This window comes from Mytilus edulis, chromosome 1 (assembly GCF_963676685.1).
Source record: "Mytilus edulis chromosome 1, xbMytEdul2.2, whole genome shotgun sequence".
Taxonomy (NCBI): domain Eukaryota; kingdom Metazoa; phylum Mollusca; class Bivalvia; order Mytilida; family Mytilidae; genus Mytilus; species Mytilus edulis.
This window is the reverse complement of record NC_092344.1, coordinates 85,400,982-85,545,160: the sequence shown is the minus strand read 5'-3', so window position 1 is coordinate 85,545,160 and position 144,179 is coordinate 85,400,982. Positions and strand designations below refer to the sequence as shown.

Below are 144,179 nucleotides of genomic sequence, written 5' to 3'. Positions count from 1 at the left end.
ATTTCAGACTGATATAATAGGATCTGAATTAAGCAATTTAAAAAAAAATAAACCACCCTTTTTATGTAATTACCATGCCATAGAACTTACATTTTGAGTGTGGATGTTTTGGGTGTAAAACACTAAGTAAAAACCAAATGTATGACTAGTATAAACATGAGTTGTTTGTACTTTTCAGATGATACAATACAAGTATAAAACCAGTTAAATACCTTGGGTGAACAAAGCCATTGGTTGCTGCGTGCAATGTATGAAACATGTGAAAATTGAAATCACAAAAAAACTAAAACACTTACGAGGAAGAGATTCTAAATCTGTCCTGGACCCTATACTGATAGCATCATCTCCTCGACTTCCAGTTCTTCTGTGACCAAACCCTTTTGAACCTTTACCAAGTCTAGGTGACCTCTGAGATCGTTTACTACTCCTAGCACTGGATCTAGTACTTGCTTGTTTTTGAAACAGTCCAATGCGTTCATCTTCATCATCCCTCAGATCATTTACTCTCGGATCTTTCACTTTATTTGTTTGTTTTCTTTCTTGTTCTGGACTTTTCTTACGATTAGGTCGTAATGTGTGTTTAGGTCTTTCAGTCCCCTCTCTATTTTGTGGTCTTTCATCCTCCATTTCTTCTGAACCTTGTGTTGAGGATGACCAGTCTACATATGAATCAGGTCTTGTGGCCTTTCTCATACTTTGATTTTTCTTCAGATTTACCTGGCGAGTGTTAGAATCTGGCACTTTTGGTAAGGGAGGCCTGTGATTAATAGAGTCATTTGATGTAGAATAGGAAATTCTCTTTGCTCTATCCTCAGCATCACGTTCATTCTCATTAAAAGATTTCCTAAATTTGGGATTAGATTGCAGAGCACTTAAGATTGGTGTGACTGGTGTTTTAGGTCTATTAGGTTGTATAATTTTATCCTCGTCCATATTGTAATATGTGTCACTACCATCGTCCTGATAATCTTTGTTAGTTGTTTGAACCCTAGGATCCTTTGCCGGAACAGGTTTTGTATAAGTACTTCTGATATTCAAAGTATCAGGACGTCTTTTTGAATTTGGGGACTCTTTTCTATTTTCATCGTAACCATTAAGTAACTTTGTTTTTGCTAAAGGAGAGGCCTCACTGTTTTCATTGTAATTATTTGTGTATCCAAAGTTTCTATTGGGTGGTAAATCAAGCTCAAGAGGACCTTTGTCTTGAGTTGCATACATTCTTTCATTCATTTTTGCCTGCCTCATCTTTTTATGCATGCAAACTCCAATTATGCAGATTAGCAAGAGAAAAACACAAATTCCCACTACAGTTCCAACAATGATACCAACAGTCCATGCACTAGTACTGTTTTGTGATGCATCAACTGGTTCTGAAATAGATTTAATTTACATAAATATATATATAAACACTGACTATTCCTGTATCTGATTGATTGCTTATTGAACTGTGTAACATTGTCAAATTACTTTTATTTTGGAACAAAGACTAAAGGCCCAAAAGAGCCTGTGACATTTATCTGAATCTTTGTATATTATCAACATAATTCATGATTGAAGCTCTTGTTTTGTTCATATTGCTAATATTTTTTTCTGTTATCTGTTTCCGTCTAACTACTATATTTTTTACTTGAAATACCAAAAAAGTGTAGTAATTATCTTTCAAAGGCAACAATTAAATTCTACTTATAAGATGTTGACCTATTTGTAGATCTTGTCTCGCTGATAATTTGTCTATACATTGTAGTTTTTGCCCAACACAGAACAAATGGTAAAACCCTCATTTAAAAAGACAGACACATTGTGGTAATAAATGCTTACACAGCTTCTCCATGGCAGACAAGCTAAACAATACATCACTTACTAATTCCAGCAGATATCTGAAGTTGAAAGGTTCCAAATCTGGAAGCCATGTTAGTACCTAATGTCAGTTTCACAGTGGCATCTCTTGTTTGTGTAGAAAATTTCCCAGACGCCAGAGTGTCGCAGGTATATGCTTTCTGAAAAAGATTACAAAAGTATGGCATACAAAAATAACCACTGTGACTACTGCTGTAAAAGTATTATATTGACTATCAAAATACAAGTCCATTTATGAAGTAAGTTACATATTATTTTAAGTTCAAACTTGTTTCTTCAGATGCGGTTTCTAGATATTGTAGAAGCTTCTGTCCAAGTTACATAACACTCCAAAAAGGTTAATAAAGCTGTTTTATTATACGCTTGTTCATGTTGTTTACCCTATATAAGTGGTCAGAATAAAGGATTTTGAATCATTTATCTCAAAGCATATGTTGACCTGTCAAAAATTCAACTCTATGAGGCGGCAGATCATATTCTATTTTTTTCAAATATTTTGCATTCACTTTAAAAAACTACAAATAGCTTTTTCAGCCATTGCTCATCTTAAGTGCAAGCAAGATAATCAAAGTTACTTGTGAGCACAGAAGGGTAAAGAGTCATTTTGCAGTAGAAAAACCACAATCAAGCTAGCCACATCATAATTTAAATTGTATAAATGCAATCTTAACCCCAAAAATTAAATTAACAAGAGTTCACACACTGAAATGTCTCGCCTTCTTTACTAATCATCGATTTTATGTTGATAGTCCTAAGTATAAAGCTTGATTACAACTGTCACATAAACTTAACATTAACCAAGATAGCTAAACAAAGACCAATGAACCATGAATAGTAGGTCAAGGTCAGATGAACTATGCCAGGCAGACATGTACAGCTAACAAAGCTTCCATACAACAAATATAGTTGACCTATTACTTATAGTTTAAGAAAAATAGACCAAAACACAAAAACTTAACACTGTGCAATGAACCGTGCAATTGAGGTCATGGTCAAATAAAACCTGCGGGACTGACATATAGACCATAAAATATTTCCATACACCAAATATAGTTGACCGTTGGCATATAATATTAGATAAAAAGACCAAAACTTAAAAACTTAACTTTGACCACTGAACCATGAAAATGAGGTCAAGGTCAGATGACATCTGCCCGCTAGACATGTACACCTTACAACCATTCCATACAACAAATATAATAGACCTATTGCATAAAGTATGAGAAAAACAGACCAAAACACAAAAACTTAACTATAACCACTGAACCATGAAAATGAGGTCAAGGTCAGATGACACCTGCCAGTTGGACATGTACACCTTCCAGTCCTTCCATACACCAAATATACTAGCCCTATTACTTATAGTATCTGAGATATGGACTTGACCATCAAAACTTAACCTTGTTCACTGATCCATGAAATGAGGTCGAGGTCAAGTGAAAACTGTCTGACGGGCATGAGGACCTTGCAAGGTACACACATACCAAATATAGTTATCCTATTACTTATAATAAGAGAGAATTCAACGTTACAAAAATTTTGAACTTTTTTTTCAAGTGGTCACTGAACCATGAAAATGAGGTCAAGGACATTGGACATGTGACTGACTGAAACTTCGTAACATGAGGCATCTATATACAAAGTATGAAGCATCCAGGTCTTTCACCTTCTAAAATATAAACCTTTTAAGAAGTTAGCTAACACCGCCGCCGCGCCGTAGCCGCTGCAGGATCACTATCCCTATGTCGAGCTTTCTGCAACAAAAGTTGCAGGCTCGACAAAAATCATTCACAGATAGAAGGCAATGAAAATTTCTCATCTACACAGATTTCATGTTCATTAGCTTAATATCGAAAAATTACCTTATAAGATCCATATACAATGTCGAGTGCAACACCACACACTAGATTTATAATTGGCTCTTCAAAAGACAGAATGTTGTCCCCTGTTGTTGCTCTTAATACAACGTTACATTCTCGTACAGTTATAGGGGAGTTAGTGTAACCTCCCCTAAGGTACACAACTTGACCAGAGTCCACATCAAATGACCCTGCAGAATTACACATGGTTTCTATGTTGTCTGTAAAAAGATATAATAGTTATATTATTTAGACATGCCTTACCATATGGAGTGGTATGATTTCCATATAACATTATATCTAATTTGGCAAACATTTTATATCATCATATATAATTAGCTAATTTTGTTGCATTCTCCTTATTTTTTCAAATAAAAAAATAATATTAAAACATTGTTAGTAAAGTATGCAAAAGCTTATTGATCTTTTTCAGTTGGATTATAAGCTAATGTATAAACATTGTAAAGTATGGAAAAGAGAAAATCATAGTTCACTGTATGATCAAATTTAATCAGTACATCCTATATTAAATGAAGGGGAAATGTGACATACTGGTAATAGGTAACTGTTGTACTCCCCTCATATATATGAAGTAAGCACACAGGTAAAAGGTATGGGTAATGACTATTTTTAGAGGGGTATTACCTGTTCATGTACATCTCCTCACCTATCAATGCTTATACTTTAGAAATATTTCATGAGGGCTTAAATATATCTTGAAATTACCACGGGTTGGCCCTTTATGACAAATATTTTACCCTGAGCGACAGCGGGGGGGGGTAAAAGATTGGCATAAAGGGACAACCCGTGGTAAAATCACAATTACATATTCAACCCCCAATGAATTATTTCGATACTAATAGGACAAAAACGGCAATTCTTTTACATGAAAGCACTTTAAGTGGAGGCACATATTTGCCGTTCACACAAATAAACACACTTTTAAATTGGTGTAAAAAAACAGTAAACTGAATTAGTGACATGCTTAAACTATTTACAATAACGTACTTAGATAGTTTTGGATGAATTTAAATGATAATTCACTTATACATCTTTGCTAGCCAAGGGTAACGATCCACTTTCCTCCTCTCCACCCTTGGCAGATTAAGCCAACATTTGTGATAACAATGTTGCGCCATCTATCAGTAGATTAAAGTCACACCCATTGAATACTTTATTCTTGACCAATGGTAGCACTTGAACTCTTCAATTTGGAGGTAAAAACACGGTAGCGTCTAGATTCTAGTACACACTTGGTAAAGCAGGAAAACGAAAATTTACTTTGACATTCATGCATTTGTGCAAAAAACACACACAAGAACTTCTATTAGTTGATTAAAAACCTTCAAATTGTCACTAAATATACTGACTTTCAGCAACGTAACAACATAGACCTTTCCGTTCTTTCTGAAGACGAAATACTCATTAAATTGCTAACTACAGACTGTAAACTAGTGTCAAACTATATATTCAATATTTCAAAAATCAGAACTCAGTTACTTTCTCATTGTGATATTTAAATAATCTTGTTTTAAAATGTTCTTGAAGTATTAATTTCATATTTTCTATATTAGTGCAAATTATTGATATTAACTGACAGTGCTTTGTAAGCCTTTGAAGGCTGGCTGATTGACTTTGTATTAATGTATGTAAAATAAATGTTATATCAGGTTGCACTATAAATAAAATTATATATATAGTCGTATGCTTAGGGATGTAAAGACTTGTTGCGCAATAAGCATGTGGCAATTGTTTACATACACTTTCTACATTTACACGTGATCAAGTTATAGGCGCTTTTTGATTGGATGCAGCGAGTTTCGACTGCAACCAATGAAAATCATTACCTTGTGTCTCCGATATTCTATCTCAATCTGCCATGGGTCGAGAGGAGGGAAGTGGATCGTAACCCTTGGCTAGTGAAGATGTCACTTATATGTCTTAAGGAAGCTCAAGGGTATAAAAATTTCAGAAAAAAATAAATATTTATTTTTCATTACCATGATTACATATTTTATTTATTACCTTTAGTAGTTGTTACTTTATCATATGGTACAAAAATAATTCAAAAAAATCAATTAGTGTTGACCCCAGATGAATTTTGAAATGTAGATATCATTGAAAACACTCCAAATAATCTCCCTTTGGTACAAAAATGCCATTTTTTGGCATTACAATTGAAATATCTTTTTTAACTCATCGGTGACCTATATTTTTTTATTATTTTTTTCAATTAAGCTGTACTTAAACTAAACTATTGTAAAATTTGAGCAATTTCTGTACTTAAGTTCTTTTTTTATTTCGATATTACCTCTTTTTCCCCTATTAGTTCAACAGAAAAAAAGGTACCTTTACAAAAATGTATGCTTCTTTTGAAGACAGATAATGTGAGCGTAAATGAACAGTGATCCCATTTTCTTATTTATAGAAAAATATAGCCATATCCTATTTACAATTAAAAATTCGATTTAGACCCACAAGCCCCCTTAAATGTATAAAAAAAAAGGCTTATAACACATTTTAGCATCGTTTCTTTATGTTTCCTTGTTGTAATGATTTTCTGTTTCACAAGCCTGCATTTTCTTATAAAATGCTTATATTCTTACGTCATCATTCTATGACATTGTGAAGCTCATTCATAAAAAAGCATATGACGTGGGAGAACGATCGGACATGTCGGAACAGCCCAGGCAATGTATTCATATTTTACCACGGGTGTGTACTCAAAGCGTTTGAAGGATGTCATCTTAAAATGATCTATACTGCATATCATATATACATCTGATAATTGAAATAACATTTGTAAAATTAAAGCCAAAGTAAATTATCTTTAAATATTTCCAAATGAGTAAATCTTGAAAAATGTTTGATTGATTGATTCTCTTGGTATGTATCTGCACATAATGTGATATAAATGAGTTTATGAGAACTGGATATACATTTAGTCTTCACATGCCACATGAGCAAAAAACAAATATGCTTATTCCATTAGATCTGTACATATAAAACTTACATATAACTGAAGGAGTTACAGTTCCTATACAACAAAGTATAGTACTTATTATAATGCTCCACAGGGATTTACTTGTCATCCTTGTTTTCTTTATGTTACATCTTCCATACATAATAAAATCTTCATCTTTAGTTTTCAAACTTTTCTTATCTGAAATTTAAAGATAATATATACATATTTATAATGGATTATTTCAAAACTACTACTAAAATGTTAAGAAATTAAATCCCTTATTAATTCAAAATAGAATTCAGACCAATTTTCTCCAGATGCTCCGCAGGGTGCAGCTTTATACGACTGCATACTTGCCCCAACCCTGAACGGTTGGGGCAAGTATGGACACAACATTCAAGCTGGATTCAGCTTAAAATTTGGATTGTGATTAAATAGTTGACACAGCATAGGTTTCTGACACAGAATGAATGTGGTCTAATGAACTTAATTTTTTTTTATGCCTTCGAGCAATTCACTTTGCTGTTGAATATTAATCCTCTCAAAAAAATGTTTGAAGAAATTTTCTTTTTATTTATGAAATCTGAAATGAGAAAAATTGAACATGTTGAACCCATCCATCCTAATTTTTTTCCCCTCACATCCCCCTTTCCCTAATTCCAAAACTGATCTCAATTCAAATTTCTTATGTAGTTTGCAACAATAACTACTCATTTAAATACATCATAAAATATAAAAATGTAAAAAAAGTGCTTGTAATCACTGAATGGTAACGATTGTTTTAATTTATTAGTTGGTAGTAAAAGTCATATACATTGTATATTGTATAAAACAATGTTTTAAGTTGATTCAACTACTATTCTGGACAAAGAAAGATAACTCCAATTTTCAAAGAATATTTCATAAAAACTGTGCAATTGAAAATTTCTTGCTGTTGCGCAATATTGCGCAATTAGATATTTCTTGCTATTGCGCAATACTGTGCAATTGAAGAATTCTTGCTATTGCACAATACTTTGCAATTGAAGATTTCTTGCTATTGCTCAATACTGTACATGTGCAATTGAAAATTTCTTGCTATTGCACAATACTGTGCAATTAAAAATTTCTTGCTATTGCACAATACTTAATACAATAATTTTCGACCCCAACTTGGACCAACTTGAAAACTCGGCCCATAATCAAAAATCTAAGTACATGTACATGTTTAGATTCAGCATATCAAAGATACCCCAATAATTCAATTTTTGTTAAAATCAAGCTATTAAGTTTAATTTTGGACCCTTTGGACCTTAATGTAGACCAATTTGAAAACAGGACCAAAAATTAAGAATCTGAATACACAGTTAGATTTGGCATATCAAAGAACCCCAATAATTCATTTTTTGATGAAATCAAACGAAGTTTAATTTTGGACCCTTTAATGGACCCTAATTTGTTGGGACCAAAACTCCCAAAATCAATCCAAACCTTCCTTTTGTGGTCATAAACCTTGTGTTAAAATTTCATAGATTTCTATTAACTAATACTAAAAGTTATTGTGCAAAAACCAAGAAAAATGCTTATTTGGGACCTGTTTTTGGTCCCTATTCCTAAACTGTTGGGACCAAAACAGCCAAAAACAATCCCAATCTTCCTTTTATGGTCATAAACCGTGTGTTTAAATTTCATAGATTTCTATTTACTTTTACTAAAGTTAGTGTGCGAAAACCAAATGTCTTCGACTCTTCGTACAACGACGACGACGCCAACGTGATACGATGTACCAATATACGACCAAAAAATTTTCAATTTTTGCGGTCGTATAAAAACAGTATAAAGTGTAACTTGTGTAATTAGACACACTGGGGGGACAGAAATGTCAGATTAAGCAGGTTGTCGGAATACTCAGGTTTTTACTGCAAAGGTTAGGCATATTTTGGAATCATTAAAACTTGTTGGTTAAAGCAGGATGCTGGAATACTCAGGTGTCGGATTAGGCAGGTTACACTGTAAAAGAGGGGCGAAAGATACCAGAGGGACAGTCAAACTCGTAAATCGAAAATAAATTGACAACGCCATGGCTAAAAATGAAAATCAGACGAACAATAGTACACATGACACAACAAAGAAAACTAAAGAATATAAACAACACGAACCCCACTAAATACTAGGGGTGATCTATGGTGTTCCAGAAGAGTAAGCAGATCCTGCTCCACATGCGGCACCCATCATGTTGTAAATGTGTTTTGTTCCATATATGAACATGATGAAGGGATTTAACTAATAGATTTTTGTGAAAACTTGTTAAATTTCATGTTGAAAAAAGTTTTAAGCCATCAATTATCAAGTAACCACTAACCAGTGTTTCTGCTAAAAATTTGTCTGGCTTTGAGATTATTTGAAATGTTAAAGTGACGCTATCCAAAATTTCTGGGGTGAACACTGAAGTCTGTGTCATATTTACTATATAGAAGTCTACACTTATCTTGACATACATCTATGGTATATAGACATTTTCTATTGATGAAAACTAAACCTCTCAAATATTTTTTGGTTTTATTGTCTTTTTGGGTTACTGTCGCTTTGATTCCATATCTTAGGTGCATATAAATGTACAATTTGGCGGTAATCACACTGAAGTCATTGTGATCATGGTGATAGCCTGATTCAAGCTGGGAGGATGCTACAATACATGTACTTCATGAGACACTAGTAATATTTGTTTAAAGATGTAGAGGTCATCTTAATATCAGTATTTGTGAGATATAAAATCTTAAAACATAATAATATAACGTATGAAAATACTACTAGAAAAGGTTATCAGAAGTACATGTATATCCCTTATGAAGAAATTTGTGATATGTAAAATCTTTAAACATGTTAAACATGTGGATATAAAGTTTTAAAACACTACTAGAAAAGGTTATACGAAGAATATCCCTTATGAAGAAGTATTACAGTTAGTTTCCTTATAGTAAGTTATAAATGTTGATAAGTTATAAATGTGACCGTGAGAAAATCTCAGGTTATCTGAGTTATGTAGGTGTTATAAAATCACTGATATTGTCATGTAAATAAAAAAGATAGTACACAGACATACCCTAGCAGTCAGTGGTATTTAATAACTATATAATTTAAATCTGTATTACCACTATTAAATGTAACACTACTGCTTTCATCAGTTTTACCTTTGATGAAAAATAGGTATTGAAAGAACATATAATTTTATGTAATTAAAAATCAAATTCTTTCATGAATTCAAATTATTTATTAAAGTTTGTTTATTATTATAATCATGATTAAAAAGTTAGAAATAATTACAGTAAAATTATTTAACATACATGACATACATGTACCTTATGTAATATGCATGTATAAAGTGTTGAAACTTTCATTTGATATATAAAGCAATATTTTTTTTGGAAAATTTTGTATAGTCTCTTATTTGATTTTTATGGTATTTGTTGTATTTGGCCATTCAACTTAAACATGTTCCACTTTAATACTGTTTACATTTTTTTCAATTTTTTACCATACAACTTGAACATGTTCAACTTTTATTGTGTTAACAATTTTTTTTCAATCTAATCTATCTTAAAAATTTGCAAACCAAAGCAAACATTGTTCATGTTGATACATCATAGATATTTGTGTGTACACTTGATAACCTTCAAAGAAGATACATGTATGAAAATATTAACAAATTTAAATCGAAAAACAAAAATTGAATGCAAGCTGAGGTATACATGGTATACATGTACGTGGACCTATAATCTTAAAAGACAATCAACATTTTTTAGATTTCCAAAAGATTGAAATGAACATAGAATACAAGATGAAAAGGTGGCAGATACATGTAGCCATCCCTCTATTATGATACGGAAACAATTGTTCAGAAAAAAGGATCTGACCTGATATGCATGAAAGAACAGTAATTGTAAGACAATCTTCACTACTTCACATGTACAAATAGCATGAATAGTATAGATCTCTTTAAACTTATGATCATTTTTGTATAGCAAAGATGGAAAATGTCAAATTGTATTGTTAATTTGTCATAAATTTGTCCTGTATAAAACAAATGAAATGCTATCTGCATTTTAAAACAAAAGAATTGTAAAGTTTTTAAGAGAACTATTTATTACTCACAGTTTACATTCCTCAATTGTCAGATTGTATTTTTACATGTACAATTTAGTGAAAATTATAAGAACCAAAATATCAACAAAACTGTCTGCCTCCTTAGGACTATTTCTGCAAATATTAATTTGTACATTTAAAATTGTGAATGTCCTTGACCTCAGGCAAAAATGTGAAATCTAATTATTTAATGCGATAGCAAACATTTTATGATGAAAAATCACTACTGAAATTATGAAAAATGAAAGATTTTTTTCTCTCAATTACAACAAAGCAACTATCATGACTGTCAAAGTTTCATACAATTCTGTGAAAATTTAACAATGTTATGAATGTCTCAAAAACCTAATAACCACAGACTGCACTATAAATATTTACTGCAAAAAAATGTAACTTTATCAATTAAAAACTGATGATTAAAAGACAAAATTCATGGTCAATGGTCAATTTTAGATTAGATATTCATGATCATGATGATCAGATGATGCTTAAAAATTCCTTGAATTTTTTACATGACAAAGTTATTGATGTCCAAAAAATATTTGACCACAGACTAAATCTAAAATATTGACGCCACCAATTCGCTCAAAGATAATTAAAAATCATAAAAACAATATCTATAAAATTCATTTAAACATATTAAACAGCTTTATGCATCTTATCTTTTTTAATGATTCAATATCAAATAAAAACAATATACATTTAAATTTTTTACTTATAAATGAAACATTTTTACTAAACATCAATTAATCACTTTTACCTTGACAAATTAACATGTCATCTCATGACATACATTTGTAAATGATGTTATGATGTTTATACACCTACATTTCTTAGGGTTATATAGTGGCTTTTTGGCTAGACCATTGTTGGTTATTTTGTTTTTGTTTTGAAGAATAATTATGACACATAATTTAACATAATATTTCTAATCATGAAAAATAATGGATGAGTTATTGGTGATTCTAGATAATAAAAACGTAATCTTGAAATGTATTTATTAAACATTGTTCAAAGGGAATGAGTAAAAATTTAAACTCCTCCAACATGTCCAACATTGATTGATTGCTGGTTACATACCATCAGGTACATTGTACATGTAGCTGAAACATTGCATGCATGTTCAGGACGAAGCTACTTCAAGTAATTAAACAGTTCCATGATCTAACTTTATACAAGATATATACTACATTCTAATTTCTATAAAGACCTTTTAGGATTCTCTGGTTTTATTTTAATGATCATGATGATACACACCTTCAAAAATTTTGAGGCAGAATTTCATTGGTTCCTGAAATCTCCAGAACACAACAGAAAGGAGAATTTCAGATTTTTTTAAGCCAAGCATATGGATACAGGATCTGTATTTTAATCAGATGGAAAAAAACAGTTCATATATGATTTTTGTTTCCATTAAGTAAATTATTCATTTTATATCTATTAACCTTAGGTGGCAGATTGATAGATTGTTGTTTGCTTTATATTCTGGGACTGAAGTTGTTTGCTTTATATTCATTGATATTCTAGGGCTGAAGAGAAATAATTAACCATTAACATGATAAAATCAATAAAATCATTAGCAGGTTAACGTACATGTACATTCAACAAGCTATGTATTAACCAAAATGAAAAAGGTGGAAAGAATCTCTCAAGGTGTTGTTGCAAGAGTTATTTTATCATGCATAGAGCAAGACATGCACTTAGTTGGAAGACACGGATCATCAAGTAATTTTGTTCACATGTCATACATGAGGCACTTGGTTTGAAGGGCATTTTGTCTATATCATCACAGCCATGCATATGCACTTAGTTGGAAGGGCATTCTATCTATATCATCACAGCCATGCATATGCACTAAGTTGGAAGGGCATTCTGTCTTTATCATCACAATCATGCAAATGCACTTAGTTGGAAGGGCATTCTGTCTATATCATCACAGCCATGTATATGCACTTAGTTGGAAGGGCATTCTGTCTATATCATCACAGCCATGCATATGCACTTAGTTGGAAGGGTATTCTGTCTATATCATCACAGCCATGCATATGCACTTAGTTGGAAAGGCATTCTGTCTATATCATCACAGCCATGTATATGCACTTAGTTGGAAGGGCATTCTGTCTATATCATCACAGCCATGCATATGCACTTAGTTGGAAGGGCATTCTGCCTATATCATCACAGCCATGCATATGCACTTAGTTGGAAGGGCATTCTGTCTATATCATCACAGCCATGCATATATGCACTTAGTTGGAAGGGCATTCTGTCTTTATCATCACAGCCATGCATATGCACTTAGTTGGAAGGGTATTCTGTCTATATCATCACAGCCATGCATATGCACTTAGTTGGAAGGGCATTCTGTCTATATCATCACAGCCATGCATATATGCACTTAGTTGGAAGGGTATTCTGTCTATATCATCACAGCCATGCATATGCACTTAGTTGGAAGGGCATTCTGTCTATATCATCACAGCCATGCATATGCACTTAGTTGGAAGGGCATTCTGTCTATATCATCACAGCCATGCATATGCACTTAGTTGGAAGGGCATTCTGTCTATATCATCACAGCCATGCATATGCACTTAGTTGGAAGGGCATTCTGTCTATATCATCACAGCCATGCATATGCACTTAGTTGGAAGGGCATTCTGTCTTTATCATCACAATCATGCATATGCACTCAGTTGGAAGGGCATTCTGTCTATATCATCACAGTCATGCATGAGGCACTTAGTTGGAAGGGCAGTCTGTCTTTATCATGTTTATCATCACAGTCATGCATGAGGAACTTAGTTGGACATGTTTGAAGGGCATTCTGTCTATATCATCACAATCATGCATATGCACTTAGTTGGAAGGGCATTCTGTCTATATCATCCTAATCACGCATATGCACTTAGTTGGAAGGGCATTCTGTCTTTATCATCACAATCATGCATATGCACTTAGTTGAAAGGGTATTCTGTCTATCATCACAATCATGCATATGCACTTAGTTTGAAGGGCAATTTGTCTATATCATCACAATCATGTATATGCACTTAGTTGGAAGGGCATTCTGTCTATATCATCACAGCCATGCATATGCACTTAGTTGGAAGGGCATTCTGTCTTTATCATCACAATCATGCATATGCACTCAGTTGGAAGGGCATTCTGTCTATATCATCACAGTCATGCATGAGGCACTTAGTTGGAAGGGCAGTCTGTCTTTATCATGTTTATCATCACAGTCATGCATGAGGAACTTAGTTGGACATGTTTGAAGGGCATTCTGTCTATATCATCACAATCATGCATATGCACTTAGTTGGAAGGGCATTCTGTCTATATCATCCTAATCACGCATATGCACTTAGTTGGAAGGGCATTCTGTCTTTATCATCACAATCATGCATATGCACTTAGTTGAAAGGGTATTCTGTCTATCATCACAATCATGCATATGCACTTAGTTTGAAGGGCAATTTGTCTATATCATCACAATCATGTATATGCACTTAGTTGGAAGGGCATTCTGTCTATATCATCACAGTCATGCATGAGGCATTTAGTTGGAAGGCATCCTGTCTTTATCAACACAGTCATGCATGAGGAAATTAGTTGGACATGTTGGAACGACATTCTGTCTACATGTCATGCATGAGGCACTTAGTTGGAGGGGCATTCTGTCTACATGTCGTGGTGCATGAGGAACTTACATTTTAGTTGGAAATTGTGCATGAGGCACTTAGTTGGAAAGGCATTCTGTCTACATGACGTGCTGCATGAGGCAGTTAGTTGGAAGGACATTCTGTCTACATGTTGTCCAAGAGGCACTTAGTTGGAAGGGCATTCTGTCTACATGTTGGGCATGAGGCACTTAATTGGAAAGGCATTATGTCTACATGTTGTGCATGAGGCACTTAGTTGGAAAGGCATTCTGTCACATGACGTGGTGCATGAGGCAGTTAGTGGAAGGACATTCTGTCTACATGTTGTCCATGAGGCACTTAGTTGGAAGGGCATTCTGTCTACATGTTGGGCATGAGGCACTTAATTGGAAAGGCATTCTGTCTACATGTTGTGCATGAGGCACTAAGTTGGAAAGACATTCTGTCTACATGTACATGACGTGGTGCATGAGGCAGTTAGTTGGAAGGACATTCTGTCTACATGTTGTCCATGAGGCACTTAGTTGGAAGGGCATTCTGTTTACATGTTGGGCATGAGGCACCAAATTGGAAAGGCATTCTGTCTACTGTACAAGAGGCACTTAGTTGGAAGGCATTCTGTCTACATGATGTGGTGCATGAGGCACTTAGTTGGAAAGGCATTCTGTCTACCATTGTCTACATGTTGTGGTGCATGAGGCACTTAGTTAGAAAGGCATTCTGTCTACATGTCGTGGTGCATGAGGCACTTAGTTAGAAAGGCATTCTGTCTACATGCTCCATTCACTGACTTCTATTACATGATTATATGTTTCATTTGTTAGATCTCAAATATCTAACACTCAAATGGACTCTATATTCATATTCATTATAGTGAAGATGAAACTTGGAAGTATAAGTACATAAAAAATGTAGCACTCTTCCTTGGGTTATTCAGCGCTATCCTATTAGCTATAAATTTCCTGTGCTCATATACAGTTTTTGGTGGGGTTCGTGTTGTTTAGTCTTTAATTTTCTATGTTAAGTCTTGTGTACCATTAATTGTCTGTCATGTCTGTTTGTCTTTTTTACTTTTTTAGCCATGGTGTTGTCAGTTTGTTTTCGATCTACGAGATTGACTGTCCCTTTGGTAGCTTTGGGCCCTCCTTCCATCACATGGTACAAATAAAAAAATTTCATGAAAAGGGAGGCTATTCTATTAAAATGCATAGAGTTAGTAAGTTTGTATGCTTCTTATCTAGACAAGTTAGATTATATACTGATTGTAAAGGGAGATAACTCATGTTAACTTGGTTCTAATTTCAGCTATAATACAATGTATAAATATACGATTGACTTTTACGAGTGGATCCTTTGACATGTTTGATGGTTTACTGAAAAATAAAATTGTAATGTTTAGTAATTTGCAATTGGCTGAGATGAAAAAAACTACTTTGATTATACATTTGTATATGGTTATCAAAATAATAATTAAATCCATAGTACACATGAACAAAGCTCTTTTTGAATCTTTGTCAATGTTTCATTTTTGCTTGAGTATTTAAATTTTATTGCATTTTTTTCTTATTTTCCCATAGAGTACATGTTGTATATATGATATACATGTAGCTTCCTAAAACTGGATGTCATCATGACACACCTTTACATGTACATGTATATTTAGGAGTATTATGTTTTTCCAAACATATCAGAACTTTTAACATTGAATTTTTGATTGTGAACATGGTGATTAATTAATTGATAATAGACATCACACTTCTAAGGGTCCAACAGTATTAATAGGCTTTGCTGGTGTTCACATAATAAAATTAGATCACTTAATTTAATATCAGAACATTCTGGGCATACATGTACAATGTACATGTAATAAACATTTCTAAAGATTCATGAACCTATACATATACTTACTTTTCTTTGTTTAGTTTTATATAAAAATATCCCTGAAATCAAATCTTTATGCACAAGTTGTATTTTAGACATTTAGTATTTTACATTTGTACTATGTCAAAAATGTATGTTTCAATCATTTGTCAATATTTTCTTTTCAACAAGTGTGACAATGTGAATTTTTTTGTACCTCTAGTCATGAGCTCAGACATAAACAAGTCAATTTTTGTTTTTGACTTAAAGAAGTCAAAACATGTATTTATTATAAAAATGTGTTTTCAATTTTAGACTCATTTTAGTCAGAAAATGACAGACTTGTTTACGTCTATTTATGTTGATGAAAAAACTGAATTTTACTTAGTGGCAAAAGTACACCATCTACATGTATGACAGCAAAAACCTGTCTGAGAGTACACAAGGACTTGCGCTATCTATATTTAATTATCTAATTTAACATCGTTACTAAACACAGATGTTTTACCTCATTAAGTGTGGTTCCAGGTGGCTGCATTGTAAGGTTGATTAACATTATCTCTGATTGTTTAGACTCTCATTCATATTTTTCTTTAGAAGACAAAGCATTGTCTTTCAATGTTGTCATTATTTGATTTAGATGCACGACCTTTTTATAAATATGGGTGGGTCTTGAAATTAACCAACTTTGATAACTTATGGACTTGTAGGAGTCGATATTTGCAACTTTTTGATTCTGGTCAATTATTACTTGCTTAACAATATTGGCCTTATTAAAGTCGTATTTTGTCTTGCATTAAAGGGAGACAAATCCTAAAACTTACAAATTTAGACCTCTATGAGTTTTTGCCCCAAATTTTCTTTTTTTGAATTGTGATTATTATGTACCCAATGCAATCAATGAGCGTAGATGGGTAAACTTGATTATGAACTTCAAATAAATGATCAAGAGTCGATATTGCATGATGTTTTACCTTTTTTGCAACAAATAATAATTATAAAGATTTTTAATGTCATCCTGTATCAAATTTAAAAAAAAAAAGAAATGTTAAAAGACCAAAAGCCGCACCACTTTCTGAAACTAGCGTTTTGTACATTTTTGTAAATACATGTACATGAAATATGAGTTGAATATTCGAATATTCAATATATATATATACATGTTCTATGAATTTGTATATTGAGGTCTAGATCTTACAAATGTATATACATGTACATGTAAAGAGTAAACATAAGCGATATAATATAAAATTCCTAACAATAGGAAATGTTAAATTAAAATCATTTTAACAAAATAACAAAAAATGTATAAATGTATACAAGAAGTTAATTTAACATGTTTAATGACTTACTCAATTACTTAACGTGAAAAGTACATGAAGTAAAAGCGTGTTAACTTATAAGTGCACATAAAAATAAACTTGTGAAGTCTGAAGTAAACATCTGTTTACCATATATTTACTATCGACTGCTTTCATGTCGATCTGGCCCAAATAAAAAATATATTTATAAGGAAAAAAAATAAAGATATATATTAATTTTAATTCATAAATGTTTATGAATTTTATTTTAATGTAAAAGGTGTACAGTAAAAAAATGGTCTTTGACAAATATTTTCTTTAGATGAGTATAAAACAACTAGGTTGATTATGTTTTCATTAGATGTTTTCAAGATTATAGGGTATAATTATGATAAAAACATATATAACAGAATTTAGATCAATCAACAGACATGACAGACATCAACATTAATCAGCAGTAAATTGCATTTTCTTTCAATTGACTGCGATCTTAACAAGTCTTTCATCCTGTGTAATAACCAATTATAGACTAATGATTTGATTAAAAAGGTAATTATATGAGGAGTTTATATGTTCCATTGCACTGTAAATATTTATTTAGCTATTCTGTATGTAAATTAAATAAAATAAAAATCGCCATGACATTCAAAAGTATCATGGAAAAAAACTTCATATTATTATTTATATTGAAGCTGCTATACTGTATTACAAACTGACACAATCACACTCAGTTGACTGTTTCGTATTGATTTAAAATTTATACTGTTAAAATTTGTCACAAAATCCTCCAAAGTCAATTTAATTTATTCATATATTATTATGGGGACGGATCGGTTTGGGGCTGGAACGACCGGATACCCTATCGACTAAATGGACACAGTGTTAACGTGTGTTTACTCGGTAGACAGTACAAATTTCCATTTTGTCTGCATTATCGTAATTATAGTAAACACGAAAATGAAGTCAACTAATGAAATATGTGCATCCGATGTTAACTTGCATTTACTTAAAATATATGTTATGATTGGTCTGCACCAAACTGTACTATGCAATTTGTTTTTTCAAGTTGATGTGATAGCTATTCAACTGTTCAAAAACTTATTTATTTATGAAAATCCTTCATAAAATATTTCATTTTCAAGTGATCCATAATTCTTTTTTCTGCATTTTCAGTAAAATCATTCAAAAATCATAAAGCCCAATCATCATGATCATCGTATCAGGGTTTATATAAAACATAGATTTAAATGATATCCTTGAAGCGTATTTTTTTTAAGACAGTAATTCTCTTAATGTGTTACTACCACACAAACATTGACAAAGTTCATTTAAATTGAAAATAATTTCAAAATATACAGTCAGTATTTATATTAACGATAATGAACTAGGATTGTCATTTCCTGATTCATATGGTTTATTCTGGTTTTGTTAAATAAAAGGGGGGTCTTTTTTGGTGACCATACTTTTGTGTTCTTGAAATAAAAAGTGACCATATAAGACTTTTTTGACAGGTTGGTTGTTATAATCGATTACCTACACTTTTGGTATTGTTAATGAAAATCCATCGTCGCCATTTTGGTATTCTATAAATAGTTCAATTATTTACCTGGACGCGACAGGTAACATTGACTGATACTACCAGTAAAGGAAAATGATCCACTGAGTACAGCAAAAGTGTATTACAGGGTACCAGTCGGTCGTGTTAGGTATTTTCGTCCCGTAAGCCTATTCGACACATGCTAGGAAACCAAATTGCATTTCGACATTTTGTTGCTAAAACGTCTCAACTCATTGTAAAAGGGTCTTGATTTTAAGATAAAATGTGACAATATGTCATGATTATGAAAATGTATTATACATTGTTGTAAATGAGAGTGGTTGACCATTCTTTAAAAAAAAAGCCGGGGGACACTTAAAAAGCTTGCCAGTAAATTACACTGAGATCGGTTTCATCCGAGACATATATACATATATATGTGTATATATGTCTCTGGTTTCATTGAAATCAGTTACATGCAAACTCATGAAACACAACATTTTCAAACACATTATACAGCATCTTGAAAAAAATGAAATATTAGTCGATAACCAACATATGGCTTCAGATAGAAAAGATCATGCAACATGTGCAAATCTCAATAAGTAACTTCAACAATTGAAGATATTGCAAAACATAAAGCATTTGATGTAGTGCCTCACACACGGAAAAATGGCAAAATAATAGAGTGGGTAAAAACCTGGCTCACACAACGACAACAGTGTGTAGCAGCTGAAGATGAAACATAAAACGTAAGCCAAAACCCATATTTTGGAGTTCCGTTCATCAACAACCTTCAGACATGTGATATACACATCAACTACATCACGGCAAAAGTAAATAGATCATAAGGCTTTCTGAGGAGAAACATCGTAAATTTCCCAGAAAAAACTAAGAAGAGAGCATACCAAGCCATTGTCAGACCAAAGGTTAAATATGCAAGCAGTGCCTGAGATCCATATCAGGAAAACGACACACAGATAGGAAATGGTACAAAGAAGATCAGCACGTTTCATCAAACATTAATACAACAGACAACATGGATCAGTTACTATATATAGCCTACTGAATGGGCTAAAACTACCACCATTAGAGACCAGACGGAAAATAAAAAGGCTTTGCTTGTTTTACAAAGCTTTACATAAAAAATAGCCAAACATATACCAGATAATGTAGAACAACAAAGCAGGACAACACGGCAATATCACCAAAGTAAATTTAGAAACCTTCAAACTTCAACCAACACCTACAAATACAGCTTCTTTTCACGTACCATCAAAGAATGGAATACCTTTACAATAAGACTGTTAAATATAGAAGATGCAGAGTCATTCAAGAACAGCCTCACATCTAATTTAACAGAGTAGTCACGCAACAAACACCAAATTTTAATATCTCAGGCACTTGTCTAAGAAGAAAAATTCCTATATATATATATATATACCTTAGTAGTAAGGTATATATATAGGACTTTTTTTTCTGAAACGAGTGCCTGTGTAGTATACACTTTACAAATCACAGGCACTTGTTTCTATCCATGGGAAAGATTGCAGCGGAAAAACTAGAATATAGGAGATGTTCGCAGCTAGATTGCAGAAATATTTGACAATTTTGTATGTTTGCAAGAGCATTGCAAAACTTATATAAAATGACTGAACATGCCGATTGGTCACTCCCTGAAGGTAAAGGTTTGACATTTGAAAATGTTGATGGTGTTTTAGTCATGTTATATTTTAGTGTTCAGGGAGGCATTTATGGTTGGAAACTAATAGGTTATATTTCATAGACATAATTTGTAACTACAAATTCTTCATGGAAGTGTAAACTTATGAAATTTATCACCTCCGCAGGTAGGTTAAGGCACTTAATCTAATTATGGACGTTTTTTGCAATAAAATCGACCACAATCATTTAATAAGATTTTTGTATTTCATTTAGCAATATTTTCTTAACCTCAATTATAAAGAAAAATGCAGCAACTATTTGCAGGAGGCTGATTTATTTCAATTAAGGTGCAGTGGCTGATCTAGAACTTTTCTTAAGGAGGGGGGCGCTGACTAACCTAAGAGGGGACCCGCTCCCGTCATGCTTCAGTGATTCCATGTATAATCATCCAACCCCTCCCCCTGGATCCGTCTATTGAGTGTATGTATGCCTTACGAAGCGATGGCGATGACTCCACTCAAGCATAAACGGAAAATCTCTCACGGTTTTCACGCAGAACCGAATGTTCTTCTTGTGTAGATGAATTCCCAGCCGGGTATTAGAAGATGTGATTTGAGTGTCAATGAGACAACTCCCTATCCAAGTCACAATTGGTAAAAGTAAACCGGTATAGGTCAACGTACGGCCTTCAACACGGATCCTTGGTTCACCCGAACAGAAATGGCACCAACATGACTAGTGTAAAACAATTCAAACAGGAAAAGTAACGGTTTAATCTATATAAAACCAGAGAAAATAGAAACACTTATAACGGTAACCAAACGACAACCACTGAACACCAGGTTCTAGACTTAGGACAGTTGCAAACAAATGCAGCGGGTTAAAAAGTTTTAATGTTTCATGACAGTCACAGATTACAAGCTAATGAAAATTTGTTGACTGGAATGATTTATCAACCATTATATCTATCATTTATCTGACTTTCTGATACATGACTCACTCGCACCGGCAAAGTGGAAAGGGATTATTATAAGTTGCAAAACTTGTTTCCCAATCCACTATAAATAAATATGTTTAAACTAATGACCCACTCTAGTACTAAGTTGGATGCATACAAACAAACAAAACTTAAAAAATTACATTTTACGAGGAATATGAATAAAGGTTGAATACGTCTAGGATCAACAATTTCCAGTAGGACACATACATCAGTGATTGATTCAAACAATTTTAAATAAACAAGTGCAAATTAGAAATAAAAAGTAAAATCTCAAAAATACTGAACTCCGAGTAAAATCTAAAACGGAAAGTTACTAATCAAAAGGCAAAATCTAAAGCTCAAACACATCAAACGAATGGTCACTCAACTGTCATATTCCTGACTTGGCAAAGGCATTTTCCGAAGTATAAAATGATGGATTTAACCTGGATTTATAGCTAACTAAACTTCTCACTTGTATGACAGTCGCATAAAAATCCATTATATTGACAAAGATGTGTGAACAAAACAAACAGGCATAATGGGTAAAAAATGTCAAACTAAGGGGTACAGCAGCTCACATATTGTGTTATTATCTTCACCACTATAGAACAAACTAATATGTAAACAAACATGGCACAATGACGGGATGTAAAAGTACAGAGCCACGTCATATGTAACAAAGAAACACGAAAGAGTATATTGACGAAGCATATTAGCAAAAATGAAAGTTAAGAATACTAACATTACCATAGAACAATAACACAATGACGGGATGTATAAGTAATTTTTCCACGTCAAATGGATACAACAAAAACAGACTGAACAGTTAAGTATATTCCACAAAGAAAAAATAGGGTAGACTACGGATATATGCTAGTAGGATAACATTCTTCAGTAGTTCCATTTCCTATATCCCGGATTATTGCAATAACGTATCTCAATTGGAACGAGATACCATGCAGATAAACTCTTTATATGTGGATTTCACAACTGCAGGTTTATTCACACTCATTTTATATACTATGAAGGATTGACAAGACACCTGTATATTGTTGAAGATAAAGCATGTTGCCCTCTGGATGTATTTTTCGTTTCTTTCACATCGACGTATACCAAAGCACCTTTCACAGAACTTACGAACCAATGCTCACACAAATTGCATGGTCACTATTTTAAATTGGTCAAGTCAATTGTGTCGTGTTGTCCAAATAACTAAAGACATATCTACTCCTTGTTATTTCTGATCATAATTTAACATGTGTTCCTGGACGGGACACATACTACTGGAAATCAGTGTGGAATCCTATACAGATTGACATTTAAGTAAAATAAGTCAGAACCTGCATCAAGCTTCTTGGAATCAATGTTATTTTCATTGTTTGCTACCTCCTTTTATTGCCTTTAAATAGGCTTAAGAATTAAAAAAAAACCGACTTTGTATATTATTTACTTTTAAAAATTATGCACACATAACAAAACAAAGTGTAAAATGTAAATAACAATAGCAAAATTAGATCTATAGTATATACAGCTGATTGAACCAAAAACGTATTCAAATTATACTTCAATATAGTGGTCATTATATTTTACTTCATGTACAGTCATTCTATAATACAATTAATGTTGAAATATGAACAATATAAACAATAAAATTGAGAAAGGAAATGGTGAATATGTCAAAGCGACAACCACCCGACCATAGAGCAAACAACAGCCTAACAAAGCTTTTACTTAACTTTTTTTTGTTGCGGACGATATAACTGTTTAGGTCATTTTTGTTTTAAATGGTACAGACGTTTTATGTTTTTTATCCATAGCCCCCCAATTTAAACAACAGTTGTGTTTCACCTTCAATCATATTCATTACATAAATGCACTTGGTAAATTGCTGTCATTAGAATTGGATAAACATATTTTTTTCCCAAATTGAAATTCTGTGAAATAATGAATTGCGTTTGATAATCACTGTTGTTAAAGGAGTAAGTATTTTTTAGTCCACTTTTTGTGTTCTCTTTTTTGCCAATCTTGCACATTAAACCAATTATTATTACAATGACATTGTGGTGAGTTGTTTATTGAAAATTGTAGTATGGGTTTCGAACTTTTTTGTTGTAAGATATTTTGTAAAACGTTTTTTGTTTTATGTTATGAGCACTATCCAGACATGTACCTAGATGGAAAATGATGGTATGAATGGTAAGCCTAGTATAAACGACAAAATTAACATTGACCCGGAAGGCCATTTTGAAATCCGTTTCTTATTTAAAACGGTAATAACATAAAGTCATGATTTTTCCGTATTTATTAGTACTGTAGTCCTGTCACGAAATGTTGTCATCATAGCGGTATTTTTAACATGACCATATAAGCTGGAGGTTCGGCTAGCCATGAATCCAGGTTCAACCCACCATTTTGTCTTAAAATGTCATGTAAACAGTAAGGAATATGGCAGTTTTTATCACACAGTCCGTTTCTATGTATGTTGGCGTTGGTTCTGCAGCAGTTCAGTGTTTCGGTTGTTCCTTTTTGTTTCCCCTTATTGTTGATGTGTTTCCCTCAGTTTTGGATTGTGACCCGGATTTGTTTCAGTTACATCGATTTATGACTATTGAACAGCGGTATACTACTATTGGTTTTATCTAATACACCCAAGGCAAAAGTGAGAAGTGAAAATATTTAGACTTTTCACTGTTCCATTAATTATTCCATGGTAATTTAGCTACATATATATATACATGATATAGGAAACTACACAGAAAACCTACATGAAAGCTTGTCCGTAGAAAACATGTTTAACTTAAAACGGTGACTTTTAGATTTATTTTTCATATTTCATTCAATTTTAGATTTTTAAAAATTTTATGGAGTTATGTTTCTTGTAATGAACGTTAACCACTTATATTTTTTTTTAAGAATATACACGAAATGTAAAATGAAATGCACCACAAATTTAAATGCCTTTAGTATGTTTATAATTCACACCCCGTACTTTGTTCAATATAAACAACATATACTAGTGGATGTTGAATCTTTCGAAAGGTTAGTGTGACTGGATACATTTTAAAATCTATTATCAATTGATTAAACTTTAAGGTTGAGTATTGGCGTATATCGGACATTCAATGGCCTTCTCTTCAAAAATTTTCGATCAATTCTATAGGATTAATATTTCATATTTCTTCATTTTGGAACTTTTTTCATTCTACAACCTTTATACTTGTTTCATCATTGTGACTTGAACTGTGGTGTAATGTTTCTTTGTCTTCATTCTGGACAGGAATAAGTCTTTGGAAATTGGCAGTCTGTGGTTCTATGCTGGCAATTGAACGTTGACCGGTATGAGTAGCTTTCTGTATATGTTCGGATATAGCTTGTCTAAGTTTATTTTCCTTCATTATCATTAAGACTGTGAGTATTTCTCTACAAAATTTTCCGTCAGACATATCGTCTCTGATGCCGTCTAATAAATCATATTTCTTTCCCCTGGTCATATTATCGCTGGACCTAAAATCAATTAAGGTTTATAAGATTATAACACATTTTTGAATGCTGTACTCCTATTTTTGACAATTTTACCTTTTATGTCTGTTTTGTTCACACATCGTTGCCAATATTATGTATTTTTTGCGACTGTCACACAAGTGAGAATTCAGCTAGCTACATAACCAGGTTTAATACACCATTTTCTAAATAATAATGGGCATGTATCAAGACAGTCATTTTTTTTTATCCATTCGTAGATATGTTTGAGCTTTCGATGGTGCCATTTGCTAAGTGAAAAAGTAAAATTACAAAACACTTACCGTTAAGAATTCTGTATTTTTGTTATTCAACTTTTTACATCTTTTGTGGATTGTTTTGATAACAGCATTAAAGGATCTTATCTAAGGAATATACTCAATAGATTTTTCTAAATCTGTTTAACAACCAAAACCAAAATAGCAAGCATGGTTTTCATTTTTTGGATGGATTATAAACGTTCATAATAAAGTAAAATTGTTCTTTGACTAGGCATTAAAATAATATACCTCATTAGAGATCTTAATTCTCTGTCGGCGCCAAGTCGTCGGCACATTTCGTTAAATTTGTCATCATCTAAGCCATCGACTATTTCATATATTATACTGGGTAATATACCTCGCCTGGATGGCAAGCATTGCAACTCATCTATGCTTTCCTGCAGAATAAATTCGATAACATCAATGTCAATTGTATCGTTGTTTCAATAGTGTTGATAAATTAAATAACTCAAATTTTGTTATTGGCTTAAGGTTTACAATATAAATGTTCTCTATTTTTCGTGACAAATATTCCTATCGGAGAAACGATCATATGATAAATACACAAGAGTTGTGTTATTTCGAATTGTTCATTTGTCAGGGTTAATAAGCAGCATATCTATACTATTAAACGAGAAGACCTCATTTTTGGTGTCGTTTCTCTTCTTTCCAGAATAAATTAATCAACACGCCTCTGTGTCCTATAGGTACAGTGCATAGTCGCATTTGTCATCCATCCATATGATTATTCAGATTGAGTTATTTTAGGAGAAAAACGAGAAAAAAGGCATCCGGATATTGTCCCGTCATTGTACGAAATTTTAAGTCAGATTAGACTTCCTGTTTGCGTTTTTCTGTATACTTTGAACATGCATATACTACGAATAAAGTGTATTTTCAGAATTTTATCTGCTATCATTTTCAAGTTTACTATCCACGGCGGTCACAGAGTTTATTAAATAGAGAGGGTCTGTATACTATATCAATGATCACCATGGATCGATTAGTAAACTTAGAATTGAAAGTAAATACGCTTTATTTATATAGTAATGAATATTCATAATACACAGATAAGCGCTAAAATTATTCATGTGAACTTTTGATACTTTTTCTGAAATTCTCCAGTCATTAAATCTTTTACAAAATTCATTGATTACATAAAAAAAAAAAGAAGATGTGGTATGATTGCCATGTTAAGACAACTCTCCACAAGTGACCAAAATGACACAGATATTAACAACTATAGGTCACCGTACGGCCTTCAACAAAGAGTAAAGCCCATACCGCATACTCAGTTTCAAAAGGCCCGAAATTACAATGTAAAACAATGCAAACGGGAAAACTAGCGGCCTTATTTACGTACAAAAAATGAACGAAAAACAAATATGTAACACATAAACAAACGACAACCACTGAATTACAGGCTCCTTACTTAAATAAATGTTCATAACATACTAAATGTATGTTCATATTGAAATTGATAGAAAACCAAAAATTGGGAACTTTGGAAAAAAAACATTTTCCTGTCCCCAATAACCTATATGACTTATGATACTGAATGCCCGCGATTTCGCGGGTGTGTTCTAGTATCAATTTATTTTACAAAAGGATGAACACAATGAGCTGACAACTCGCTTGCGATTAATTCATTACTTTTTCGGAACTTTTCAGATAATGCAGTTTGAGGTTGATGAGTACAGTAAATAACTACAACTGTAAAATCTGAACTAAATCTAACCAGATCTAGTTGACAGTAAGCGAATGGTCTGAATAGTACTGATTTTACAGCAGTGGTTAAGTCTGAAAAATAGACTAAAAGACTGATAATTATTGATTGATTTATTTTTTTAGTAAATTCAAATCTGTTCGTCACATTGTTGGTTAAGTCAATCAAGCCAATAGAACTTGATGCATTCAAACCAAAATGATTTAAAATATTGAAAAATCACATCCCTGATTTAAGTGCATCATTCTTATCATGAAAAGCAGTATAACAATTTCCCTGTATACAACATTTTACTAACAAGATCAAAATCATAAAGTTTGTTTTATTTGGGTGAAAATCTACATACTCGTTATATTTGAATTGCTGACTTACTGGATAGTGGTTTTCAATAACTGTGTCTGAGAGGTCGATGTCGACTGTCATTCGTGTTCTAATGCTAACACATTGATGACTTGTGTGACTAGAACCGTTTTCTGACTTTGGTACAGTACTGTGGCTTGACATACATTTAGCTTGTTCTAAATCAATATGTTCCATGGCTTCATAATCTGATCCCTCGTCTGTGTCAGATTCTTCTATTGCTTTATGTTTGATGCTGTCTTCAATGTATTTTTTATATAATATTTCGATGAAGCATTGAAATACTGTTCTAAATCTTGGTGGACTTTCATTTTTAAATTGCCATTCCTTTGTTGTCTGAATGAATTTGTGATTGCCACATTTAAACCGATTAGAAAGATTCCAACTCTGTAAAATATAATTGTATTTAACTATATATTTTTAATTAAATTAAAAAAATATCATTCATAAAAACACATTATTATATTTATCATATTCTTATGCATTCTGCATGTAGCAAGGCAGGAATATGACAGTTTGTTTGTCCGTACCGTTGGTTTATAACGTTTGATTATGTCTGTTTCAGGAATATGACAGTTTGTTTGTCCGTACCGTTGGTTTATAACGTTTGATTATGTCTGTTTTATGGACCAAGGCAGGAATATGACAGTTTGTTTGTCCGTATCGTTGGTTTATAACGTTTGATTATGTCTGTATGACAGTTTGTTTGTCCGTATCGTTGGTTTATAACGTTTGATTATGTCTGTATGACAGTTTGTTTGTCCGTATCGTTGGTTTATAACGTTTGATTATGTCTGTATGACAGTTTGTTTGTCCGTATCGTTGGTTTATAACGTTTGATTATGTCTGTATGACAGTTTGTTTGTCCGTATCGTTGGTTTATAACGTTTGATTATGTCTGTATGACAGTTTGTTTGTCCGTATCGTTGGTTTATAACGTTTGATTATGTCTGTATGACAGTTTGTTTGTCCGTATCGTTGGTTTATAACGTTTGATTATGTCTGTTTCAGGAATATGACAGTTTGTTTGTCCGTACCGTTGGTTTATAACGTTTGATTATGTCTGTTTCAGGAATATGACAGTTTGTTTGTCCGTACCGTTGGTTTATAACGTTTGATTATGTCTGTTTCAGGAATATGACAGTTTGTTTGTCCGTACCGTTAGTTTATAACGTTTGATTATGTCTGTTTTATTGACTTCCACCTTTTATTTTACCTTGGAGTTCGGTATTTTTGCTATACATTCTTTTAATATTATCATCTTTAAAAAAACAAATCGGAGGACTAACGCCTGTGAGATTTCTGGACAAATAGGTTGAAGATTGAAGGTAATAATGATGTCTTGTCTAATTATAATATACAATTTTCATTTTATTAACAAAATATGTAGTAAAATGAATATATTGTGTAGTAATTGTAAAATGTTTAATCGGCATTTGAAGCTGACGTTTCTGTGTTTTTGATATCGCAAGTCAAAAATCGGGAAGGGGTGCAATAGAAACACGTAGGTTTTTTTTTCTCCAAAAAGTGCAAACATGTTTCTTTTAAACACTTACTGTAAACGATTTTGAAAATAAAAATGAGTTAGAAGATGCCTGAAGAATATCAACTTTAAACCAGACACCGTATATGAGTAATAAGACTTTCATTAGCTAATTCAGAACTTGAAAAGTCTCTACAACATGAGAAATCTACCCAGTAAGACAATAGTATGAACACACATATATGTATGAGCAAAACTTTTATCAAGTCAGTTTTATATAAATTGTTCAATTGCGCTCTGAATGGTACCTATTTTCGAGATATTCGTGCTTATGAAAAGGTCCAGTGATTGGCACACGATAAAGTTACAGGGGCGATTATGACTTTGCTAATGAAAAATGTTATTTTTTTCGACGTCAAATGGCGATATATTGGGAAAAGATACATTTTTCGAGTGATTTATATCATTTGATTGAAAAAGAGTACATGTACCCCTAGTTGTAAAATAGCATTTGACTTGATTCATCATGAAGATATTATGAAGGTAAAGGAGGGGGTTGAGATCTCACCAAGCATGTATTACCCCGCCACATGTTTGCGCCATTTCCAAGTCAGGAGCCTTTGGCCTTTGTTAGTCTTGTGTGTTTTTTTTTCTTCAATTTTAGTTCATTTATATGTTTTGGAGTTTAGTGTGACGTCCATGTTCACTACACTACTACACAATTTTAATTGGGACTAGCTGAGTACCACCTCCGGGATTTTCTCGCACCGTTGAAGACGTATTGTTGTCTCATTGACATATTCCCCATTTGAATTTTATTTGTTAATCATTTAAAAAAAATCCGCATTTGCTTATCTTTCGAAAAAACCCACCCCAATATGTCTATCGAAAGGAAAGAAATGTCCAAGAAACCGAAATTTAGGTAGATATCTAAAACTTTGACCCCATATATCTCTAAATTAGCACATGAAGGTATATCTTTTATTAATACTAGTATTTGAATTGAACATGTGAAAAGTAACTTGTATGCACATTTTCGTTAAATGAGACCGAAGCTGTACGCCGTTAACGCCCCAAGCAACTATGCTCTGGTTTTAGGTGTGTTTAAACCGTGTATATATTATAATTAACAACAGGTGTACAAATTGGGCTGAAAGACATAATAATTCGAACTGTATACGAAAATTAATTGTTGTGCTAGATTGGAAGTAAAGATTTCTAATTTCTTTTATAGTACTGTTACTGATGGTTTTATGCAAGGAAAATCTTTATTTATTGTATATTAATGACATTGCGCTGAAAGTTGAACAATCATGCCCTTGTTTCTATAAAAGGCAGTGTTGCGATTTAAGTTAGATCTGGCATTTGAACAATAATTTATTTATTTGTTAAAAATGAATATACCCTCTGTTTAGTTGGCTAATAAATGTATTTAGTAATGGTTGCTTTCTTAATGAGGCTGTTATATACCCTCGGTAAGTTATAATGCCTTCGAAGGATGTAATGTTTCGATTTCTTGCCTCCAACCATGGCAGACAAAAGAACTTAAATCCGATGAAATTTCTTAACGGAAATTCTTCAATTATATGGCATAATCAAAAGCTCAAACCCATCAAACGTATGAATAAGAACTGTCATATTCCTGACTTGATTAAACTTGGTTTTATAGCAAGCTAAACCTCTCACTTGTATGACAGTCGCATACAATTTCACTACTTGTATACTGAAAATGATGTGTGAACATAACAAACAGACATACATGTTACAGGTAAAAATGTCAAAGATATGGGTGCAGGAGTAAACATTTTAGTATAATCTTATAAGAACAAACTAATATGTAACAACAAATCACAAAAAGGCATATAGACAAAGCACATTAGCAAAAAATGAAAGACAAGAATACAAAAAATTACGATTGTCATGTGCCTGTGATTCAGTAGTTGTCGTTTGTTGCTGTGTAACATTTTCATTTTGATGTATATTAATTAGCCCGTAATTTTTCTCGTTTGAATTGTTTTAAATTTGTGATTGCGGAGGCCTTTTATTGCTGACTATGAGGTGTGGGATTTACTCAACATTGAAGGCCGTACGGTGACCAATAGCTGTTAATTTCTGTGTCATTTGGTCTCTTATAAAGATTTTCTAGTCATACCTAATCAAACTTTCTATATAAAATGATTGAAAAATTAATCATTTGTAGACCTCTTTTTCAGATAAAACCGGAATAACTTTGATATTATGATGATATTGAGTTATAAGATTTAATCGTTTTGTTAAAAAATATAATTCACGTCAATGTATTGTACGCACAATTAATAAAGCTAAAAGCTGAAAATTATATCTTAATAGACGATTGGATTTTAAATTATTTTATATTTTGCTATAAATTGATTAGGTCTAAACGGAAATAATAAATTGTTAAAAATATTATCCACCAGCCATTTTGTAAACAATCTAAAATATAAGCTTTTGGGTCTTTTCAAACAAGTACGCTTTATCATTTATTTCAACATGTTAAAGGTTTAAAAGAGGGACGAAAGATACAAAAGGGACAGTCAAAGTCATAAATCTAAAGCAAACTGACAACGCCATGGCTAAAAATGAAAAAGACAAACAGAAAAACAATAGTACACATGACACAACATAGAAAACTAAAGAATAAACAACGCGAACCCCACCAAAAACTAGGGGTGATCTCAGGTGCTCCGGAAGGGTAAGCAGATCCTGCTCCACATGTGGCACCCGTCGTGTTGCTTATGTGATTACAAATCCGGTAAATAGTCTAATTCGGTAGGTCACATTCATGAAAGGGAAGGGGATTGTAGTTACGACGTAAGGAACATATCCGATATCATTTGTGAAACGGTTATTCCATAACGGTCAACCAACTCGTGATGGCGTCCGTAAAATTTACGAAGGGATGATTTCAACTTCACCATTTGGAACTCTTGGTTTAATAGTTTCCTTGTGAGCAGTAACCCTCTATCAAGAAAATCATGATAGGAAATGCAAGCATGGGAATATCGTATCAATTGGGAGATATATACCCCGTATGCAGGTGCTGCTGGAATGTTGCTACTTAGAAATGGAAAGTTCACAATTGGAAAGCTGAAATCATCTCTTTTGTCGTAAAGTTTTGTTTTCAACCGACCCTCATTGTAAATTTCTAGATGTAAGTCAAGATATGAAGCCGACTTAACTGTATCTGTAGTATCCTTTATCTCCAATTCGATGGGATAGATGCGTTCCACATAGTCACCAAATTTTGAATTGTTTAGTTAAAGAACGTCATCTATATAGCGGAAAGTAGAGTTAAAGGATATTGCTAACTTCTTTAACATTGAAGTAAAAGTTCATCGTTGTTTGAAATTCCAAAGGGAATCTATGATTTTCCAGAATTTCAGCTTTAGTAAGTTCCGATTTAGTATTGGTTGGGTTTCCAATAAAGTGTTGTAGTTATTTATTTAATGTAGATTGACCTATTTCCGTATGCATTGTACAACAAGTACGGAAATACTCGAGTCTCAAGCGCATGTGACATCCTGATTTATAAAACAGTCAAACAATTCAATCATACAATGGGCAAAAAACGTACTTCCTTGTTGTTGTCTCCAACACTAGTCCTTTGAATTCAGGTCCTCTTCCCCGCACATTTGACAGCCATTTTTTTTTAAGTATAAATAAACTAAAGGCTCTAAAGAGCCTGTGTCGCTCACCTTGGTCTATATGAATATTAAACAAAGGACGCAGATGGATTCATGACAAACTTGTGTTTTGGTGATGGTGATGTGTTTGTACATCTTACTTTACTGAACATTCTTGCTGCTTACAATTATTTCTATCTATAATGAACTTGGCCCAGTAGTTTCAGTGGAAAATGTTAGTTAAAATTTACAAATTTTATGAAAATTGTTAAAAAATTTACTATAAAGGACAATAACTCCTTAGGGGGTCAATTGACCATTTTGGTCATGCTGACTTGTTTGTAGATCTTATTTTGCTGAGCATTATTGCTGTTTACAGTTTATCTCTATCTATAATAATATTCAAGATAATAACCAAAAACAGCAAAATTTCCCTAAAATTACCAATTCAGGGAGAGCAACCCAACAAAGGGTTGTCGGATTCATCTGAAAATGTAAGATAGATCTTCACCTGATAAACAATTTTACTCCCTGTCAGATTTGCTCTAAATGCTTTGGTTTTTGAGTTATAAGCCAAAAACTGCATTTTACCCCTATGTTCTATTTTTAGCCATGGCGGCCATCTTGGTTCGTTGACCGGGTCACGCCACATATTTTTTAAACTAGATACCCCAAAGATTATTGTGGTTAAGTTTGGTTTAATTTGGCTAAGTTGTTTCAGAGGAGAAGATTTTCGTAAAAGATTACTAAGATTTACGAAAAATGGTTAAAACTTGACCAAAAAGGGCAATAACTCCTAAAGGGGTCAACTGACCATTTTGGTCATATGTTGACTTATTTGTAGATCTTACTTTGCTGAACATTATTGCTGTTTACAGATTATCTCTATCTATAATAATATTCAAGATAATAACTAAAAACAGCAAAATGTCCCTAAAATTACCAATTCAGGGGCAGCAACACAACAACGGGTTGTCGGATTTATCTGAACCTGATAAACAATTTTACTCCCTGTCAGATTTGCTTTAAATGCTTTGGTTTTTGAGTTATAAGCCAATAACTGCATTTTACCCCTATGTTATATTTTTAGCCATGGCGGCCATCTTGGTTGGTTGGCCGGGTCACACCACACATTTTTTAAACTAGATACCCCAATGATGATTGTGGCCAAGTTTGGTTTAATTTGGCCCGGTAATTTCAGAGGAGAAGATTTTTGTAAAAGTTAACAGACGACGCCGGACGACGACGGACGACGGACGCAAAGTGATGAGAAAACCTCACTTGGCCCTCTGGGCCAGGTGAGCTAAAAAGTAAGATGATGTGGTACGATTGCCAATGAGACTCCACCATGGAACCCAATGACATAAAAGTTAACAACTATTGGTCACCGTACGGCTTACAACCATGAACAAAACCATTACCGCAAAGTCAGCTAAACAAGCCCACAAAATGAGAAATGTTAAACAATTTAAACGAGGAAAATTACCTAAAATACAAACAACAAGCGACAAGACTGAATTGCAGCCTTCTGCCTTAGGACAGAAAAATAAAGAATATGGCTGGCTTAACTATCTTGCTTGAGCCGAAACCTCTTCTAAAACAGGACAGTAGTCTAACAGAACAACATAACAAACTATACATGTATAAGATCAGTTAAGTGCTTGTTTTTAAAGGTTTAAAATTGTTTTATTTCCACTTCAATTACTCTCAAATTAATTATAGAAGAAAGACACATGCAAACGAAAGAATAAAATTTATTTTTACAAATTGGCATGTTTCAGTTTTCAGTAATATGTATAATTATTTGTTTAAAGGATTTTGTGGATGCTTAACCTTGTCCTGTTACAATTCAGTTTTTTATGTCAAAGCAGCAAGTTCATTTGATGGGAACTACCGCTGTTCCCAAAACCGATACTGACATGTCACAATATCATCAAAAATGTTTTAATATGGTATCAAACTGTTATACCTTGTTTATACCGAAAACATACAATTTTAATGTTTTGTCCAGGAATATCAATTAGCAATCACAATTACATGTATGCTTCACAAAAATCCGTAATTTTGACTTGGCTGAAATCAATTTCTAGGAATTCCAAAATGAGACTTTTATAACGCAACAGTGTTGTCAGCATGAAATTCAACTCTGGTGTCTAGGGTTTCCGCTGGAGGTTGCCGTTTTAGCATTTAGCATACATAACTTAAGATAACTCTTGTGGCGATTCAAATTCATAATTGGCGAAAGATTTGACAAAAATAATCTTGGTTCGACTTTATCCATCTTGTTTACTTTTGTCGGGTTTCGCTGATGTAAGCGACGCACGTTTGAATCCTATTTTGACGTCTTCCTTCCTTTTAATGATAATCCGGAAGCGGAACGCTGTTGATATGATGAAAAATGTTCAAAAGCAAGATAATTTCACACTTTAAACTTCATCTTTTAACTTTGATAGAAATACTTGATTTGAAGTGGGTACTTTACAATCGTTTTGTGAACGCATGTATATTACGTCTCGATATTTCTTAACGGTTGCTCCAACAAGAAAAACTGTTGTTATGAAGAAATATATTCAAGTAAGAAATATCTCTGAATTTATCCTCCAGCCTTCAACTAGACGGGAAGTATACATCTGATTAACTAACTGAAGATGAATTTCGTGATAATTGCATGATCTATATTGCATTTTTTTCAGTATCTTTTTAAAATTAAATGTTGAGTTTTTATTAATAAGAATAAAGATAGAAATGAATTTGTAGAATAATCATAGACAACTTTGTGAGAAACTGAATTTTCTGATATTTGACGAACAAAAAATGAAGCGGCGAAACATATATTATTTTTGCGAAATAGGTGATGAATAAGAAAATTTAACCAGGGGAAACTCTGTTGGTATATGATCAGTCACTTTCCTATGAAAACGCGATAACAATGCACTAAAAACAAACAACTCACACCACATCTTCCTATATCTAAAACATTTGAAAGTACTGGTATTCCATTGCAGTAGCATTAGAAAAAGTTAATGGTAAGAATTGAATGATACAAGTATTCATTTTTTTTATATAAATAAGGCCGTTAGTGTTCTCGTTTGAATTGTTTTACATTGTCTTATCGGGACCTTTTATAGCTGACTATGCGGTATGGGCTTTGCTCATTGTTGAAGGCCGTACGGTGACCTATAGTTGTTAATGTCTTTGTCATTTTGGTCTCTTGTGGACAGTTGTCTAATTAGCAATCATACCACATCTTCTTTTTTTATATAAAGAGTGCAAAAGTCTTGATCGTGAGAAGATTATTAGTATGAAGCGGATCAAAGTTTTCAAACGTAAAACAATTATAAAACGAAGCATTCAATTTTCAAGTAAGAAGGGACATATTTGCAGGTTATATAACAGTTCACAATTATTTTTTCGTATGTATATAGAAACATACCTTTGAAGCTGGATGAATAGGGAATCCTGCCTTGTCTACAGAATGTTTCCATATGGGATTCATATTTCTAGGGACATCTTCGAAATCCACTTTTATTTCTATGGAGTCTGATCCCGCGATATCGTCTGCTACATCTATTTCTGTCTTACCCTTGTAACTGTAGCCCAATACTTGCTCATCTTGTTTCAATGCCTGCAGAAAATGTTAAAAAATCAAAATCTTTATGAATACAAATTAAAACTTCCACAAAGGCATGCAGGTAGGAGTATCATTAATTAATGTCAACTTTTGTGTTGTTTTTATTTTTAGAGAAAACGTCCATTTTTGTAATTTTTTGCCAGAAGTATTTATCCTTTTCTCCTATTTTCGAAAACTTCTATTTGGGTTTCAGTTTCTTTGTTAGTCGTATGTTTGCCAATTAAATGGGCCAGTATTGATTTAAGCATGAGTGAACAGGGCTATCAATTACGTATAATATATATTGGCTGATGATATAGTATTACCACCAACACATACCTAGGAAAAAATGTGATTAGCACTTATCGTGCTATATAGACAACAACAGAAATAATGTGTAACGATATGAGCCCCAATCTCAACTTATTCATCTATTTGGTCTCGAGTACTCATACAGTCAGACCATCCAAACATAGTTTCGTCTCTCTTGCTCATGTTTTCCTAACTTTATAACTCATTCAAATCAAAAGAATCTTCGCACACCAAAAAAGCAACAACATAAATTCAACTTATTTTTGGTATTAATTTCAAGATGGTGCTTATGTCGATTAAAACTAATATCTTCACTCCGACATACAAATAGATATCGAGATGTGGTATGATTTACAATAAAACAACTGTTCACTAAGAACAAAAGGATGTGAAAAACCGCATGTGAACGCAAGTGGCATTCAATAATGAACAAAACCCAAAATAGCTGAAAAGGCCTCGCTCTCTTAAAATTGAAAACCAAATATGCATTGGGCGTTTTTACTCTGTCCTTGGTGATTCCTTTTAAAAACAAGGACGACGAAAGACCAAATGTGTAGACTTAACAATACTTAAATTTGTATTGGTGTGCCAAAATACACTTAAGGCAAATAAAACTGATACATAACTTTACGTCAGCTTCATTAAATCCCAAATTGATATTCGTATATCTTACCTCTAAACAGTCCTTTAAAGTAATCTTTGCATCTGCAATGTGAACCTTGATTTTGATGTTCACCTGGTTATGATCAATGGGAACATATTTTCCAAATGTCACAGCATATAGTTCTAATGGGAAATTTTGGGAACACGCACAAAAGTAAACAGAAAAATGTATCGTGTATATAGTCACAAAACCTGGACGAGTTTTAATGTAAAACACTTCAGGTAATGCATTTGAATGTAAGTCATCTTCATTTACAAGTGGAATTTGATTGACGTTGATTTTATTTTCATTTGGTTGTGCATTTGGGTGGAACCAATAAGGTTGCACCATATTGTCTTCATGTTCTGATATGCAATGTGGCAATTCAATCACCACATATTCGTCAAAGTATTCTTTCAATGGTGTATAATATTCCACTACAGGCGACACAATACATGAATCTAAATTAGTCCTTGATTTCACCTCAGCATCCTGTGCGAATACTGACCAGAAGATAGTTGTTGCTGGTGTTGAAATAAAATTTGCCGGTAAACACAAACTGATATCTGAATTAGGAGCTTTAACCAAACCCCCATTTATATCTATGTCACATTTATAATCCCAGTTCAAATTTAAGAAATTAAGCGAGGTAGCTGCAGAATGATATTGACTGAGATACTCTTTTCTTAGATGCCCATAATTTTGGTACATGTGGTGATTACTTCCTGCGCATGCGTTTTCATCAACTTCAGAATCGTCACTTTCTTTTCCGTCTACGGTATCACCTATCTCTCTATCATACTCATCTATTATACCATAAGTAGGATTCTCCAAATTGCGAGCTGTTATTTCCTCAGTATCAAGAACACTACTTGTTATTCCTTTTTCTGCTACGTCCAAAACATTTTCATAATCATCTTCAATAAAACTGTCGGTATTTTTATCAGCGTCATTTTTAATTGTTCTTATCCCAGCTGTGCAAGCTTCTATAGTTTTTAAAACGTCCTTAAAATCAAGTGATTGTGTTGTTCTCTGAATTTCCGATTCCTCCTTGTACGAGTCCTCTTCGCTTATTCGTCTATGTCTTGTGTGAAATATGGCATGTCTTTCGTGGACTGATGTATACTCTTCTTCTATTTTGCCCTTGTATTCCTTTATGGAACCTTCCATTGATCCTATACCAGATTCATATACATTGTCTCTCCTTTTATCCATGATTGATCCAGGAAAAGATTCGAATCCAGATTCACAGTTTGAATCGTTTCGTCTAGTAATGACATTTTCTTGTGACTGACCAGCACCATCTTCTGTTTTTGCTATTGAAACTTTGTCTTCACTTGCCTCAAACCCCGAATTTATACTGTATTTATGACTTGATGAAGTCCGTATACTTATTTTTCTATTTAATGTACGAGACAAAGCTTTTCGCAATATTCGCCTTTGTCTGATGAAACAGAATATGAACATTACAAGAAACACTCCCACAACTACAAATAAGGCAATGGAAACCTGGAACCACATTTCGCTTTTATCTACAATGAAGGTTAATTATTTAATTAATAAAGGATAAATGTTATCAATACATTGTAATTTGAACACGTCCTAATTATATTTAATTGCATTCATATACTAGCATATTGAGATACGAATGGTTCCAAACAGGTTATTTTGCATGTCAGAAGATTTTTCTTTATTGCACATATAAGTAACGCTCAACTGGATTATTGACTTCATATGAACTTAATACCTCTGATACATGTACGGAAAAGCAGGAACATAGTGTTTTCAATAAAGTATTATGAAAACTTAAAAAAAAACACGTTTAGGACATGTGCTCTTTCTTTAAGAGAAACATTACCTATATACTCGAATTCGGTTATATAGGTTAATTGAATCAGACAAGTGCCTGAGGTTTTCGTTTTGAACAAGTCTAAGAAAGCAATCAATTATTCAGTCAATTTCAGTCAATATTCAGACTTATTATATGCTGCCAATTCAGTACTTTTCAGACAATTCGCTTGCATTCAAAAGTAAAATAGCAAACAAGAGCTGTAAGGGAAATTCAAAACGGAAAGTCCTTTTTCATGTGGAAAAATCAAAGGCTCATTCACATCAAACGAATGGAAAACAACTGTATTATTTCTAACTGGTATAGGCATTTTGTCATGTAGAAAAAGGTGGACTAAACCTGGTTTGATAGCTAGCTAAACCGCTAACTGGTATGACAGTCGCATTCAATTCAATTATATTGACAACAATGTGTGAGCAATTCACCTATAATGGTTTACTTTTATAAATTGTTACTGGGATAGAGAGTTGTTTTATTGACATTCATACCACATCTTCCTTTATCGATATAATATGTAAACATGTTAAAAATTTGGGGTGCATCAGTCGTGTTATTATCTTAATCACTATAAAACACACAAAACTAAAAAAAAAGACAAACGAACGATATGAACAGTAGCTAATTTACCACAGTGCATAAGTTTAAAATTGATTGAAAAACTGAACATGACTGAATATTTTATTGATCAGTCTTTTGTGATGATGTTAAGAAAAATGACCGTTTAAGAATCAAATTGATTTATTGGTATTTGGTATTTATATCGATTTCAAGCTTGATATGCTTTAGCTTATGTTTATTTTTACCATGAATATGTAGTAAAATAAGCATAGCCCACATTTTCATTTAATTTTACTATATCACACGACAGGTCGTTAACCAAAATCCTCAACCGTACAGTATGAACAATGAAAATAGATTTTAAAGATACTGCAACTAAATTTGTCAAAAGAAAAATCACACTTGAAGGAATATATATTCGTTAAGTCTAAGTCAAGCATTTAAAAAATACATCAAAAAAGGTCAGCTTAAGAAAAGGTTAAAGGCTAAAATGAAATGATATTACCATATTGAACTCAATCAAAATCCATGACAGTTAAAAGCTTAGTTCGTACCAAATAAAGTTTGCATATCTGTAAAATAGAAAATGCAATTCCCTATAGGAACTCCCTTCGCGGATAAAACTGTGCCATTTTTACTATGAAGTTTTGCAATTTTTGTTTATCCTAGAATGGTCGAATGTCAAAACATAGGGCTGTTCGGCATATTTTTAACATTTTAATGCCCGGAACCTGTTAGAGGTTACACTTTAACAAAAATTCTATACTACCCTTACCTACACTTTATGCCTACTTCAGATTTTAATTTTCACCGCAACAATATTATTTTATACTGGTAACAGTCATCAGTTATGTCTCTGTGCGATGAAGCACAGAGATCATATCTTGGAACCAGTACGTCAACAAATCAAATTATCTATGAATATCATATATCTCCCCAGAAGAGGCATGGTTTGAAAAAAACCCAGCTGTATCACCAGAAGTCATGTAAAAGTTTTACTTATATGATCCAAGAGATGTTACTGCCAAGTTGTAGGTCGATGTTAAAGTCAAATACACGACAGGTCAGTTATATCAAAATCTGCCACGCTATGCCTTCCGTATTCGATTTCAAACTACTACAATGAATTTCATAATTTAGAAAAAGATATTTTACAAATATTCATCATAGATACGAGATTAATCAATGATAATTCATAAAACAAAGAAGTGCTGATCAATTGACTGTTGATACCCTCTACACAATTATGTAAATGTAGTTGATTGTATAATTAAATGCATTTACAGTGCACAGATAATAGGAAAAATTTAAAAATTCAATTAAAAACAATAAAAGTAGATATTATAATTTTGACATACCGGACATGTCAGTCAGGTCTACATGTACTGTTGTTTCATTGCTGGTTAGTATAATCTCTGTTGTATTCTGGTATGAATTCAAAGTCACTGTATCATTGGCACCTTGATCACTGGTTCGTAATCTCCCTAAAGTAAACATAAGAAATTCACAAACGGGGAATATATCTTACACATAAAATATATTTATAAAACAATTACAAAACACATCATTCGTATTGTGTGTCAAAAAATAAATTCTGATTCAATGGACTTTGGTGAAAACAGGGAAATAATTCCAAATTTGGTGCCAATAATTGAATAGGAAATGAATGAACAGAATTATTTCCCACGGAAAGGGAAATTGGCGTATCTAGTGTGTACCTTTTTTTGGCAAGTATTTTTCCATTCAACTTGCAATGCATGACAATTGATATATTGCAAATACCACCCGACATGTCTAAAGTCGAATAATGTTTGTGTAGAATAGTTATTATTATTAAAACCACTCCGGTTTTGATAACTATTTTTGGAATATTATCTTGTACATAGAAAATGTTGTTCACCCATGCCACAAATAAGTACCTGTATAGTAGAAAATACAAAAAAAAAAAAGAAGAAAGTAACAGAAAAGTAAGAAGTTTAATTCGGTAGGAAAGGTCAAAAGGAACAAACTAGGAAGTAGTACACATCTTGAACAAAATAGACATAGGGGTAACTATCAAATATGTAAACAATTTTTTTGGTAATTAAGGTATCACATGAAGGCTGCAGGACTGGTCACCTTTTGACTGATACGTTTGATTAATACCAAAACGCATTAATAAATCTGAAGAGGAGGGAATATATTGATTGTTTCATATATATGAAGTATCAGATTTGATTTATTTAAATTCCGGTAACCAGTACGGTCCGAAATGTAATAGACGATATACAGACCTCCAAATCTCCATAAAAAATTGTGAAATTGATTTTTCTACATAGACAGTCATGGAGGTGGTGTGCGTGTCATTAAAACATTTGTACACAAACTGGCCTAAAATTGAGACAATGATATGACACAGATAAGAAAATGTATCTCAGGAATAAATACACCATTACTTTAATAAGAGCAGAAGATCAGACACCTCATTGGTATGGGGTATCCATTAATGAAATAAAAAAGAACATACAGAGCAAAAAGTTAACACTTAAAAAGCAAGAAAACAGTGCTTTAATTTCTATTCTTCATTCCAAAATCACAGTGAAGCCTTCAATATGGAGCAAAATAATAAAATAAGCCCAACACAAAAAAAAACTTTGTTACAATTGGAATTGTTCATACAGGAATGAAATGTTAGTATACCGTCCTGGGCCAAAAGTGCTTCACCAATCGGAAGTTTCTCTATCCTTTCATATTTTAATACACATTTGTAATGAAAATTCTACTGTAGATATCTCTTGTCCAAATTAATTGGTTTTTTTTCAATAAATACAGAAACGTCTGCATTAATCATGAAATATAATAATTAATTGTTTTTGAGGACATCACTCATTAACGACAAACATGAATTTCTGCACGAAATAATCCTATCGGGAAAAATACACTTAATTTCATTATTTGTATACAAATAAAGATTTCTCAGTAATGACATGTCATAAATATATTTCATAGTAACTATAAAAATATGTAACCATTTGTGAGTTTGATATTGAAAATTTCCTCATATAATCAGACCTAACTTAGTTTTTGACAAGATTTATATGAAATAATACATGTGAGGTTAAAGCAAATTATGTACTAAATGCAATTTTTAGAGAACAAAGATTGACATGCTTATTCGTTACGATACATTTTGTAGTTATGAAACATAACTTAAAAGGTTAAAGCAAATTATGTAAAGGAAATTTACAAAGAACAACGACTGACATACTTATTCGTTACGATACGTTTGGTAGATATGAAACATGATTTAGCAGACCAGGAAAAAAAGAAATGATGGCTATTTCTTTTTACAAAATGAACGACATGTTATCTAAAGTAAAAAGTAATTTCCTAACCATGAAAAAATAAATAATACAAGGCGTTTCCTGTGTCATAGCACAAGTCATAATAAAATATAAGACCTACCAGCCATATCACATACTTCCTTGTTATTTAAATTGTCTTATACCCGTAAAATTACCTAGTGCACAATAAATTAATAAGATTAAATGTGTATCAAAATACATTATGGGAGTGTTGTAAAAATAGATTTACCCGTTTGGAAAGCTGGAAATCCTATACTAAAAAACATTTGATACACTACATATTGCTCTAATTTATCACACCACTTGAAACATTTTAAAGTATGTATCATTTCAACAATATCACTTAAGATCATAACAATTTGAAGAACTGTTTATAAATAGATATTTGTTTTTCTTAGCTGATTTTTTAAACAATAGTAATACGCAATGATTCGATTTTTTCTTAATTTATAAATAATGAGACGTGTTCTCTAATTTAAAAACAATGAACTATTTGTTTAATATACAATGATGATTAAATACGCTTTTTTCTATTGTTATCATTAACAAGTTGATGTCGAAATTTTAACAAATTTCAGGCAGAATGACGAAAGACTTATCATTACTTTGAAATTATAAATCAGTTTTGTCATTATAATAATTGATACTGGATAATTCCATGAACAAACACAAAATTTTAAGCATCACTGTAACATTGCAGCAAATGTGCAGCGTTGGCCAATATGTTTATGAAACTAAACGTTATCAAATGTTTAAGTTATCATGTGACCGTTCCTCTCAATTGGATTTCAACATTTGAAAAAAATATATGAAGGTAAACAACTGTCACAGTCATTTTCTCATTGTAACAGTTATTTTTTGTTTCCTTTCAGTGAAGGTCGCCTTTAGTGTGTGTGCATCTATTATTAAATATACATCTTTAATGACGATATATTTTGTTTCATATCTGTATATATTACTTGGATTAATGTACAACAGAAACTGCGATCTATGACAACCGCAATGATATCAGGTTTGCTGTTGTCAACTAACTACCACGCATTATTATTCACATACCATCAGCCTTAAACTATCCAATTTCAACTTTCAATCACAAATTTCCAAGCAATGTTATATTTAAATAATATTACTTTAAATTGAAAATAACGCTTTATAAAGTTAGTGTGTCCACAGCTCCTTTCTAGACTCACCTTCCTTAGAAACGTTCATCTCACCAAAAAATGAAAACCTGGATATTTATAAATATCACAAGAGCTACGTGAACAAAAGAAACATAAACTGACTTGCCAAAATCTTCTCAGGTAAACTTTGCCTGAGGCAGTTGCAACTTTAGCTTCTTCTTATTTTTTATTTTAGTTGTTATGTATTAAAACATATACACAATAATGTTTGCTAATTGTTTATTATGATCGTTTTTGTTGTGACCTTTAGAATTGTATTTTACTTAAAACATTCTGAAACAATACCTTCCTAAATTCCAAGTGCCGATGTAGTCGTTATTTTTTGTTTGATAATAGATCATTGCTATTCTAATAGTAGTAGGGTGCCCAGTATCGAAAAAGACGTCTAGTTAACGTGTTTAAGTTAACGGATAACACATGGCTATATTTATATGCAAACAATTGGAAATTCATTATATTTTCCAATCATGAATGTCGTCGTAAGCTACCGTGGTAACGTGTTTCAAAATTTTGAAGTTTCTTAGGGTACCCAAAAATACCTCCTCATACAGGCCATATTCAACACGAAAAATAAAATTATTGCTTTCTGTGTTATTTGTTCAAATGATACTTATCATTAACCCGAGAAACTAAATTTGTCATATAACGAAAGCTGAAAAGATTTATATAATTCAAGTATAAGTATTTCATAATTTTAGTAAGACTATTTTTTTCGCTAATTTACCACATTTTGAACGAAAGAAAAGTTATTGCGTGTTACTTGTACGGATTTTTTTCTCTGGTTACATCAGTAAGACATGGTTCATATGTGTGCCAAATATCTTTCGTGTTATGTTAATTGGGTGAGAAAAAGCAATTTAAAACACAAATTTAGTGATAATTCTGCTTTTATTCAAACACGCCTTTTCTCGTACCGTTAATCGTTTTGTAGTTTACACTACCAGGTCATTAAGTTCTAGGACAATTGTCACTAACTTCATTTCTCTCTTTTGCTAATTGTATGGTCGATTTGTATGTTTTGAATAGTCCAGTTAGTTTGAAGATCATTGTTTTGTTTTAGAAAATATTTTATTCGTTGGTTTTTATAACTTTTGTTGGTTTTTTTTAACTGATAGTTTTGTTATTATTGTAATATACAAATCAAATCCTTCGGTCACGTTTCAGACCAGGAACATGGCACACATTCACAGCACAATCCTGTTAAACTATGAACATCAAGTCCTAATCGAAGTATGAGTGAAATACAATGGGATAAGTGTGTTATTTGTCCTTCTTCTGAATTGCTTATTAATATGCTAGGAATTAGCATACACATACACTTTATCGACGCTATGGGAGCACGGAAAGATCATGTGTATTTAGGTATATTGCATGATGCTTCGGACCTAGACCATATTCGTACTTATGATTACAAAATATTGTACCGTATTTCTTGCTATAATTTATTTCATATTTGGATATATTACTTGGATTAATGTACAACAGAAACTACAATCTTGACAACCGCAATGATTTCAGGTTTGCTGTTGTCAACTAACTTCCACGCATTATTATTCACATACCATCAGCCTTAGGCTATCAAAATTCAACTCTTCAATCATAAATTTCCCAGCAATGTTACATATAATAAAAATAAATGTCAATGAAAAATAACACGTTATAAAGTTAGTGTGTCCGCAGCTTAGGTAAACTTTGCCTAAGGCAGTTGCAACTTAAGCTTTTAATAATTTCTTATTTTAGTTCGTCATGTATTAAAACATATACACAATAATATTTCCTAATTGTTTATTATGATTGTTTCTGTTGTGACCTTTGAAATTGTATTATAGTTAAAACATTCTGACATAATACCCTATTAAATTGTAAGAACCGATGAAGTTTTTAGTTTTTGTTTGATAATAAATATTTTCTATTCTTATAGTGCAAACTTGGTTCATGTTCATGAAATACAATTTCTATATTTCTTTGTAATTGAACCCTTTCTGAACCCACTGTTTTCACAAATCAATTCAACGTGTGGTTGTCGAAAATCTCAGTAGATCATTCGCTAAGATTAAAGGTTACACACTTGATCAACTCTCTGAATGAATGGGAATGTGATAATAGGCATGTGAATATATATTTCGTTAATTGCAACGTTCTAAATTGCATTTTTTGGAAGCTGTTTAAACAAATATGAAATAATAGAATTTGATACAGCTGAAACACTTGAGAAATAAAATTTTAAATAAAAAAAAATGCTTTTAAATATAGACCGTGAAGAATGACATGTGAGATTGAAGTAAACTATGTAAATGGAATTTACAGCGAACAACGACTGTAAAGAGCATTTGTAAATTCCTAAACAAGGGACAAATTTTCAATAATTTCCTGTGTCATATAAGTACTAGTCATAATAAAATGTAAGACATACCGTTCATATTTCATATTTCCTTATTCGATCTGTTGTGCACAGTATTGCACAATAAACTAATAATATTAAAAGTGAATAAAAACACATTATGGGAGTGTTGTAAAAAAAGATTTACCAATTTGCAATGCTCTAAATCCATAACTATAAAAGAATTTGATACACTACAGCAAGCCCTAATTTATCACACCACAAGAAACATAAGTATGTAACATTTCAACAATATCACTTAAGATCATAACAATATAGAGAACTGTTTATAAATAGATATTTGTTTTTCCTAGATGATGTTTTATCCATATTCTTACATCCTAGCTCCTTTGTTCTAACAGGGGTGATCTGAGCCGGATCACCCCTACCAGATCACCCCAGTTTGAGTTTTTTTTTATTATGCATGCTTTCCTTTGTTCTGTAAAAATTTGGCGGGAATGTCAAATCCACTATAAAATTTATAATTAATTATACAGAAAAGACTATCTATCAAAATTCACGTGAAAAAAATCCAATGTATATGCTGGGATTCGAACTCAAGACCTTTAGCATATCAACCAACAACACATATCACTACACCAGGACGAATGGACACGTACTATCAGTAATTCAACATACTTAAAGGAAGCAAGATATTTCTATAAGTGGGGCGAGTTGGCAGACCTTTTTTCAGTGGGGTTTTAACCCTTTTCGTTGATAAGTGAGTTGTCAGACTGATTGTTCAATTTGATTTTACACTTTTTAAAAAGTGGGGCGAGTCGGTAAACAAGAGTGAGGCGATTTGTTTTATAAAGTGGCGATATAGTGTGGGCCGATTGACCAGTGGGGCGAGTTGATATTGTTTGATATTTACTCATTGTGTTTGGGGTCATAAAGGGTATACATCATATAGTAATATATAAAGTATATTATAATGGTTTTGTGGCGTTTTAAACTAGATTTTATGAATTGTAAATGGTTTTTCGTCTAATCTAAAACAGCTGGGCATCGGGGTGATCTAACACTGACACACCTCGTTCTCGTTGGATAACTATTACATAAACAACGCTTCGTTTTCTCTAATGAGACGTTCACTAATATAAAAAGAATGAATTATTCATTTAACAAACAAAGATGATTAAATACATTTTTTTTTATTGTTTTTATTAACAAGTTGATGTTGAAAGTTTAACAAATTTCAGGTAGTATGACGAAATACTAATCATTACTTTGTAATAATAAATCAGTTTCGTCATTAATAACTGATACTGAATATCTTCATGAACAAGCACTAAATTTAGAGGATCACTGAATCATTGTAGAAAATTTGCAGCGTTGGCCAGTATGTTCATGAAACTTAATGTAATCAAACGTTAAAGTTATCAAGTGACCGTTCCTCTCATTTGGATTTCAATATTAGAAAAAATGTACCGAGGTAAACAACTGTAATTTTCTAATTGTAAACAGTTATGTTTTCTTTTTTTTCCGTGATGGGCCCTTTTAGTGTCATGTGCATCTATTATCATGTCATTAAATATACATCTTAAATTAGTGTCAGCATATTTTGTTTTGTATCTGGATATATTGATTGAATGACTGTAGAATAAAAACTACGATCTTTGACAGACTCAACCGTTTCAGGTTTGCTGTTGTCAACTAATTGCGACTCATTATTATTCACATCCAATCTGCCATAGGCTATGAAATTTCAACTCTTCAACCATAAATTTCCTAGCAATGTTACATATAAAAGAATGACTTTAAATGGAATATAACGCTTAAATAAGTTAGTATGTCCGAACCGCTTTTCTGTACTCACCTTTTTCAGAAACGTTCATCTCCAAAAAATGAAATCCAGGATATATAAATACCTTAAGAGCTATATGGAAATAGAACATAAACCTACTGAAGGTAAACTCTGCCTACGGCACTTGCAACTTTAATTTCTAATAATTTTTATTTTATTTCATCATGTATTAAAACATATACACATGATAATGCTTCTTAATTGTTAAATATGATTTTTTCTGTTCTGACCTTTAAAATTGTATTTTAGTTGAAACACTTTGAAACAATGCCCTTATATATAAATAAGTTATAATATGAAGTCGTTGTTTTTTTTTTATTATAATAATTCATTTTCTATTTTAAAACGGCAAACTTGGTACATGTTCATGAAATGCAATTTCTCCAATTCTTGGTAAATTTCCCCTTTCTGAGCCCACTGTATATACAAATGGAATCAACGTGTGGTTGTCGATGATCTCAGAAGATGATTGGTTAAAAAGTAAAAGTAAAAAGGTCACAAACTTTATCAACTCTCTGAATGGTTTTGCAGCCTATAGAAGTTATTCATGATGCACCCTTGCATATGTACGAAATACTATATAAATAATTTCAAATTCATATTAATCCTTGTCATATCCGAAACTTCTAGAGAGTTTCGATATATCAGTTTTTATGTTCAATAATATTTTCATATTTCAATTAAAAGGTGTTATTCTGTTGGGCGTTGGGTATTTACAGTAATTATTGAAATCATTATATGACTAACCGGCAGACAAATTGACGGGACATAGCATATGTCAATGAAACGTTAAGAATGGAAATGTTTAAGAAATTAAAACCTCCTTTGAATTGATATCAAGTACTTGAATAGTCATTACGCATAAAATTGTAACCTATAAAAGGTAACTGTGTCTAAAAATAAACTTTTTAAAATATTGATGATGGTACATCAGATTGAAATAGAAAATATTGGATGTTAAATTGTATATTGGCAAACAAACAAATGATGTGTCGTACGTTAAGAGCTCGTTAAAACGAAATAAATTCACTCATTTTCCTCTATATAAGACTCAATTCATTTGTATGCATTTTCTCTTAGATGGCGAAAAACGGAAATTGATTTAATGATACAACTATATGCTTACAAATACAAATTTGTTTGTTTGTTTTGATTGATGTACACATTTTAAATCTTTGCTTTATGAGGGGAAATATCTCAGATTTCATTTTATAACAAAATGTCAGTTTTTTCTAATCCTGGACGCATATCATTACAAATATCTAATATTGCAACATTCAGATATTTAGTCCCCTGAATAATACTTAAAAAACTGTTATTTTTCAACCTGTTTCTTTAAATCAAGTTAAATTACAAATACGTCAACGTTTACATGAAAAGATATTTTCAAAAAGCAGGATATCGACTGAATTTCATTTCGTTTAAAACAATGTACTACATTAAGCCTTTTTTTAAATATGCCATTTTAAAACCTGTACTCTACAAATATCAAAGTATCAATACATGTATTTTATGTAGACCAATATCAAATTCCCGGTGTAATAGATAATTATGGTTGTACAATCCATACCGATGATGCCTAAAACAACTTGAACGTCATTAAGATTTTATTTAAAAGAAGGACTATGTGTTCAAATTCTTTCTGTAAAACACATTCGTAGTTTTGGCATTTGGTATCCTCAATGCTCTTCAACTTTGTACTTGTTTGGCTTTATATATATTTTAATATGAGCGTCACTGATGAGTCTTAAGTAGACAAAACGCGCGTCTGGCGTACTAAATTATAATCCTGGTACCTTTAATAACTATTTGGTGTAACCTGTAATTCAGTGAAAAAATATCAGTCTGTTCCAATTTATACCATCCTAGTTCATCAAGAACATATTCTACAGTTCAAAAGGAAAGGTAAATCTATGTATGTATGTAAAAGGTTTATTTACAATAGGAAAATACATCACCCTGGGCCATCATTCCAATTTGGACCGACATAATCTAGCAGGAACTGTTTTTCTTGCAAGATCGATGTTATGTAGTAATATGATTATAGAATGTGTAAACAACATGAAAATACATCACCGGTGGTTTCACGTCAAACAAGCATGGGGCCTGGCTCGCTACTCGAAATTAGATGCAAGTTATTCGTTTAAGTATTTGAATAGAAGTATTATAAGATGTCTTATGAGTAGTAACTTGTAGACACTCAACACGAGTAATGAATTTGGTTTCGAGCTAGTAGTTAACATGATAATTTATTTTTGTCAGTATTTTTTTTTCAGGTTAGGGAAGTTGAGCGCTTACGCACGTTTTTAACTCTTTATGTGTATGTCTTAAGTCATGATCGAGCCTGTAACTGTGGTTATCGATGAAGGTTGTATGTCGTATTTGTTTTTTTCCTTTGTTGGTTTGTCATAAATAAGGACGTCGGTTTTCTCCCTTCAATTATTTCACATTTTGCCATGTCAGGCTTTTTAAAAATGGCTTTATGGTATGGGTTTTGTTCATTATTGAAGACCAGCGTACGGTGATCTATTGTTGATAACATCCATGATGATCTCTTGTGTATAATTCTTTAATATTTCAAAATACATACGTATTATAATCAGACAGTGTTGGATTATCTTACAACCAGTATGTCCATATTGTTAATGAATCTAGCAGCTACACGTATTATCCACATATTCACTGTTTGGAAGTTTATGGATGATTCATAGATATTGTTTGTAACGAGAGACTTGAAACATTTCAATTTATTCAACAATATTTTGGAAAGTAGTGACAAAGCAATCTTTATTCGCAAACAATTGACAATTTTTCCGGTTGTCTATTTTTGGAGATTACAGTATAATAAAGTTATTGACTCAAGCATTAATGTTAAGTATGCAATGTGTCAGTTTTTCATGTTTGTAATGCATATGGTTACATCTGAGAAATGTTCCGGTTTTCTATTTTGTCCGATGAAATATTTTTGTTAGTTATTGTTTCTTATTGTTTCAAACTATCAATTTTTGGTTTTTAAAATGGTGTCCGTATACAATCATGAGTTGCTTCATTAATGACATAAATATTAATATTTCATTGTTTTTATTGGTATATATTGAAAAACATAGCATTAACCTATGCTAATCTTTTTCTGCCATTATAAACTTGGTATCAAACGAGGTTTTTGTTGCAATTTGTTGATGCTTAATATAAAAGTTGCCAAGGAATCATTTCTCAACCAGATATCTAATAACGTAGAGGTAAGCATGTACATGTCGCCACACGGCCTTTGATGTAAACAAAAATAGCTCTCTATCTATGTTCAAAACAAAAGACAAAAAAAATGATATACAGCAACAAATGTCGACCACAAAGAATGTGGCGGGATTAAACTTGTTTGTGGGTGCCAAACCTTTACCTAATATAACCTGGGAAAGTGGTGTATCAGAACAAAATATGAACAAACTATACATATCGATATGGAAGCTAGTTCAAAACCAGTTAAAACTAATATGACTGTAGAAATCAGCATTTGATATCCAGTTTGTAATGGATTCGAAGGTACAACAAACTTCCGATCTTATAAAATTAATAGATGTTACGAAAATCCCTTTTTTCCGTATGTATATATGAATATTTTTGTGCAGAGCAGCAAAAGCAACAAAATAAGTGTTTGTGATTTGCAAATACATAAATGAAAAACAAATAAAACCTTTGGTAAAATACCTTCTGTATATACTTCGAAAAGAGAGCTCAACTTTAGAGCATTTTCATGTAAAGTCAGTCATGGAATAGTGTCTCAACCAGAAGATAAAATGAATGTTAAAATATGTCAAAGCAAAATTTGCAAATCGAATACGCTTAAAACGAATGTCTAGTGAGAAAAATAAATATTAGAACGCACAAAACCAATTATTATACCATATTTGAACCCCAGTCGCATAATTGTCCCAATGAATCCGACAAACGGAAGAATAGACAGAAAGACATATATACGAATTAAAGGGTTAATAGATTTGCTTTCGACTCTGGTGATTCGAAAAAAACAAATACAACAAAAAATGAAACGGAAATATCATACTTAGTCAAATACATATCATTTAGGAGGAAGTTCATCTAGTGTTTTCCAAGAATTTCGATGTTATAAATAGAATTCACAAGTCGAGGTCATGTGTTATCATATCAATTAAAATCACATCATGTTACAAATATTTTTGTTAACAATAATTTTCTCATTTCGTCATATACATCAGATGGTTAAGGGTCTAAAGCATGACATCCAGGGTTATATTCGTGACTTCACTCAGTAGGGCTAAACCCTGAAACATACCATTATACCATGGTGTAATATACAAAAATAGTTGAAACATACATCAAATGCATAATGTATAAATACACGACAAGAAGAACATAAGTATGCATATTACAGTACATTTTTGCTAAAACGATATTATAAATAGTAAATTGATAACTTTAATGTACAAAAAATCTGCACATGACTAAGTTCAAAGGTACCAGGATTACCAGTTAAGTAAACAGAAAATTTATAAAGAATGACTACATAATTGATTTTCATGTCAACACCGAAGTGTTGCCTACTGGGCTGGTGATACCCGCGGGGCCGAAACTTCCACCACCAGTGGCATCGATCCAGTATTGTAAATAGTTATCAGAGGTACCAGGATTAAAATTTTGTATGACAGACGCGCGTTTCGTCTACACAAGACTCATCAGTGACGCTCAAATCAAAACTGTTAAGCCAAAAAAAGTACAAAGTTGAAGAGCATTGAGGATCCAATATTCCAAAAAGTTGTGCCAAATACGGCTATGGTAATCTATGCCTGGGATAAGAAAATCCTTATTTTTTCGAAAAATTGAAAGTTTAGTAAACAGGAAATTTATAAAAATGACTATATTATTGATTTTCATTTCAACACCGAAGTATTGACTACTTGGTTGGTGATACCCTCGGGGACGAAACGTTCACCAGCAGTGGCATCGACCAAGTGGTGTTAATAGTTATCAAAGGTACCAGAATTATAATTTAGTACACCAGACGCGCATTTCGTCTATATAAGACTCATCAGTGACGCTCAAATCAAAATTGTTAAGCCAAGTTATGTTTCATTTTACATACACATATTGGTCAATGTCGGAGACAGTAAACATATAAGCAAAATGATAAAATTGAGAATGGAAATGGGGAATTATTCAAATAGACAACAACCCAACCAAAGGGAAGAAAACCGCCCAAGGCAACCAATTTGTCTTCCAAACAGCGACCAAATACCGCACAGTGAAGCGGGATTCAGCTGGCTCTTATACAAAAATGTGTACTACTTCATTGAAAATGGACCTCACACCTAAAAATCCGAAAAATATAAATGAACTTGAATAAAAAAAAAAACCATACAAGACCACCAAAACAAGGGTATCCTGACCTGGGACAGCTACAAAAAAACGGCTACCGGTATGTTTAACATGTATTGTGATATCTCAACTTTCTCACTATACCTCTAGCCAATGCACACAGCAATACTCACAGTAAAACTCAGTTCAAAAGTCCGAGTCCGATAAGTACCGTTAATACAATACAAATACAATAAAATTACAAATTATCTGATACACACATAATGTTGGTGGACTTCCGATGTTTTGTCTGCTCTTTTGTCGGGTTGTTGTATCTTTTACATAGTATTCTTATCTTAGTATTCTTATCCTTTACAATGAATCTCGAGTTCTTAACTACGAGAGACATAGAATTGATATATCACCATTAGCTGAGTAATATTCAATATGACGAGCTTAGTGTGGAGATGACCTTCTAGGTTTTAAAAATTATACTGTACTGTATTATTAAAATCATGCTGTCAAGTAAAATGTTCATTCCTATTGTCTCAAAATACGTTTTCGCACACTTTCAAACTAATTGTGAAACATTAATGATGAGAAATATTAGTAACTGACCTGTAAATAAAGACTCCGAATCCAAAGTAAATTGTCTATCCTAGCTGTCTGATTCCTAGTCGAATGACTTATGCATAATGTGTGAAGTGATCTGTAATGAATAAAAAAGTATGGTGTCCTCCTTCTTATGGTTCTAACGATAAATAGTCAATGCAGATCAGTTTCATTGGATGGATACTGATGTTGGTAATTGAAGCCCTCTCAAAATTTCTACCTCTTTAAACATCTATCACAATGCTTTATCAATTTTTCAATGTCTTTTTTCATAATACTCCAGAAAAATCTAGTATCAGACTGATGGTGCAGTCTCTACTTAGATAACTAATTTCATCATATAAGACCGCAAGTACCGTTGACACTTATCAGCAGCTTCTGGTGGGATGACTGAACTATCGATCAGTACGTCGTTGCTGGATCGGAAAACAGCTTTGACTGTTTCGACTTCTATGTGGCTAAGCTGTGAAAAAGTATTTACATCTGCGTAATTCAAGGCCCCATTTGTCTTGAGGAACTCTCTAAATTCATCCATTGTGAACTCCATATCACCAGTATCTGAGATTAGCATGATTAGGAAAATACAAAAAGCATGATATTTGTGACAGATACATGTAATAATCAATAATAACGTTGATTCTGATGCTCTTTGAATATAATGTTGTTTTCAGCATGCATGTTGTGCCAAGATTTTAAATAAACACCTTCTGGGTCCTGATTTATTTTTCATGACAAAATTAATGATAGCTGTCCCTTATTTCTCATATTCTTCATGTTCTTTGTACTTTTTTTTTCAATAAACACAGAAATAAGATATCTTTAATATACATATACATTACACATCCAAACTGAATATGTTATTTAACATCATGGTCATACTTACATTCAACATACTGAATGTATAGTTATCTTTGTAATAAAAACCATGCATTGCTTTCATTAGTAATTATGCTTTTCAAATGGTATTTGTAGTATCAAGCAAAGAAACAGTCAAATGTTACTCCTAATAAATTATAAATACCATCAATGGTCTCCTATTTCAACATTGATAAGTGTTATATAAATTTTTCAAAAGATAAACAGCTGTATCTTCATGTTGTTTTTTTTAATTTGAAATATAAATATGATTAACTTAATCATCTGGCATGGGTCATACATGAAATATTTGCCACTGTATATTAAGTCAACCAATAATTTTGGTGTACACAAAATGCTTTTCTGAGACACTAAACTTTTTAATTTTAAGACTCTATATTTGACCAACATTAGCTTAATTTTCCATAGCTCATTTTGTCAGGATAATTAATATGATTAAATAGCAGTGACTTTTGTGATATTATATACTTACAGACTTTGATTGTAATGATCAGCCAGCGTTGTTCAGTCTTCGTCCTGACCACCATTTTCATTTTGCATTACTAAATCTTGATCATTGATAACTTCAAGTAATTCTGCGAAAAATTCAAGGTGAATAGACTTTTTTTTTCGTAGAATTTCATTTTTGAACCTGTCTTGATAAGCGACTTTTTTTTTATCTTCATCTGTGAAATTTTCTATGAGATCTATAATTTGATGGTCTATGGTAGCTATTGTTTGATTATGAAAAGACAGGTAACGATCTGCTTCAGAATCTGTTACAAAGACAGGATGCTTTAATGTTGGATCATCTGGACCCTCTTGATGAATAAAAAACTCCATCAATCTATAACTGCGTTTTCTATTGGCTTCTTCTGTAAATTTCGATAATCCCTCATTTAGGTTTTCTCCCCGAAGAGACTCATGGATGTACTTTTCATTTAACAAATACTATTTTTCTCTTAAACAAACCCGCCAATCACTTATAGCTTCATCTAAGTTGATTTTTCTAGTATTAAAGCTATCTGTATCAAGCTGAAGGATTTGTTTTCAGCTTTGTCCGTATGTTAAAAGGCTAATTTTAGTATTATTTGTGTAATAGACATTACAGGAACTTTAACTGTGACACCTGTTAACCGTTAAATAGTGATATTTTCTTAGCATCTGAATGAACTCTCTAGAACTGTCGCAATTAATTAGTGCTATTTATCTATGGCCATAAAGTTGCCACTGAAGAACATTTAAAGTTTCTGGTTATTCTAATGTGTTCAACATTCAAAGATAAAGAGTTAATGTATTTTCTGGTCAGTTTTAAACTTGTTGCTCTATGTGAAAAGTTGGTTACATGTTTGCAATATATAAATATTGTATATGAACTCGATGTTGTCTTTTTAATTCATATTGAGGTGTAACATAAATGGTGGCAGCGGTGAGAATAAATAATTCTAAAGTAAAATTACAACCATTTGATCCGAAACTCGATGACATCTTAACATTTTTATCCGAATTCGATGCAGTAAGTGGTCAGGCATATTGGTCTAATGACATTAGGATTTTACAATTAAGAACATTGTTGACAGGTGAAGCAAGACAGGTTTCTTTACACGCGTCCACTTCGTACGACGACCTGAAACGTGCGCTAATCGATCGATATGGAAAGAGACCCCATGAATATTTTGTTGACTTAGTTAATGTTAGAAAAGCTGACAATGAAACTTACAGAGCTTTAATGACGCGAATTATACAAAATCTCAACCGATGTACCAAGGACAAAGATCCGATCAAAGTTTACAAGAGGATTTTTTTTGAAGGCTCTTTCACCAGTTCAAGCGCAATGGGTAAGAAGAAATAAAGGCAGCGCGTCCGTAGTAGAAGCAGCAGAAGACTATATAGTACCGACAAAGAATGACAATGTACAAAATGATGAAAATAGAACTGACAATAACCGTTGTTTCAAATGTAAAGCTATTGGACATTATGCACGTGATTGTGAAAAAAAGGATAAGACAACAGGAAATCTTGCATCTTATTTAGTTAAACCGCTTGTGGGGCATAGACTTATTTGTGTTTCAGGAGAAGTAAACGGGAAGCAAGTAAGCTTTGTGAAAGACACTGGTACCGACATGACATTAATTCGGGAAGACCTTGTAGATAGAAAGAACATTTTACAAGGACAAAATGTAACTCTACAATCTGCTATTTGACAACCGTTTTGTGCTAAGCTTGCTGTAGTCAACATAGACACACCGTATTATACAGGTATCGCTAAAGTTGGACTTGTACCGAAATTGGCCGCCGAAGCACTTTTGAGAATAGATATACTAGAGTGAACTAGTAAGACATTTGTTCTAACCAGAGAACAAGCCAAGCGCGCCGAAGATGAGATCGAATCTGACAATGATACACATGAAAGCAAAGTTGAACATGCCATGGAAATTACGAAAATATATGAAGATGATGAAATTGTTATTGGTAACATTTCGTCTGGAAATATTGAATGTACAATGTCTACATACAGACCGCAGTCGAAGGGTAGATGTGAGCGATTAAATGGTTCTTTGAAGTTCATGCTCAAGAAGTTGTGCACTGTCGACGAATGGGATGAATTGGTTCCTTATGCGTTAAGCAAGTATCATGAAGTTCCGCATGAAGAAACAGGCTTTTCAGCACCGTTTGAGTTGTTGTATGGCTGGCCTGTGAGAGGTCCGATGGCTATACTTCGTGGATTGTCTACCGGAGAGGATGAGAAACACCGTTCAGATATTGAACATGGAATTACTATACGTAATTGTTTGGCAGCTATGCCAGAAAATGTTAAAGAAAAGATCAAGGCTTGGTACGACAAGCATACAATGTTTAGAGAATTTGAACCTGGGGGCGAAGTGCTGTTATTTTTACCGTCCGAGGCATCAAAGAACAATGCCAATGCTTTAACGGGAATATAACAAATATTGACTTTAAGCGTTATGCTTTATTGTTTTAGTTAAAATTGAGAAAGGAAATGGTGAATATGTCAAAGCGACAACCACCCGACCATAGAGCAAACAACAGCCGAAGGCAACCAATGGGTCTTCAATGTAGCGAGAATTCCCGCACCCGTAGGTGTCCTTCAGCTGGCCCCTAAAATATGCATAATAGTACAGTGATAATGGACGGCATACTAAACTCCGAATTATACACAAGAAACTAAAAATTAAAATCATACAAGACTAACAAAGGCCAGAGGCTCCTGACTTGGGACAGGCGCAAAATTGCGGCGGGGTTAAACATGTTTATGAGATCTCAACCCTCCCCCTATACCTCTAGCCAATGTAGAAAAGTAAAAGAATAACAATACGCACATTAAAATTCAGTTCAAGAGAAGTCCGAGTCTGATGTCAAAAGATGTAACAAAAGAAAATAAATAAAATGACAATAATACATAAATAACAACAGACTACTAGCAGTTAACTGACATGCCAGCTCCAGACCTCAATTAAACTGATTGAAAGATTATGTCTTCATCATATGAATATCAGGTACAATCCCTCCCGTTAGGGGTTTAGTATCATACTATCATAAAATATATGAGAAGAACATAACCCGTGTCATGCCAACAACTGTTTTTTTAGAAATAAATGTGTTTATTTCCGATGCAAAGACCCTATCAGTGAATCAATGTTAAAGCCAAAATATGCAATCTTTAATGACCTGACAACAGTATCGTAACTATATCCCCTTTTAATAAGTCTATTTAAAGGTTTTGTTAGTTTCTGAGGAGAATACTGACATTTTTGTGCTTTATAAAGAATATTTCCATAAAATTTTGGATGTGAAATACCTGAACGTATAAGATGTCTGCATGTTGAGTTATATTTACGAATTATTTCCTTATACCGGTGATAAAATTTAGTAAATGTTTTGACCAGTTTGTGATATCGAAAACCCTGGTGTAATAATTTTTCAGTAATACATAAATTTCTCTCGCTAAAATCTAATACATTGTTACATACACGAGCGAATCGTACAAGTTGAGATATATAAACACCATAAGATGGTGACAAGGGAACGTCACCATCTAAAAATGGATAATTAACAATAGGAAATGAAAAATCATCTCTTTTATCATAAATTTTTGTATTAAGCTTCCCGTTTATGATATAGATATCAAGATCGAGGAAAGGGCAGTGGTCATTGTTATCATTAGCTTTATTTAAAGTAAGTTCTACAGGATAAATTTCTTTAGTATACATACTGAAGTCGTCATTATTTAGAGCCAATATATCATCCAAATATCTAAAAGTATTGTTAAATTTTTGTATCAAATGTTGTTTTGATGGGTCTTTGCTAATTTTAGTCATAAATTGTAACTCATAACAATACAAAAACAGGTCCGCAATAAGTGGTGCACAGTTAGTCCCCATTGGAATTCCAATAACTTGACGATATACGGAATCTCCAAAGCGAACAAAAATGTTATCAAGTAAAAATCAAGTGCATAAATAGTATCAAAGCATGTCCAATTGACATAGTTCTTTTGTTTATTGCTACTAAAAAATGATCTAAAAGAGTTTGAACATATGTACTCGCATTCCGACTTTTTAAATGCCCAGTTAATTAGGGATGTGAATTTTTTCTTAATAAGAATATGAGGCAAAGTGGTATATAGGGTAGAAAAATCAAAACTTTGAACAGATTCAAAATCACCAATATATGCATGCAATTTATCAAGTACTTCCAACGAGTTTTTGACACTCCAAAAGTAATTAATTCCACTATTTTCAAAGGCCTTATTTGAACAATTTATTATCAGGTTTTTTATTGTACCAAGTGTACTAGTAAGTAAAACAGACAATTTAGTAGTTGAACAATGGCTGGAAGATGAAATAAATCTATATTTGTAAGGTTTTTTGTGCAGCTTCGGAAGCCAGTACATAGTTGGGACTTTCATTGTGTTTGGTTCTGCTTGTAAAGAAGTAGCTAAAAGTTTATGTTTGTTACAGATGTCGTTTTCTGAAAATGAAGTCAGTTGGAATGTTGGTGAATTCGTGATTTCCTTTTGCAGAACCTCTATATAAAATTTACGTCAAACAATAATGATATTATTAGCAGCTTTATCAGCCGGGACAAAAACAAATTCCTTGGCTAGTTCTGTTAGTTTATTTTTGATATGCGAAATAGGGTTTTTATAGTTTTTGTTGAGGGTAAAATGTTCTTTAAAATGTTGTATTCGAATATCAACTATCTTCATTACTGAATTAAAAAAAGAGTCCAAAGATTTTTTGTCAGCTTTTTCCCGTTTTACCCATTTCAAACAGTAGGCGCGGAGTGAGTCGTTGATGATATTACGACACTCATTCCAGTTAATAGTTGACGGGGGACGATATTTAGGTCCTTTACTGAGGAATGATTTTAACTCTCGGTCGCGAACGATGTTAAGGTCTCCTGTTATAACATGGGAAATTGGTCCATAGGTGTATTCTGAATTACTGCAATTACACGACATAGGTGTATTTTCAGTGATATTTACATCTTTACACAATTGGCTATAATTAAACACATATTTTCGGGTAGATTTCTTGTAAATATAACAAATGAGAGGGAGTTCAGTATTATCAAAATATCCAGGAATTTGGTCTTTAACAGAATGGTCGTTAAAAATACCGGCAATATTTACAAAATCAAAACCTTTATTGACATACTTTATTTTAATAAAATGTTTTTTATGATCTTCAGGGCGATCAATTTTTGGAAACAGTTTAGAATAACAATATGCCATTATAATTTGGACAATTTCATACTTAGGACTGTAATATGAAATTGTGTTGCAATCCTCTAAAATTTTATTTAATTTATTTATAGGTAAAGAACAAAGCTTGGTTAACAGATAATGTCTGCCGTTGTTTTTTGAAATGGAAATTAGGTCCGAAATATTTGTATGGTTGGTCCGAAATTTTCTTTGATTGCGATTTTTTCTGCGTCCATGAGAACGATTTTTACGAACAGTTTTAGAAACTATATCCAAAATGTTAACAGAATCGGTTCTTGATATATTGCCAATTCCCATGATATTATCATTAAGACCGAGAGGGTAGACTGTCTGTAATTTTTTAATCCAATTTAATTCATTTATTTTTCGTGATCGTACAAACTTGGAATGAGATTCACCAGGCTGCTTTTATTTGAATTTTAAAGTTAATTTTCGAAAACAGTGTTTTCTCTTGAAAAGGGAGATGTAAAAAGGCTAACTTTTGTATTATTTGTGTAATAGACATTACAAGAACTTTAACTGTGACACCTGTTAACCGTTAAATAGTAATATTTTCTTAGCATCTGAATGAACTCTCTAGAACTGTCGCAATTAAATAGTGCTATTTATCTATGGCCATAAAGTTGCCACTGAAGAACATTTAAAGTTTCTGGTTATTCTAATGTGTTCAACATTCAAAGATAAAGACAGAGTTAATGTATTTTCTGGTCAGTTTTAAGGTTGTTGCTCGATGAGAAAAGTTGGTTACATGTTTGCAATATATAAATATTGTATATGAACTCGATGTTGTCTTTTTAATTCATATTGAGGTGTAACACCGTATCTCATTTAACTGATCATAATTTCTGCAAACGCTAAGCCACATATTATCACTAGCTACATCACGTCTTATCCATGACTTGATTCCCTTGTTTACTTCTTCTAAAATAAAATCATACCCCTGTCCTTTTGATTCATCCCTTGATTTTGACATAGATTCATAGTTACTTAAAAAAAGTCTGCAATTGCTCAGGCATTAAAAATCTGTGTACTGTATCTAGCATTTCTATCTTTTGATATCTTGGGTGAACTCTTTCATGAAAAGTCCTTTTGACATAAATTTGGATGATTGAACTAAAAATGGCTTGGCTGTAACGGGAAACCATTTCAAACAGAATTATATAGTTTGGATTGTGTTCCATACTTTTTACAAATTGTAGAAAACCAGAGGCAGTAGGACTTTCAGTAAGAGTATTTTCATCAGTCTCAATTAATTATTTACTCACATAAGGTAAAATAAGCTCTTGCAATGTGCCTAAATGAAATGTTAAGATAAGCTGCTATGTCTTATGATTGTCATAGCACATCTTGGCTGCTTTCATGGCTGCTTCAGAGGTCCAGCCCGTTCGGTTAACTAGTATTCTCATGAAAACATCCCAATTCAATTCAACAAAAGATTTCATCAAGTTCATTTCATAATGTCCATCTCCTGTTTTCAACAAAATCCAATCAAATTCTCTTACAAATCTAACCTCTTGGACATCAGGATGTTCCTTCTTGTGGGAATCAAATGCTTCTTTACCTAAAAAGCCTTTGTAGAAAATGATACATGTGAAGTATTCTTCAATCATTCTGCACAGCATTGTGTAAGGTGAGTCATCACAACAAACAATTACCCAATCTTTTTCTTCTCCACCATATCGCTTTATACCAGCAGTTTTGCCTAGATGTCTAAAAACTAACTTCAGGTTATCAATTGAATTTGGATTTACAAAGACTGGATCCATTACGAATACTGGTATTTCACTTGCTTGGTGAAAATGTTCTACGTGACCAAAACGAAAGGAATCTATATGGTCCTCATCAGCCTTGTTTTTATCTTTCGTTTTGGTTAGTGGAGTTACTTCAACTTTCTTCTGTTGGTTATCATGGTTTTGAGTTACAGTTTCTGGTAGTTTCATTAAGGCAACTTTGCATTGGGGACATTTACTTTTAGATTTGTGGAAAAAATTGTTGCACCCAGGGTATGTTGTTAAATCTCTTCTTTTTTTGCAGTTAGTGACAATTTGATCTATTATGTCCATTTCTTTCCCAACTGATTCATCTAATATTTGTGCAATTGAAGCAGTCACAAATAGTTTAAATTGGCTATGATGTTCTTTTCTATAAGTGTTGTAAACTTCACTTTCTTCTAAAATTACCTGATTCATTACATCATTTACTTTATCTGTAGTAAATCATGATGCAGGATGAAATTGATGGTCTTTTTGTAAACTATGTTTTTCATTTTGTAGTTGAATGGATGCTACTGTAGTAATTATTGATGTTTTTATCTTATATTTGGTTTGATGTTCCAGGTTTTACCTATTAATTGTTCTTTGTCAAGCACTAACAAAATATCTCCTGCAGGACTAGTATTTGCCTCAGATGGAATATTTCCAAGCTACTTACATAGTGTCATATATCTTCCCCCTGCTCCTGAACTACCACAAATATCAACAGCTGCTTTGCTATTGGTAAGTGATAAAACGGTCAAATTCTGTAGGGTACTAACTGGACCTAGGAAATTAGCATTTCTCAATTTGTATATGTTCTCTAATAATATTGCTAATCTGTAAGAGTCTTTTTCTATTGAAGCTTGAGAAACAAATAAGACAGAGTTATGGCTGTCTAAATAGACTTTTATATCCAATTGATTTAAACTTGATATTGAATCAAATGTGCTTTGTGTACATTCTATTCTGGTTAATATCATTGTTTACTTCTTCAAATATAGACTTAATGACATGCATTTTTTCCTGAATGGTCAGTGTTTTAATAAATGAAGAGAGAACATTTCTGCATTCGTCAGGATGAATCATTTTATATTGTTCATAAAGGGTATTATCACTTATTTTTTATTTTTTTCGTATTCAAATTTTTTGGTTGTATATATGTTGCACAGCGTTTTCCTCTTGGTGAGTGTATATTTTTTTTTCTAGTTTTTCAGGTGTAACTAGTAAGTTTTTTGTAGATAAATGTACTTGTTCCATTAATGTCTGGTCAAATTCTTTTGTAGCTTTTGTCTGTGTTTTCTAAAAAGTGACTTGTTGTATCGCAGGGTTAACTGGATTAGGTATAACTGTATATTTACACAGGGGTCGAATTTAAGATTTTTTTGTACTGGCACCGCTCGTTCGCTATGTCCGTGTTTGTTGTGACGTTTTTGATTTTAACAAACGTAATCTATATAATACTGGTAAATTTTCAAGCCATGGATTTCGTTACCACAAATAACTTTAAACCTTTACTAAATTCTTCCATAGATATAAAGATTTGGTTTTGAAGTTCGATTGTCCCTGTAGTAAACATTTTTAAAACTTGATAGTTCATTTTTACGGATATGTTGTTTTCCGTGCCCGAAAATTTATAAACGATCCTTGTTAACTGATTGATCCTTAAAATAAACTTATTCTTAAAGGTTTCCAATTTAAAACTGTAATTAGATCTTTGAATATCGGTTTTATTGGTATTTATATTGATTTTGTTATCAGTAAATTAAAGCTTAATAATATTCTTCTTATATACATATGCACATTCATGGATCAACAATCTGTCGATACCTGTATCTTGGCATTACACAAGGTCATTTTTTTCCTGACTGTTTATAACGTCGTTACACTAAATCCATTGGATGTTGGATGTGTTCTGATCGATAATTTAGTCTAAGATGGCTGATGCATGTTTTATTTTTATATTAGTTGTTAGTAGCATTGAACTAGCTGTAAGAAACCACGAATACTCTCAAAACTGTACTTAGTGTCTTTTTGTTGCTCTTATGTTGTACTGTTACATCACTCTCCAGGGTTAAATGGAGGGTAGGAATCCCTCCAGATTCTGTTTGTATGGCCTGTCTCAAGTCAGGAGCCTGTAATTCAGTGGTTGTCTTTTGTTGCTGTGTTACATATTTGTTTTCTTTCATTTTTATGTACATGAATTAGCCTGTAAGTTTTCTCGTTTCAATTGTTTTACATTTGTCATTTCGGGACCTTTAATAGCTGACTATGCGATATGGGTTTCACTCATTGTGGAAGGCCTTATGGTGAGCTATAATTGTTAATTTCTGTTTCATTTGGTCTGGTGTGAATATTATTCTCATTGACATCAAACCACATCTTCTTTTTAGCTCACCTGGCCCGAAGGGCCAAGTGAGCTTTTCTCATCACTTGGCATCCGTCGTCCGTCGTCGTTAACTTTTACAAAAATCTTCTCCTCTGAAACTAACGGGCCAAATCAAATCAAACTTTGCCACAATCATCATTGGGGTATCTAGTTTACAAAATGTGTGGAGTGACCCGGCCAACCAACCAAGATGGCCGCCATGGCTAAAAATAGAACAAAGGGGTAAAATGTAGATTTTGGCTTATAACTCTGAAACCAAAGCATTTAGAGCAAATCGGGGTCAAATTGTTTATTAAGTCAACATCTATCTGCCCTGAAATTTTCAGATGATTCGGACAACCGGTTGTTGGGTTGCTGCCCCTAAATTGGTAATTTTAAGGAAATTTTGCTGTTTTTGGTTATTATCTTGAATATTATTATAGATAGAGATAAACTCTTTACAGCAATAATGTTCAACAAAGTTAGATCTACAAATAAGTCAACATGACCAAAATGGTCAGTTGACCCATTAAGGAGTTATTGCCCTTTAAAGTCATTTTTATCAATTTTTAGTAATTTTTTGTGATCTTTTACAAAAATCTTCACCTCTGAAACTACTGGGCGAAATGTAGACAAGCTTGGCCACCATCATTATTGGAGTATCTTGTTTAAAAAATGTGTGGGGTGACCGGGCCAACCAAACAACATGGCCGCCATGGCTAAAAATAGAACATAGGGGTAAAATGTAGATTTTGGCTTATAACTCTGAAACCAAAGCATTTAGAAGAAATCTGACTGGAATAAATTTTTAATCAAGTCATGATCTACCTGCCCTAAATTTTCAGACGAATCAGACAACTGCTTGTTGGATTGCTGCCCCTTAATTTGTAATTTTCAAGGAAATTTTACCGTTTTTGGTTATTATCTTGAATGTTTTTATGGATAGAGATAAACTGTAAACAGCAATAATGTTCAGCAAAGTAAGATTTACAAATAAGTCAACGTGATCGAAATGGTCAGTTGACCCCTTTAGGAGTAATTGCCCTTTATAGTCAATTTTTAACTATTTTTCGTAAATCTCAGTTATCTTTTACAAAAATCTTCTCCTCTGAAACTACTGGGCTAAATTAATCCAAACTTGGCCACAATCTTTATTGGGGTATGTAGGTTATAAAATGTGTCCGGTGACCCGGCCATCAAATGAAGATGGCCGCCACGGCTAGAAATAGAACAAAGGGGTAAAATGCAGTTTTTGGCTTATAACTCAGAAACCAAAGCATTTAGAGCAAATCTGACATGGGTCCCTAATAGTCAATTTTTAACAATTTTCATAAAATTTGTAAAATTTTATTAACATTTTTCACTGAAACTACTGGGCCAAGTTCATTATAGATAGAGATAATTGTAAGCAGCAAGACTGTTTAGTAGATGTACAAAAACATCACCATCAACAAAACACAAGTTTGTCATGAATCCATCTGCTTCCTTTGTTTAATATTCACATAGACCAAGGTGAGCGACACATGCTCTTTAGAGCCTCTAGTTCTATATATAAAAGGTAATAACTCCATCGGGAGTCAATTGACAATTTTGGTCACGTTGAATTATTTGTAGATCCTTCTATGTTGATCCTTGATGCTTTTTACACTTTATCTCTATCTATTCAAGATAATCACCAAAAACTGAAAAATGTCCTTTAAGTGACTAATTCAGGGACAGCAACCCAACAACGGGTTGTCTGATTTGTCTGAAAAGAGCAGATAGATCTACACCTGATGATCAGTTTACCCCATGTCATACTCTAAATGCTTTAGTTTAAGATATATTGCCAAGTACTGCATGTTACCCATATGTTATATTTAAAGTCATGGCGGCCATGATTGACAGGTGGGGTCGTCGGACACATTCTGTAAACCAGATACCCCAATGATGATTGCAGACCAGCAGTTTCAGAGGAGTGCATTTTGTAAATAACGGACGACGACAACAATGGACGCCAATTGATGAGAAAAGCTCAATTGACCCTTTAGGACCGCGTGAGCTACAAATGGAGTAAACATTAAATGTTAATAATTTACAAGGACACTATAATAAGTAATCAAGATGATATATACTTCAAGTAACGAAATAAGAGTACTCATTCTTACTGAAAGCTAGTTTAAAAACATTTACAACTTATAAATAATATTCTTCAAAACTGAAGTACAAAACATATCATGACTTTGTGCAATTCCAAAATATAAGTATCCAAAGAATTTTTGATTATATATAGTGATAAATGTTTCGTTATGCTTAAATTTTTCTAAAGCAAATTCTTGTTGATACAATCAAATATTTGATATTTATAAATAAAAACAATTTTTAATTCAGTTTATTGACATGTTGTTATCATTCCTATAGGTACCATTTGTGTACTATTTAAAACGGGCATGTTCATTTTTTGTTATGAATCAGTGTATGGCCTAACTCAGTAGAGATTGGATAAATACAGGAATCTCCATACAATATATTACTCCAAAGGGTCGATTTTTTATTCCCATCGGTAATTTCCCCTTTTTGAATGTGATGCTCCTTTGGTCAAATCTAACTGCCAAACTCGTGTGCTGTGTCTTTAGTGAGGTAACAGATTTCAATAAACATAATATATGTACCACTGACAAACTATCAAGTCAGGGATTTTGTAACCAAATATTACTTGAAATTTTTACTAAAGTTTTTATTGGTACACAAATTTGGTTTGAAGTTTACTTAACCTGTAAAAAACTTGTTGCAACCGGGATATTACATACCAACTGATTTGTTTTTAGAGCCAATAAATGTAGATATGATCCATATAGATGCTTATTGGACCTTTGAATAAATTTATTCAAAAGGTTATCATTTTAATACTTATTAACATGTACAGATCAACATCTTGTCTATACTTATATTTTGGCATTGCACAAGGTCATGATATGACTTCTTTACACTACATCAATTGGATTTGTACTGACTGATATTTTGTCTTGTAACACATATATGTTAGCGGGATTCCAGCCCTTCTCTTAACCTGGAACAGTGGTGTAACAGTACAACATAAAAAACGAACTTTAAAATCTGACAGTTGAAAAAAGCTGAACTTATCAGATTAATTCAAATAGAAATACTACACAGAGTGGACCTGGCCGGGTACTTGTATATGCCAACAATAAAAAGACAATAACTACAGATCTGAGTGTATTCGCAGTTACTGACAGCTAATTCTAAGTCACAAACAAATTATAAAAACCACGCATCTAGGACTAAATTATCAATCAGTACACATCCAACATCTAATGGATTTAGTGTAAGACGTCATAAACAGTCAGAGAAAAAACATAACCTTGTGCAATGTCAAGGTACAGGTATCCACAGATTATAGATCCATGAATCTGCATATGTATATAACAATAATATTTAGTTTGCTTTTAATTTACTGATAACAAAATCAATATTAATACCAGTAAAAACAACATTCAATGATCTAATTACAGTGGTGAATTAGAAACCTTTTAAAATAAGTTTACCAGGATCTTTTATTTGTGTTGTTTAAGAAGTGTTTATTTCAGTTGTTTTTATGATTTCTATTGTTCTAATGAGTAATAGTTATCAAAGGTACCAGGATATTATAATTCAAAAAATGGAAAACAACACGTTTAATAATTTATTGTGTCCAAAGCGCTTTTCTGGATTTACCTTCATCAGGAACGCTCAAAGCCAAACATTTGAAATCCGAAGATGGATAAGTACCGAAAATCGTTGAAGAGCTATATGTCAAAAATACCTAAAATAAATACGCCTGATGCGTGTTTCGTCTACATAAGAATCATTAGTGACGCTCAGATAAAAATAGTTCTAAAGCCAAACAAATACAAAGTTAAAGAGTATCGAGGACCAAAAAGTCCAAAAAGTTGAGCCAAATACGGCTAAGGTAATCTTTTCCTGGGATAATTAAAACCTTAGTTTTTCAAAAAATTCAAAGTTTTGTAGCATGAAATTTGTAGTCTTTTTTAACTGATTTTTATCGGTTTGTTGTTGTTCCACCATTGTCCCAGGTAAGAGGAAGGACTGGCTGCCTGGAAACATGTTTAACCTAGCCACATCCTGTATGGGTTAGATTGAATTCATGATCTTAAGAGATTGTAGTTGGGTGTTGTTTATCATATTGTTTTGTACATAAATCAGAATATTAGATTTTTTTTTTAGTTTTTTTTTCCTTGTCAGGGAATTTTACAGCTTGCTTTGTCATGTTTGCAGGATGTGTTTTACATACTGTTGAAAGCTGTTTGGTAACCTTTAGTTGCTAGCATCTACCTTATTTGGTCTCCCGTGGATAGTTGTCTCTTTTTTACAATCATACCACATCTCTTTATATTTATATCACTTATATGGATAAATAATGACCAAAACTATTTGTTTTATTCTCAATATAATTTTAATTTCTTCCCCAGAACATACTGTCCTTAGTGAAAGCAGGCATGGTTTAACTTGATACTTTGAGTAGTTAGAAGTCATAAGTTGTGTGCAAGTTCAGTTGATGCATTGAAATGACACTGTTTACGTATTTTTCATAACACATGAATAAAATATAAACTTACAGTTAATTTCGCTGAAAAGTTGTGAGCAAATATCTCCTTTTCAATAAAATAACATTAAAAAGCAATTCACTAATAACAGTTTCACAAAATCAAGCACAATTGGAAACATTAAACCTGCATAAATAACAAAACTTAACAAATGTATAATAAAATGGATATATTCAAAACACACCAGGTGTAATTTTAAACTTTAACTACTGAATATAATTATAACTAACATAACAGTATATACATCACTACAATATTTCACCAGTACATATTAAGTGTCATTCCTTAATAGTGTAAAAACAAAATAAAAAAATGCTTTATTTATATTGTTAATAAAAAAAATTTGTTAAGAGTATGGATTCTATTACAACTTCGAAAACAACATAAATAAATGGATAATTTTACAATTCTATATGTTACTTTAAAATTTTGTTGTTATAGGCAAGAAATAGTTGCATTTTTATTTCTATTTGCAGTATCATTGAAGATATTCATACATGCTAGTGAGCCGTCTGTTTCGATGGGGTCTTAAGTGGCAGTGATTCATAGTAAAAAAGAAATCTCTAAGTAAAGATAAGCCTCTCCATTTAGAGTTATATTCCCATTTGAAAGTTAAGCCTACATGTATAGATGGAAAATTAAACTGTTAATTATCAGATCCAGGTATGATAAGTCACTCTTTTGACCCTTGTATTAGAAACAAATAAATCAAAGTGCCTGTAAGCACTAAAGGGCAAGAAAAGCTCTAGTCTATTAATGGGCAATAAAATAGTACATTGCATTATATAAAGCATTGGTTAATCATGGACAATGGAAGCTATTTCCAATTTTAAAGATTACTTTAACAATGACATTATTGATATTTTTACCCAATTTTTACCCCAAAATTATCATTAATCGTTCAGATGTCTAAAAGTTTGACAACAGATATCAATATTTATATTTTTGATTTTTTTTTTTACAGATTGTCATTTAGAGCTTCAAACATTTTACTATTAGTGCAAACGAGCAAAACCTGCAAAAAATAGCCTCATTTTGAGATCTTGCCATTAATATCTAGATATTGTTTTTATCTAAAATAATGTTTTTTTTCCCTACCAGATGTATTTTACACAGATGTGAATGAGTACTGAATTATCTTTTAGGGTAAGGAAGTGGTTGGTATTTTTTTTTCTTTAAATATGTGTAAGTCAGTTGCTCTCGGTTCTACATTTCACTTTTAACATGTTTTGGACATCACAACTTTCTGTTCTAAACCAGTGTATTCACAAAGGCAAGTATACAACTACAAGTCTTTTGTTAAAATTTCAGAGGTAACATAATGGCTTTTATTATACCTCTTCCTTTACTTTATCCCTTTTGATACAAAATCTTATGTACTTAAGATAATACTTGTTTTAATGTTAATACTATAGGCTCTAGAAAATATGTCTGACATTACCAGGGTTTCCAAATCAGTCATATTTACAGGATGTGTCCTTGGTTTTTAAAGACCTTTATTATACTAAGGTGTTCTTGAAATAATTTGACTTAAAAGAAATAAAGATAAAGAAAGCTTAGGATATTGTTTTTTTTTGTTTTTTTTTTGTAATTTCAAGAGTATATAGTTCAACTTATCTATTTCAACATAATAGTTCATAATTTCTATTTTCTTGGTATTCTGAGAGATCTGACGTGTTAGTTTAATGAAAAATAACAAAGTTATACCTAAATTGCTATAATGAATTTATGAAATACATAAAATGGCCCTGTGTTATATAGAATATTTGATTTCACAGTCTGTATCATAATAATATATTAATATTTTCTTTGGGGTAGGGGATGCACAAAAAATTAATCTAAGATGAATGAACACTAAAATTGCAGTCATGTTACAATTGATGTTGCCATGCATATAATGACATCCTTAAAAACTAAACGGTTATCACAAAACTTAGCAAAATGTTTTCTATTGAAGTGTTAGACATGGCTTTTGATAATTACAGGATCAAACAAAATACCTGAACATTCTATTTTCATCAGGGATTTTCACAGACACAACAGAATTTGATTTATAGCAAAGATTGTTTTAAGTTGATCTAAAACCTTATTAATTTATAATCAAGTGATAAATATTATCACTATACATTAAATTAAATGTATAATATATACATACTGGTTAAATATATAGTACCTGATTCACTCTCCAGTGGCATAAATATTCATATAAATATATCAAATAACACCTAAAAATGTATCTTGCATAAAATTCTTGATAATATTTCCTTACAAAGGATAAACTATCAATATGATATAAAATTAGCCTTCAAGTTCTAGCTCTTCCAATAAATCATCAATAAGTCTGAGTTTTTCATTAGCTTCCTCCATCTCCCCATAAGTCTGTATACTAAATGTCAAATGAAACCTAATATTGTCAATGATATCTATGGTATCTGTCTCTTGTCTACCTTTCACTTCAGCAGCATCTTGTTTCACCAACTCTGCAAAGTCTTCCTGTTCTAGGATCTGAAATAACATACAACAGTTTGAAATATCTTTTATAAAATCTTCATAGATAGCATATTTTGTATCTGCGCCAGACGCATAATTCGTCTACAAAAGACTCATCAGTGATGCATGAATCCAACAAATTGTTAATTGATACACAAACTTTGACATGGTATAACCTTATTACTCTGTGAAATTTAAATGACAGTCTAACACTGATTTTAAGGTTCACTGAACAAGGGACACAAGTACTAGCTGGGGATGGTGTCCTACGGGCACATAAACTTGTTATAATATAAATTTGGTACAATTTTATCCTGCAAAACCTTTTATTCAATTCATCATTTCCAAAACAAAATATTATTTCTATTTGACTTTCAACCTGTAAAAATTGTAAGATGAATGTGATTGTCATAGGCATGGTGTGATTTTCTTAGAAAAATATTGTATTTTAAATGTTTTAAAGTCTAACAATAATATCAGCATATATAATGTTTTGCATGCTTAAATTGTGATCAGAAATAAAGACAACTGTCATTATATTCCAGACTATTAAAAAAGTTATGTCAGTTTTATTTCATGAGGGATATTTTTAAGCTACATTGTATGTTGAAATCTGTTAATGATAAATTACCATTTATCCTATCTAAATTCAACTAAAGTTTAATGTGAAGCAATCTAAAGAAAATAATTACCTTCTCAATATTATTAGCAATAAACTCAGCACATTGATCTTCAAGGCGTGGTAAAGAAAATAATTTTGCTGTCCTTGTAACCTGTACAACATTAGCGGTATTCAGATGTTTTCCTATATAATTTGCACAATGTCTCTTCAAACCAGGAAGTAAGTAAAGATCGGCACAACATAAGACATCATATACTGTCTCCTCAGATAGCTAAAATAAAGATCAGCACAACATAAGACATCATATACAGTCTCCTCAGATAGCTAAAATAGATATCAGCACAACATAAGACATCATATACTGTCTCCTCAGATAGCTAAAATAAAGATCAGTACAACATAAGAGTCATATACTGTCTCCTCTGATAGCTAAAATAAAGATCAGCACAACATAAGACGTCATATACTGTCTCCTCTGATAGCTTAAATAAAGATCATCACAACATAAGACATCATACACTATCTTCTCAGAGAGCTAAAATAGAGTTTAGTAATGAATAAAACATAGTATCATTGGACATCTGAAATAGATTTCATCATAGCATAACAGTTATACACATTTTCCTCAGATAGCTGGAACAAAGTTCAGCTTTGATGACTGGAATATAAATACACATGATAAACAATATGCATTTTTCAACTGAGTATAATAGTTTGTTCTTAAGTTGTGCTGTTACAACACTGTCACATGTTAGGAGAGGGTTAAGGGCTAATACAGATTTAAACCTCACCACATTCTTTAGGTGCCTGTTTCAAGTCAGTAGCCTGTAGGTCAGTGGTTGTCATTTTCAGGAAGAGAGTGCAAATGTTAACATTAAGTTAGATCATATATATGTTTTATGTTTATGCATTTCTTTGTACCTTTGTATGAGCCCCTTCTATATATATTTTGATCATAAAAGTAACACAAAACAAAGTATAGAGACTTATTCCTTTATAACAATACATTTTGGTGCCGTGACCAGGATGTCGAGAATATAGTGCAAATGTTAATGTTATGTTTTCCCGTATTTATGTATTATGTTAATGACGTTTCTTTGTACCTTCGAATGGTCGCCATCAATAGAGATTTTGATCATAAATGTAACAAAACGCAAAGGAAAGAGACTTTTTTGTTTATTACAATACAGTGGTTGGTTCATGACTGTCTTAATTGTTTTTGCACATTGTTTTGTTATGTTATGAATTGGTCTGTTAATTTTCTATATTGTTTCATATTTTTCTTGTCAGCGCTTTTCACATCTCAATATTTTTATATAGTATACAATTATATATTTTCACAAAACCTATCCTGTCTCACTTTTTGGCAACATAGCAAGAAGTATTAACTTAAAAAAGGAATCCATATTGGCCATAAAGTATTTTAATAAATACGCATGAAATATTTGTCACTGGATGTTAAGCAACCATCGATCAATCTTTTTCCATAATCTTGAAAAAATTGTTTGAAAATTTAGTAACTGTGAAGAAATTCTTTTTTGGGGCAAAAAGTGCGGCAAAAAATATCCGACTGACTTCTGAACCTTACCTCACAGCTATCTTGGTATATATAATAGAGAATTTTGGTGAAGATATCAGAGTTGACCTCACAAAGTCTGACAACAGGTATTGAGCTCTCAGTGTCATTCTCTCCAAAATGATTGTTGAGTAAAGCTTTAAAATAATCACTTCTTTCACAGAAAAATGCCTGAAAATTAAAAAAGAAAAATTAAAATCAAAACCATTTGTTTTTTTCTTTATCATAAAACTCTTAACAAAACAAGTGTTTCATAACTGTTTCTCGTTTAAAAAAAAATAATATAAGACTGTTGGTTTTCCTGTTTAAATGGTTTCATACTAATCATATGTGGGGCCCTTTATAGCTTGCTGTTTGGTGTGAGTAAGGCTTCCTGTTGAAGACCATACTTTAAAATATAATGGTTAGCATTTACAAATTGTGACTTGGTTGTAGAGTTGTCTCATTGGAACTCATACCACATCTTCTTATATCTATATGATCTTTTTCTGTGTTTATTTGATCCTTTAGGATTTAAAAAACATATGCAAGGCCTATTGAAAATAAAGGAGTCCAAAGCATTTCTTCTGTGACATGGTCCAAGGACACAGTTATCGTCCTTTGATTTTCATTGTCTATGAATACAGTCCCTAGTGTAAACAGTGTATAACATGCATGTTTTATTTGATACACTTTCCCAATTTATTTCTTGATATTAAATGCATGAAATATTAAGGAGGGGGATGTAATTACATGTTAAAAACATTTGGGTGCTGAATCTTTATGTTAAGTAGTGATTTGGTCCAGTTCAAAAAGGTCCAATTGTATCACGTCTGAAGCTGTCAAACTGAATTTTACACCCCCTTAACACAAAATTGTCAATATTTTGAGTTAAAGCTGGTAGAAGTTTCTATAACTTGATATTATTTGTCTCCGTGGTAGTACATTACACTGTAAAAATCTTTTTGAGAAAAAACAGGTGTGATTTTTTTAATTTGAATTTATTGTCTAAAAGAAATGCACTACGAACTAACTGTGTTCTCGGGCCACATATAAATTTCTAGTTTGTCTTTAATTATAACTTTTTATAAATAAGACATTCAAAATGTTAACCAGTTCTACCACTTATTTTTTAATGTTAGTTTGTAATATCATCAAACTTTGTATTATCCTGTAATTGTTTCACTAAGCTTTGATAAGATTTTAAATTTGAATATATATTTGTATTACTTGAATGTTAATATAAACCAAACAATTAGTGGGATATACAGGAAAAGACATAGCAAAAGACATCAAGAATTACTTTGTGACCCAAAAATTTGTGACCTTCCACAGTAAAACATATATCTGGATAAACAGATTGATACTCAGGTTCAAAGGGCAGTTCTCCGTGCATCTATAAAAGAAAAAAATTATGAAATGAATGAAACTGATTGTTTTCATAAAAGAATGCTAGTGTGCAAGGTCATACAATTAATGCCCTAAAGCTTAATCGAACATAAGGTCATTTTTAATTTTGTATCTATAAATTTTATTCAAATTTAATGATCTAAATTTAAAGGATGCAGTATAATGCATATGAAAGCCATTAATATTAAACAATGCAAAAATAGTAAATTTACTCAAGTCTTTAAAAAAACTTTTTTTTTTTGATAAATGAACAGGTAAACAGTGCAAACATTTAATCAAGTTCCCATACCCATTTGATTTCATCATCTTATATATATGAAAACCAAACTGACAATTCTACATTCAGTGGGCATGTTTAAAGCTATAAATTAGGGTCAGATACATATATGACTGCTACATGTATACAATCATTATTGTTGAGCTATAAATTAGGGTCAGCTACATATATGACTGCTACATGTATACAATCATTAACAACAAAACTATAATACTAATGACAGCATCAGTCTGAAATTGTGTTTGCCAATGCAAAAATAAGTTTTATATAAAATTTCAAAATCTAGTTGAATACATATGTGTGTGTCATACTTTGGTGAAAGTTTATTCCTAAATCTTCTTTTTTATATTCAAATTAAAAATGCAGATAAATATAATGATGAAATTTCGTTTGAATTTACCTGTGTACAAAGTTCTGCGGGAAGGGCTAAATCTGCTAGTCTACTGAGTTCCATCTGAAGTTCTTTACTGTCCAATGGCTGTTCCAGCACAAGTGTTGTCACATTTACCCCAGGTTTGGTTAGTTCTGAACATTAAATCATTGTATATTTACAAACAGTTTCACCTGGTTTTTTTTAATTATCTCAATAAATTTCTGCAACTTTCAAATATAAAAGAGAAAAGTTAAACTTTATCAATATTCAATAATATTTGCATTTTCAAATAAAAATGTGACATTACAATGTTTCCTATTTTCTTCAAAGTATTTACATTCTAAAATGTAATGAAGTTCATCACCAATGTTATTTTTATTACATAGAAGACACATTCTTTTATTTCTAACTATATTATTCCAGTGTTCAATACTACAGAAATTGGTATCCTTTACAGTTAATGAATCTACAGTATTCTATGATATGATTATGATATATCATCAAATGTATCTATACTGTAAATTCAGAAATTATTGCGATGTTTTTATTATTGCGAAAAATGCGACAGGGTTATGATCGCAATAATTTGAACTCGCATTTTGAAATTTTTTATATAAATTTTTTCTCAATATTGCAAAAATTAAAATCGCATTTCAGTCCAAAATTACAAAATGGCAATAATAAATGCATGCAATAATTTATGAATTTACAGTATTGTGAAGTTCACAAACAAACTTACCAAAAGAAAGTGTTTTCTTAAATCTTTCGTAAATCTGCTCCTGCAGATTGTGTAATTGGCACTGTTTGGCAAGTACCTGGCAGTCATCTACATTGTCTATATGGGTTTCAAGTCTTCCTACAAAGCAACAACATGTGTATTACGTTGTTGGCATTGATTTACTGCAATATTGGTAAAAACTGTTATAAAATATTCATTTATTGATGCCGTACCATATGAAATAACCTGTGTTTCTTACAAATAAAATGTAATTGTTTTCTTCCTTGATTTTTAAGATTTTTTAATGAAAGGCAAAGTCTAATGGACTGCTGTATTCAGTTGCTTTGAGAAAGGAAATCAATATCAACCTAATAGGTATTAACATAGATTTTATGATAAACATGTTCAATTTATCTGAAATTAAGAAAAATTATGAAGAATATAAAAAAGGCAAGGGTAAAACAATATGGCCCCGACAACTTTATTCCTGGGCCATAAAATGTTATAAATCATATCAATACATACCTGTATATAAATACTCTAAAATGGATTTGAAGGCTGAAGGGGTTATCTATAACAAAAAAGAAACAATTTATAAATACACTCTTAAAACTTTAAATTTTTTATTTATAGATATAAGATGTGGTGGTAGGAGTGCCAATGAGACAACTCTCCATCCAAGTCACAATTTGTAAAAGTAAACCATTATAAGTAAAAGTACAGTCTTCAACAAGGAGCCCTGGCTTGCACCAAACATAGAAGGCCCTAAAAATGACTAGTGTAAAACCATTCAAACGGGAAAACCAACAGACTAATATATATACATATATATATGTATAAAAAAAAACAGAAACAAGAAACCACGTCAATAAACAACAACTACTGAACACATCAGATTCCTGACTTATGACAGGTGCAAACGAATGCAACAGGTTTTAACGTTTTAATAGGTGCCAATCTAACTCTTATCTGAAACAATAGTGTAACATCACATCAAAAAAAGATATGCATGTTTTTATAAAGAAACCTTACAAGGCAGTTTTTGCTGTTCAATGGTTATGGAAAAATCATTTTTGTGGTATGACCAAATGCATGAAATAGGTAAATGTAGTTAAACTTTCTATTTGTAAATATAAAAAAAGGTCAATGTCACTAACATGACTAAACATACATGTATACAGCAAAGAATACATACAGAACTGTTGAGGCTTCATTACTATTTTAAATATGTTAATTTACTGTTTATCCCTCTATATCAAAACACAGAATGAAAGCTGATATAAGCAAACTCTTTTCATATTTTATATTTTGTCCATAACTTCAATGTATATATAAAAAAGAAGATGTGGTATAATTGCCAATGAGACAACTAGTAACGTTAAGTATGATTTCAAACATAATTTTAGAGACACTACGTAATGATTTCTAGAAGTATAGTTATTGAACAAATTGGGACATTGATTGAAGACAGGAGCTTGTAGGCCATAAAATTAATGTTTAACATCAATATCTTTTCAGACCATAGTAAAATGTCAAGTCAACTGACTTTAATAAGAGTTAACTGTTTTTCTGTATGTAATATAGTGTTGAAAAATTATTCTTTTGTCTACAAATGGACAACAAAAGAGATTATTCAGCCACTCAATAAAACATGACAGCCCAATCTGTTATGTATAAGAAATGACTTTCTGTTTCTCGTCTTACCAAATGATGACTAAGGACTATTTGTTGTCTATCCTTCCATCTTGTTCTAAATAAATTGGCAAAGTAATCGCATCGTGCAGAGAGTACACATCTGTGTGCTGGAAATTCTTCTCCATGGACATTAAACACTATATCTTTGTAGCTTCCATTCTCTGTTAACCTACATATCATCAAAAAATATTTTTTACAAGAAAATATTATTACATTACAATACAAAATTTTAGCATTTTCAATACTAAATATTTCTAAACATCCTTATTGACAAATGAAAGTGCTTGTAAGCACAGATGCGTAAAAATTGTTGTAATCTAATTAGTGAGAAGTAAAATTAAATCTATCTCTGAACTTTGCATAGTATACAGCATTGGTTGTATTTGATTTAACTACAATTCTGGACAAAGGAAGACAACTACAATTCTGGACAAAGGAAGACAACTCCAATTTTTAAAGATGACTTTAACAATGACATCATTGATAAATTTAGGACAGATATTAGATTCCTGCACCTTGATCGATGCAATATATTTTGTGTTTCTCAAAAGAAGTGATAAACCTTAAAAGATTTATATCAAGTCAGTAACATAGGGTTCTGATTGCATTTCGTGCATTTCATTGAGCCCTAAGAAGTATTTAATATTACAAACTGAATCCATTGTAATGATGAAAGTAAGTCTTTAAGTTCAAAGTGCTTTTCTGGTTGATTACGTATTTGCTTAATATTTTACCTCTTTATTTTATTCTGCTCACAAAGTCATGCTGATGTCAAAATTAAATAAACTAATTTTTGTTTTAGTCAATGTTGCAGGAAAATTTAATATCAACATGATCAATATAGATTGCTAAAGAATTACAATTAGAGTGAGCTTGCTACTTATAGGTATTTTTACCTCCTGAGGAATTCTTCATATTGATCTCTTCTCATAGTTTTAGATGATATAACATTGTATGATCTCAGCAAATTCCTAATCCTGTTGTTTAATGCACCATACACACATCTTTCTCCATCAAATGTATTGGCCTGACATTTGGCTCCTTCATTTCAACAATAAATGCATGTATTACATAGGAAAACAAAAATTAAGCAATTATAAATGAATATTGCTTTATGTATTTAACAATTAAAATTTGAAAATGGTGCAACTATTACGCGCACTGTTTTATTTAAGAAATATAGGTTCTTATACCTGTAATAGATATGCATAAATTATCATGAGCTTTTACATTGTACAAATGTAAATCATAAAAGTATCCTCTAAGTTAAAGTTCATTAATTATAAGCACACATTTTGGTCAGTGTATGATACTATCCAAATCATTATGCCTCCCATTCAAATAAACCTGAAGAGGTGATCGTCATAATGGTTAAACTGAATATTTTAAGTACATGTAGTTACATTCTATACCAGATTTCTGTCTCATATGAAAAGCGAAGGTTTAAATTTTTGTTTAAATGTTTGTCAATTAACATGATTAAGTATTTTAATATATGTCACTACAAACATATAAGGACAAGCAGTTAGCTCTTGAATTGTTGTCTTGAAATTGGTTGACTCAAAATTTCAGATAGGTCAAACTTTTCCCATAAACCTGAAATTTTCCCATATATTCATGTGTATATGTATAATATAAGTATTTTGACTTTTGATGAGTCGAATTGATTGACTCTAAATTATGTATGACTCAAAGCAAATGTTAATGTTAAATTTAGGGTCACTGACCATGAACTGTATCCATTTATGACATTCTTTTTCAACATTTAGTGTGGTATACCAAAGATGACCTTTGATCACCATAATAAATAATAAGTGATACATTTTAATCAAAGAGCAGATTGCTCTGAGGGATACGATTGCCGTTGTTTCATTGACACCGATGTATACATGTAGCTGGATAATATTATTTTTAAAACTAATTCAACTGCACATGTAAAATAGTTACAAGATAGCCAATCCCCAATAAAAGTGTTTAAACAATGTAATTAGACCTATTGTGTTTTATTTTTGTACTATCAATTCCAAGTTTACTTTCCACAGCAGTCACTGAGACTCAGAGTGAGAGAAGGCATTTCACCTCGTACATTATCTTATTATCTTATCACCTATTTTCCTACGTTATTTCTAGGAGGCACTCCATTCCTAACTCTTATATTATATTTAATTTCTTTTGGGTCAGTGATCATGACTCCTTTCCGTACACATTTATCGGTTTAAATTGCATTCGTTTTTAATAAAATTCGTTTATTGACAGAACGAGCTAATACTCTATTAGAATTCACAGATTATTTCCGGAAGGGAGACAACTCGATACGATAATATGGAAGACTCCATTTCGCCGAAAGGGGTGTTCTACGATGTGGACGATATTCATTTTAATTTAAATGATGCATATGATTTAAAATTATGCAACAACAATAACCCTCAATAGCGGACATATATAGAAAAGATCACATGAGTTATAAATTAATTGAGTGGGGAATCTAGAGCAACCATTCAATCTAAAACCCCTGAATTCAAGAAAACTATACGCATGCGCATAATTTCCAAAACAAACCCTGAAGCAAGAACGTATATTAAATGTTTATTAAACGACCTAGATATCATGGTTCTCTATTACAATCTCAAATATCAGTTTCATAACGGTAACATATAAGTAAAACTCCACTTCAGTTCTTATATGACAGAAATAGATTGATTGGAATTCCGAGAACTCTTGCATTTTACCAAAACTGGGAGTTCCCTCTGACGTGTTTCTAAATTTATAAATACACTAAATATAAATACTGCTGAATTCTAATTTTCCGTGTTGTTAAAAACACGCATATAAGTCAAGGGAATTATTAAACATGAAGATTATGTAAAGAACATTATAGGAAAGTTGTTTAAGTTCAATCCCTTTGTTTGTTTTGACCTTTTAAAGCAAGACAATCATAAGAATCTGAGATGTTCCTTAATGTTTAGAATAAAACGATTGACGTGAGGGAAATGCTCTGAGCCACCGGTATAAGTCTACAGATTGCTTGAAAGCAATCGTATCCCAAAAACAATTAACCATAATCATACATTAATGAGCTTTATGGTTGTACACAAATCAGGGATTATGACTTAGTGATGAACCCTAATCTACTCAATCAGCGTCTATCATCTTTTTGAATTTCCTCTTGCAGAAAAAGATTGAAATAAAAGAAAATTAAAATGAATTCAAAATTTTCTAAAACATTTTGTACACAAAAAGGAACAGTTTTAATTTGTCAACTTTAAATCACATGAAGATCAATTAGAAATTACTTTCTAGACTAATAAACAACAAGAAAAAATTATTGTACGCTGAAATTAATACCAAGCTATGCAAGAGTTGTGTCCCTTGGACTGTCTAACATACAGTATTTGGTTGAGTTGAACTAAAGGTGTATCAAAATATTTCTGACTGACTTTGAGATAACAAGAGCCTACATGTACTGTATATTCACGTGTTAAAAACTTACCCTTTTCCAGTAAATATTTGACCAACTCTTCATACCCACATAAACAAACATAGTATCTACAATGAAGAACATTATAATTGCTTATAAATACTAAGATTCATTTAAGATACTTGTAAATTAGTCACTGCTTTTTGTATTACAATAAAACTTCACTTTAAACAGTTGATAAATACACATGTAGGGTGCAATATATAACTAAAGACTATAAAGAACCCATGTCTCTCATCTCAATCTAAGACCATCTTCAACAATTGAAACCCTCATATAATATAGACAACAATATAATTTAAGACTGGATTCTGGGAGAGAAGGAAGTACATGTATATGAAGAAACAAATTAAGAAATATACAATATTGTTTTCTGAGAAAATTTTCTTTATATATACATGTACATGTATATATTATGTACATGTATATATTATCATTTAGAAATGTAGAAATTTATAAATTAAGAAATTTTGTCTTTCATTTTTTTTGTACACAAATTGGGCCGTTTGTTTTCTAGTTTGAATTGTTTTACATTGTCTTTTCAGGGCCTTTTATAACTGACTACGCAGTATGGGATTTGCTCATTGTTGAAGGCCATACAGTGACTTAAAGTTGTTAATTTCATTGTCATTTCGGTCTCTTGTGGAGACTTGTCTCATTTGCAATCATACCACATCTTCTTTTTTTATAACCACTTGTTTCCGAGATAAGAATGAAAATGTGGATTGGCAATCATAGTGATACCACATCTTCTTTTTTAATATTTACAATAATAATCCATTTGTAAATGGAGGAGAGGATGTAGAAATCCAATAGTGCAAACAGTTGCCTTTAAGTCAAAATCAAAATGTATAAACAAACAAAAATTGTACTTACAATGGTGTACTATCCCATTTATCTCGCACATTTAGTTCAATTTCTTTCTGCTCAACTAAATATCTGGGGAAAAAAATAGTATACATGAACATGATGAAAAGGACATATTTTGTGACCTTTACTATTCATAATCAAGCAAGATATTTTAACTTTTTAAACACCAAATCAAATTTGAAATTGCAACTAGCTGTCTGTTATGTTGCACTGTCACATTATTTCATGTAGTTCTTCATAAGCAATAAATTTACATTTTTTTTGTACATTTACATGTACGCATACATGCACAACATTTCTAAATGTCAACAGCCAACCTGAAGTTTGCAAAGTTAAACTGGTCTAAGGTGGACTGTTATCTCATTTGAAATCTTTCATTTTCTTATTTCTTATGTAAAAAGCACAAGAGACAATCATGACCTTTACAGCTATTGCTTGGTGGCAGAGGGGAAATAACTCTGATATTTTCTTATGACATATACAAATGTACATGTATGACTGTTTTGTGATGTTTGACAGGCAAATTCCAGACTGTCATGCCATACATCTGAACTACATAACATGTAGTTATAGGTATAGGGGGAGGGTTGAGATCTCACAAACATGTTTAACCCCGCCGCATTTTTGCGCCTGTCCCAAGTCAGGAGCCTCTGGCCTTTGTTAGTCTTGTATTATTTTAATTTTAGTTTCTTGTGTACAATTTGGAAATTAGTATGGCGTTCATTATCACTGGACTAGTATATATTTGTTTAGGGGCCAGCTGAAGGACGCCTCCGGGTGCGGGAATTTCTCGCTACATTGAAGACCTGTTGGTGACCCTCTGCTGTTGTTTTTTATTTGGGCGGGTTGTTGTCTCTTTGACACATTCACCATTTCCGTTCTCAATTTTAGTTAGTTAATCTCTGGTTTTTACTTCGAACATAGAATTAATTGTGAAAAGAATAAATAAAAAAAGAAGTAAGAGTAATATTTTAAAGTCAATTGATAACATTTTTGTGTAAGTACATTGTATCACAGATCTATACATATGCCAAAGTACATGATGTACATGTATGCTTTGTAATTAAATATCTTTCTTTATTTTAGCAAGCATTTATCTCACATGATAACTTGTTTAAACAATACAGATACATTGTAGCTTACATGAAAATGGTAAACAAATATATTGCAAAAACAAAGATTTTTGTGTGTGTATACTTTTCGTGAAAAAGGATTATCATGAGTTGCCTTATACACCACAAATTGTATTATTTTGGCAAAGTTACAAAAAATCAATCAGAAACCACTTGAATATTTTTTAAACTTTCAAGACAGTTAAAGTTTAATTTTGATAAAATCATTTGTAGGCTAAATTTTGATTTGGATAAACTCAGTACCTGTTAAAATAAACATTGTGTACAGTTGCGGTTCCAAAAGGGGGGGGGGTCCTAGGGTTTGATAGGGTTACATATGTACATGCATTACTTTTTTTCAAAAAAATGTACTATATATATATCTGTAACAGATTGTTGGAGATTTAACAAAAAGAGAAATTAAGATTTCTTGATTAACTTAGAAAACAATCATTTGAATATTAATTTTCTATATTTTTTTTTTATTAATTTTAGACATTCACTGACATTTCACACAAAATATTTTTTTTATTCATAACAGGTGATAAGGGTACATCAACATTATCCTAGTGACAAGTTACACATATATGTATGACAACAGGTCTTTAGAATGAGGAGGATTAAGGATGTTTTTTTTAATGTTAATTCCTATTACACATCCTTAATGCTCATTAGTTATAATAACATATACATGTGTACAATATAAAAATTGAAATGGCCATGGACAATCAGCTATATATATAGTGGTCATAAGTGTTTCATCATTTATAAATTTGGCTCCATATTTCATATAAGATACATCTTAGATAGAGTTTCAACTAAATGTACATTTTGTATTTCTTAATCATGTTAATTGTACAAATTGAATAAAATTATTTTTTAAATTTAAAAAATACAGAAAATGTCCTGTCATGCCTGTATAAAATATATTCTAGGAAATCACCATCCAAAACAATTGTGATGCAAAAAATATTTATGGCTACATTGAAAAAAAATGATATCTCATTACTTGTAAAACAAAATAAAAGATTACTGAGTCATATCAGTATGTATAATATTTCATGAAATATTTCATGATGACTATAAAAATTATATTGCACCCAATGGCATTGAGTTAAACAGGAAAAAATACAGCAACATCAGCCATGTCAGAGTGGTAGAAATTCAGTTTTGACAATATTTTTTTTAAGCATCACCATGATCATTTATTTAGAATTTCCAAGAGGTTAAACTCCTTTGACCTAAGTCAATTAAACAAAGTATCAAAGTATGCATGGTTCCCTCATGACAAAAAGTCAGTTTGTCTGCTTACATTTGATATTTATTCCTGCTAAACTATTCTCATTCTTAAATTTACATGTCAGCATCCGCATCTCAAGTATAACGCAAATGCAACTGGTTGTCTGCCAATATTTTTATGCAAAAATTTCAGAATGTTTATCAATAATTTCACAATGTAAATTTACTAATTTAACAAAATCAAAACATTCATTTAAAAATTCTTACTGCACTTTTTGTAGATCTCCACGCTTGCAACTAGCAAACAAATCTTGTAAATCCATCACTTGTCCTTGAGTTCACTGAGTGACTGACACTGTGAAGTTCTGTTTGTTTACATCTTTTCAATTTACCGCTCGTGTCATTGAAAAATGTCAACAACACGCACGCCAAGATTTGTTTTCCTCAGGGGAAAGAAAATGGAATTAAGTTTGACTTAAATTATCTATCAAGTGAATTAAAGTTTTTTAAATTGATAAATTATCTCCAAATTCAACACGAAACATTATAACTTTGATGACCGCTTACAACATTTTCAGAAAATCTAAATTTAAATGTCACGTGATTTGTCATAAAAATGCTTCTGGTTTATGTCTTTTGTGGAACAATGCTTGTATCAATGTTTATATACTTCAAAAAGATATTTCGAAAGACAAGAAACCATGAATTGATTGTTTTCTCTCGATATCCCATTCCTGGTACAACAAAGACAAGGTTAACTCCTGCAGTTGGGGAGGACTGTGCAGCCTATTGTCAACTGAGAATGGTAAGCATAGCCTATTTACCTATTCATGTGTTCACCTTACCCTCTGTGTTCACGCCTTCGTTGCATGATCATAAAAAGTAACGACTGTTCTCCGCCGACTTCATTTGCTTGACAAAGTATAAAGAACCCTTTGAATGCTGATCATAGGCCTAATCCTAAGGTCAAACGCGGCCTATAACTTTAAATTAATTAACACTTCTGGGTTTCCTCATCATGTACCCTTTTGCCCAATGTTATTTCTCATAGTACTTGGATAAACTTCTTAAAGCACATGATCGTGATTTAAGGATTTGCCAGTTCTTGAAATTATACCCTGTTCCTACCATGCCTATACGTAACAGCATGTATTCTTCAAAAGGAGTTTAAGATACTATTTCGTATATTCTTTCTATGTTGCATTGTGACAATAGTGAATACTGATTTTGTCCATTGATCCCAACTGCCTCAACTAACATGTCTTCTCTATTTAGTTGGTGTCTTAGGCAATATAATATTAAAATGTTCTTATGTCAATGTATATATGTTTCTTCTTCATGTTCTTCAATACATTCACAATTTGTGGTGTACATGTACGAGATTGACTACTTGATTGCCATGATTGCTGTGTGCATACAATCTGTTCTTAGTTCCGACCAATTTTTCATATTATAGGATATTTGTTGTCCCTAGTTGGATTCCAACAATGAGTACAATTTCAAAAAATTGTATCCAAGTGTCCTGACTGACATGACTGATGGTCCATCTTTGCCATTAGCATTTTAAAATTTTGCTGCAATATTGATCCTGTTGACTGCACTTCTTGCATCTGACACTACCATGTCATTATATTGTGTTTTGGAGATGATACCTCTTTTGCAGTATCATTTGCCAACTGATCTGCTATCTAGGTTACGGCTTTAGTAGCACGAACTGGGATCAAATATACGGTTGTTCGAATAAGGTGTCTCAGGAGTGTCCCACTTATGTTTTTAATGTTTAGTATTTTGTTGATATACATGATATAGTTCGAAGATTGTCAGATTAGAGTCACGATGTCTACAGACGTTTGTCAATCTGGTAGTATTTTCACATTAGTAAACTGGTCTTTAAATAATGTTTTGCTGCGTTCAAGAACCACGAGGATAGCTACTTCTTCAGCCAGTAGTATTTATTTTCTACTAGTTACTGACCTTTGTAAACTGATATTTCCAGAATATACTAACTGCGTCTGTCCAACAACCCTGGCAAAAGCCATCAGTGATTGCCACTAATGATGAGTCTGCGATTGTGTCCTAGCGGGTGCTTTACAACCTGCGTGTGTTTGACAGTTATTTCAGCTGTTCTGCTCTATGGAATTTCAAGTCGATCCCAATGCCTTGACAGCATATCCTCAATGTCGTATTTTGTTCTTGAATGTGGCAATGGAGGATATGCTGTTGGAGCACCGGTGATTGAGGATTGAAATTGATCAGTATTGTAACCCTACTTTTTGTTGTGATTGATGATGCGTTATTCTTTTTCTGACTATTAAGCATCGTTACAAACCTTTTAATTTCGATAGTCAAGTGCTGCATCGTTCAACACTTTGTACACTGACGTTTTCTGATTTCAAAAAAAATTAAGACGGGATATAGACACATCAAGAAAAAGGGATAACGTATTCGACAAGAAGAACTCTTCAAGTGGTTCTGTTTTATGAGAGAAGAACACGTATCCTATATGGTTCCAAAATTCACTGGTGCATGGACAAGGATTGTAAATGGATTGATAATAATTCACTGTCTTTCTTTCCCAAACCCTTGAGCCTTTTATAGGTGTATAAAGCCTGTAAGACTATACGAGTGTCCTACTCTTTCTAGACAATTTAGTACATTCAACTACTATCACTAAGAATTTTGAGATCTCCCTACATTCCAGCCATTTAATATGTTTAATATGAATGTCCAGAGAGCCCTAACTCATTTTACTGGGATTTAATGGGACCATAAAACAACAAATCGCATACCTACTGTTTGTTTATTCTTAAATGCTGCCTTCTTTCATGTCTATCACGTGAAACACCATTGTATGAGCAGTGACATTTGTAATATGCTCTACATGAACTGACTTGGATGAGTTTGTATCGGTTAAAATATACATGTATCTCATACTGAGTGTGATTTTATACAGCAACTTTCTGAATACTGTTGTTTGCCATTTGGTCTTTCCTTTTTTGTCATGGCGATATCAGTTCAGTTTCGACATATAATTTTGAACGAGCTTTCAGTATCTTAGGCCTCTTTATAGGACCGCCAAAATTGAAATTTTTTTGGTCGTATATTGGTATCACGTTGGCGTCGTCGTCTGCATCGTCGTCGTCGTCCGAATACTTTTAGTTTTCGCACTCTAACTTTAGTAAAAGTGAATAGAAATCTATGAAATTTTAACACAAGGTTTATGACCACAAAAGGAAGGTTGGAAATGATTTTGGGAGTTTTAGTCCCAACATTTTAGGAATTAGGGGCCAAAAAGGGCCCAAATAAGCATTTTCTTGGTTTTCGCACGATAACTTTAGTTTAAGTAAATAGAAATCTATGAAATTTGGACACAAGGTTTATTACCACAAAAGAAAGGTGGGCATTAATTTTGGGAGTTTTGGTTCCAACTGTTTAGGAATAAGGGGCCAAAAAAGGGCCCAAATAAGCATTTTCTTGGTTTTCGCACTATAACTTTAGTTTTTATAAATAGAAATCTATGAAATTTTGACACAAGGTTTATGACCACAAAAGGAAGGTTGGGATTGATTTTGGGAGTTTTGGTTCCAACTGTTTAGGAATTAGGGGCCAAAAAAGGGCCCAAATAAGCATTATTCTTGGTTTTCGCACAATAACTTTAGTATAAGTAAATAGAAATCAATGAAATTTAAACACAAGGTTTATGACCTTAAAAGGAAGGTTGGGATTGATTTTGGGAGTTGAGGTCCCAACAGTTTAGGAATTAGGGTCCAAAAAGGGCCCAAATAAGCATTATTCTTGGTTTTCGCACCATAACTTTAGTATAAGTAAATAGAAATCTATGAAATTTAAACACAAGGTTTATGACCATAAAAGGAAGGTTTGGTTTGATTTTGGGAGTTTTGGTCCCAACAGTTTAGGAAAAAAGGGCCCAAAGGGTTTAAAATTGAACTTTGTTTGATTTCATCAAAAATTGAATAATTGGGGTTCTATGATATGCCAAATCTAACTTTGTATGTAGATTCTTAATTTTTGGTCCCGTTTTCAAATTGGTCTACATTGAAGTCCAAAGGGGCCAAAATTAAACTATTAAAGTTTGATTTTTACAAAAATTTAATTCTTGAGCTTCTTTGATATGCTGAATCTAAATATGTACTTAGATTTTTGATTATTGGCCCAGTTTTCAAGTTGGTCCAAATCGGGGTCCAAAATTAAACTTTGTTTGATTTCATCAAAAATTGAATAATTGGGGTTCTTTGATATGCCAAATCTAACTGTGTATGTAGATTCTTAATTTTTGGTCCCTTTTTCAAATTGGTCTACATTAAGGTCCAAAAGGGTCCAAAATTAAACTAAGTTTGATTTTAACAAAAATTTAATTCTTGGGCTTCTTTGATATGCTGAATCTAAACATGTACTTAGATTTTTGATTATGGGCCCAGTTTTCAAGTTGGTTCAAATCGGGATCCAAAATTATTATATTAAGTATTGTGCAATAGCAAGAAATTTTCAATTGCACAGTATTCAGCAATAACAAGAAATCTTCAATTGCACAGTATTGTGCAATAGCAAGAAATCTTCAATTGCACAGTTTTGTGCAATAGGCCCAAGACCACAATTAATGATCCCGCTTTTCGTTGTCCACGAATATAGTTCCCTTTAATTACAGTGTATTTTTTCTTTATTTTTTTTCTTTCCCTTTCTCATACATTTCTTAGTTTTTCTGGGGTGGAAATGAAAGAAGAGAGCTGAAATAAACTTTTGGATGTTTTATTTTAACTGATTTTAATATGGAAAGAGTGATTAGGCAACAGCTGTGCAAAAAGGTGATATTTACAGTTTTCGGAACATCTCTTGACTTGTCCACAGGGGTATGGATGTGTATTGGCTAAATTTGTAAAATACAGCAGAGCAATCTTTCTGAATGTTGGATATATTTGTGGACTAGAACTGTTCTTTACACACACACAAAAAATTGGACAAAAAGATTAGGTGCATTTTTTTTAATTCAACAAAACGTTATAAAGAACTAATAGAGAATTTAATTGTGGTCTGTGGCCAATAGCAAATATTTTCAATTGCATAGTATTGCGCAATAGCAAGAAATATCTTATTGCACAATATTGTGCAATAGCAAGACATTTTCAATTGGAGTTATCTTTCTTTGTCCAAAATAGTAGTTGAATCAACTTAAATCATTGTTTTATACAATATACAATGTATATTCACTTTTACTACCAACTAATAAATTAAAACAATCTTTACCATTCAGTGATAACAAGCACTTTATTTTACATTTTAATATTTTATGATGTTTTTAAATGAGTAGTTATTGTTGCAAACTCCATTAGAAATTTGAATTGAGATCAATTTTGGAAAAAGGGAAAGAGGGATGTGAAAAAAGGGGGGGGGGGGGTAAATTTTTCTCATTTTAGATTTCATAAATAAAAAGAAAATTTTCTTCATACATTTTTGTGAGAGGATTAATATTCAACAGCATAGTGAATTGCTCAAAGGCAAAACAAATATTTTAAGTTCATTAGACCACATTCATTCTGTGTCAGAAACCTATGCTGTGTCAACTATTTAATCACAATCCAAATTTAGAGCTGAATCCAGCTTGAAAGTTGTGTCCATACTTGCCCCAACCGTTCAGGGTTCAACCTCTGCGGTCGTATAAAGCTGCGCCCTGCGGAACATCTGGTTTTATCATGACTAGTCTCAAGAGTAGGATTACCAAAGCTTGTATGTCTTTGCCCACCATATCTAATGTAAGCTGTCAACGAAGTGTAGAATAATGCAAAGAAAGAACCGCTTTACCGGATTTGACTTACACAATTTCTTTATTGGTTCGTCTTTAAAGAAACATAAAATCCGGGATAAGCCAACAGGAACAGGATACAAAGAATACTGTTCATCGAGTTCAATGAGTAAATGTGAAAGTATAAGCACGAAACAATCTATGAATTCTTGAAATGTTTTAAAATTGGATTTTTAATAGTTTTTATGCTTGGCTTGAATTTGGATGAAAACTTTAGATGTTCTGACCAATTATTCATCAACTATCCTGCACACACATTATACATCTGATTACATAATTTGGACAGTAACTATGAACACATCTAAATCATTGTTTAGTTTGAAATTACAGTTGGAATCAGTTTTTAAGAATCATCACAATAATCTGTCATTAAACTACTCTAAACAGTTCTTTGGTAGAACTTACTGTCCGATAAACTCAATGACATCATAGACCTTGTACTCTAGACAAGCATTTCGTCTTCAAAAGACTCACCAAGCCTGAAGGACACTCGAAAAAAAACGGCCAAATAAATTTGTATACATTGTGACGCGGATTGGGAGTTGTCTCATTGGCACTAATACCACATTTTTTTATCTATAAATAAGGTAGAACTGTCATGTTCAGTGTTCAGTCCTTTGTTAGAACTGTCTACACCATTTATAGGATAGAACCGTCGGGATCGTTTCTAGGTATAGAGCAGTTCGAATTGAAGTAAATAAGAGCATATCTCTGGATGTGATTTAGAACAGGGAAAATTAGATGAATCTTTTTGGGGTTTTAGATAAATTAAGGATTGAATAGTAAACATTACTACAACTTTTGTGCATGTTTTAATTCTGTTATATCTCCATGGTTAATTCCAGAGTTAGTTTTTTAATTAACATAATTTTTTGAACATTTATGCTTTAGTAAGAGGAAATATACTTGTAATATTTCCGCATTTAATATAAAAAAATTACAGGTGATATGTTATCTTTATCATTATGTCATTGTACGTAATTAATGAATACAGTTGAGTTAATTCAGTCAAATTCCATGCATGCAGAGAACTACAGTAACAGTTCACTAAGGACGGTTTAGACGCGGTGTAATTGTATTAATGCAAATATGTAAATATAAGAAGAATGATGCTGCAATTGCACACTGAGATTACTATATCTTTTAAGTCATGGCGTTGTCTTATTAAGACTTATGAGTATGAATGTCCCTTTGTTATCCTTTCCCTCTATTCTATAACACTTAGTTGTCTCATGCACAAACGAGGACAATTAAAAGTGAACAAATCAGAATGACACCAGGACATGTCAGGGTAAAATAAACATAAGAAAAAATAGTAAGGATTCTACTCTTCAAATTAATAGTTTTTTTTAATGTTAGATTATAATAACTACCAAGACAAGATAATCTGCAGAGCAATATCCTCCGGACTAGCCGTCATTAATACGGAAGCATATTAGCGCCACACGTTTTTTTTTTATTTTTCTTCCTATGTTTGCGTTATAACGCAAACCTTTGCGTTATAACGCAAACATTTGTTTTATCTTATTTCTTATTTAAGATTCAAAGGAAACAGTAGTTATTAATGGAGGAGGCTGGATATAATAAAATTTATCACCTTTGTAGTAATTGCAAGGTAAACTGTTTGAATAATTAGATCATATCAATGACTAATAATGAGCAGAATAATATAAGAAGATGTGGTATGAGTGCCAATAAGAAAACTCTCCATCTAAGTCACTATTCGTAAAAGTAAACCATCATAGGCCGAATTACGGTCTTCAACACGGAGCATTGGCTCACACTAAACAACAAACTATAAAGGTCCCCAAAAACGATATCCAAGTTACTACTAGTATATATATTACAAAGAAAATTGAGTAAATTGAGGTTATACCTAACCCTGCTTATATAGCTATAACCGAATATAAATATACTTCCAAAGTAAGCTCTCGTTTGAGAACTGTGTAAAGTAGGTTACATTCAAACAAGCTACCCTTTGGCAATAAATGTATAGAATGAAGATGTTTTATTAATAAAATTATGTTCTCTCTATTCAAATTGCTACCCAAGCATCTTAAAAATACTTCATTATATTGAAATGAAAATTCAATGACTTTCTATCAAAGAATCTTGATCATATTCTGAGACTTAAAAAAAAATGTTTCCTTATTAATAATTCATTTTAAAGCAGAAAGATCATTTTGTCTATTTGACTTGGAGGTTTCACAATTGTATGACATTATTTTTGATCTTTCAATTTTAATATGACTATATACTATATCTATTTTCTTGTTAAATTATATACTTTTCTGATGCACAAATCAGTCTTCATTTATGTATAATTGCACTTCAATTATTCCATTATTCCTATGCATATTTATTATAATGATTTGGCCTTGTATGTATGTTTCTTTTTTTATCTACTAGTAAATCACATCCGGAATGAATGACAGACGAACATATATACAAAACTTAATGAATAATTGAAATAAAGATGTTTGCGTTATAACGCAAAGGTTTGCGTTATAACGCAAAAGCAAAAGGTTTGCGTTACAACGCAAAGGTTTGCGTTTAACGCAAAGGTTTGCGTTATATCGCAAAGGTTTGCGTGCAAAAGGTTTGCGTTATATCGCAAAGGTTTGCGTTATAACGCAAATGCTTGCGTTATAACGCAAAGGTTTGCGTTGTAACGCAAACATAAGAAGAAAAATAAAAAAAATAAAATGTGTGGCGCTAATACGCTTCCGTACATTAATCCTATCAGCAAGTGATGTATATTTAATGCCGGCGTCACACATTGGCGTATAGACCGACGTGCACCAAACGTACAGAGACAATTGATAAAGTTGGTATACGTTAGTTGCACGCCAGAGGAACGCTAAAGCCTCGATCACACCTTACCGGATAGCTCGAACGTTAAACGTCCGGTAGAAGTCCGTTGGTGAATTTATCTTCCAGACTTAGAGTATAGGCACGTCTTCACAATCAAGCAGTTCTTATTCAGACCAGACACTGCCCTTTGGTGGAATTTTGAAGAACAAACCAAAACCAGTTACACAGAAACATTTTGAATATATATGCGATTTACATTTATTATTATTGTCGCCTTTAATTTTTCCGTTTATCTTGTTCATCCGTTTTATCCGGTACGCTTCCGTTAGGTGTCCGTTTATGCGGTACTCGTCCGTTGGATGTATGTTCGACATCCGTTCTGTCCGGTACGTGTCCGTTTCTCGTACGTTGCATATCCGGTGTGTGTCCGTTATGCATCCGTTACACGTCCGTTTTATTCGGTCAGTACATCAACGGACTCCCAACGGATAACAATTTTGTTAACGGACAACTTTTATTTTCATCCGTTAGGCGTCCGTTCGTGCTATCCGAAGGTGTGACCGAGGCTTAAGCATTCGTTAAACGCGCGTTGCATAAGTTTGAAGTACGTCGAAATACAAAGGTATACGCTTGGTGAACGCTACAACTCGAGGAAATTTTTAAGCAGCATTAAAAAATTTTCATTCAGCTCTAGCGTGTGTCTAGCGTATAACTGTACGCTACACACACGTAATACGTGCGCTACGAGCGCGTTGAAAACACTACAGATAAATTTGAGACACGTTAATGGCACGTTGTATACGCTTCAAGGTCGTTCGACTTTAACTAAAACGGATGCGGGTATGTTTGTAACAAACATCCCATTATAGAACGTCCAAGATACGACCGGAACGCGTCTCAAATACGTTCAAGAAACTTTTTTCTATCGTAGCGTGCATTCCATCTATGTTAGACAAACGCCAGGCATACGCCAACATACGTTTCTTCAACGCCTGATAAACGCTTAGGTACCGTAACGCTTCTAATACGCAAAATACACGCTTAAAGCTCGTTGTGCGCACGTTACAGATATGATTGACAGGTTGAATGCATCCAAAATTACTAGCGAGTTGGCAGCGTACATGATTTTTGAACACGCCCGGCGTGCGTCGGAGCTATACGCTGATGTGTAACGCCGGTATAAAGGCAAGCGCTTAAAAAAAAACCCAACAATTTGTAAGTCAAGAAAGATTTTTTTAGCAATACTGTAGAAGATTCAGCATGAAAAGTGCAGTTATATCAATTGATCTTAGTAATACAAAAACTTTTAACCCTGCACGTTTTATTAAGAGTATTGAGAATGAAATAAAAAAGGGAGTTTGCGATGTCAGTTTTAGCCTGACGGTAGTGACATCATGGTGATTTTTGCTTACATTAAAACATATAAAAAAGTAAGAATGGATTTTCAACACGATTACAATATAACTTCTGAAAACTTTAAAACTAAATAACATACATCCTGTTTTCATGTTTTAAAACTACTGATATCATAATATACGAAAATGTTTTCTGTTTTCCAAAGGTAAAATGGTTTTAAAGTAGTATTGAGCTCTTTTTAAAAGCTAGTGGACGCCTGAATTTTGGAAACAGTTTAAGATATTTACACTCTCGACCTGTAGTAAATGCTTCTGAATATTTTGACGTTAAATTTCCGTTATACCTTAAACATTTTATTTGTCTGAAAGAAACAAATCACTATCTAGTTAACATTTAGGTATTCTAGGAGAATGCTGATACTGTAAGTGAAATAGTAAAGTTCTAACGTATTTTATGTATCTTTGTTTGGTTCTTTATTTATTCCATTATAATAAACTGTTTTATTGCTTTTGAAGACTGACCATATTTTAAACAACATAGAAGATTACTGTCGGAAGGATGATGACATTTCTGTGAACGTATACTATAATGGCTGCACAGATAGTCAAATGAAATATTGGTTAGGACGGAGGAAAAATTATGTTACGTGGCAGCAACAGGCGAACGGTTGTCTAGGAAACAAACTATCAAGTGCATTCAAAGACAGCTTTAAAAGGAACTCAAAATATACTATAATTATAGGTAAATAAGCAGCGTTTTATAAAAATAATGAAATTTTAAGTTTTTTTATCCGAAAAAATATTTCGGTGGATTAAAACTTGACAATATTGCACAAAAAATAAAAGCAACCCCAAAAATACACACACACGTATAGGCAAACATATCATAATGTTAAAAAAAAAAAGAACTGCATGAATTTGCACTAAGTCATAGATCCATGAAATAATTGATGATTTGATTTTGTTTCTTCCGAAAATGACAAAGAAAATCAATGTTTCACTCTTTTAAGTTCCAAACTAGAAAATAACTGCGCTAAAACATTAGAAGGCTTAATATGAAGAAATAACTAGAATGTCACACCTTTCACCCCAAATGAATGAATATGGGGAAGTCTATACTTTAAAAAGAGGGAAAGAAGATACCAAACCTTGAAACTGACAAGTCTAACATGTTTAAGACAAAGTATCAGAAAAATGAAACAGAATTAAAATTAAATACCAAAAAGAAAAACTGCAGTCAACGAAACAAAACATAGAAAACTTAAGACTCAGCAAGACGAACGCCACCAAAAAGGGACATTATATATATATATATATATCATATGCTTCACAGCTGGTCTTCTTCCACATGTGTTTAGTTATAGGTCAACTATATTTGACTTGTGGAAGGATTGTAAGGTTTATCTTTGCCTGTGAGAGAGCTTTCACATGTTTATTATATCTTTGTTCTTACTTGGATTGAGAGTTGTCGCATTGGCACTCATACCACACATTTTTATGTCTATTGTAAAAATAAACATGCTAATTGCAGCAAACAATTACGAGTACTGATAACATTTTATTTTTTGAAAATATAAGTTCTATATTCATAACAAATGTAAAACAAAAAAACTTGCATAGCGGTAACACTGGGATATGCGCCGTCCAACATCTTTAAACATGCGACATGTTAGCTATATGTGCCTAAACCAAACCAGGAGCCTGTAATTCAATGATTGTCGTTGGTTTGTGTCTGTCACATTTGTTTTTCGTAAATTGATATGTAATAAATATGGTCGTTATATATTTTTCTTAGTTGAATATTTCATATCGAGGTCTATATACCCGACTATAAGGCTCGTTTCTTAAAAAAAACTAGTTCGAATAAATAAATATCAGTGTTTATATAACTACGGAAAAATATTAGACGTTCTTTTCAAAGTAATCAGTCGCGATCGACGACCAATGCAATATAGTTAATATTTAATATTATATTTTCAAGGCCAGCAACAGCAACAAAACAAAATAGTTAACAAAATTGCTTAATAGAAATTTGTAATACGTTTTAGTTATTTGTAGATGTAATCAAATCTAAGATATGACTTTACTGAGGTATATCCGTCAGTGAACTATACAAGGTCTGATGTTTTTATTTACTACGATATCGACCGAGCGATGTCTTTTAACTAGTATTCAGTTTTCTTTTGTTCAAGAAAATCGAAGGTAGAAAATATATAGGTAAAATAGGGTCTGCCAACAAACATTTTATCCTATCATGCGATGGTATAAAGTGTTCAGTAAGGCGTCAAATAAATTATAAAGATCATACACCTTATATAAACCGAATCATTATTAGCGTAAATGTTTTGAATTGATGATAAATTATCACAGGCACTTGTCTCATAAATTTTCCCCCTATATACCTTATTGTGTTATAATAAGGTATATAGGAAATTTTTTCTGAGACAAGTGCCTGTGTAAATTATATATGAAAAGAACAGCCTAGTGCAAGTTCGGAACTTCCCATATTGAACATGAAAACTATACGATCTAGGAGTTTAATAAGCGAATTAAAACGGATGTTCACAGTTAGTTTTTGTGTTATGATTTTACACAATTGTCCAAGGTCAGAAGTAGAGTTAAGCGCTCACAAACATGTTTTATTTTTACCCCACCACATTCTGTATGTGCCTATGCCAAAGGCAATAGCATGACGTTTAGGCAGCAACCATTTGATTTCGGGGGGGCTATGGTTATTTTTTCTGGACAAATTTTCTATTTTTTTCGCGACAAGTCGAAAACATTTTTTCATTCAATTTTAGCATTACATATAGTGGCAGCTGAGGGTGAAACAAACAATTTTTTTTTCTCAGAATCAAAAACAATCTATTTTTTTCGCGACAAGTCGAAAACATTTTTTTCATTCAATTTTAGCATTACATATAGTGTTGAGGGTGAAACAAACAATTTTTTTTTCTCAGAATCAAAAACAAATTATTTTTTTCTCCAAAAACTGGAAACAAACTTTTTTTTTCAAAAAAAAACCATAGCCCCCCCCCCCCCCCCCCAGAAAATCAAATTGTTGCTGCCTTGGTGGTTGTCATATTTTTTCCAAAAAAACCCATAGCCCAACAGAAAATCAAATTGTTGCTGCCTTAGTGGTTGTCATAGACTCTTTTCTGTCAATTCTGTTTTCGTAAATTGTTGTATTATTGATTAGTCTGATAGTTTTCTCGTTTGAATTGTTTCCCAATTTTTATTTAAATCAGGAGACTTTTATTGAAATGTTTACCTTTTTGTGTTTCTTAAAAACAAAACAAAACACAAATGAAGAGATACTTTGAACAGTAAATATGATCAATTACTAGTAGATGAGATGTACAATAATTCAATATAACAAAAATCTATGGAATTGAAAATGGAGAAATGATAATTTAAAGACAAAATTTAAGAACCTTGTTCGACGATTTTATGTGCTTTCCATATATTTGTTCAACTAGTTTTTAAAAGACTTCAATTAGAAAATAAAAGAGATAAAGACATTATTTTTTCAATTTTCAGTTAGGGTACAACAGAGACATATAATGACATATCCTGTTTATTGTACCTTGTCAGTAATTATAAACGCACGAAGAGAACCCAACATCCATTTATTACAAAAATGTATAGGAAGGACATCCTTAATTAAAATCCTGTTTGAAACACAGTAGTATATTTGAATACTATAATGATTTTTATTTTGGTTGGCGACGTACTTGTATGCCAAATTTTACAAAAAAACTAAAACAAATTTACTATTCTATCAAAATACCTTCAACAGCAAAATGCGGTTATTTGATGAATTTATTATGCTTTTTGTTTATTAATAATATAAATTGCAGGAAGTGATATTCCTGGTATAAATTCAAATTTAATATCAGAAGCATACCACAAACTACAGAACGGATCTGACATGGTGTTAGGACCAGCGGCTGATGGTGGATATTACTTAGTCGGAATCTCAAAGTCAGCTAATGTTAAATTGGGTAGGTTGTAAAAATCCATCAAAGATACCAGGCTTAAGATTTGTACGCCACCAGACTCAGATACTCTGTAACAATCACATTGTATAAGATACAAATATATGTCTGATCAAATCGCGGTCCAAAAATATATATAATATATACAACAGATAAAATGATGTGTTGTACATGGGACAGAAATTAAACAACATAACAGCTAGATCAACTGACATTTTTAACACCAAACTGATCAAACAATATATTTTTTTATACTACACATTAATAGATCAGCATAAGACACATGGTAAAGGAAAGGCATGAAACATGCATAATATATTGTACAATATCTTCCTTCAGATCAAAATTTGTTTTTACATATTTAATTTGATCAGTTGAAGTAAAATGGATTGAATACAAATTAAACGAAAAGAGAACAACTGTTACATATTGGATAACAATACGAGCTATACTATATATTTGGTGATAACTTCCTTCTAAGTCGACCTCCTTTTTTTGATAGTACCTGTATTAAAATCAGGAATATGAATTAAACTTTAATATGATACAGCACTTGTTCGGAAGGGTTGTTGTAAATAAGTTTTGAATGCATTTTGTCTTAAAACCTTTTAAAATTGTCCCAAGTATTTTATCTTTCTTAGCATTATTTTACTGTCAACTTAACATGATTTAGTTCCCATTGGTGACATAGCGCGACAGTGGATTTCAGTCTTTACCTGTCCTTGGCTAGTTTATTTGCTTCTCCCGATGTTTTCCCAATTTTCTGTAGGTCAGATGTTACATCTCTGCGCTAGGTATTTTTTGGTCGCCCTCTTTTACGATGGCACTCAGGATTCCAACCTAACGCCTGTCTAGTTACATTTGAGTTGTTTTTACGTAACGTGTGTCCAATTCATTTCCATCTGCGTGTTGTAATCGTTATTTCTATTGGTTCTTGTCTTGTCCTTTTCCATATTTCGTTGTTGCTAATAGTGTTTGGCCTCTTGATTCCAATAATGTTTATAAAATACCTGTTCATGAAAAAATTGAATGTTTTTGTAGACACAGCTGTTAGTCTCCAAGTTTCTGACCATTAGAGAAGTATTTAATTATATATTTGGGTTGAATACTGGATCAATGATAGCAAAGGCTTGTTGTTGCTTTTCTTTTTCTAGATTGGATGTCTCCATCTGTCCCTCCTGATGTACTGATGAATTTTCCAAGAATTGTAAATTTTTGGACATCTTCAATGGGTGAATCTCTCACTTTGGTTTCATTAAGTTGGTTTACGTTTACTCTCATATATGGTGTCTTTTTTGCATTTATAAAATTGAGAATTGAAATGGGGAATGTGTTAAATATACAACAACACGACCATAGAGCAGACAACAGCCGAAGGCCACCAATGGGTTTTCAATGCAGCGTGAAACTCTATATAGTTCTACTTGTTTTGCAGTTGTTGCAAGGTTGGTTGCTTGGTTTTGTGAGTCTTCATGACGATGGGAAAGCTGGTAGATACCGTCTGCAAGTCAAGGTATTCGAGACATGACTGTAATGTCCATTTAATGTCAAGAAAATTCTAAAAGAATTGCTTTTCGTCAGAGAATTAGATTCCTTATCATACCGTTATTTGTTATCAGTCACAGGATTTTTTCATCTACTAAAATTCAACATTTTAGATGACATGTTCAGTGATATAAACTGGGGTTCAGAAACAGTCTTCAGGGAACAGTCAGAAAGAGCGAAAGATCTAGGAATATCATTAGGCATATTAGACACATGTTTGAATGATGTGGTAAGTAGATTAATGATTGTAATAGGCAGATAAATTACGGGGAAGGTTGAGATCTCACAAAATATATTTAACCCCGCCGAATTTTTGCGCATGTTCCATGTCAGGAACCTCTGACTTTTGTTATTCTTGTATGTTGTTTTTAAATTTTATTTCATTGATATGTTTTGGAGTTTAGTGTGGCGTCCATTTTCACTGAACTAGTACACATTTTTGATAAGGGGCCAGCTGAAGCCCGCCTTCGGGTGCGGGCTCATATCGTTTTGTTGAAGACCCTTCGGCTGTTTTCTGCTTTTGTCGGGTTATAGCCCTTTGACGCATTCTCCATTTCCATTCTTAATTGATAAAACACTACCATATTAAATATGATCTTTAAAGCTAAAAACGTAACTATGAAAGACGCATATATTGATGCTATATTCGAGCAATTCGATATCTAAAACAATATACAATGAAATATAAACAGTTAATTTGTTGCTGGGTTTAACCTTCAAGTCCGAACAATTAGTGATGAAATAGCCTTCAGTCACAAATGTTAAACATCTGCAATATTTCATGTGTATTCTAATAAGTTTTCTGAAACAATCATTTTCACTGCAAGGTTGACCAAACATTGTCCTATTTTCCCGTCGAATTTGTTTTTAATGCAGGGAAAAATTGTTGAAAAGTAAAAATATTTATCTTGATTTGTTGTTTTGCTGAAATCCTACAGGATGTCGCACAAGATCTGGAGGTACTCGAAAAGGAGTTACAAGTAACTAAAGAACAACTTGCTAATCCAAGAATCAGTATTATAATTCCTGTATACAATGAAGCAGATAATATCTTATCTACACTGGAGACAGTTTTAAAGGTATGATCTGTATATAAATATTTGGGGGTTTCCAAGTATATTGAAGGGACATCATGATAACAGTAATGAAAACAGCTGTGTGGCTGATAATTATGTTAACTGTGTAGCTGCTTTTCAATTTTATGACTTTTGAATGAATTTACAAATAACAGTCAAGCTGCAAACTCGGTTTAAATTTGTCATACTAGTACTATATGATTTCATAAGCTAGAGTAAAATTCAGAACTATCAATGTATTCCTTTATCTCTGACCAGTAGTATAATCGTTTTCAAATTGATTTATTCATTTAATGTCATGGTTGCATTTAATTAAGTGCTTGTAAAATGACTGAATCTTATTACAGTGCTAATTTTGGAAATGAACAGATGTGTTTCTCATAATGGGAAGTTCATCTTTTTGAAATGACATTTTATTTGTAAATACGATGCAGTTATTTAGTCATAAAAAATGTATTCTTCTTTGTTTTCATTTTTTTTAAGTAGTTGATTAAACAGTTGCAATAGTAATCAAAGGTACCAATAGAAATAGGAAGATGTGGTATGAGTGCACAAATAAGAATTTATGAAAGTAAACCATTAAAGGTCAAGGTACGGCCTTCAACGAATTGAAACGCCAAACGCGCGTTCATCTACATTAGACTCATCAGTAATGCTCAGATCAAAATAGTTATGCCGGCGTCACACATTGGCGTATAGACCGGTGTGCATTTAACGTACAGAGAAAATTGACAAAGTCGGTATACGTTAGTTGCACGCCAGAGGAACGTTAAACGCGCGTTGCATAAGTTTGAAGTACGTTGAAATAAAAAAGGTATACGCTCGGTGAACGCTACAACTCGAGGAAATTTGTATGCAGCATAAAAATTTTCATCCAGCTCAAGTGTGTGTCTAGGTTATACCTGAACGCTACACGCACTTTATACATATGCTTCAAGCGCGTTTAACGCGCTACAGGTAAGTTTGGGACACGTTAAGGGCACGTTGTATACGCTTCGAGATCGTTTGACTTTAACTAAAATGTATGCGGGTGTATTTGTAACAAACAACCCATAATAGAACGTCCAAGATACGACCGGGACGCGTCTCAAATACGTTCAGGAAACTTTTTTCCTTCGTAGCGTGCATTCCATCTACGTTAGACAAACGCCAGGCATACACAACCATACGTTTCTTGAACGCCCGATAAAGGCTTAGTTACGCTTCTCGTACGCCCAATACACGCTTAAAGCTCATTGTGCGCACGTTACAGATATGATTGACAGGTTAAATGCATTCAAAATTACTAGCAGCGTACATGATTTTTTAACACGCCCTACGTACGTCGGAGCTATACGCTGATGTTTGACGCCGGTATTAGAGAGCCAGCAAGGTATAAAATTAAAGAGCATTGAGAACCCTAAATTCCAAAAAACATGGACCACATACGGCAGTGTTTTTTTTAATTTGAATCACCATCTATTTTAGACCAAATATGATAAAATTTGAAAGAAATTGCATTTTGCATCTTTACAGTTTGAAACTGCAATAAGAGTTAATTGCTATCTTTCAAATTGCGCTGCTGTAAAGGATTGTTATTTTATTTTACTTTCTTAATTTAGAAGTGCTCCAGAACGCAGGCCATAGAAGAAATCATTGTCAGTGATGGTGGAAGTACTGACGATACAATTTCTGTTGTTGAAAAGTTCGCTAAAACAAAAGATGTAGAAATAAAAGTGATTAAAAGTTCTCCAGGTATGATACATTATACTTGACCCTCAAATAAACGATTTATTTGTTTATTTTTTATTTTTGTTAAAATCAATATAAAATGAAATGTTAATTGTAATAATTGCAAATGCATTGCAATACAGTTTTTTTTGGTAGACATTTTGCTTTCCTTCATCTTATACAGGTAAATTTGCTCTTTCTGCAAGCTCTCCATTGTAAGTAAAAATTAATGTCCCTCATAAGGGAGACACCTGAAAAAATGTCCCTTATTACAGGGCCAATTACGGGAATTGGCAAATGGACTATTGTGATGGCTTTTTTTCTCTTTCTTTCTATTATGACGGTTTACTCCTGGTTTGCCCACTTTTTATTTCTACCAATTATCTATTAGTTATGAAAACAAAAAAGACAAAAGGTTTAATGAGCATACAATTGTATAGTCTGTTCCAACTTAGGTAAATAGTTTGTAAGTGTTTTCCAAATATTCAGGTTGTTTTATTGTATAGCAAAATAATAAAAAAAATCAAATATTTTTTCTCAGTAATTTAATATCAATTCACGATAGAAATATATTTATACACTGAGTACTCTTTCATTGCAAACTTTATTTAATTAATAAATTAATTTTATGAATGCATTGCATAAGGAAATCAATTAAGCACAGAAAAGTAATAAGGGCACTACATGTAAAATGATGAGAAATACATTTTTTTATATATACATCAAAAGTAACAAAACATTTAATATATTTGCAAAGTCACAATTAACAATAATTCACTTCATTGTTCAGTTCAAATGGAGAAGATGGGATGTTGCGTCAGAGTAATCTACCACGTTGATGGGTCCTTGTTGGTATCTGTATATGAGTCTGGTGTCTATTACTCTGTATGGTCGTCTTTAAGGTGGGCGGATTCCTCATGCTGCATACTGGATAATGTTGCATTCTGTTAGTGCCTTTGTCTTCTTCAGTAGCTCAATGATCTCGTAGATGTTTGGGTGGGCGTGTTTGAGTCGCTTCTTATGTTTGTTGTGCCATCCTTCCAGATGATTTGTGCATGGTGCGAGTCCTTCTGTGTAATAGTGGTTCCATAGAAAGCGGTAGTTTTCAACCCAAAACTCTGTCACGTAATCTGTAAATGAACTTGTAGCGGGTATGTTTTCAGTTTCTCTAATGTCTTCTTAAGTGTTTAGCCAAACATCGTCAACAAGGTGGGGTGGAACAAGAGGTACCAGTAGTACTACGGCTCGTCGTATCAGTTAAGTAATGTCTTCATTTTCTTTATAACAGGGCTGTAGTCCATATTTCTGTGCCTTTCGCCATATACACTGGGTGAAATGGAAGAAGCAGCCTTTCACGGTTACCCCTGGACATACTGTCTGTGTTGCGTTGTTGGTTGCTGTCTCGTAGTCAATGGATAGTGTTTCTGGTTGGAGCTGTAACTGGTGTTGTTGATCAATGGCTACTGAACAGTTGCATTTATATTCTAGTTGTCAAATTAATTGGATAATTTTATATTTTACTAAATTTTGAAACAGTGTATTGTATTGAAATTTAAAAAAAATAAGTTGAGTAAATTAAAAGATATTCAAATGAGATTTATTCTATTTAATCTTTAGTTTAATTATTTTACTTTTCCCAATTTTTTCACAATGTACCAATACTAGTAATTAAAAATATTTGTTGATAAATTGAAATATTTATTCATTTTAGTACACATTTTCCCTAAATTTTTTTAATAAAATACATTATCCTGCCAAATATATATAAAATATAAAAAAATTTTGCATATTTTCCTTGATTTAATAGCAGAATATAATATTCTTCTCTTTTAATTTTACAGGCAAAATATAAGGTAAAAAATATGACTATAATTCAGAAATAAACTATAATTGTTAAAACAACAATTCCGTCTATGTTTACATATACATATAATTAAAAGTGGGCACACCAGGATACACCATTATGACATGTGTATAGCTCTGATCTGATATGTGGTTTAACATCTAAACACTGAGATGGTTATATTCATATGTATATATGATTTATATCAACATTATTGTGTCAAATATAAAATTCATTGTAATAAATTAGTTTGCTCTTCATGGGCCCTTTAATTGGATTAAAAATATCTTATCTTATCTTATGTTATTTTATACGAAAATGCAATTTATCCTTTGTTTATTTTGGTAGGATTATTACTTACATTCATTTCATATAATGGAATTTGATGCGACTGTCATTCAAGTGAGTGGTTTAACTAGCTATTAATGGTTCATTCCAGCATTTCCTGCATAAGAAAATGCCTAACAGAAGTCAGGAATATGACAGTTGTTATCCATTCGTTTGATGTGTTTGAGCTTTTGATTTTGCCATTGGTTAGGGACTTTCATTTTTGAATTTTCCTCGGAGTTCAGTATTTTTGAGATTTTACTTTTTCATGAAAAATGAAATTTATCCTTTTTTTTACAATTTCTAAAAACGGACAAATTTGTAAAGTGTTGTTTAAAATTATTTTTTTTTGTTGGAAAATGATTTAACTGAAGCCTCGATCCCACCTTAATAGCACGTTGGGAGTCCGTTGATGTACTGACCGAATAAAACGGACGTGTAACGAATGCATAATGGACACACACCGGAAATGCAACGTACGAAAAACGGAAACGTACCGGACAGAACGGATGTCGAACGTACATCAAACGGACGAGTACCGCATAAAACGGACACCTAACTGAAGCGTACCGAATAAAACGGATGAACAAGATATACGGAACAATTAAAGGCGACAATAATAATAATATATGTAAATCGCATAAGTATTCAAAATGTTTCTGTGTAACTGGTTTTGGTTTGTTCTTCAAAATGCCGCCAAAGGGCAGTGTCTGATCTGAATAAGAGATGCTTGATTGTGAAGACGTGCCCTTACTCTAAGATCGATTATGAATACAAAAAATCAAGAACCGTAAGAAATCCGACATACAAATAATTGGCATTTCTGACGCGAAATTTTCAATTGGCATTTATCCGTGTCAGATCCGTTCATCATCCGTTTTATCCGTTATACGTCCGGTAGAAGTCCGTTTCTCATTCGTTCAACATCCTTTTTATCCGTTAAACGTCCGGTAGAAGTCGGTTGGTCAATTTATCTTCCAGACTTCCAACGGATGTATATGATAACGGGCACGTAACGGAAACAAAACGGACGAGTACCGTACAAAACGGACGCATACCGGACGTTCAACGGACATTTCATCCGTTGGACGTCCGTTTTAGCCTCGGTCACACCTTACAGGATAGTACGAACGGACGCCTTAAGGATGAAAATAAAAGTTGTCCGCTGACAAAATTATTATCCGTTGGGAGTCCGTTGATGTACTGACTGAATAAAACGGACGTGTAACGGATGCATAACGGACACGTTACGGATACAAAACGGACGCCTAACGGACGTTCAACTGACATGTTATCCGTTGGAAGTCCGTTCAAAGTTTTGAACATGCTCAAAATTTTCCACCGAACAGAACGGACGCCGACGGATAAAACGTACGCTTAACGGAAATGCAACGGATATGGACAGACGTCTAACGGATAAGAACGGACGTCTAACGGACATGAACGGATTGAAAAAAAGTTATCCGTTAGGCGTCCGTTCGAGCTATTCGGTAAGGTGTGACCGAGACGTTTGAACACGTTCAAAAATTTCCACCGGACAGAACGGACGTGGACGGATAAAACGTACGCTAAACGGACATGTAACGGATATGGACGGGCGTCTAACGGATAAGAACGGACGTCTAACGGATATGAACGGATTGAAAAAAGTTATCCGTTAGACATCCGTTCGAGCTATCCGTTAAGGTGTGACCGAGGCTTAAGGTAGATACACTCATCCCAGATTTTTTAATTCATTTTTTTTTAAATTTTGCTTTCAAGGAAGAGGCTTTCAGCAAAGGTATGGTGCAGAACAAGCAAAGGGAGATATATTTATGTTTCTTCATGCTGACACAGAAGCACCAGATAAGTTTGACCATGCAATAGTCAAATGCCTGCAGAAACCTGGAAATGTAGGAGGTTGTTTCAAATTAGGCTTTGATGTGGTAGAAGCCCCTGAAAGGTATACATGTTAAGAAAATATCAACAAAAGGTTTTTGTGATAGAAAATTGAGCACTTTTATTATGAGACTTTTTTAAATAGCTCTCAAGTAAGAGTATTCCAGCAAAGGTATGTAAAAAGAACATGTGAGATCGGGTCCAATGCAGGTTAAGAAAAATTCAATGGTTTAAGTTTATTTGCAAGTAGATGTGTCAAAACGTCTGTTGTCTTGCTTTTATCAAATGGTAAAATTTAAACTTTTTTATTTTTATTTTTAAAAAGACGATATTTATAGAGATTTGTTCAAAGTCAAACAACACTAAACTAAACTAATGTGCCAGTCTAAGCCATATGCTATTAAACAAAATCAGACGAAGTTTATATATCAATGAGCATCCAATAAAACCATGAGTCTTGGAAAAGTTGTAGATGAATTTAGCAAGGTCTACTGAAATAACTTTATCTGCAAAAACACATCTTAACTCATTTAGTGACTATAAATAGATACTTATAAAAAGTTGTGGGATTAAATAGTTTGTAAGTATTCAGGATTTTTCTTACCTCCTTGATAGTAAAAAAAATAATTAGTAATACAGAAAAAATATTAACATAGCATATACATGTACATCAATACTCACAGCTATTAAAGGTTACCAAAAAAATCCTGCCTTTCTGTTTATATCAGCTGCTGTTGGAAAAGAAGAAAGTGGAAATTGTTTAGGTTCTTCTTTAAGACCAAACAAATTATGTTCATGGTGTAGTAATTTTGCAGTGTTTCATATAATTAAACTTAAGAGATGTGGTATAATTGCCAATGACAAAACTTTTCACCAGAGTTCACTTGACGGGAATATGAGCAATTATGGGTCACCATATATATATGGCCTACATTGATAAGAAAAACCAATACTGTAAAGTCGGATACAAAGGAACCAATGAACTCCATTCTTGTGTTAAGAATATGTTGTTACTGTTTAACATGTATAAATAAAATCTTTTTTATATGTAGTATCATATGTTTTAGGGAAAAGAAGTTTTAAAGTTCCTGTTAAGAACCTTTTTTTATCTTTGCACAGGGAACAAAAATGCAGTCAAATTTTCAAAATGAAAATGCATGTTTTACAATGGACTACAAATAACATAAGAGTTAAGTATCTAGGTAAGATATCCTTTGTCTGTCATATGTTTTTTTTATCAAGTCGCAGTCTTTTATCTACACCATATGAATTTTGCTCATCGTTAAAGGCCTTTCATTGACCTATATTTTCTTAAATCAACACCATTTGTAATCTGTTGGATAGTTATCTCATTGACAATCATACCGAATCTCCACTTTTATATGTCCTCGTCCAGGAATTAATAATTGATATAATTATTAACGAGTTTTTATACGCCTGTCAAAATTTTGACGGGACGTATTATTGTATACACATGTCCGGTGTCCGTCCGTCCGTCCGTCTGTCTGTCCGTCTGTCCGGCGTAAACATGTCGCACCGTAACTTGAGAACGACTTATCTAAATTTCATGAAACTTAATATAGTTGTTTTTTATGATGGTCAAATGATCTGTATACTTTTTGGTGAAAATAAGATTTTAACTTTTTGAGTTACGACACTTTGTAACTAAAACAGGGGGTGTTTTTTTTTCACATGTCGCACTGTATCTCAAAAACGATTTTTGATTATTGCTTAAAACTTTACACACTTCTTAGTTATATTAATCTCAATATCTGTATACTTTTTGGTAATGATTCAAAATTTCATTTTTGAGTTATTGAGTATTTTGTAAAAAAGGGGGAGGGTTTTTTACATGTCGCGCGGTATCTCAAAAACGATTTATGATTATTGCTTAAAACTTTACACACTTCTTTGTTATATTAATCTTAAGATCTGTATACTTTTTGTGATGATTCAAAATTTCATTTTTGAGTTATTGAGTATTTTGTTAAAAAGGGGGAGGGGTTTTTTACACGTCGTGCCGTATCTCAAAAACGATTTATGATTATTGCTTAAAACTTTACACACTTCTTTGTTATATTAATTTAAAGATCTGTATACTTTTTGGTGATGACTCAAAATTTTATTTTTGAGTTATTGAGTATTTTGTAAAAAAGGGGAGGGTTTTTATTACATGTTGCGCAGTATCTCAAAAACAATTTATGATTATTGCTTGAAACTGTACACACTTCTTTGTTATATTAATCTAAAGATCTGTTTAGTTTTTGGTTTGATTCAAAATTTTATTTTAGTGATATTAGTAAAAAAAAAACAGGGTGGAGGGGGGTTTCACATGTCCCGCCATGTCTCAAAAGCAATAAATGGTAGTTGCTTAAAACTTTCTCAGAAACTATTTATGATTATTGCATAAAACTTCCACACAAGACGTCGGGCGTATCATGCGCTCATGGCGCAGCTGTTTATTAAATCAGTTAAGAATGGAATACGTACAATCATTATTGTATTGACTGGTTTTGCAATAAAAGAAGTATGAATCGTCTGCATTACCTCCCTTTCACCAGTTTTGTATGTGTGGTTTTTGTTTGCATTTTTAGCGCCTTTATAAATAATATTAATACAGAGTGCTGGGAACCAAAAAGTTTTGAAGTCAAAGAAAACTAAAAAGCCAAACAGTACTCCATTAAGGTGGTACATAACAATACAGGGAGATAACTCTGCTGATCGTTTTAATCACGTTCTATTGTTAATAAGGAAATATTAATTTCAATGATCAAAATTAGTCAAATGTTAGTCAAATTGCTATATGCCAAGGAACATTTTCCGATAAAGTGTGGTTCAAGTTCTTTGATTTTTTTTATAATTTGTGAAAAGGTCAAAGAAAGTATTTTGTCAAAATTTTATAAAAATTAAACAAGCCAAACTAATTTGAGTGAAGGTGTTGTGTACCACCTTGAGGTAAATTATTTCAGAGAGTTTGAGTTGTTGCTAATTTATAAAGAAGAAATGTCAAACAAATCTTATATCTCAGAGCACTAATGATTACTGAATATCCAGAAAATATGATTGATTGGACTAATGGTTTTTGTATAATGAAAGTCAGAAGATCTAAATATTGATATAAGTTAATTAAAGATTATATTTATGTTAGTATTATATGATTATCTTAATTTGCCAAAGATGTAAAACAGGAACACCGTTGTTCAACATAATTGAACTCTAACCTTTATTTAGAACGTCCGTATGGTGATCAAATCTTGTTTATGACAAAGCAGAATTACTACAAAGCTGGTGGTTTTAAAGAAGTTTATTTGATGGAGGATTACATGATGGTAAGATAATTGTAAAAATAGTTACTGGAGTTTACAATTTTTTTTATGAACGTTAATATAGAAAATATGCAGATCCCGTTCGTTACATGTAGATTGAAAAAACTGCGAATTGTTGATCTTTACTTTTGCACATGTACGTATGATGTCATGTTCCTACGTAAAACTCTAACATCGCGCAGACATCCAAACAATGCGTATGCTACAGAATGTAATACAAATTGACCAAAAGCAGATTTCAGAGAGAAAAGTGTGATTGTTTTGTATATTTGTTTTGAAGAATTGGATATGTCCGTTTGCCATTGACGAAATGAACATCGTCTTAACCCTTTAAATAAATAAATAAACTAACGAATAGTAAATGGAAATATCGTTAATTCGTATGATGGTGCTGGATAAGTTAATCAAATAAACGAAGTTTTCGTATCACATTCTCGTTTCACACTTCGTTAAGTTCGATACGAGAAATATCTCTTCATACAAAGAATAAATAACAGGTCACATATATGAGAGAAATTAACTTAATATAAATGGTAAATAGACATGATCGTATTCTGATGGAAACATAATAATTGAAGATACCAAGCTTATGATATTGCACACAAGTCGCGCGTTTTGTATCCACATGATTTATCAGTGACGATAGAAACAAAAGTTGAAATGCAAAATAAAGTACGAAGTTGAAGAGTATTGAGGTACCAATATTCCGAACGGTTTTGCAAAATATAGCTCAGTGTGACTGAGTTTTTCTTGGAAAAATTTGGTATTTTATATTTTTAATTTAAATGTTAATTTAAACGATAATTTATTTAAGAGTTGTTCTTTCTTCATTAGGTTGAAGACCTACATATATTTGGGCACATAGGTGTTGCTGATGCTGATCCTGTTATAACATCTTCACGACGCTGGAAAAAAATGGGACTAATAAGGGTAACTTTTCTTATTTATATTATTTAAAAAAAAATAATTATAGTAACAATTGAACTTGAATATCAGGAGAGCATATGAGTGTACTACTGTCGCTGGGGAATATGGTATTTTTTTGTTAATCTTAATACCTATTGGAAGAACCGTGCAACTTCATAGGAAGGAAATGCATCTGCAAGATTGACAAAACATCAACGGTGCCAATTTTACAGCACCAGAAGCGCAGTTTTGCAATTAACGTCTCTTCAGTGATGCACGAGTAAAAATAAATTAAAAATTCCAAACATAAAAAAAACGTTGAAAAGTAAAAACACAAAAATACTGAACTCCGAGGAAAATTCAAAAAGGAAAATCCAAAATCAAAAGGCAAAATCAAAAGTCCAAACACATCAAACGAATGGATAACAACTGTCATATTCCTGACTTGGTACAGGCATTTTCTAATGTAGAAAATGGTGGATTGAACCTGGTTTTATAGCTAGCTAAACCTCTCACTTGTATGAAAAGCCGAAACAGATGAAAGTCGATAGCTGACAAATGTATACGATAGTTATCAAAAGTACCAGGATTATAATTTTATACGCCAGACGCGCGTTTCGTCTACATAAGACTCATCAGTGACGCTCAGATCAAAATAGTTAAAAAGCCAAACAAATACAAAGTTGAAGAGCATTGAGGACCCAAAATTCCTAAAAGTTGTGCCAAATACGGCTAAGGTAATCTACTCCTGGGGTAAGAAAATCCTTAGTTTTTCGAAAAATTCAAAGTTTTGTAAACAGCAAATTTATAAAAATGACCATATAATTGATATTCATGTCAACACCGAAGTGCTGACTACTGGGCTGATGATACCCTCGGGGACGAAACGTCCACCAGCAGTGGCATCGACCCAGTGGTGTAAATAGTTATCAAAAGTACCAGGATTATAATTTTATACGCCAGACGCGCGTTTCGTCTACATAAGACTCATCAGTGACGCTCAGATCAAAATGGTTAAAATGTTGTTATTTTGCATGTCTGATGTGTCTTTTCTGCTGTATTTAGCGAATTCAATTCGAAAGTGTTTGATTAGTTTTCGGCTTTTTGAGAAATTATTTCGTCTTCAATAAATTTTACATGCCTTATCGATAAAACGATAGGATAGATAAAATGAAGACTATTCACTTATACAATTAACTCATTATAAAAACCAGGATTCGAATTTTTCTGCGCCTGGCTTGAGGTTCGTCTATGAAAGACTCATCATTTACGTTCGAAAATTTAAAAAAAGCTACATAAAGTATGAAGATTAAGAACATTGAGAACTCAAATTCCTAAAGCTTGTGCAAAATACAGATAAGGTAATCTATTGTTTGAGAAGAATATTTTTCTAAAAGTTTTAAAAACAGTTAAACAATTTATAATTATGACCAAAGCAATGTTAATATATGTCAACACATGATATGATGACAGTAGGTTTATATATGTCTTGTTTGTAGTGGTTTTGAGTTTCAGTCATATTGGTGTAAACAGCACACTTTTAAAATAGTATACATATCCTCAGTGTTTACCGGTTAGATGATGTAATGTTCATGTTTTCATATATTACAGACTACTGGAATGACCAATTTGATAGTTCTCGCATACAAGCTTGGTGTCCCTTCTAACAAACTAGCTGAATGGTATTATGGAGATAAATTAAAAGAGATACAGAAAAGGGCAAAGCAAACATGACTCATTACTCATAGTAAACCCGGTTCTGAGTTTTAATTTTGTATATGATTTAAAAACGGTGCTTTAAAAATAAAAAGTGCTAATTCGAATGGAGTGATGATTCATAAATTATAAATAAGCTGATGTTCATCGACATTTATTCACATATTTCAAAGCTTATTGCCCTACAGCAATTAACATTTGCATTTGTAGAATACAATCACAAACCTGCTCATCTATTCACCAATGGGTCTGCAACACAACGAGAAAATCCCCCACCAGGTGTCGTGCTTCAGCTGGCCTCTCAACAAAAAATGTGTACTAGTTCAGTGAAAATGAACGTCACACTAAACTCAAAATCATATAAAAGAACTAAGATAAAAAAAATAATAGAAAAAATAATCAAGAACAACACAGGCCAGAGGCTGCTGACTTGGGACAGGCTAAAAAATGCGATTGGATTACACCTGTTTTACCCAAACTTGATATAAATATGCAGCATGGGCTGGTGAATGAATTATAAACTTTGACATTTGACCTTTCTGATGGTAAAACCTTGTATAATTTTTGTCCTGATCATAACTTATGTACTGTAACACTTAGGTTAACCAAAGTTGGTATGATGTTGCATCATGGAATGGAGGTATGTCAATGTTAATACACTCTGAACCTGATTTTACCCCTATGATTTTAAAACATTGTCTGATTTGTCTTTGGTGCTTTACTTTCGTAACAATAGAACTAAGGTTGACCATGGATGGTATGATGCATGGAGTTATGTCATCTACCAATGTGTATATGCTCTGACCCTGACTTTGAACCCATATGGTAGTAAAAATTTGTCTGATTTGCTTTCAGTGCATTTCCTTTGTAACAGTAAAGCTTGGGTTGTGTGATATACAAAAGGCATTTTGATCTTACCATACTATAGTAAAACATTTTACGTTGCATAACTTCTGTCCTTAGATTGACAAAACTTTTTATGTAGAAGCATTATATATAAAATGCCAAAACCAGGTAACTCTGATCTTGACCGTGACCTTTGAATTCTGATACTGTATTGTCACAGTACTGAATTTCACAGGAGCAACTAAAATGCATGCACTTAATCAGATAACCAGATATAGGTTATACGATTGCCTTAGATTTTGTTCTCTTGATTGGTATATTTAAAGTAGATTTACGAATTTAGATCATTGAACAATACTTCCTGTTTTTATGCCCCACCTACGATAGTGGAGGGGCATTATGTATTTTGGTCTGTGTGTCCGTCTGTTCGTTCGTCTGTTCGTCCGATCGTCTGCCCATCCGGACGGACAGACGAACAGACGGACGGACGGACAGACGAACGCACAGACCAAAACACATAATGTCCCTCTTCTATCGTAGGTCCAGCTTCATCAAAAACTACCTTGACCAAAAACTTTAACCTGAAGCGGGACAGACGGACGAACGGACCGCTTCAGGTTAACGTTTTTGGCCAAGGTATTTTTTGATGAAGCTATAGGTCCAATCGACTTGACACTTAGTACACATGTTCCTTATGATATGATTTTTCTTATCTTAAAGCCAAATTAGACTTTTCACCCCAATTTCACGGTTCACTGAACATAGAAAATGAAAGTGCGAGATTCAAGTTAAAGTTTTTGGTCAAGGTAGTTTTTGATGAAGTTGATTTCCAATCCACTTGAAACTTATTACGCATGTTCCCTATGGTATGATCTTTCTACTTAAATGCTAAGTTAGATTTTTTACCGAATTTCACGGTCTATTGAACATGGAAAATGATAGCGTGAATGGGACATCCATGTTCTTTGGACACATTCTTGTTGGCAGAAAGTTTTATTGAAGGATTGAAAGATTCAAAAGTGAGAATCCATTGGTTAACCGAAATTTATCAATTTATGCGTATCAAGTTTCGAATCTGTTTGCAATTTTTTTTTTGTGCCACTGATTTTCAAACCCTCTAGAAAGGTTCTTGTCAAAGTTTTCTAGTAGTACCTAAAACCGTAGGTTTAAAGCATTTAAAAGGACTAAGATTTGAAAAAAGTATGTTTATCTAAGTTATTCATTCATGCACTGAATCAATATTATAACAGAAAAAATAACGACAATTTTTAAGTTCACATTGACTGGGCAGAGCGAAATAATTTCATGAAATTATTAAAAAAAAAAATGGTCGTGAAAACTGTTATTGATGTCTCGTTTATTGAATTGTCAGTATATTGAGATGGTTGGTTATTTTAATTATGTCCGTTCATTTGTTCGGTCAGGATATTAAGATCGTTATGTCTTACTTATTAGGCTTTTAAGTTTCAGTCACATTGAAGTAAACAACAGACTCTGTTTTATTGTTCAGATATAAAGCTAAGGGTTGTATATCTGACAGACTATTGGAATAAGCAATTTGATAGTTTTGTATAAAAGCTCCGTGTTCCGTCTTACAATTGACTTGAACAGTATGACGATTTTTGTTGTTTCCCATGACAACAATCTTTGTTTACAACTACAAAAATGTTTGACATCATGTATTCGTCAATTTTTATATTTCGCATAGATTTCCTTGACACTTTCACAGAATAAAACTAACATAATGTCAAAAGGTATATATTTGTATTGTTCCAATGCTCTTTGGAAGAACTTTTACTTTCCTATTTCAATTATTTTAATTAAATATTGCAAAACATTTGTACAGTTGAATTTATTTCTAATATTTGTTTTTAGGATTTCCGTCTTCATTTTTACAAATATCAACACCTCTATAATCATGCACTTGATTTAAATAACTCGTAAACTGAAACTTCAATTTCATAAGTGAACCTACATTTTTATTATTCAATCTGAATGTTCTTTGACACTAAGACATGAAAGACATATGAAACGAGTGACCGGTGAAAAATAATGTTATTCAAATTCTTCAACCAATGCATACAAATATCATAAACTTAGTCTTCTCTGCACGATTTTATCATTTTGTTCGCATAAATTTCGTATAATCGTCATTTTTTTTTCAATCGGTCAGTGTTGTGAAAATATGGCAAGTAATTAAAGTTCGTGTTTTGAAACCGAAGTTAAACGATTGTCACCTGTTTGTTAACAATTAACAAAAAACATGGATATTGAGCACGTGTTTAACATGTACAGTGAGGGTTGAGTTCAATATCATAGCAGCTACGTAGCTGCTATCAATATATATGTAGCAGTTAGTCTATAGCTACACGTTCAATAGTCAAAATCTACGTAGCAATACGTAGCAGGTACAATATTGAACGCGGCCCAGATAATAGTTTATTCTAAGGACATCCATGCGTATTGTGATCACCGGAATTTTACGAGATGGGTCACACTGAGATCACTTTGCATACGGAAAATATGTCGGGGAATTACTTCCTGGAAGGGAAGGAAGCAATTAAAATAAAGTAAAGTATATGTACATAAGTTTTATAATGAAAACTATCCATTGAGTTAAAAACATATGCATTATTTTTTTTATTTGAGGTTTCTACCATAAAAAAGGTTCAGTTTGGCATTTGTATTTTTAACCCAATCGAAGTTTTTGAATGGTTTTCAAAATATTTGTCACGGTATCTCGAATAATATATTACCTGCATATGGGATATATATTTCCCAACTTATTCGATATTCAAGAGCTTGCAGCTCCTACTCATACTTTGTAAAACGTCATCAGTGTCTGAGTAGAAAGTTGATGAACCAGGGGTATGTCAAAGAACGTCTCGTTCTTTTTCTAAAAAAGTTCATCGGAAGGTACCAAGACCTTGTTGATAAATATTCTGTTTCAACTTCACAAATAATACACGATGGTCTTGATGTATAGATTCTGCGTACTGATGTTGTTTATCATCTTCACAACGTGTTTTATAGTTCTTTCATTTGTCTTTGTTGTATTATTAATATTACTTTTACTGTTGAATGGTTTTATGTGACATGGCACGGTACTTATACATGTCGTCAATGTGTTTGTATTGTCTTTCATTTATTGGTGGTGTGTTTTGTATATGACTGACGTTGTTTAAAATCTTAATAACGTGTTATATTATTCTTTTATTTGTCTTTATTAATATAACTTTTACTGTTAAGTCTGTTTTTTTAGATATCCTTTTGACGTAACTCTGTGCTTATGTATCCCATCATACTTTGAACGACAAAAATATTTTATGATGTGACTATGTACCTATGTATCTTGTCATACTTTGAATGACAAAATTATTTTATTTATTAATATTACTTTTACTGTTATGTTTGTTTTTTGTGATATACAATTGACGTGACTCTATACTTATGTATCTCGTCATACTTTGAACCACACAATTATTTTATTTTTATTATTATTACTTTTACTGTTAAGTCTGTTGTTGTTATATCTATTTTACGTGACTGTATTTATGTATCCCGTCATACTTTGAACGACAAAATTATTTCACGTCTACTTGTGCGAATTTCAAACGCGCTATATTACACCAGTACTTAAAACCCTCCATCCTTTATGGGTGCATTTTACATAGATAAATAAAATCGTATAATATAAGCAAAATGAGGATGTTAAATTTGATGTATGCCTTTTTGTGCTTCTTCGTTACATTTGTTGTTTTTATAGGGATTACATGTAAGATGATAACACAATGTTGACTGCTGTACCCTTATTTTTTTTACATTTTTACCTATTATGTCTGTTTGTTTTGTTCACGCATCGGTGACAATATAATGGAATTTGATGCAACTGTCATACAAGTGAGAGGTTAAGCTAGCTATAAAACCAGGTTCAACCCACCATTTTCTACATTTAAAAATGCCTGTACCAAGTCAGGAATATGACAGTTCTTGTCCATTCATTTTTGATGCGTTTTGTTGTTTCATTTTGCCATGTGATTGTGGACTTTCCAAATTGATTTTCCTCTGAGTTCAGTATTTTTGTGATTTTACTTTTTAAACCATGCAAAATGACTTATATAGTTTATAAAGTTATTTATTGAAGTTTGCATATGTGAAAAAAGAGGTGACACACCTTGAATTCGATACTTCTTAATGTTTCATATCTTTTTGTCCAAAACGATTTTGTTTTTAAAACATAAATGAAGCTTTTTCTACAAAACAAAGTAGACCCCATGCATTGACAATGCGTCAACAAGTATGGATTGTATTTCATTGATTCTCGGTGAATCTGTAGTACCATGCATAAGTGTTTACCTCCTTATATATAATTTGAATGACGTTTATGGGTTTTTAAATAGCAAAGCATCAGCCAGACTATTAATTTATCTGTACAATAGAGATGTGGAATTTAGCAATGGGTAATTCAAATTCTTAAATCTAAGACAAACTGGTAAAGCTATGGCAAAAGATGGAAAATGACCAAAATACAAACACAAGTCTTCAAACACAACATCGAAAATTAAAGCCGAAAAACATGAACACCACAAAAAAAACTGCGGTGATTTTCAGATACTTTAGAATGATAAGCAGATTCCGTTTCACATGTGAAATGTGCTCATGAAAAATAACATTAACTGGTAAGTCTAATTCGGTGATATCATATTCTTGGAAAAATGTACTTGACTTTAATTACGATTATATTGATAACGAAAACTGCTCTCTGAAGGGCAAATTCTCTGCTGCTTTAACAAATCTGAAGTTCACCGAAGAATATAAATGTGTACAATATGTGTCAAAGACAGGTTATCAATACTTTTTGATAATTTTGAACAGTTTAAATCTTTTAGTGTGATAGTAAATGAAGCATTAAGCTTTAAGGAATAATGCATCAATCTTTTATTCAAAAAATTTGAAGTAGGCTTCTGAAATGTAATAACAAGGTACACACTACCAACGTCAGTCAGATGTGTCATAACAAGGTACACACTACCAATGTCGTCAGTCAGATGTGTCATAACAAGGTACACACTACCAATGTCGTCAGTCAGATGTGTCATAATAAGGTACACACTACCAATGTCGTCAGTCAGATGTGTCATAACAAGGTACACACTACCAATGTCGTCAGTCAGATGTTTCATAACAAGGTACACACTACCAATGTCGTCAGTCAGATGTGTCATAACAAGGTACACACTATCAATGTCGTCAGTCAGATGTTTCATAACAAGGTACACACTACCAATGTCGTCAGTCAGATGTGTCATAATACATATTGGAATGTTCAAATACTAGTAATATTCATTCAAATAGAAAACAAATCGTAAAAAACTTTAATGCCATATAAAGTCATAGAGTTTACTTATTCCATGTCATAAATGTTATAAAAGAGGGACGAAAGATGCCAGAGGGACTGTCAAATTCATAGATTGAAAATAAACTGACAACGACATGGCTAAAAACAAAAAGAAAAACAGACAATTAATAGTACAGAAGACACAACATAGAAAACTAAAGATTAAGCAACACGAACCCCACCAAAAACTGGGGGTGATCTCAGGTGCTCCGGGAGGGTAAGCATCCTGCTCCACATGTGCACCCGCCGTGTTGCTTATATTATTACATATATAAAAAAAGTTTCCAAAATATACTTGTTGCTAGGTACTTTTCTTAAACATGTGTTAAACATTATTGTTTTGAGAGACTTGATGCGGAAATTTACCAAATTTGAAATCATATCGTTTGATGTTGAATGCATTGTTCCATGTCTTACGAAATAACAGTTTATAAAATATATGTAGTGACTTTGTCAAATTATTATTGTTTCTGACACTTTCTGAAATTTTCCATATTTGGATCTGTATTCTTTTCTATTGGATTGCTTTATGACAAAGACAGGTAATTTCAATTCCCCTCAGAAATATGGATACTGAGTACTGTTGATTGATATAGTTTTGAGTCACCACAAATTTATCAAATTGAAATTACTTCCTTTTATAATGTACCTATTCCATGTCGAAATGAATATTATTTGTGTTGCATAATATATGGTTACTATGTGCTTTTTCAATTAAACTTGTTTTAAAATACTTCACTGAAATCTATTTACGGGAATAACATAATATGAAATCTAATTGTTCCATTTAAAACATAGGACAATATATTTTAAACAATATATAGTCGATTTTTCACTTTTCAGATCTTAATCACAGTCACCTGTTTCAGAGTTATTTTCATATTTTACTAGTAGTATCAATAGTCAAATTGTATGCGAAACATCAATGACACTCGTTGAAATATTTCTTTATACGCTTTAAATCGTTTACAAAAGATCTAGACGTCGACGTTATTATTTGCGTTTACAAATAAGTCACTTGAAGCGATGTCGCACTAACCACGCTGCAACTTGTGATTTATTTCGAACGTATTGAATGTTTTGTAATGTTCAAAGCTTAGTTACTTGAAAATAATTGTCCGTAAATACTTCCTTGAGTCCCTTCTCCTGTTTCGTTGTTTTAGGATTTGTCTCGTTACTATGATATCCTTCAGTATTTCAGTATTTTATTCCAAAACTTTGAATACTTTGTCAATACTTGTAACATATCACATGTCAATACGATTGTATTCTAGATACATGTTATCTTTCATCAACACGTAGTCCTTAACCGACTTATACAAATATGTAGACAATTAGTTTCATAATCTCCTAGTGTTTTTTGATATTTGTGTTTCACATACGTAAAAGTAAATCTTTAGATTCCGTAGAGTGAACGTCATATGTGGAACACAAACAAAAATAGGGTGACTTACTAGTAATTTATTTTTTCACACCTTTAGATATAACCGCAATCTACGTTATACGTATATAATAACAATTAAAATTGATTGCAGGTGTAAAACAATGTGACTTTCAACGGACAATATAAAATTAAATTACATTAAATTTGAAACAAAACACATTGATCTCTAGACAAATGTAAAAACCGATGGTGTTCTTCTAAAACAATAGGATATTAACCACAACTCATCTACCGCAGTAGCTTGATAATTAGGGGCTACACAAAAGCAATATGGTCTGCATCCTACATAGTTTACATCTACCAAAAGACTCCTTATGATGTTTAAACACTAATCTTTACCACATACTTGAATTTTAGTTTGATCACTCGCCTGCGACGAAAGTTGCTGAAGGCGAGACAAAGGTGTTGCTTTTCTTGCGGCGTAGGCGTAAGCAATCATTATTAAGTTTTCGTTTAAAATGGTTAAATGGTATTTTCTATAAAAAGTAAAATCCCAACAATACTGAACACCGAGGAAAATTCTAAACGGAAAGTCCCTTATCAAATAGCAAAATCAAAGGCTCAAACACATAGAACTCACTCTGCATGATTTGCATGAAAGTGTTTTAAACCCTGTGTGACAAGACAAGAATTTCTAAACATAAACTTACTTTTGAAATTTTTAACCATGATTTTAGAATTAAAACGTTCTTACGCATATATCTTGATGAAAGTAACTTTAAATGACAATGTGTTTTTGATAAAGCCACCAAGATAAAAGTAGTCAATAAAGTACATAGTAATGCATTTTCGGACTTTTACAAACATATACACAAAATAGCACTGTCAGTTGACTCGCAAATTAGATTATTTGATACCATATCTTTCGTCCAATTCTAACTTATGAATGTAAGGTTGGGGTTCGACAACTTAAGTACAGATATTTTGAAAGTCTCACTTTCAATTTGGTAAAACATTTATGAAGATAAGAATAATGGCAGATAATTCCATGTCTAATGGTGAACTTGGCAGAACTCCAATTTAGTTGTAGATTTTGGAACAAGCAGTATGTTATACAGAATATCAGTTTCAAGTAGATAAATGCTGAACTTCTATATGTGATAATGCTCGACCTAGTTATGCATGGATTCAGCAATTTTCAGTACATTCAGTTCAGTTCAAACTTATTGTGAAACTTATTGTGTAGAAAAGACTTAAATTTATCAATGAATTTTTAGCTCACCTGGACCGAAGGGCAAAGTGAGCTTAACTCATCATTTTGCGTCTGTCGTCCGTCGTCCGTAGTGGTTTTTCGGCCGTCGTCCCGGTTAACAAACCAAGATGGCCGCCATGGCTAAAAATAGAACATAGAGGTAAAATATAGATGTTGGCCTATATCTCTTAAACCACAGCATTTAGAGCAAATCTGACAGGGATAAAATGGCTTATCAGGTCAAGATCTCTCTGCCCTGAAATTTTCAAATGAATAGGCATACCGAATACGTAATTTTAAGGAAATTATAGCAGTTTTTGGTTATTATCTTGAATATTACTATAGATAAAGATAAACTGTAAACAGCAATGATGTTTAACAAAGTAAGATATACAAATACGTCAACACGACCAAAATAGGCAGTTGACCCCTGAAGGAGTCATTGCCCTTTATAGTCAATTTTTACCAATTTTTTGTAAATTTTTGTAATCTTTTATAAAAATCTTCTCCTCTGAAACTACTAAAACAAATTTAACGAAACTTGTACACAATCATGATTAGGGTGTCTAGTTTAAATATGTGTCCGATGACCCCGCTTGCGAACCAAGATGGCCGACATGGCTAAAAATAGTACATAGGGGAAAAATGCAGTTTTTTACTCATATCTCTGGAACAAAAGTATTTAGAGCAAATCTGTCGAGGTGAAATTGTTCATTAGGTCAACATGTATCTGCCCTAGCATGTATCAGACCAATCAGGCGACTTGTTGTTGGGTTGCTGCCTCTGAAGTGGTAATTTAAGAAAATTTAGCAACTTTTGGTTATTATTTTGAAAATAATTATAGATAGAGATAAACTGTACACAGCGATAATGTACAGCAAAGTAAGACCTACAATTGACCCATTAAGTTTTAGTGTCCTTTATAGTCAATTTGAAACAATATATATAAAAAAAAGTCTGTTTTTGTAAATTTTTACAAAATAATTTCCACTGTCACTACATTGTGTACTAGGCCAAGTTTATTAAAGATAGATATAGTTGTAAGCAGCAAGAATGTTCAGTAAAGTAAGATCTACAATCGAACCCTTAAGGAGTTATTGTCCTTTATAGTCAATTTTTAACATTTAAAAAAAAATAATCTGTTTTTGTAAATTTTTACAAAATATTTCCACTGTCGCTACTTGGCCAAGTTCATTATAGATAGAGATAGTTGTAAGCAGCAACAATGTTCAGTAAAGTAGGATCTACAAACACATCACCAACATCAAAACACAATTTTGTCATGAATCGATTTGTGTCCTTTGTTTGATATGATATAGACCAAGGTGAGCAACACAGGCTCTTTAGAGCGTCTAGTTAAAAATATGAAATAATCGAAAAGTATATTCGCTCTCTCTCCATATGGAATTTAATGATTCCGTATACAATTTATATCTTATTAGGCCACTGTCACTCAATCTAGCTAATATATTGAATGAGAAAAATCCGGTACCCATAAGATAATCATTCCTTATTCCTTTGCCTTGGTTTTGATATTAGTTATTCAACTATCTACCCTTTTTTTTAAACATAAATGATATCATCTGACCATGTGATTGCAGAATCTATTTTATTACAAGAATCATTTTCAACAAAATTTCCTTGACATACAATTTCCTCTTAAAGAAAAAAGAAGGAATGAAATATCTGCATGTCACCTGAAAATTTCGGGTTTATTTGCACGTTCCATGTTTTGATATCATCAAATTATCTTAAACCATATTTAGACTTGGTGAGTAGTTAAGTTAATTAGCTGCAAAGACAAAATATTTTGCATAAATGGTAATTACATGTAATGTACATGTAATGTATCTACTTCGTCTTCAAACACTAAAGGAATAAAAATTGAAATTGATTATCATATTAAAAAATTGGCATTGCTGTCTAGTTGTAAAGTACTTTTAACACTCTCTATACGTCGCGTCAAGAAACACGATATTCTGTTGTGTCCCTGTCTATCCGTCTATCAGATCGTTGATCCATGCAAGTTTTGTCTTATTATTCTTACGAACCACAAGTAAGCAATTCCTTAAATTTAGTGCAAGCTACCAGTGTGAATATTATACAAGGTGATGAGTTTTATTATTCATCATTCGCTAGCTTCTTGCTTACCGAATACTTACAAATATAATGGCCTTGATGGAGAGTTGTCTCATTGGTACTCATAACACATATTCCTATATCTATGTATGAAATTTTCGTTGCATTGTCCTCAGAACACCGACTCATAGGTTCGATAGATGTACATGCATTGGCAAGGTTCTTTTGAGCCCACTATCCTATGTTTGACTTTTTTTATTTCATCGCTGATCAACTGCCTGTCAACCAAAAACTGATTTGTTCTTACACATAAGTGTGTATGCATGATATTTTTGTAGTAGTTTCTCAAAAACTTTGAATCCGAACAACCTAGGTCGAAAGCTAGTATATTGTGTGATGGGTTTTCACAAACATTGTTATTCATCTGTCTGTCTGTTTACCGAATACCTATAGCGAGCTATCATTAGTGAGTAGTTGTTCACATCTCCTCTTGAAAGTCATCAGATATGCCTCTGTAATTTACTTCCAAATACTTTAGATTTGTAGTCGGGATCAGTTGATTTGAGAAACACGCTTATCGTTAGTCCAGTATCACTTTTTTCTGAAAATTCTCAAAGTTTTGATATATGATAAAAACAACGAGACCCTTTTCTGTCTAAAATATTGTTTTCCTTATGTACATCATCATCATTTTGGTTTTGGTGGATAGAGTGTCATACACAATCATACATCATCTCTCTGTTATTAGACCGTCAACAAAATATTTTTGATGATCAAACATCTTCGTCTTAGTGATCCGTTTTGAGTCGTTCATTTTTCGTGTGTTTCAATCTCTAACGTCACTTTAAGGAACATACTTTCAGTATTCAAACCATTGTTAATATTCACGGTGCGCCCAATGATTGAAACATCTTTTACGAACAAATATTGTCTTGTAGGTTCTCCGGTCTTATAATGCTTTAAATATTTCTCTAAACACAACGTACCAGTCTGCTCTGTTAGTTTTTGCAACAACTTGTAGAAATTTTGGTGTTATGTGTGTTCAGTGTATTTAATGCAAAAAAAAAAAACTTTTATAAGTTTATACTTAATAGTCTGTTTCTTTGTATGTTGACGTTTGTTTGTATTGTATTGTATTGTTTCTGTTGTTCCGTTGTTTCCGTCCAATATCAGTTTTGTTTCCCTTGGTTTTAGTATCTAACATGGATTTGTTTTCTCCCAATCGATTGATGACTGTTTAATAGCGATAAACTACTGTTGCCTTTACTTATATATAATTTCAACCACCAAAGCATTTAACTACAGTTGTAGTATTTTAAATTACAGCTGGATCACTTTGTTTTGTTATTACAATTAAATAACCTTCGTGGATGTGATTGTCTACGAAAATAAGTTATGTCAATATTAGAAAATGAAGATCAAATTTTGACAGCCGTACTTTTATGTGTTATAATAAAATTACTGAGATAAGAATACAATACAAGATTAGTTTTAAAGGCATTTAATGAACACGCCACTTTTAGAAACACTAAATATAATGGTTGATCTTTCTTGAGTTTGGATTTTAATTAATTAGGAAAATATATCGTGATTACTTAGAGTTTGTTTATTTCTTGTGAAATACTAACCACATTATTTCTCATTTGGAACCATCCTTTCTAAGCTGCAAATAGTACTGAAATTTGTATTGTCTTCTCACAATTTGATTAAATAGTTTAATATAGACTATTAGTGCACACTCAGGCTTTCTACTAAAGATTCCCAAGAACACATGTTATAAGATTACTTTAAATAGCATAGATTTCAAAGAAATATGGGAAATTATGCATCAAATTACCGATCGAATTAATGTTGATAAAAAGTCATAAGGGCAAGTAACTATTAATTAGCTATGTCACAAACTTTGCTTAAATTTTTATACATCTTTAATTGTCCTGTTGAACTGTAACTGTGAATGAAAAAAAAATTACTACTTAATTACTTTTATTTTCTCAAATATAACTTTTTAAAAATATGTAAATATGTATATGGAAAGCAGAAAAAATCGTTGAAAACTTTCATAAATTTTGCTTAAAATCACCAAATTTCTTATTCTAAATCTTTGGATTATCCTTAAAAATCTATATGTTGTTGGTACATAAACTTCCGTTATAATGATTTCAAATATTAATGGGGTTACTGACTTTGTGTTTACGGTATTCTTCATTCAAAAAGAGACAAATTAAACCAGGGAATTTAAATATCTAAAAAATAAACAAATAAACAAATGAAAATAAACAAATAAACAAATGAAAATAAACAAATAAAAAGATTGAAGTCTCAACATCTTTAAAATCATTCAAAGTATTTGAATTATTATCTTTTCTTGTGTACTTCGTGAATTATATCATTAATACCCTATTAAAAAAATCGTTGTAATGGTCAAGTTTGTATTATCGAAAAAAAGGAAAGAAAAGAAGTTATAACTATTTTAAGGCAATCCTGCTATTTTGGACTTCGAATATTCAATGTTTTAATGTCATTGTTTTTTACATTCATTGTATTTATTCTTTTATATCTTTATAGCTAGGCCATACTTTTCTCAGACTATTTATGACGTATTTACACCAAATTCGTTTGGAGCGTATACTTAGATCGGCACTTTGTGTCTTTTGTTCTATCGTAGTATTTTTGTTCGCTTTGGGTCTTTCTGATCAGTCAAGTCTTTTTCAAACCCCTAGTTTTATTTTGTGTACTTAATTAATGCTGTTACACTTTTCCGCTGTAAAGGAGGGGGAAGGATAATTGTATCATTGTCAATCTTTTAATTGCCCTTTGAAAGATGATATTCACTTCAATAAAACCACATATTGACCTCTTTTATTAAATATCATTTATCAGTTCTAGGAATCTTTGATTTAAGAAACACATCCTTCTTATATAGTATATAATTTATGACAAGATCAACTATAAAACACATTGGAAAGAATAAACTAGAGGTACTATACTAAAATCTAACAACATTTTTTAGCCCTTTCCAAGATACAGACATTGTAAAGTCTATCAATTGCTGTTTAGTTGCTAAACATAGTTTAGTTCAAAAATAGAATAGAAAGCACACAATTGCATTGTTTGGTAAAGATTCTGTGTACAATAAAGTGTGAACATGAGTATATGTCATGCTAAAATAAACCCCAAAAATCATTCGGATAGGAAAACCATAGTCCGTGTGAAAGAACATCATTTAATTAATAATCTCTAAAAGTTTATAAAATCCTATCAACCGTTTAAAAACCGGTAAGTCAGAGGATCGTATGGTCAGCTCAAGAACAGTTTACTTTCATTTTGTTGGGTTCCAATGCCATGTACGTTAAACTTTTATGTCCGTTTATCCATAGACGAGTATTGATAATACAAAGTCTTTATGCAAACATTGATAATTATTTACCAAAAAAATCTGAGTTTTTGGATTTTTTAAAATTGAAAAATTTATGTTTACCGAAAAAAGATATGTGCACGGAACACTCGGTCAGTCCTAAGACGGGAGTACAGAAGACACACATAAGATTTCAATTTCGAAAACATTATGCAAATATAACACAGAGGTACTTTTTCTTACATAGTGTCCCCTTTATGAAAATATGTGACAGCAAATTGGTATAATGTGAATTTCTTATGTAATCAGTTATATATTTACATAATGTTGATTATTTGGTTGATACTGGACATATCAGCACTTATGGTTATTTAGAGGTTATACTAGTAATATAAGGAGTATTTCCTTTTTGTTATATATTGTTAATAGTTTAGGTTAATTTGGATTACGACTTATCTTTTTTGCTTTTGTACAAAGACATATGATATCGCAGTCTCTGCTTTCTCTAATAACAATATTTTTGAAATACTACGGCTTCTCTACCTCAGGCATAGATTACCTTAGCTGTATTTGGCAAACCTTTTGGAATTTTGGTCCTCAATGCTCTTCAACTTCGTACTTTATTTGGCATTTTCAACTCTTTTGGATTCGAGCGTCACTGATAAGTCTTTTGTAGACGAAACGCGCGTCTGGCGTATATACAAAATGTAGTCCGGCTGGTATATATGGTGAGTTTATTTAATACTTGAGCTTGAAGTAAAGACACCACTGAATCATACAATAACTGATTGTTTATAAGAAAAACTGTTTGATAGAAAATATTTAATCCTGAATTTGTAATTCTAAAACCGTATTCGAATTTTCAATTTAGTCTTTTCTGGAAATTTGAAAACCTTTTTTCTACTATATATTATTTTGTTTATATTTCAACACGTATCTTAATTACACTTTTATGTGCGTTGTCAGTTTGTTTTAGATTAATGAGTTTGACTGTCCCTTTGGTATCTTTCGTCCCTCTTTAATTATAATCTCGATTACATTTTTTATCAGTTAATCACTTTAAATATATAATCCTAATCAAATCAAAAATATGATGAAAAAAATGTTGGCTTCTCTTATTTAGCAAGCCGCTGGCAGACATGCTACTATCTAAAGATGTTGAAATTTGAAGATAGTCATTCCCGGTTTCTGGAGTGTTGCTCAAAACCTTCCAATTTATATTGATTCTAAAAATTCGTAATGTGCATTAGCGTTTTGTTTCCGAGACAGTACACATATTATTTAAGATATATTATTTGTTATGAAAAAAATCAATACTGAATTTCTTACTCTAGTTGTCCTAAAATTGTACTCGAATTCCCAATTTGATTTTATTCCGAAATTTGACAACGGCCTATTTTTTTCACTATTTTGCTTACATTTACCCATACAACTCAGTTATCTCAGACACTATCTGTTACCAGATAAAGTACATCACATTGAAAACATATCCTTATCTACTATCAGGAATATAATATAATTAACTATGACTTAAGTAAGTCGCTGCGAGACAAAATTTGAATATACTCCTACATTATATCAATTTTATGATTCTGTAAGAAATATCATCTCGCTTTAGATTCAAATATTTGTATACGTTAATAACCATATTAATATATCTAAATAACATTCAGATTATTTCAAACTGAGATATATAGATCATAAACTCATCATTGATACCAAAATTGTAATTTTGCACCTGTGGCAGGTCATCTGAATGACAAAAATATCGAACATATAGGAAAATTTGAAAGAGATAGTCCCTTATTAATTGACAAAATCCTCAAACGCACCAAATGATTTGAAACATATCTATCACATTACTGACTAGGACAGACATTTCCTTATAGAGAAAATGGTGGTATAGCCTTTGTCATTTAATTCAATTTCTCAGAATCTGCGCCAAATAATGCCATGGTGCCATTTCTATTGTAGTTTCAATTCTAAAATTCATAATTAACTATTTTGAGCAACTTTAAAGCAAATCTTTTACTTCACCATGCCTGTATGGGGATGGTTGCATATCATGTTGCTCATATTACCTCTAGCTTCATATATTTAAATTTGGGTTTGAGTTTTTCTTGTCATTAATTGTATTCGTTATATATTATTAATGACGTATTTCTTGAATTATATTGATTGATACAATGAAGGATTTTTTTACAACATACACATGCGACTACATGTGTATCGAATGATATCGAAATTTAAAGATAGTCATTCCCGATTTCCGGAGTGTTGCTCTCCACTTTCCAATTTTGAGTAATTATAACTTGCATTAGTGTTTTGTTTCCTAGACAGTATAAATGAGATACTTATCTATAGGAAATAATTGGTCCATTTTTTTGTTTTAATTCTAGTTGTCCTAAAAGTGTATTCGAATATCTAGTTTGGGGTTATATGGATTTTTTTCTGCTAAATTGCCTCTGTTTTGATACAGATTAATTATAACACAGATTTGTTTTGATGTAAAAAGAAGAACGTCTCATTTATAACATAATTTTAATCTAATAAAAATAATTATGACACACGAAAGTCCCTGGAGATAAAACTTGACTACGTATTTGTAATATATAATTATGAAGGCTGTTTTTCTAAAGCAAGAATTTCTGGATGTGGAATTTGATTTAAAAATCATAATAATATAGTACAAGATAAGTAAAATTATAACGTATTTTTTTACCCTTAGTTTGTTTTAACAGGCAGAACATACCATCATCAAAGATAGAATACCTTAACAATGAATTCCAGAATTCCTTTGTTTATAGTACACCTAGTTCCATATTTTTAAATGGTCTTTATAAACGGGTTTTCTTGTCAAAACTGTATGCCTTTTATGCAATAAACGATATATATCTTGAATTTATTGTTACAATAAAAAAAGTTTTCTTCAGCAATCACTATCAAAAGATGAGGAAATTTGAAGATAGTCTTTCCCGGTTTCTCGAGTTTTGCTTAACACTTTCCAATCTATCTTGATTATTCATTTGTTACGTGCATTAGCGTTTTGTTTTACAGACAGTACAAATAGAATTTGAATAACATGGTTTTTTTTTATAGGATATAACCAATTTTGAATGAATAATTTTTGTTGAACTAAAACCGTTTTAGAATTTCCAATTTGTTGTTTTACGGAAATTTGACGACGGTGTATTTTTTCACTATGTTCTCCTATATTTTACCATACAAATCAATTAGCGCAGATTAGATCTGTTATAAGAGAATGTAAATCGTATTTAAAACATAACCCTTATCTTATCAGAAATATTATATAATAAATTATGATTTTATTTTGGTTTTAGAAAGTCGCTGCGAGACAAAATTTGACTACACTCCTACATAATATTTATGTTATTATTCTGGAAAAAAATTTCTTTCCGCTTTAAATGCCACTTTTTTATATGTTAACTAGCATATTGATTTAATTAACTAAACATTCATATTACTTCAAACTCAAATAAATAGGTCATCCCAAATATGTTTTTCTACACTATAGATCTACCTTTACTAGGAGAATACATATTTTGTTTCAAGTGATTGACAGTATTTGTTTAAAATTTAAACAGTTTTCTGTTTGAAGTTGAATTGTGTAATTCATTTGAAAAAATATAAGGGATCTAACGTCGTTAATTTGCTTCATTAAATTATCATTTTATTTCAGTAGTGGCTCAATACTGCAAGCTATCATGCTATTAGTTGGAAAACCGCGTATTTAGTTATAACAGGATTGATAGCTGTAAACGGGTTGTCGTCGTGTCAGCTATATAATAATTTCCACTTTAATTTTTGTAATACTAAAGAGAAATTTTGAACAAAATACAGAGTCGAAAACATGTACGTCCGAACTGAAATTCAAGACTCTACATGATTTAAAAAATGGTGGCCAAAATTTGCATTAAGTCTTCAGGAATAGATTTTTTCTCACCAGAAATGAATGTATACTGTAGTATAATATGTTTTTCCTGATGTTATTCACCTGGTTTGAGGGGAATTTCTGTTACAAAGAACTTCTGTTATCAAGACCGTAAATGTATTTAATGAATATATTGTCTTGAATACTGCGGGGAGCAATATTATAAAGATGAACTCACTTAAAATAGACTCCAAATCTTTGGTGGGAATATAATAGATCAACGGTCGTCTGTGATAAAAAATAAAATCACAAAAATACTGAACTCCGAGGAAAATTCAAAACGGAAAGTCCCTAATCAAATGGCAAAATCAAATGATAAAACACATCAAACAAATGGACAACAACTGTCATATTCCTGACTTGGTACAGACATTTTCAAATGTAGAAAATGGTGGATTGAACCTGGTTTTATAGCGCTAAACCTCTCACTTTTATGACAGTCGCATCAAATTTCATTATATTTACAACTATGCGTATTTTGTTTAAGTATACACGAGTTATAATATATTCTAAAAATAATAACTACGAATTGCGTCTGTGAACAAAAGTGTCAACGGTCACGTACTTGAATGTTTCTGTTGCCTTCACTAACGATCCTTTCATGGCTCTAAATATTTTGAAAAGAGGTTGTATTGGTCTAGATATCATATAAAGACTCAAGTAAAAAATAAGAAAATAGACGGACAAAATATTAGTTCAGATGAAACAAATTCATACGACAACATCAGGGGAACAATCCTTAAAATAACTCTAAACTGAAACAAGATTTTTACACATTTAGATTTGTTACTGAACAGATAGAACGACAATCTCAACGAAACTAGATCTAGATCATTAATGATACATTAATATTCTGCAATTGCTAATATAAAAAGAATAATTCATATATTACTTTCAAATCTGCTCATTATAAAGTAATAATTACAACAAAAAAAAAACCCAAGAAAATAGGAAAATCGAATGTTCTGTATACAAAATAGAAACAAAACTAACTTGAACGTAGAATTATAATAAGTACGTTATGCTAGAGTTCCAGGGGAGGGTTAAGATCTCACTAAACATTTTAACACCGTTGCACTTTTGCGCTTGTTCCAAGTAAGGGTCCTCTGACCTTTGTAAGTCTTATATGTTTTTTTTTTATAATTTTATTCAATATATGTTTCAGAGCTTACAGTGTAGTGTGACGTTCATTTTTCTTGAACTAGTACATATTTTTTTCAGGGGCCAGTTGAAGCCCGCATCCGGTTGTGGGATGTTCTTGCTGCGTTGAACTCCAATTGATGGCCTTGAGGTGTTTGTTGCTCTTTGGTCGGGTTGTTGTCTCTCTGAAACATTTCCATTTTCATTCTCAATTTTATGTAGCGTTATGAAAAATAGATATGTTTAATTTTAAGGTAAACTTATTATTGAATCGTTCTCAATATTATCAGTGCCTAATGTCATGTATATGCACTGAGACACTATCTTTTGATTAAACAATTCCAGAATTCATAATGATTATAACACTAAGTGTTATAACATATATTGTTGACGCATTTGACGGTCTCTCGCCTTTTCCCGTTTAATTCCTAGAAATATCTCAATGATATAAACTCTCATGGGATGTTATGTTGTAACATTATAAGAGGCAGCAATCAGATAGGTTGATTCATGTCTTTTTACGAATTAACTCTCTTTATTGGTTTTGAGTGTTGATAAGCTCGTTTCAAATTAAGCACAGTTTTCAGTAATTGATATAAAAGAGGCTTCCATTAGTGGTATTAGGTTGTATGTTCCTTCAATTGAATTTAAAATTTTAGATCCAAATAAAGCATACTAGAAAACCACACATTCAGAATCCGATTTCAGTTTTATTACGCTATTTCATGTTCAGGTTTACTCACAATTTAGACACTGTATCGTTTATCGCATTCGATTATAAGTAATTACAATTGCCACCTTGACTTCGAGCTAACCGAAACCCCCATATTAAATTATAGAATAAAGTCTTTAACACATACATAAAAAGTAATGGTTATTTAACAGAGTTGTTATTTTTAGCTTATCTACAGTAAATTGCAATGTATAAGTACCAAGTAGCAATCGTTTTCTATTTGGACGAGAAACAAAATACATGCAAAACTCTAAATTGACCATGTCTGCATTAACATGACTATTCAGAAATTGTTGTAAACGACTTTCAGTGGAACATTTTGGTCATGTTTCGTATATAATGAGAATGTAATTCCAGAACGAAAACGCATATATGATTATGTATGTCCCTATAAACAGCTGACATAAGAACCACCAAAAATGTTCTTCGTTCAACATGAAATAAAATGTCTTCGAATTAGATTCCACTAACCGTTAGTTGAGTAGGTTGTCATAACGGTTTTACATTTAAAGTTAGCGTTAAACGATAAATCTTTTTTAAAATTGTATTTCATTTTGTTATTCATGAGCTCTTTTTCATGGTTTTTTTTGGGAGGGGGAGGGAGGTGTACGATAATATATGGGTTGCTTTAATTTTTACGGTCGTGTGTTGAACTGTGGTTGTTAAAGCGCATGTCTTTTGTATTTTTGTTGAATATTTTCTTATCGGCAATCGTTTCACAACCGAAAGACATTTTCATAGAAAAAAAATATATCAATTGTTTCGAATATAAGTGTACACTAGGAAAAACATCGCTTTTAACATTAAATTAGTCAGAGTGAGTGGATAGATTTTATTCGACAAATTGTTGTATTGAAAATAATACGAAAATGTCTAAACTTATGATATTTGTTTATGCCATTAACATGTTTATCTAGTTGTAAATTGTTGGTTCTTTATGAAATTCAAACAGAAACTTGAGGTCCTATGTCATGAAAATAATACAATATTTACATGTCTAGTTAGCGCACTCCTACACTGTATTTGTAACGCCTACAAGTCATATATATTTACCGTAAAAGGAACGCATTTAAACACATCATCACGTACTTATCTTAATTTTCGATGGTTCTTATTTAAAATACAATTTTCTCATATGTTGTCCATACCAGTCTTGATAAATCTTTTGCTTATAATTGTATAATGTGTAGCTACTGGGTTTCGTCCTGATTGATTTGGTAGCATTCGTGATATTACTTTTCACCTATAGTTGGATAATTTTCCTTTCATGGAAAACAAGGAATGACCTGCTTTTATGAAGCAAATCCACCTCAATAACTTTTGATTTTTGTATAATACATTGGACGGACAAAGTATTATGTTTAATGTTCTGCAGGACCAAGTGGGTAACACCAGCCAAGAAGTCATCAATTTCCAGTCGTCTGATATAACTTATATATATAGGTATTTAAGAAATGTTCAGTTTTGGTGGAATAATTAGATTTGTTATACAGTAAAAATAAAAAAAAATAAAGTACTTGTTTTATGATTGTCCATGAGTCAACTATCCACCAGTGTCTAAATGATGTGGAAGTAAGCAAATGTATATGTCTTCGTTCGGCCTTCAACGGTAAGAATATTCATTCCTTATTTAAAACTACACAAGGCCAAGACATGACAAAATGAGAAGAAATTTGAACGCAGAAAACACGAGCTGACTTGAGACAAAACGATCAACGAAAAAACAAATACGGCAAGATGCAACAAACGAAAAGCATGCGCTTTGTATGGTATTGGTACATACCGAATATGGCAAGGTTGAAAATGTTTTAGAGTGAGCAACAAACCCTAACAAATCAGCTGGGAATGGCTAAAAATACTCAATAATTATATAGACAAGCGACAAGAAGGACAAGGTAAACTTCCAATTTCCATTCTGCAGAGAATATACCTCAATGAACTATAGACTATAATCTTTTCATACTTTGTACGACAAAATTATTTTATTTCTCTACCTGTTTGAAGTTAACCTTCTGACTTCAAACGCGCGATACTACGTCAGAGCTCATTTTATCTAACCATTCGGTCCCAGTAATAAAAATCGTTCAATTCTTTATGGGTGGATTTTAACTCACATAAATAAAATACAATAGTCGGAAAGCAATGAATGAGGTTGTTTGATTTGATATATACGTTTTGTGCCTTTTTGTTAAATATTTGTTTGTTTTTAATTTGATTAAGATTATAACACAATGTTGACTGCTGTACCCCTAATTTTGACTTTTTTACCTATCATTTCTGTTTGTTTTGTTGACGTATCGTTGTCAATGTAATGAAATTTGATGCAACTGTCGTACAAGTGAGAGGTTATCGCTATAAAACCAGGTTCAATCCACTATTTCTACATAAGAAAATGCCTATGGGTTTGAGCTTTTGATTTTGCCATTTGATTAGGGACTTACTTTTTGAATTTTCCTCGGAGTTCAGTATTTTTGTGATTTTAAGTTTATTTGATTTTTACCCATAACCCACCCCCCACTTTTTTTTAATTCGTATTTTTAACTACAACCTGTATAATTGTACTTACTTCTAAATAAAACCAATATTTGTTTTAATAATCAAAAACTCCAGAAAATACTTTTTCTGTCATTTCATTTTGAAAAAAGTTAATACGATAGTTTTATTGGAAATATACAAATATACAAAAACAATGATTTTATTAAAAAAAATACTGACATAAATTTTATTTCGATATAAATTTAAGGCAAATGTTTATACTTCCCAAACCTGTAATAATTTAAAGAAAATTTTGAAATTAGAATTAGTAGTACATTATTTAGTTAATTGACGGGTGCTATAGTACAGGGAAAACACATAACTCTACAATAATGGTATAATAGTAATCATAAAATAAGTAATAAACAGTATTGTATAATAGAATGCTCGAATGGTTTTTGAATTTCCATGCAAGATTAAAATGTTTAAAATTTACGAAAATTGCTTACACATTATTTTATGCAGAACTTTATGCGATGCATCTTTATGGACAAGAGTGATGATACACAATACCACAGGAAAACACTGTCGAGATTTATAATACAAATATTTCATTTTTTACATATATTGTTTATACAGTTATTGATTAAAAATCATTTTACACAGACCTCTGATAATTCAAATACATAATTACACCTAGTTGGATAAAAGAAATCAGGGAAAGTGTTTTACAATTCCATGACGATGTCATTTATAATTCCGATAAACAATATTCTCTTTTACCCTGCATTCAGTCAACTATTGTAGAAATAAAAGGTAAAGAAATAAATGTTAACATTATTTGTACAAGTACAAATAAAGTATCCTGCTACCCAGCTTCCATGTTGAGCAAGCGGTAATGAGAATTTGTCTTTTTGCGTTACAGACTCATGTTGGGGTCCTCTTCGCGTTCCGTGTTTAAACCATGTCGATTTCTTTGAAATGACAATGATTTAGAATTGACAACTAAAAATTCAAGTGATAGGTGAACTTTTTCAGGACAAAAACAACATAAGAACATTGTCGGAAAACATTAAATTTATTTGTACGAGCTTTAGAAAGAAGACGAAAAGCGAGGCTCACTAAGTTCTTAATTTGAAGAAAACGGGAACGCATTGACAAAAAGATACATAATACATGGTGCACAATTACAATAAAGCTTAAATGCAATATGTTGGAAAAGATCAAGATTAAAAACTACAGATGGATTTGATAACACAAAAACGAAAGAAACTTCCTAAAAAAATTGCGAAAAGCATATGCTCTTCAGTATAGAAAAAAAGATGGATATATGTACTATGTATAAACAGTATTTTTTCACCTTATTATTTGATCTTGAAAAATATTGACAGAATCATTTCGTGTTGATAACAGAACTTTGATTGTTTGTTTTGATATATATTTCACAATACACACCTGTTGTGTCCCCTAGATGTCTTTAATTTGGTAATATGTTCGTTAAGTTCTGATAGAATTGCTGTCTCATTAACGAATATCGTGGCTGCAGCTTGAATTCTCTTTTTTTTTTACATTGTTTTGTGTTTTACAATACAAAACTTATGTTCTGTATCTATAGCGCTAGTAGATACACCAGGTAAGAGAAAGGCGTACCTTAAGAAATAAAACAATTTTATTAACTTGTACACAATAATTTATGACCAGTTAGAATGATAGATTAAAAAGTAAATGATGTCCTTGAGGACTAAACTGATACTCGCAGTGGTATTGTCTAGAAGTAGTAAATAAAAAAAGATAATTAACATTATGACACGTATTTATTATTTTGATAGACACACGAACTTTTGATCTCGTCCAAACTCCTGCATTGAACACCAACTATTAAATATCACATGTTATTACCACGATCAAATATCCTCTAGAGTCATTTCTGTTTGATAGTAATGGTCTAGCTAAATTAAGTGACAAAACTGAAGACTGATAAGCTGAAATATTGGTAAATCCTATATGAAAGTGCTATCTAGCAACAATTCTGCAGCTAATGGAATAAAACAGTCAATATCAGTTCTAACAATCTTCACCCAAGTCCGTCCATTATTGAATTTGAATAAAAACTTCCTTCCGAAATGCGAATCTACAAGATATAAAGCTATGATGGGTCTTCGCCTGCACGACCGGTTGTCTTGTTGTATAAGTGCTAAATGCTGTTTTCCCATAATTCCTATTGATAAAAAATAAACAGAAATAAAAGATATTTTCAAGATTTATAGTTCAATATGCTTCACTTAAATGCTGATTTGTGATTAATAAATTTTAAACGCAGACAACACTTTATTGTCAGCGGTTGTATCAAAAGATTTTTGATTGTGATAACATACAATATGTATAGGATGTACCGTGCTTTCGATTTTAATTGATTAACACAGAATGAATTCACAAAAAGATAGTAACAGCCAGAGTAATCCGGAGATAATTGAAAAAAATATAAATTCATCGTTTGGGGAAATTTGGACAAACAGCAAAAATCATTGCATACGAACCTTACCCGTAGTATTTTGAATTTAAATGGAGTGTCATATGAAATGATGTTTTCAATAATTCCTATTTTCAGTCCAATGGTTGATTGAGGTGTAGGGAAAAAACATGATTTTGTATGTCAGACGCGCAAAATGGTGATTTATAATAAGCCTGGTTTTATGGGTATAGATAAACCTCTCAATTGGAAGTAAGTAAATGTAGTTTTTTTTTAATATACAGGATTTATAAATACAGTCACTGTCTGGTTGGAAAGGAGAATGGGACGTAAACTCCAATACCCCGTGTGTGATCAGTACCACTCTTTTTTTCAGTTAAAAGAGCCCTGGCAACAACTCTGTGACTGTCCGAAATAGACGGACTGCTGAAGGTCCAAAGTACGGTCCTGTTATATACATTCACACCACTCATCCAAAATTATATAAGTTATTGCTACTTCGTTCGCGTCCTGAATATGCATGAAATATTTGTCAGTTGTAGTTACTTAAATAAATAAATAAGGTCAGTTTTAGAAAAATCACTATGTTTATAGACTTTAATCAACTTTACTTTCATAAGATTAGTGTTAAACTGACCAAATTCTCAAATGGCCGGAATGCACGAAATGGTTTGTAAACAACGGAGAATTGTCTAATATGAACACTTTAACATATGGAAATAAATATTGTTCTAAATTTCCAATTTGAAAACAAAAGAAAACATTGAATAAACAATCAATAATAGAAGATGAAACATGTTGACAAGGATCAAGATGGAAAACTACAGGAGAAATTGATTACTCAAAAACGAATGAAACGTCCTCCTGTGCAGACGTTTTATGTTCTAAATCGGTGACTGATAATATACTTATATGTTATCTTTGATTATGTAAGCGGCTGCCCTTCATCGCACAATCTCGCCCAATCTCTACGCGATAAAGAAAAAAAGGGATATTTTTTCTGATTTGTAATTCTTAGATTTGTTTTTAAACGTCATTTTCCATTGAGATAGTGCAAAAACAATATTTTATCTTTAAAAAAATCATGAAATGTATTCCAACTAACAACGGTGTTATTTTAACTTTCAAATATTTCATTCAAAATGTTCGAACATTGGATTGATACAATTTATGCATAACAATCAAATTAGCATATAACACTTTCTATATTATTACACCAGTGCTCACATTTTCTTTTAATACCTATACAAGGACATTGATTTTTTTCTTGTATTTTTTTACTTACCATCAACGTGTTTGTTCAGTGCTTAAAGTCTTTTATAATGTTAATATTCAGTGACATTAAATAGTGTATCGAACAAACAGGTTTTACTATTCATAAGAATTATAAATTCTACCATCTCATTGTTTGTTTCATTTCTTTTATCGTACTTTTAAGGATTAACAGTCGAGAAATAAATAAATAAGACATTTTACATTAATACATATGCATGAGGACGGACGTCTTTTGAAGAAAATTCACGTTGAAGTAGTTAATCAGTATTAAGCTGATTAGTTGAAGATAATTCTTCCTGCTTTGTCGAACATCATCTTTATAGCGACTATAAAGTACTCATTCACTATTCAAGAAAACAAAGGAGAGTAAAATAAACGAATTTCTTTGACGTTTTTATCCAATTCTTGTATAATATCATTTGGTATTCAGTAAATAGGTAATAAAAGTTAAATAAAGGAAGTCTGATGAACCAATACGGTCATTACTGTTGTGATATACGATGCTGAACGTACAAGACAACACAGTGGTTACTTATATAAATCACGAGGAAAGAATATAACATACACAATAAGCAGACATTCGCATTTCTTTTATTTCAGCATAAGAATCCCAAACGCACCTTTTTTCTGGTTACTATTGTTTTGACGTTCTTAAACTATTTTGGGAAAGTTCAAGCAAATTACATTGTAAGTATAATCTAATCTAAGATTTGGCCAACGACCTTCAACATGGCTTATTAGAATAGAATCTTTTTCTAAAATCAAGGGTAAACGCCAATAAAATAGCCCACTATATCTATTCTTAATTTATTTACACTTCACAATGCTTTAATATTTATGTACATTCTCATACTTCAAAATACACAAACGGACAAATGTCAAAAGTTTTCTTTTCTCAAATACATCAAAAAAGGTTAATGAATGCAGAACAAAAATAATTATTTTAAATTTCAACCAGTGTTTTCAATTTAATATTACAAATGGTGCAAAGGTATAACATACCAGACGAATTTGGAGTAAGTGAAAACTATAAATCTGCTCTTGTTATTTTAACACGTTTTATCATGTATTAACATCGCTCCATTTAGATTTGAATCTCCATTTATTAATACTGCTTTCTTTTTGTTCATTTGGAACGGATTTTTTTGCTTATTGAAACAGAAAGGGGAATGTTTTGACAATATACCATATAGACAAAAGAGAATGAAACTGAATCACAGTTCGATAGTTGTTTTAGATTTTCAATATAAACCTGTTGTTTGCTGGTCTGTGTTAAACAATCGTTCTGGTCTTCATTAAAATTCAAAATAATATTTTATGCAATCCATCAAATTTGACTTTACGCCACCTATCAAATTGGATAAACCAATAATTATGATAATACGTTATCTAGTAGAAAAAAGAATCATCCAAATGTATGATATGATTTCTTTAAACAGTTGAGAATAACACTTGTAAGTATTCAGAGATAGTTCTACCAGCTCTCCGATCACTGTTATTGTATGTCAACATGAATTCATGATTTTCTAGTGATTAATGTAATTAGTCAATTCAACAGATAATTAAGATTTCAATTATGTATGTTTGAAGCATCAACGTGAAAATAAAGTTATTGCATGCCTGAGTTCTGTCAATCAGTCCGACAGAACATTATATAAAACTAGTTACAAGCGTTTGGTTTTTTTAAAGCAAAAAATGAACATGATGATATTTGTATGTGTTGGTAATTAAGGTCGATAAGATTTAAAGCGTACCTACACATCTGATGTATATCCATAGCTTACAGTTACGGAGACAAACTTCGGTGTTGACATGAATATCAATAATGTGGTCATTTTTATTAATTTCCTGTTTACAAAACTTGAAATTTTCGAAAAACTAAGGATTTTCTTATCCCAGGTAGAGATTACCCTAGCCGTATTTGGCACAACGTTTTGGAATTTTGGTTCCTCAATGCTCGTCAACTTTGTACTTGTTTAGCTTTATAAATATTTTTATATGAGCGTCACTGATGAGTCTTATGTAGACGAAACGCGCGTCTGGCGTACTTCATTATAATCCTGGTACTTTTGATAACTATTTACAGTTAACTTTGCGTTACAAAAAATTAAATCACAAATATACTGAACTCCGAGGAAAATTCAAAATGGAAAGCCCCTAATCAAATCGCAAAATCAAAAGCTCAAACACATCAAACGAATGGCAAACAACTGTCACGTTCCTGACTTGGTAAAAAGACCTTACTATAATGCAGCTCGAACCTTTATCATTTTATTTTTACAAAATTTATTCTAACATGACTATCAAACAAAAAGTTTTTACATGTACGAGCATTATACATTCCGGAATTACGGACTTTTAATTTTCTATAAATTGTAAGAGTTTCAGATATTCCAGTCAAAATGTGTCCACACACATTACATAAAGAAACTTTGCCTATTTCAATAAATTATGAACACATCTTAACATTTAGTAATGGGTGGTTCAATTTTAGATTTGTCCCGGTAATGACAGGTAATAAAGTTGCAGTTTTCTTGCCTCCTAGTATCCCTTTGATCTTAATATAACTTTTATATTAAGTTAAGGAATTCATGCCTTAATTCTTTATCCTCTCGGTTTATCAAAAATAGAAGTACTTAGTCACCATTTCTAAGTATATCGGGAATATTTGATAAAAACTGATGTTACAGTTACTGACTGCAGGGTCTTCACTAGATATTTTGGTTGTTGAATGTCAGACCTGTTGAAGTGTACAAAAAATATCCTTTTAGCAAACACGTTGTACGAAAACAATTTACGCTCTTACGATAAACTTCGCTATGAACGACAAAATGTTCCACAGTCTATCTAAGGTTTAACTTGAATAGACGTGAATAAAAAAGAAAAATAATTCGTCCCCACATTGATCAGTAGTATTGAGAATTCACCATGACAAACACGATAATATTGTTATCTGATGTATTACCCAACAGGCTAATACATCAACCTCGACAAAACTGGCAACTTTCAGATAAAATATGGTTACTAGACAAAGCAAATTAAATTTGGCTATTAACAACTTGTTTATAACGAGATTGAAAAAGTTTGATCAAATTCTAGCTTTGTTGAATATTGGTTTTGTGATTAAATATACTGACTAGTTATTTTCTATAAATATATTATTTAAATGTAAAATGTGTGGTAAAGTTTCCATTTTGGCGATTTTTAATTGATACAGACGTCAACATCTGCAACTTTTAATCAAGTATTCAGGTACATAAAATTTATAAGTGAAATTTTAGATCTAATGGTCTTTGGTTCGTATTATTTACAATGCGTTCCACAATTAATTATTAAGCTAATTTGAGAATTTAATGTTTTAACTTTATAATTGCAATATTTGTGGTTTTCATTGCATATTATCATTAAATATTGAATGTTTATTTTGTAAATGGTAATGGATATTGAACAAATACGTTTAAAATGAAAGCATGTGATTTAATTTTCTAAAGTAAACGAGCACTTTACCAACACTATACATTAAAATCTATGCATCATTTTAAAATGAAACATTTCAACATACACGAAAACTTGACATTAAATTGATGCATTTAATGTTATACACGAATAATGAATAAATAATTACATACCGTGCATGATCAACCAAAGCATGGAGGTTTCCTTAATGGTCTTAATTAGTTAGCAACAGATTTTAAACAAATCTCTTCACTAATTATTATTGCTAAATTTATGTATCAACCGATAAATTGTATAAGCTCGAATGTTTCCTTTTACACTTGTTTTTACATTAATCCCATAATATTTTAATTTTCATTTTTCGCCATGTATTTGCCTTAATAGTAGATTTCGGGATGTCTTTGTTTTTATTATGTTATATATTAAGAAGTTACCAGATTATATGACAGTGTTTGCT

The 144,179-nt window shown here is 32.1% G+C and overlaps 4 protein-coding genes across 6 annotated transcripts in view; 1 reads left to right on the top strand and 3 right to left on the bottom strand.

Moving 5' to 3' along the window:
- LOC139493064 (R3H domain-containing protein 1-like) overlaps positions 1-19,282 on the bottom strand; it is a 24,376-nt gene extending 5,094 nt beyond the window's left edge. The window contains exons 1-5 of one of the 2 annotated variants that reach the window (XM_071281210.1): positions 19,167-19,282; positions 6,730-6,879; positions 3,720-3,937; positions 1,862-1,997; positions 297-1,370 (exon numbers count right to left, since the gene is read on the bottom strand). In XM_071281210.1, the coding sequence (XP_071137311.1) occupies positions 297-1,370; positions 1,862-1,997; positions 3,720-3,937; positions 6,730-6,841 (1,540 nt within the window). In that variant the 5' untranslated portion in view covers positions 6,842-6,879; positions 19,167-19,282. Of the gene's footprint in view, positions 1-296; positions 1,371-1,861; positions 1,998-3,719; positions 3,938-6,729; positions 6,880-19,162 lie in introns of both variants that reach the window. The other variant, XM_071281217.1, reaches the window with a different exon arrangement.
- A 5,070-nt stretch (positions 19,283-24,352) lies between these two features.
- Positions 24,353-43,500, bottom strand: LOC139493049 (uncharacterized). Of its 2 annotated transcripts, none has more exons than XM_071281192.1 (7): positions 43,351-43,500; positions 41,136-41,261; positions 37,401-38,902; positions 36,239-36,430; positions 27,691-28,065; positions 25,842-25,990; positions 24,353-25,317 (listed from the first exon to the last, which is right to left on the bottom strand). In XM_071281192.1, exons 1-7 carry the CDS (start codon positions 43,472-43,474, stop codon positions 25,011-25,013), a joined length of 2,775 nt encoding a protein of 924 aa, XP_071137293.1. In that variant the 5' UTR covers positions 43,475-43,500; the 3' UTR covers positions 24,353-25,010. The 2 variants fall into 2 exon arrangements, with proteins under 2 accessions (XP_071137293.1, XP_071137301.1); XM_071281200.1 differs by having other exon boundaries at positions 43,222-43,356.
- Positions 43,501-69,582: 26,082 nt separating this feature from the next.
- Positions 69,583-86,018, bottom strand: LOC139493039 (ankyrin repeat and BTB/POZ domain-containing protein 1-like). Its single transcript, XM_071281183.1, has 12 exons — positions 85,863-86,018; positions 83,251-83,313; positions 82,387-82,442; positions 79,793-79,937; positions 78,906-79,065; positions 77,727-77,772; positions 77,223-77,339; positions 76,511-76,635; positions 75,727-75,819; positions 74,457-74,615; positions 72,939-73,139; positions 69,583-72,261 (listed from the first exon to the last, which is right to left on the bottom strand). The coding sequence occupies exons 1-12, from the start codon at positions 85,916-85,918 to the stop codon at positions 72,055-72,057; spliced, it is 1,428 nt and encodes a 475-aa protein (XP_071137284.1). The 5' UTR covers positions 85,919-86,018; the 3' UTR covers positions 69,583-72,054.
- Positions 86,019-86,170: 152 nt separating this feature from the next.
- Positions 86,171-114,014, top strand: LOC139493029 (uncharacterized). The gene is made up of 11 exons (XM_071281173.1): positions 86,171-86,400; positions 96,099-96,324; positions 99,443-99,586; positions 101,239-101,354; positions 102,064-102,204; positions 103,803-103,935; positions 107,843-108,023; positions 109,079-109,161; positions 111,191-111,288; positions 112,120-112,215; positions 113,803-114,014. The coding sequence occupies exons 1-11, from the start codon at positions 86,212-86,214 to the stop codon at positions 113,923-113,925; spliced, it is 1,530 nt and encodes a 509-aa protein (XP_071137274.1). The 5' UTR covers positions 86,171-86,211; the 3' UTR covers positions 113,926-114,014.
- The last annotated feature ends 30,165 nt before the right edge of the window (positions 114,015-144,179 follow it).

Bases quoted from the DNA above. Each gene is read 5' to 3' on its own strand.
- LOC139493039 (XM_071281183.1), bottom strand. From the start codon at position 85,918: ATGGATTTACAAGATTTGTTTGCTAGTTGCAAGCGTGGAGATCTACAA. The intron at 83,314-85,862 runs GTAAGAATTTTT...TTTTTTCCCCAG, and splicing joins GGAGATCTACAAAAAGTGCA to ATATTTAGTTGAGCAGAAAG. The intron at 79,938-82,386 runs GTAAGTTTTTAA...GTTGAAATGAAG, and splicing joins CAAATATTTACTGGAAAAGG to GAGCCAAATGTCAGGCCAAT.
- LOC139493049 (XM_071281192.1), bottom strand. From the start codon at position 43,474: ATGATCTTAAGTGATATTGTTGAAATGATACATACTTTAAAATGTTTC. The intron at 41,262-43,350 runs GTAAATCTATTT...TGTTTACTTTAG, and splicing joins ATTTCCAGCTTTCCAAACGG to GGAGATTACGAACCAGTGAT. The intron at 36,431-37,400 runs GTAAGATATACG...CATTTTCTGCAG, and splicing joins CTTTAAAGGACTGTTTAGAG to GCATTGAAACAAGATGAGCA.
- LOC139493029 (XM_071281173.1), top strand. From the start codon at position 86,212: ATGCTTCTGGTTTATGTCTTTTGTGGAACAATGCTTGTATCAATGTTT. The intron at 99,587-101,238 runs GTAGGTTGTAAA...TCAACATTTTAG, and splicing joins GTCAGCTAATGTTAAATTGG to ATGACATGTTCAGTGATATA. The intron at 111,289-112,119 runs GTAAGATAATTG...TTTCTTCATTAG, and splicing joins TGATGGAGGATTACATGATG to GTTGAAGACCTACATATATT.